The sequence below is a fragment of the Marmota monax genome, unplaced genomic scaffold (assembly GCF_021218885.2).
Source record: "Marmota monax isolate L192 unplaced genomic scaffold, Marmota_monax_Labrador192_F-V1.1 WCK01_AAM20220418_F8-fsc00292, whole genome shotgun sequence".
In the NCBI taxonomy this organism is placed as follows: Eukaryota; Metazoa; Chordata; class Mammalia; order Rodentia; family Sciuridae; genus Marmota; species Marmota monax.
In genome coordinates, this window is record NW_026692864.1 from 438,438 (window position 1) to 560,938 (window position 122,501).

The following is a 122,501-nucleotide window of genomic DNA, read 5'->3' on the forward strand; positions in this document are numbered from 1 at the left end:
TGTTTGTTTTTGAGATACTGGGGATTGAACCCAGGACCTGGCACACGCTAGGCAAGTGCCCTACCACTAATCTACATTCCCACTCCACAGCTGTGTTTTTGACCAGTCAAATTCAGCTACCTTGTTGCAGATTCAGGCAGGTATAGTCTCTTTTAACCAGGAGCGGCCAAGGGTGTCAAGGATGCATGCAGGGTAGTGGATATGGTGCTAGGACATGCAACCCAAACCAGATTACAGAAAGAAAGAAGAAAAGAAAGGGAGTAATAGTGCTTAATGGCTACAGAATTTCAATTTGAGATGATGAAAATTTCCGAATATGAGCTGTGTGTGGTGGTTCACACCTGTAGTCTCAGTTACTTGGAAAACTATGGCAGGAGGATCACTTGAGCCTAGGAATTCAGGGCCAGCCTGTGCAACATAGTGAGACCCTGTATCTTTAAAAAAACAAACTAAGCCAAAACAAAAGTTCTGGAGATGGTTAGTGGTGAAGGTTATACAATAATGTGAAGGCACTTAATGTCACTAATGGTACAGTTAAAATGATAAACTTTATGTTATGTATTTCTTATCATATTTAAAATTATTTAATACTAAGATTTTTTTTTTAAGTATCTGGCTGGGTGCAGTGGCACACACCTGTAATCCCAGTGACTCAGGAAGCTGAGGTGGGAGGATTGCAGGTTGAGGCCAGCTTCAGCAAATTAGCAAGGCCCAAAGTAACTTGGCAAGACCTTGTCTTAAAATAAAAAATAAAAAAGATTAGGAATGTGACTCAGTGGTTAAGTGCCCATGGGTTCAACCCCCAGTACCAAAAAAAAAAAAAGTCACTTTATACACTGATGTCTCATTTTCCCTCCATTCCCATAATTATTAAAATCGTATCAGGTTACATCTTTTAGTTGTTTTCTTTTAAGATCTTTGTTCTCAGTCATCCATTGATCTCAAAAAAAGTAGTCAACACCTTGTAGATTATCACCATTATTCCTTTTCTTTATTTCTTTTTTAATGTTATTCATGTGTGTGTGTGTGTGTGTGTGTGTGTGTGTGTGTATGTGTGTTGGGAATGAACCCAAGGCCTCTAGCATACTGACATGCACTCTGCCTCTGCCACTGAGCTACATCCTTGGGACCATCATTTCTTTCTTTCTTTTATTATTTTTTTGGGGGGGGAGGGGAGCAGGGAAGGTATTGGGGATTGAACCGTGAGCCACATCTCCAGCCAGCTGTTTTTGAGTGAGGACCTTGCTAAATTGCTTAGGGTATCCCTAAGCTCCTGAGGCGGGCCTTGAACTTTCAATTTTCCTGGCTCAGCTTCCAGAGCTTCTGGGATTATAGACACGCGCCACCCCGCCCCACCTATTGTTTCTTTTATGAAGTCTTAAGGCACCTCCAAAGAGAAGACATCCTCCTGCCAACCCATAGCCAAGCAGGTTGAACCCCTGGCAGAAAAGTAGCTCTAGCAGCACTCAAGACAATCATTGCCAAGGCCAACTTGGGCACATCCAAACACATTTAGTGGTTTTGTGTATTACATGAAAGCATACTTCAGTTTTAATTAGCAAGTGGAATAACTTCAAGCTGCTTGTGTTGTCATTCCTCCTTGTTATCATCAACCACAGGATAATTAGTGAGGGAAAGAATCTAGAGGCTTCTGCTGGGAGGAGGAGTCCAGCAGTTCTTGGGTGATTCTGATGTAAATTGAAAAATTGGGCAAGTCCCGTCGGTTGCCATTAGGTGTCACCCTAGACAGGCAGAAGCTACTCTGGAGGTTGTAGAAATAACCAACTGTAAAGGAATGCTGCCGTTTGGCTCCAAAAATGGATTTGACCTCGCTTCTGGGACTTACTGTTCTAGGAATGCCAGGAAATGTTATTTGCCAGGTCCCAGCGATGGAGTGTGGAGGAAATATCCAGTTGCACCCTGTGCAATGGAAACCCTACTTCCCTGGAACCAAAACAGAAATAGGACCGAATAGTCCTCCCCTCTCACCCTCCCTAAACCCTAAGTCTTTGTTAACCACAGGTTTGAATTCTTTGTGGTTACGAAGGGACAGAACTAATATTTTCTCATTTATTAATAAACTCCACAGCTTTTTTCCATTTTCCTCTTCTTGAATGAATGAAACAACTTCCACTTCTTCTGTACTATTGTGTTGGTGTTAAGGCCCAAGGGCAGGAAGTTGGGGAATTATTCTGTCTTCACTTCTCAAACTTTTTCAGATATAGATAATTCGGTGGTGAGGTCCGGTATCCTTCTATTTGGTAACAATCATCAATGTCTGAAAGTTTTCTCTTAAGAGCCAAAATGAAGTAATGCATGTAGTATGTTTCCCTTGGGGTCTGGCCCACAGTAAGCTCTTAAGGAATGCTAGTTGTCACTATCATCATCATCATCACCTCTGGACCATGACACGAAGATAAATTGTCATCAGGATACAGGGGGATACTGGTTGCAAGGATGCAAGGCCACCCCAAATTTCCACCTACAGAGGCTGGGCCACTTAAACCAGGCTGCAATTGGAGCAAACCCCTGCCTGAGCTCTGTGACCACAGAAGGTGGGTAGCATGGCATAATAAAACTAATAATTTTGGTGTAACAGACATCATTTATTGGCTGTGTGTTATATGCCAATATAGCTAAAGGTTTTAATTGCCAACTAGAATATCAACTCCACTACCTGCCTCTAACCCTTCTTATTATTAGCAACACAATTAGGAAGAGAACTAACTATTGTTGAATACCGATTATGGTTTAGGGCTTGGTGCTAAACACTTGACATAATTAATTGAATCTAACTTCACTAAGCCTCAAAGTCCTCATCAGTAAAGGTGTTAGGGTGTTTTGAGAAATAGTCAATGATGTTCTTGCTTTCTGCAGGCTTGTTTTATTTGAAAATAGCATTGGACTGCTTGCAAATCAACTCTAAAGCTTTTTGCTTTCCCAATTCCCTTTCTGTTTTTCTGTAGCTTAGTGTTTTATGAGACTTCACTCAGTCACAAAGCCCTTGGAAGTTTTCTAATACCTCCTCTGTTCTGCTCTGGGCAGCAAAGAAGTAAAGCAATTTGCTCCAGAGTTTTGTTGGCAGCTTTTCTGGGGCTAGGAATCAACCAGTTCTCAAATATTTGGCTCTACTTAAGAAATCAAATCTCCATCCTCTCCCAAATTAACATGAGCATTTGCTCTTTAGGAAAATTAAATCTCCATAAGCATTGTGAGCCAATATCAATATAAATACCAAAACTGCCTAGCAACCAGGAGGGACGTCTTTACTCACTTTAATATTTAAGTATGTCAGGTGGGGAAAAATTTCTACTTTCTATAGCTGTGTTTATACACACCAGGCTAAAGATGAATCAGGCGAGCAACTCCCAATGCATAGAGGATGCAAGGGATGTGAAAAATACAGTAAAAGGTGCTGTAAGATGGGTGGTGTAGCTTAGTGGTAGAGCACTTAGCATGTCTGAGGCACTGTGTAAGATCCTCAGTACTGCATAAGATAAAGGTATTGTGTTCATCTACAACTAAAAAAATAATTTTTTTTAAATGCTATAAGAGGCTGTGGTGTAGCTCAGTGGTAGAGCACTTGCGGAGCATGCCTGAGACCCTGGGTTCATCCCTAGCACAGAAGAAGAGAAAAAAAAAAAAAGCCATGTAGCAGTTCCTCTCCCCAACCCCCTCTCTCTTTTTAGTACTGGGGATTGAACCTGGGGTGCTCTATCACTGAGCTACATCCCCAGCCCTTTTTATGTATTGTTTTGAACTAGAATAGAATCTCACTAAGTTGCCAAGGCTGGCCTTGAACTTGCGATCCTCTTGCCTTAGCCTCCTGAGTAGCCAGAATTACAGGTATGCACTACCATGCTGGCTCTTTTGTGTGTGTGTGTGTGTGTGTTTTTTTCCTGATATTCTGCGCATAGAAATTTCTACACCAGCCTCTGGTCTGGCTTGGAGGCCATGAAAAGAGAGGCCTGAACCACAGGAGTAGTTGAGAAGTTAGAAACTGAATGTAAATGAAAGAACTTGGATGGGCTTTCATTTGGTATTAAAGGGACAAAGTGTCTTCAAGTACAAACAGGTGGTGGAAGATAATCATTACCATGTTCCTTATTTGTTAGAAACCAGACAAATTCTAGTGAACTCAGCTTAGATCCAACTGGAATCTTTTTTTTTTTTTTATAATTTTTTTTAATATTTATTTTTCAGTTATCGGCGGACACAACATCTTTGTATGTGGTGCTGAGGATCGAACCCGGGCCGCACGCATGCCAGGCAAGCGCGCCACCGCTTGAGCCACATCCCAGCCCCTGGAATCTTTTTTTTGTATTGAACCCAGGACCTCACGCATACTAGACAAGTATGGTGCTACTGAGTTACACCTCTATCCCTTTTTATTTTATTTTGAGACAGGGTCTCACTAAACTGCCACTGACCTTGAACTTGCAATCCTCCTCCAAGTAGCTGGGATGACTGGCCTGCACCACCACACCCTGCTAAGTGGGATTTTTTTTTTAAAAAATATGTTTTTAATGTATGGACCTTTATTTTATTCATTTATATATATGTGATGCTAAGCATTGAACCCAGTATCTCACGCATGCTAGGCAAGCACTCTACCACTAAGCTACAGCCTCAGCCCCAGGATTTTTTTTTTTAACATGAAAGTTGAATACTGGAATATGTTATTGAGGTTGCAGAATCTCTTTCTTTCTTTCATTCTTTCTCTAATATTTTTTAGTTATCAATGGACCTTTATTTTATTTATTCATATGTGGTGATGAGAATCAAACCCAGTGCCTCACACATGCTAGGCAAGGGCTCTACCACTGAGCCACAACCCCAGCCCCAGAATCTCTTTCAGTTGGGATGATTAAATACCTGTTTGGCAAGGAGTAAACTCTCATAGCTGTATTAGCAGTTGCCCTATTAACAGTGTGGCAACAAATATCCTCATTTGGATATAGCTCAGTTGGTAGAGTGCTTGCCTTGCATACTAAAGGCCCTGGGTTCAATCCCCAGCACCCCCCCCACACACAAACATGCCATAACAAACAGGTGCATCATAGGACTTAAGCTACCTAAAACTTACCAAGTAGATACTAGATAAATATAAGCTCTGTGCATTTTACAGAACAGAAATGGGACTGCAGCAGCCAGGGAAAGGTATGGGAAGGAATCCTGGCTTTTTTTCATTTGGTCTCTGATCATTGTCTCTTCTACTCCATCCTTTGGTCCCTCAGCAGCTGAAGGCAGAGCTATGTGACCCCAAGTATCTCAGTCCTGGAGGAAAGAAGAGAACTTAAACCAGAGGGGAATGTCAATAATGAGGGCATGGCAAATGCAGAATGCTGGGAATGAGCCACAGTTCAGAGTTCAGATCTGGAAGCTTGGCTTGGCCCCACCCTGACATCCTTCATGAAAGGCAAAGCCAGAGGACTCCCTGGGAAGGGCTGTCTGCTTTAGGAGCTGTGAATCCTACTTCTGAATCACATTGCTTTTCTGAGCTGTGTGTCTTATTATAGCTAAAAGAGTTTATCCAGTCTGGATCAGGCCACAGAGAACTAAACATGTATCAAAATACTCCCTTTGAAATCCTAGTGACTTGGGAGGCTGAGGCAGGAAGATCACACATTTGAGGCCACCTCAGCAACTTAGCAAAGCCCTAAGCAACTTAGCGAAACCCTGTCTCCAAATAAAATTTAAAAAGGACTGGGGATGTAACTCAGAAGTAGAGCACCCATGGATTCAATCCCCAGTACTGGAGAAAAAAATACTGCCTATCCTTGGGGTCCAACAAAACCAAACAGGCTGGGGCTGGGGATGTGGCTCAAGCGGTAGCAGGCTCACCTGGCATGCATGCGACCCGGGTTCGATCCTCAGCACCACATGCAAACAAAGATGTTGTGTCCACCGAAAACTAAAAAATAAATATTAAAAAAAAAAAAAAAAAAAAACAAACAGGCTGCTGTCTTCATTACCACACTGCTCTGTACAACAACACTGCCATCACAGTGCTCTGCAAAGCTAGTTTCCCTCCAAAGTTAATTCTTAAGCTAATGGGAATTTCTGGAAAGATACTCAGGAAACTCATAAAATTAGTTGCCCTAGAAGAAGAGAACGAGGGTAGGAAGGAGACATCCTTTTCACCATACACCTCTTTATATCTTCCGAATTACTTACGTGCATGCACTACCTATTCCAAAATAAATACAGTAAATTTTTAAATGTAAGATTTGTAAAACTCAGTGTGGAATTTAACTGAGCTCTTTCTCCTCCAAATTATGCTTCTCTCCCTTTTTCAGGTCCCCATTTCACTAATGATCACGGTGAGCAGCTGATAGCTGTGCTTCATATCTTCTGAACTCATTTCAGAAGTGACTGGAAGGTTCTACTATTATTCAGATTCTACAGATGAGGAAACTGAGGCTTAGAGATAGGTCCAATAGCCAGTCTATATCAGATGCAGAATTCAAACCTGGGTCTGTCTGACTAACCACAGCTTGTAGCCCCCTCCACCTATTGCCTCTGTGGCTGTGAGAACGTTCACTGGAGTATTAAACTGTAGCAAACATATTAAGAACTTTCTCACAAGCTCCATTGATCAAACCAAATCCCTAAATGTCTCTAAAGTAATAAAGTATGTGCAATGTGTGCTCTTTGTCTAATAACAAAGCTGGGTTATATGTTCCTTTTTGTTTGCTTGTTTTTATTTTGGGGGTGGTGGTAGTGCTAGGGATCAAACCCGAGAGGGCCTCATACATGCTAGGCAAGTGCTCTATTACTGAGCTCCACCCAACCCTGGGTGTATGCTTTTCATGTTGGGGGCACAAAGTGTTTCTAGAGAGTGACTGACTAGCTATTCTGTCAAAGTATGAGGCATCTGATCTCCCATAACCAAATCCTGGGCAAGGACCCTCTCAGTGGGACACATCAGAAGCAGTATTCAAATGGCAAAGGGACCCTGTGGATTGAGACACACCAGTCCTATTTCTGGCTCAGAGCAAAGCTGTGGGAACTCTAGCAGCCCCACAAGAGGACAAGCCCCTGCATTACTGGTAGTTTCTATGGACACAGAAGAAAGGACAGGATTGCAATGAAAAACAACCATATGAGCCGCAACTTGAGATGCAGCTGCAGAGGCCAGGTGGAATAACAGCTGATGATACATCACACACGCTCACAAAAACCCGGCTGCCGCAAGCGAGAAAAGGGGTTTCAAAAACAATCATCAATTATGTCAACTTTTTAGGGTGACAATCAAGGCAGGGATCTGGTAATCAACCTGCCTTTCTTCATGTAGCTTATTCACACTGTTAAGGGGAAGCTTTATTGGAATCTACTTTATATACTTCTTTGCAGTTCAAACATATCTTCACATGCATTATACCATTTGATCAAGCAAAGATCTTGCCTTCCTCTAGTTCTGGTGTGCAATAAGCTCTCTTTCCACACTCTTCTAACGGGCAGCCCAGGGATGCCTTTGAGGAACAGACCCTGGGAAGCAGCAACAAGCAGAGTTCTAGGTCTGTAGGCTCTGTCTAGGGTAGAGTATTTGGGGACATTTACTCCATTTTAAACAACGAGGGTCATGGTTAGTCAGTGTTGGCACTAGAAGAAAATTTGTGAAAGAGATTTCTTCTGTTTTCCTTTCCAAGTTTGCATTCATGACGCTCTCGAAATTATGCAAGCCAGAGCATCCACTGGAATGAGCCAGGTGCCTGAGAAGCAGAAGCTGAGAGACAGCCTGAGCCAGGGGACCTTGTTCTCTCCCAGTGCCTACCTGTCTCCACCCAATAAAGCCCAGCCCCCACATTGTGAAGGACAGCCCTCATTCCAATGACATGACCCTGAACTTCTGATTAAGAGTTTTAGAAAAGATTTAAGTTAAGGGTATATAATGGCTGCCAGAGGCCTTCTTTGAAAAAGCATTTGTTCTCATAGAGCAGTTTTCTTAACCTTTTAATTTTCATTATTTTCCCCCAAAGAGAAAAAGCAAATTGAATTCTCCTTAATGAAAGAAATTAAATACTTAGAAATAAGATTTTTTTTGGATAGAGTTGAGGTTTGGAGGGTAACAAACTATTATAACATCTGAAAGTTTTTCATCTTCCAAGAACCAGTTTTTTCCTTTATAGGGGAAACATTGCTGTCCCCGCTCTCCCCACATCGAGAACACATGCCACAAAGAAATCCAAACAGTTGTCTTAGAGGAACATCATTGATCATCTTAGATGGCCAATTATGCACAATTCTTCTGATTAAGCCCAGGGCTTTATGCATGCTAGGCAAACACTACCATTGAGCTAGATCCCCAGCCCTTTTTATATTTTATTTTGAGACAGGGCCTCACTAAGTTTCCCATGTTGGCCTCAACCTTGCAATCCTCCCACCTCAGCCTTCTGAGTAGCTGAGATCATGGGCATGTGCCATTGCACCTGATATATTTTCTTGTTTAACAATATATGTTCTTGTCTCTTTCCAGTCAAGTAAATTTGTCCATAATCACTTTGTTTCTGTTTGAAAATCTGTGGCCCACATATTGATATCTTTCTCCAAATTGCTCCTCTGCAATCCTGGAATAGCCTGGTGCCTCTCAAGGATAAAGAAAACAGGGCTTGTCAGGTACAGTGGCACAGGCCTGTCATAATAGCTACTCAAGAGTCTGAGACAGGAGGATCACAAATTCAAGGCCAACTGGGTAACTTAGCAAGACCCTGTTTCAAAAGAAAATATAAAAAGTGTTGGGGTTCAGTCCCTAGCACCAAAAACAAAAGAAAACAAAGCAAAAACCCTCCAAGTTTGCATACTGTACCTTGAAGTTAAGCTGGGATTTTCCCTTCTAGTCTAGAAACTGGAATGGCACATTCAATCAGCTGGGATCCCCAGGGGTGGGTGCAGCAGGCATAGTAAGCCCCCTCTCCTTGCAAACCAGACAGCAATGGAAAGGCAGCCTAGTCCCTCCTGCTGTGAAAAGGGTGTGATGAGTGACAAATTTAGAGTTTATTTTCAGCTTCAGCCCGTAGCCCATTCACTGTGTGACCCTGAGTGAAATCGCTTAGCCTGGTTGTCCCACATTTCTGCTTTCCAGAAGACAGATATAATGTTGCTAAATCTGCAGCTCACTTCACAGGGATGGCCTAAGAAGGGAAGTCACTGGGGAAAAACTCTGGAGGCCCCCAAAGAAATGTGTGTAAATTCAAGGGTTTATTACCCAAACTGCAAATAGGTCTGAACTTTAGTCCAATAAAGACATGAAGAGAGTTCTAAAGTTCATCTGATCCTGAACAACACACTAACCACACCCCATGATAAAATCAAAACAAACCAAGGCAACAACCTCTGTTTGTTGGCCTTTTTCCCCACAAGACAAACTGTTTAGGGCAGGGTTGTCTCCCCTCGAGCACACGAGTGCACCTGTGTTTATTAGCTGATGTGGATCACACAGCCATTACTATGCAGCTGGCCCCTGAGCCCATCATCCTGGAAAAGGGGCAAAGATGAAGGAATACATACAGTTGGGACATCTGACACCACCAGGTCATGTGATCGATGTCATCTAAAAGACACATTTCAAAGCAGCCCCTTCTCAGAACTTTCTGCCCTTTCTCTAAGAACCATTGGTCTAGTAGGTCCCATAGCCAACTTCCATTCATCTATGCATGCCAATCCTGGAAGATGGACAGGCAGTCCAGTTGGGCAGGCAGCCATCATTGCAGGTGGACACAGACCCTGTCCTAAGGGGCTGATAAGATGGCATGAACATGTGCTGAAGGGTTGGGAAAGGAACTAATGAGTCCTCAGTTGCACTTGATCATGAAATGACCAGTTGTTCTCTACGGGAATATTATATTATACTCCCAGGTTTTTACAGGACCTCTAAACATCAACCTGCCACCTTGCAAAGTCCTGCTGTTGATCAGAAGGGGTGCTGGGCAAAATGGTGTAGGGAACTGACACAAACCCATTACTCCTCTTAGAAGACATGAGGGATGATCATCAATAAGGGGTGTGCAGATGGCAACCCTATTGCCTCTCAGAGCATCTTCTATCAAGTCTTCTCAGAGGCCACCTCTCAGATTTTAGTGTACTCAAAAGTGATCAGGTGCTGGGGTCAGGCAGGTGCTAACTGCTAATCAAGAATCTCAGGCCAAACTGGTGATGGATTCACTCACTCTAGGAGGCGGTAGAACAAAGCAATTAAGAACCTGGGCTTTATGCCCACATGAGCCAGCAATTCCACTCCCAGGCATCTACCTGAAAGAAATGCAAATACATGTCCATACAAACACTCCTACATGAATCCTCACAGCAGCATGATTCATAATAGTCAAAAAGTGGAAACAGCCCAAATGCTCGTCAATGGATGAATGGATAAACAAAATCTATCCATGTCATAGAAAATTATTCAACACAAAAGGAATGAAGCCCTCATATATGCTACAACCCAGATGAGCCTTGGGAACACCATGCTATGTAAAAGAAGGCAGTCACGAAAGGCATGTGTTGTGTGATTCCATTCCATTATGTTAATGTTCAGAATGATGAAGCCCTAACACATGAGGTGGATTAGTGATGCCTGGTTGAGGGAGAAGTGTGAGGGGCATGGAAGTGATTGCTAAAGGGTGCAATGTTTCTTTCTGGGGTGATAAAAATATTCTAAAATTGGTTGTGTTGATGGCCACACACTTCATGAATATAATAAGCACCATTGAATGGTATACTTTAAATGGGGAAGTTTTATGTGAGTTATATCCCAATAAAGCTTTTTTTTTAGATGGATAGACAGATAGATAGATAGATAGAGATAGATAAATAAAAGATAGAAAGAAAGAAAGATAGACAGATAGATGGATGAAGACGCTGGCCTCTGGAGATCTGGAGATAGACTGGGGCTGGCTGAAATCCTGCTCTTGCATGTTTTGACTGTGAGACATGATGGTAAGTTACTTTGACTCTGGGCCTCAGTTTTATCATCTCTAAAATGAGAAAAATAGTTGTTATTTTTTGTTTTTGAGACTGGGTCTTGCTCTGCTGTCCAGGCTGGACTCAAGATCATCATCTTCTTGCCTCAACCTCCTGAGTAGTTGGGATTGTAAGGATAAGCCATTGCACCCTCTCTAGGATAACAGTTACTATAAGAAGAATGAGAACAGCAGGGCATGATGGCACATGCCTGCAATCCTGGTGACTTGGGAGGCTGAGGCAGGAGGATCAGCCTCAGCAACTTAATGAGACTCTGTCTCAAAATAAAAAATAAAAAGGCCTGGGGATATAGTTTAGTGGTACAGCATGGCTAGGTTCAATGCCTACGTACTGCAGAAAAAGAAAAGAAAGGAGATTTAGCAAGCATGAAGTCAGAAGAAGGTAGCTTTTTTTTGTACTGGAGATTGAACCCAGAGATGCTCAACCACTGAGCTACATCCCCACAGTTATATCCCCACAGTTCTTTTTTTTTTTTTTAATTTTAGTTGTAGTTGGACACAATTCTTTTATTTATTTCTTTAAATATTTTTTAGTTGTAAATGGACACAACAACTTTATTTATTTTTTGCCGCAGTCTGGCTGGGCACACAATCACGAGCCACCACACAGCTTGTAGATTCAAACAGCAACTCTTTATTCCCGAACTCACACCAGTCGTCTACAATCACTTTCTGGGGAAATCCACGTTCTCTGCCCAAATCCACCTCCACTGGGCTTCTATCTCCAAAATATACTGTCTGAATCCTGTGAGAACTCAAGGGGAACTCAGGCAGCAGGATACGCCCTATTCCCAGCAGGAATAATCTTAAACCTTAAACCTGGAACCTAAACCGGGAACGCCCTAATCCGCCTTGGTCCTTGAGCAAGGTCACCTACATTCAATGTCACTGCAACATGGGGTACGCTGGCAAGGAAATTGTCATACCTACTTGGCTAATGGCTCCCAGCAATTTTTTAATGTATTTTTATGTGGTGCTAAGGATAGAACCCAGTGCCTCATACATTTGAGACAAGCACTTTGCTACTGAGTCACAACCCCAACCCTTTTTATTTATTTTTATATGGTGCTGAGGAACTAACCCAGGGCCTTGCACGTGCTAAGTGAGCGCTCTACCACTGAGCCACAACCCTAGCCCCTCCCCACAGTTCTTTTTATTTTTTATTTCGAGACAGAGTCTCGCTAAATTGCTGAAGGTCTCAATTGGTGAGGCTGGCCTCACACTTGCCACCTCCTGCCTCAGCCTCCTGAGTTACTGGGATTACAGGCATGTGCCACCACCTTGGTGCAGGTGGCTAATCTTGTGGATGCTGCATCAGACCATGGAAAACCCTTCCTTCACTTGTTCACTAAAGTGACATGACTGTGCTGGGCACTGCTCTATGTGTTGGGGAAACAGCAATAACCAGAATGGACCTAACTTCTGGCTCCTCCAAAGATTACATCCCAGTGGAAGAAGACTGGCACTACATGAATACACAAGAAAATCTGGAGGTGGAGATCAGTATCCTGAAAAATACAAAGTTGGCCTGATGGAGATGGATGTGCATTAGGTTGGAGGCCAGGGGAGCACTTTTGGAGAAGGGTACATTCTGCTTATGGGGTCTTCTCAGGGAAAGGCATGTTGGCTGTGGAACAGCTGCTGCACAGGTTCTGAAGCACGGACATGCTGGGCATGTTGGAGAAAAAGAAAGAAGGTCAGGCTGGTGGAAGCATGTGGAGCAGGGGAGAGTGGCAGGAAGTAAGGTTGGATATGTAGGAAGGGCCTCAGGGGCCATGTGTGACAGAAGCCTCAAAGATGGCCCTGAATGACCCCTGCCTCTTGGTATTGACTCCTGTGTGGTTGTCTCCTCCATTGAGGAGGGCTATTTTGAGTCCAATAGGATATTGATGAAATGATGGCGTGACTTCTAAGAATAGATCATAAAAGACGTTGAGGATTCTGCTTGGTTTTCCCTTAAATCATTTATTCTAGAAGGAGGTAGCAGTCTCCTGAGGTCACTCAAGCAATTCTATGGAGCATCCATGGGCTGGAGAACTGCGGCCTCCTGTCCACAGACATTATGAGCTCTTCAGGCTGTGAAGGGGGCATCCTGGATCTTCCAGCCCTAGCCAAGCCTTCTGGTGATTACAGCCCTGACCAGCATCTTGACAGCAGCCTCATGGGAGACTCCAGGGCCAGATTCATCCAACTAAGCTGCCCCCAGATTCCTGACCCACATGAACTGTCTGGGATAATAGATATTTATTGTTTACAATCCACCAAGTTTTAGGGCAATTTGTTATGCAGCAACAGATAATTGAAACACCACAAGAAGGATTTGGGGTTTTAGTCTAAATGTGATGAGAAGCCATTCAAGGAATTCAGATTGGGGGTGGGTATATGATCTGACTTCTCTGGTAAAAAGAACCCTTTGGCTCTTAGGTAGAAATTGATTATAGGAACCCAGAGAAGAAGCAGATGTCAAGTGAGGAGCTCCTGCCATAGTCTAGCAGGGCTTGACTATGCAGGCCTGGACCATGCTGGGAGACTAGGAAGTGACAGAAGAGGGCAGTTTGTGATTGTGGTTTGGAGTGAGAGCCCAGGGCACCAGCTGGGAGTGAGGAAAAGGATGAAATCAAAGGTGACAGCTTCCAGACAGAGCAGCTGGTGTGCTTCACTGCCATTCACTGCAAAGAGGAAGACAGGATCAGCTCGGGCAGAGCAGAAGTTGGAGCAAGGTTTGGATGTGTAAGATTGAGCTGCTCATTAGGCATCCAAGTGGACGGGTCAAATACAGAAGGGGAAGGTCCTGCCCACTCCCATGTCTAGGGGTCAGTCAGCAGAGGAGTTAGCCAGGGTTGGGAAGGAGTAAACTGGGGCTGGGGGGGCGGGGCGGCATGCAGGAAGCAGAAGAAAGTCTTTTTGAGAGGAAGAAGAGTGGACCAACTTAATGGTTTATGTTCCAGGAGACGTGGCGGTCACCCTCCACGGTCCTAACAGTTCACTGACAGTGTTCCAGTGTCTCATATTGTACTGTTTCCTGTTTTGACTAAGGTGTCTCTTGTGAGAGGAGCCAATGTTCCACTGGACTGGGAGGACATCCACCAATGAGCAGGCATATCTACCAGGTAGGGCCAGCCTGGTTTTGTTTTATTTATTTAGGCAATGCTGGGGATCAAACCCAGTTAACTCACGCATGCTAAACAAGGCTTCTACCACGAGGTACATCCCCAGGCCTTTGTGACAGGATCTCACTAAGTTGCCCAGGCTGGCCTCAAACTTGGGATCCTCCTTCTAGTTTTAGAGACCCCCGCGATCACTATACAAAGGTAGCTTAACATAGAGGGTTGTCTTGGCTCTTTTGGATCTAGACATTGTTATTTTAAACCCCGTTCAAAAGACTTCTCTGCAAGGTTTTTTGTTAAGGTGGTTGCTGATTCCTAGCCCAATTGGCCACTTCAGGGATTCTCCCATAATCCCTCTGGTCTAGTTACTGATCCAACAGCAATGGATCGAGATGTGAAACACACACCTTACTTTTTTACTAAACCAACTACTTACACAAAGGTCTGTGTGGTTCTCTCCATAAAAGTTCTGGGAAACTGCACGCAGTGGTGCACACCTGTAATCCCAGCAGCTCGGGAGGCTGAGACAGGAGGATTTTGAGTTCAAAGCCAGCCTCAGCCATGATGAGGTGCTAAGCAACTCAGTGAGACCCTGTCTCTAAAGAAAATATGAAATAGGGCTGGGGAGGTAGCTTAGGGGTTGAGTGTCCTTGAGTTCAATCCCCGGTACAAAAAATAATACTTCTGGGAAGATGCAGTGTTTTATGCAGTAGAACAATAAGCAGCAATAGAGACATAAACTCAATGTCTTGATATTTTTTTCCTCTAAAATCCTTTGCCATTTCTACGAGTGAGGCTCCAGCTTCCCTCCATATTACTCAGTCTCTCTGCTCTTTCCTCTCTTTCTCTTCCAATTCCTAATTTTAGGACTACTTTTTTTTTTTTAGAGAGAATTTTAATATTTATTTATTTTTTTTAGTTTTCAGCGGACACAACATCTTTGTTTGTATGTGGTGCTGAGGATCGAACCCGGGCCGCACGCATGCCAGGCAAGCGCGCTACCACTTGAGCCACATCCCCAGCCCAGGACTACTTTTTAATGCAGAGTATTTGGGCTTGTTCTCTACTGCTTTGATGCAATACCTTTGTGTCCTAATAGTGGCACCGAAGGCCCTGGGTATTTTCTTAAAATATTTATCAATTATGTTTCTAAATAAAGACAATTTCTTCCCCAAGAGGAGTTTTGGTGCCACTGTTAGAACACGAAAGTATATATAAACAATCACTGTAAGGCAGGCTTGGTGGTACTCACCTGTAATCCCAGCTACCCAGGAGACTAAGACAGGAGGATCCCATGTTCAAAGTCAACTTCAGCAATTTAGCAAGACCCTGTCTCAAAATTTTTAAGAAAGGAGCAGGGCATGGCAGCACACTCCTATAATCCCAGTGACTTGGGATGCTGAGACAGAGAGAAGACCAGTCTCAACAATTTAGTGAAAACCTGTCTCAAAAAAAAAAAAATGCTGGGGATGTAGTTCAGTGGTAAAGTGTCCCTGGATTAAATCCCTAGTACACCCCCCAAATTTTAACAGTGGGGGAGTGCCAAAGATGTAGCTCAGTGGTATAGTACTTGCCTAGCATGCATGAGGTCCTGGGTTTGATGCCTAGCACTGGTAAAGAAAGTGTTGCATAATAGAAACATGATTATAATGGCACATAATCTTCCATGTCTGGCTTCAGAACCATCTTCGGTGTGTCTATGCAACTTATTCATGTTGTGATGTGCATCAGTGGTTCATTTATTTTTATTGCTGAGTAGTATCCTTTGTATGGGTATACTGCCATCTGTTTATCCCTCTCCTGTTGATGGATATTTGAGTTGTTTCCCACTTAGGGCTACTGTGAACAAAGTCTTTGGATGGCTATTCATTGTTACCCAGAGATTTAGACTTTGCAGACTGTGACTGCAGTTTGGCAATGCAGATTGTGATGTGGCCTGATGCTCCTATTGTGCTGTATAGTTGTGCCCCTGTTTCCAAAGTGTCAGAATTGCCTCGTTGGCAGTGTTTATAGCAAAAGTTCCCCAGCAGGACCTCTTGACTGAATCACGGGGCCCAGGAAGAGCCCTCACCAGTGAGATATTACCGTGACATGTTGCAGATATCCAAGGGGCACCTTATCCTAAAAATAGCACTTGCAATTTAGAGGCAAAATGCTCTTCCAGGCTGGGGCTCAGCAGTAGAGTGCTTGCCTAGTACGCTGGGGCTCTGGGTACAATCTCCAGCCCCACAAAAATAAGTAAGTAAATAAATAAATAAATGGCTCTGGTCAACAGAATATGCTGAACACAGGAACTGGCTACTTGAAAATGGACAGCTTGGACGATTTCAGCAGGTGTCCTTATTACAACCCACATGTCAACACCTGTCATTAGCTTCCCTTTTGCAACCTCTGGGCCATTTCCTTTGATTATCTCTCTCATTGCCATCTCCCTCAGACTTTCCCTGGCCCTATCTGAAGCCCTTTGCTTCTTTGACTACTTCAAGGTCTTCAGAGGATCTCTCCTTTCATTTCCTGGGAAGTGAATTTCCCACCAAGAGGCCATTTTCTCTGCCACTGCTGGGTGAAGGCAGCACTTGTTCCAAACTCAGTTTCCTCAGGATTGGAAAGTGCAGCAATGTTTTCCTTGCTTTTGTGGCAACTTCTAGACCATTGTGCTTCGTTTCTCATGAAAGCCACCTCTTTTTTATATTTATTTTTTTTCCCTGCTGGGTATCAAACCCAGAGTCTCTCATACCCTAGGCAAGTGCTCTACCACCGAACTATACCCTTAACCCACAACCCCCTCTTCTTTTGAGGTTCATGCCATCTGGCAATAATCTGTAACTCTACAATTTCCATCTGCTCCAAGTCCTACCATTACCTGTATGGAGAACCTTCTGATAGCTCAGCCACTAAGACTCTTTTTTTTTGCTTTTGTTTGGTCTTTTTTTTTTTTTAATTGCCGATGAAACTATTTGTTTATATGTGATGCTGAGAAACCCAGTGCTTCACACATGCTAGGCAATTGCTCTACCACTGAGCTACAACCCCCGCGCTTATTTTTGTTTTGAGACAGGTCTCACTATGTTGCCTAGGCTGTTATCAAATTCTTGGGCTTAAGTGATCCTCCCACTTCAGCCTCCTGAGTGTCAGGACTGCAGAACTGCAAGCACCATGCCCTGCGAGACGTTTGACTTCTTTGATGTTAAGAATCCCTAATGTCTGTGTTATTTTAGACTCTGATTCCCGTGGCCTCACCCTAGGGTTTGTCCTCACTTGAATACATAAATCGAAAAACAAGCACATTTATGAGTTGGGACATAGCAAGCTCTTGTCTGCTTAGAGAGTCAAGGCACAGGTCAGTGAATCCTGCAGAAGGAGAGGCTGTGCTGGAAAACACATGGCTCGAAATGACGGTTCTAATAAAGCTCAGGGTGGTTAAGAACAGTCCAGAGAAGTCACAGGTAGGCCCAGAGCAAAAGCACTCAGAGCTTGCAGTATCTATATCTATCTGCACACACACATACACTCACACACACACATGCACATACATGCCCGCATGCACAAATACTCATAATGGCAGTCAGGGCAACATGCCTTACGTCAAGCATTCTCTCAACTCCATATTCCTCTCTCAAACAATGTAGCCCTTGGCACCCTCTCACCACCCCCAAATCCTTCCTTTCTTTCTTTTGGTACCAGGGATTGAACCCAGGGCACGCTTTACCACTGAGCCACTCAGTCCTTTTTATTTTATTTTTAAATTTTGAGTCAGGGCCTTGCTAAGTTGCTGAAGCTGGCTTCGAACTTTCAATCCTCCTGCCTCAGCTGCCAGAGTAGCTAGGATTATAGGTGTGCACCACCATGCCCAGCACCCCTGCCTTATTTTCTGAATACCACTTAACATCTGACATATAAATTACTTTAATTTCTTGTTTATAGTCCATCACAACTCTCTCCACCCCAACTAAAATGTGAGCTCCGTGAGGGGAGGAATTTCTATTGACTTATTCATTGCTATATCTAATATACCCCACAAGTACACACCTGATACACAGAGCTTTGGAATTCTTTTCTAGAGTTGTATTATCATAAAAAGAGATAATCAGTCAGGCACTGTTGTGCAGGCTTGTAATTCCAGCAGCTCAAGAGGCTGAGGCAGGAGGATCACAAGTTCAAACCTTCTGTAGCAGTTTAGCAAGGCCCTAAAGCAACTTAACGAGACCCTGTCTCAAAAAATAAAAAGGGCTAGGAATGTGGTGTGGTTAAGCTCCCCTGGGTTCAATCCCCCATACCAAAAATAAAACAAAAAATGATATTATCAAAGTGGGGCATGATGGTACATGCTTGTAATTCTGGCTACTCAGGAGGCTGAGGCTGGAGGATCACAAGTCTGAGGCCAGCCTGGGCAACTTAATAAGACCCTGACTCAAAACAAATTTTTTAAAGGGCCAGGGATATACCTCAGTGAAAAGGTACTTGCCTAGCATGTGTTAGGCTCTGGATTCAATCCAAATATTGAAAGGAGAGAGAGAAATATTAAGACAAGGGTTGATCATTTCATGGTTTTTATTACCTGAGGTCTGACTGCCCCACAAAATACTGTAAGCACACACACTGTGCAGTAATGTATAACCATGTTAGTTTCACCAAGGCCTCTCATTATTAAATTTTATTCTTATCTGACTGAATAAGTGGGAAATGCTGCATCCTTTTCAATTTAATATTTTTTGCTTATTAGTAAATCAAATCTTCTCCCATTAAAAAGCAGTTCCTTATATTTGCCGTCCTCTTGTGTCAACCGTCTGCTCTCCTCCTTTGATCCTTTGGTTCATGCTTTCAAAGAGCCTGGAAGTGTCTGAAACTTTGGCTGTGACAGCAGATAATGCAGCTTACGGATCCTGACCTTGTTTTTTCTGGCAAGGGATTCTAACTGTAATTGTGGTTTAACTCAGTGGAGTTAAAAGATTTTAGCTTAGAGGTTTCAAATGGCCACCATTTCCTCCTGTCACCTTTAAACAAATGACTAGGTGGAAAAGATGGTGCAATGACACAGGATGCTCCGTGGGAGGTGGGAGGAGCTTGTTTCAGCTTGCAGGTGGCTCAGCACGTAGCTCCTAGTTAGAAAAAAACGTGAATCAGGCCTGAATCACTCGCACTTTCTGACTCACTTCTCCTATCTCCATCTAGATGAAGTGAAGTCTTATGAACAAGAATGTTCTCCAGGGGGTACATGTTCAGTGCTTTGCTTTGCTTTTCCTTTTTATTCTTTTAGACCCACTATTTTGTTATTATTCTTTTAGTCTCACTATTTTGTTCAGACTGGCCTTGAACTAATGGGCTGAAGTGATCTCCTCTTCAGCTTCCAAAGTAGCTGGGACTATATAGGCACATGGCACTGATTCTGACTTGTTACCCAATACTTTGCACTGATACTCTTCTGGGTAACTTTGGAGCAGGACAGACGTGGTTTCTGTCATTATAACTGAGACAATACGAAGTCCTTCTTTCTCCTTAAATCTTATGTCCAACAGACCTTTAGATTTGGCCTGTCTACCTGCTTAAGAGCTCTTGGACCTATCTACTTCTTGCCATGCAGACAGCTGCTACTTTAGCAGGGGCCCTGGTTGCTCAGCCTACTGCACGGCCTCCTCTGAGGCTTCCCAAAGTGGCTCTTACTTCTCTGCAGTGCACTCCCTACTTGGCAGCCAGACTCAGTTTTTTTTTTTTTTTTTTTTTGGTATCAGGGATTAAACTCAGGGGCACTGGACCACTGAACCACATCCCCTGCCCTCTTTTGTATTTTATTTAGAGACAGGGTCTCACTGAGTTGCTTAATGTCTTGCTAAGTTGCGCTGGCTTTGAACACGCAATCCTCCTGCCTCAGCCTCCTGAGCTGCTCAGACTCAGTATTTTTATAAATGACAATCAGAATGTGGCCTTCTTTCATTTAAAAATCTTCCCATTGTTTTTCAGTGTCCTCAGAATAAAGTTCAAAATCTTTGATGTGGTACCAGCCACCCTGCATGGCTGCTTACTGACTTCTCCAGCCTTGACACTTTCCCTGAACTGCTTTGGTCATGTTGGAATATGCCTTAATGCTTCAAGACTCTACCCTCCTTCCTTGAGACTTTTGTTGATGTCACCCCCTCTGTCTAGAATTTTTTTCTCCTCTTTTATTGGGTGACTTATAGTCATCTTTCAGATTTCAACCTTAATTACTTTTTTGGGAAAACTTGCCTCAGCCACCCAAGACAAGACTAGATCACAGTGTTGTAGCTGCTCCAGCTGCTCATTTGCAGCCCTTTGCACACTTGTGATGACATAATTATATATTTGTTTAAGGGCTTATCTGCTCCAATAGGATATCAGTGACCAGAGGGCAGGGATCTAAGTTTTGTGCAGTTTTGTGCAGTACTGAATGCTCAGCATGCAGCCCCATGTTGGCACTACAAGGGCCTCAATAAATATTCGCTGAGCAATAGGTGGGTTAACCAATCAAGGCATTGTGTAGTTGACTGATTTTGAAAGAGTTTATTCCAAGCTAATTTAAGGACGTTTGAGACATGTATCTTAAAGCCATGTGACATTGCATTTTTCAGCTGTATTACATAAATATTCCACAGGATCACATAATACAGGAAACAATAAGTCTCTTTACTGTAATAGCTGGGATGAGGTTGCTGGGTGCTCCTGCACTGGCTACAGACACATCATTGAAGGGAATCCTCTTGCTGGTCAATTCACTGGCTATTTGCAAAGGAGCAGCAAATGGGCAAAGGCGTCTAATGTTGAAGGTCCTCTCCTCTTCCTTATCCTTCCTTCCTTTCTTTAGAACCATGAGTGTTTATATAGCTGGGAACGGAGAGGAAGATCCAACAGACAGGATGAAACTACAGACATTAGAGTAAGGATAAATGGGTACTAGCTTCTACCCAGAATTGTATACAAAGAAACCCAGGCTGGAAACCAAATATAATTGTAAAGCAACTTTAAATCTCATTGTAGTGTCTTAAGAAAAATGCCAAAGGGGGAGTTACCTAAATTATTTACAAGAGAACTTAAAATCCTATTTTATTTCTCTTTCCCTTCTCCTGTCTGCTAAGAGGATTCTGTCTTTACCTGTTAGGTTCTCAAATTGTTTCACAGCAGCAGAATAAGGGGGAAAGGTATTTTATCTAATCAGCCAAAATATTCTAACTCTGCCCTAAAGCCTTTCTTTTCCCTCCCTCCAAACTTTCTCCAACTCTTCTCTATGCCAGAATTTTCTGCTTCTTCTTGCTCTACTCTCTTAAGAGGCTTCATTTCTCAGTCGGGTGCAGTGGTGCACACCTGTAATCCCAGCAACTCAGGAGGCTGAGGCAGGAGACTCATAAGTTTGAAGTCAGCCTGGGCAATTTGGCAAGACCCTGTCTTAAAATAAAACAAAAAATTAAAAAGACTCGGGATGTAGCTCAGAGGTAGAGCACTACTGGGTTCAATCCCTAGTACCACCCTAAATTGGCTTCCTTTCTCATCTGTTTTCAACTGCCCATTCTATCCTAGGACAGTCAAATCACTCAAGGCTCAGTTGCTTTCAGTCCTGCCTCTTGTTACTATTCTGATTCTGTCCAATGGTTAGAAGCCTCAAAGGATGACAGAATCCTCCTCTGCAATCAGGAAGAGGGAAGGAGACTGCATACTCATGCATTATTAATATTATTTTCCTGTCAAAGAGATCAATAATGTGGAAAGCACAGTGATACATTATCCACAGGGGATTATGAGAAAACAGAGCAGCGATGAGCCCACCTGATCTTAAAGGTTGATAAGGAGCCAACCAGAAAGCAAGGAGATGAGAAGGGCATTTCTGGCACAAGGAACAGCAGCAGCTAAGGTCTCAAGATGGGAAATAGCATGTGAGGCTGGAGGGGAAGGGACTTAGGACACAAGAGGAAGGGAGGAGAGAGCTCTTCCTTGTAGGAATATTAGGATGTAGATGAGAAATCTCTTGTTAGTAAGCTTGGTCCTCTCATCAGGGCTGTCTTGGGAGACACAGGAGGCTTTAGAAAAGATGAAGTATCGCTGCCTGGGGTTGCTAGATACCAGTAAGACATGGCTAAGGATTCAGAGTTGCAAAAGGATGCATTTAGAGTGGGGGCATCAGCACCTCTGACTCGAGCAATTTGATTTACTGCTTCAGCCAAGCTTTATGGCTGAGGGGATGCACAGAATGGTCTGGTCAGAGGGTGAAGCACAGCTCCTTAGACTGGCAGGCACTCAGCTGAAGTTCATCAAGTGACATTCATAAAGTCCAACAGAGTAGACAGAGGAGCCTAGGTACAATGTGGAGCAGGACAGGGGAAGGATGACTGTCCAGTGTTCATTAATTTCCCAGAGGCACCATGCGACTTTTAGGGGATGAAGAAGAAAGACCTAAGACACAGTCGATTGGACAGTTCAGTTCACAAACAGTAAGGTGCTGTGGAAACTGCCAGGATAAGCTAGCTGCCTTGGGAAGCTTGAAGTCTTTCACAAATAAACAGTGCTGTGCAAAGCATGGTTTTGAAAAGGTGGCAGTGGAGATACAAAGGACGAGACAGCACTATATGGAGAGATTCAATAAACTTAAGTCAGAGAAGATGTTTGTGAGGGCAGTGTTTGAGGTGAACCTTTAGGATCGACATGAACTTGAGCACTGGCTTATTAGGAAAGGAACCTGAGTGTATGAGGAGCCATTAGGCAAAAGAGCAGTGATGGGAAGTTCTCCCACGTGTTTAGGGATGGTGATGAATCTGCCGCTGCTGGAGTAGTTTGGCCTGTGTCAAGTTAGGCCTGGAAACATGTCTGAGTCCATTGATGAAGGGCTTTGAAGATCAGGTGGAGAGATTTAGACTTGTCTACTTGCAAAAATAAACTGAAGTTGTTTTTTTTTTTTTTTCCTTTTCTTTTGGTACTGAGGATTGAACCCAGGGGCACTCTACCACTGAGCAACATTGCTAGCCCTTTTTATTTTTTGAGACAGGCTGTCACTAAATTGCACAGACTGACCTTGAACTTGTGATCTTCTTGCCTCAGCCTCCTGAGTGGCTGGCATTATAGGTGTGCACCACCATGTCCTGTTAAACTGCATATTTTTGTGTGAAGGAAAGCGACATGATTCTATGGGTGTTTTAGGCAAAAGATTAACTGTTTAAACATATGGTTAGGTAGTAAAATGGCAGCTTCTTGTCCAACTGAGGAAGAGGAATTTTAATTACATGATTAGGGAGAAGTAAGTACTTCCCAGGGCCAGCTATGGTCCTTTTCTGATTTTATAAACAGTTTTTTTTTTTTTTTTTTTTTTTTTAAAGACAAGTCTTCCAGACTTAGATCTCTGGGAAAACAAGCAAACACTGACACAGGCTTGCTTTGTTTTCCCAAGGGAAGTCTCCCAGGCGATTTCCCTAATTATCTAAAAAAATTTAAAACCCGTTTTTCCCTTTAGAATTTAGCAGAGGTTAGGGGGAAACAGCAGTGTTGCCTTAGATTCTCCAGCTTTGGTTTGGACGCAATATTAGTCCTGAGGGACTCACTCCAAGGTCTCTGTGCAAGGCGTCTCCAGACATTTGTTCTGGCAACCAGGACAGAGCTAGAACAGAGTAGGAGAAATGGGACACTCTGCAAAGGGTTTACTAAAAAAGAAAAAAAAGGAGGGGGATATCGTCTGCCCATCTCTTTAGGACAATTCCGTGGGAAAACTAATCAGGGCGAAAGCCGTGCTCCTGCCTCTGGTCAGGGCCTCTGGAGCAGAAGGAGTCCAGGCATCACGACCAAGTAAGGACTGGGGCTCCGAGCTCTCCCCTGGCAATCACCTCGCACATAATTCCGCCAGGCTCCCAGAGGGGCGGTTGAAGCTACAGCCCAGCGCGCCGTGTAACCAATAGGAAGCCAGATATCCCCGTCTGTCTCCAATCTCGTCCAATCGGCGTCCGGAACTTTAGCTAGTTGGCCAGCGCCTCCGTTGTCCGGGAAGGTAGGCAAGCCCCCTAGAGTTGCCAGTAACGGACATGGCTGCGACCCCTGGAGGAGGGGACGTGAAGTGAGGAGGGGGCTGGGAGGGGAGAGGGGACTGGACGCGGACGAGGAAGACGGGCCCTCGGGCCCAGGTAAGTACGAGAAGGCTTGCGGCCCGAAAGTGGGGAGCAAGGGGGCGTGGGGCTCGGCCTTCCGCATCCTCTGGATTCTTGGCCAAGGCGACAGGAGTCTGGGGTCTGCACCGGAGAATGGCCTCGGGGGAGCCCTTCTTAGGGGGAGCCGAAGGGCTGGCTCTCTCCTCCAGCTCTTGCCCATTTCCTTTCGCTGTGTCCTCAGACTCTTGCTGTCGGCCCTGGCTTGGCCCCTGGGGTCCCTTGTCAGAAATAAAGCTTCTCTCCAACAAAGAATCCCTGCCCCGGGATTGTCGTGTCTGGTCCCGGGCCAGAGGGCTCCCAGCGCTGATGGCACGAGTATTACAGGCTTCTGGGCGTCCCCATCCTCGGCCCAAATGAAGACCGTTGTGCCCCCTCGCGCGCTCCGCTGCTGCCCGGGGCCCCCGTCCTGTGCCCAGGCGGATGGAGGTGCGAGGGGCTTCTCGCAGCCCAGAGCTGAGACGGTGCAGTTTGGAACGTGCTCTCCGCTCCCCTTCCTTTCCACAATTGTTTTAACACGCCTTAGAAACAACTGTAGGATCACAGTACTTGCCATCCTATAAAGGGACTTCGGTGCTATGGCCTGGTCCCTCTGTCGCACACCCTAAAGCCCGGTTCCCACAGTCCTTTGCATGCTGCGGTGTGAGCCCGCGCCGCCGGCGCCGGCTGCCAGATGCTAGCAAAGCCCTGCTCTCCTTTCATTGGCGTGTAACCATGGGCAGCACTTTGGCTTGCTGGTCGATTTGGTCACGTGCTGCTCCATCCTACCCTCTCTTCGGAGTTTTTCTGCGGCTCTTGGGGAGAAAGAGGAGGGAGCGCTATACTGAGTTGTTTTCCTTGGGGTATGTGGTTTTATGCACTGGAAGGAATGATATTTTCTCACGCTCTAAGACGTTCAGCCTTAGTGACATAGTGCAGTTACTCGGTGGATGCTCTCGAAGAGATGGGAGTGGGGAAGGGAGAAGCTTAACGTTTTTTACACGTTACAGATGTAGAGACAACTGGAGAGGCAAAAGGACATAACCAAGTTCTCTTTGAGCCAGACTAGAATTCAGAAATCTAGATTTTTACGTTTTTCACTCATTAGAGCCGGTTGTTTCCTTGGCTGCATCCCCAGTCCTTTTTATTTTTTAGTTTGAGTTAGACTCACTAAATTACCTAAGTTGGCTTTGAACTTGTGTTCTTCCTGTCTTAAACTCCCCAGTAGTAGGATGACAAGGTCTGCACCACGCCCTGCTGATTTTTCTTTTTCTTTTTCCTTGAGGGGGGGTGTTACTGGGGATTGAACTCAGGGGCACTCAACCACTGAGCCACATCCCCAGCACTAGTTTGCATTTTATTTAGAGACAGGGTCTCACTGAGTTGCTTAGTGCCTGGCTTTTTGCTGAGGCTGGCTTTGAACTCCAGATCCTCCTACATCAGCTTCCGGAGCTGTGGGATTACATGTGTGTGCCACTGCGCCTGGCATGATTTATTTTATTTTTATTTATTAATATTTTTAGTTGTCAATGGACTTTATTTTATTTATTTATATGTGGTGCTGAGAATCAAATCCAGTGCCTCACACATGCTAGGCAAGCGCTCTGCCACTGAGCCACAACTCCAGCTCCCAGCATGATTTCTTATATAGATATTTATGTCTTATATTGATATTTATTGTGTTCTCTTTCAGTATTTAGGGGCATAAATTATTTTAGTGGTTCTCAGTCAAAAAAAAAAAAAAAAGGTGAGCCTTTTGTTTTTTTGGGAACCATGGCAGCATCATTAGAAATGTCATGAATGGGGCTGGGGATATAGCTTAGTTGGAAGAGTGCTTCCCTCGAATGCACAAGGCCCTGGGTTCAATTCCCAGCACCACAAAAAAGAAAAAAAAAAACAAACAAATGTCATTAATAGGCTGGGCGCTAAGCAACTCAGTAAGACCCTGTCTCTAAATAAAATACAAAATGGGGCTGGGGATGTGGAGCAGTGGTTGAGTGCCCCTGGGTTCAATCCCTGCTCCCCCCAACCCCCCCCAAAAAAGACATGTCATTAATGGGAATGTGTTGGATACAAGAACAACATAGAGGCAGAAAAGCATTGAGAACACTGAGGGAAGAAATAACCACTCTAGTGTCTCTGCGTGGTGCTCTTGGTAAAAGAAAAACTGATCTTAGTATCCTAAAAGAGGTAGTTTACAGTTTTATTAGAAATGTAGATAGTCGCTAACCCTGCAGCAGGAGATAGCTTTTCAGATGTAATCTGCAGTTACACTGAGGTCTAATTTCAGCTACTCTGTTAGCTCTTCCTTGCTCACTGGTTCTCTCCACAGGAGTTACAAAAGGGGAACCTGGCAAATCTTGCAGAGTAGTGCACTGACCAGGGAACTGAAGTACAAACCATCCCCTGGATAACCAGCCCCCATAAAATGGAGGATTAACTGTCCTTGATTACCCATACCACACCCCTCTTTTATGTGTGTTGACCTAGCTTCAGAAAATTAGACTAGGAGAGGCAGAGCTGGGCAGAGAAATGGAAGAAAACAGCACTTCACATTTCTATTTTGAGAAGTTGCTAGGGAGTTCCAGCTCCTAGTGTGGAGAATCAGCCCTTTGGAAATCTTAACTCCTGTAGAACTAATGAGCAACCAAGGGCACAATTCTTTGGTTCCTCTCTGCTTTTTCCCTAAATTGGGCTTAGGAAACAATTTCTATAGGGAAAGGGAGGAAAAGCAATGTAAATACTGCCCACACCCAAGACTTTATTTAACCCAACCTGGTGAGTCAAGTATGTGTCCTTACCGTAGCAGTGTATGCTGGAAAGGCAGCCTAGTCCATTCCTGGTGTTCAAGTGAGAAGGCTCCGGGTCAGGTTTGGCAGCCACTGGTAAATGTGGGTCAGTGTTTTTATCTTGTTATTGTGTGTTATTTTCTCCATGGTGTCTTTCCTTGCTGAAAACTTACTCTTGACTCCTTTAATAATATTGTTTAAACTCCAATTTCCGAGCAGACCAGGGTTTGTTTACAGCAGCACAGGTGAAAGGTTAGGCCATGACTGAAACAGGAATTTTTTTTCTGAAAAGACCCGCCAGTGAGAGTGTGTGGTTTGGTGATCAGGGGTTTGTATAATAAGCAGCTTTGCCTAGGGCTGCTGAGACAGTAGTAAACATTATGGTCACATGGTATGGCTAGTAGGATAAGGGCCAGATTTCCACCCAAGCCCTTGCTTGCTTAAGGCTGGGGTGAGGGGTGCCCAAGGGAAGGAGAGGCCTGAAAGGCTGAGAGTTGCATTTGGGAAACTAGAAATTTTGGCGTAATTATATGATCCTAGTTTTCATAATTTTAGGATTCTTTTGAAATAATCATTCTTGATACCAGCTTTCCATCCTGGGGAAGTGAACAGAAAACTACAAGGAAACACTGAAAAGAGACAGACTTAAGGTAGAGTCCAAGAGTGAAAGCCTTCCTCAAGCAGACAGGGAACCCCAGAGGCCACATTGCCAGATAACAGAAGGCAGAGCCTCTGGCAAAGTCAGAATCAGAAGTTGCTGATTTTTTTTTTTTTTTTTGTGGTGGTGGTGGTAAAATATACAAGGCCATGAAGTTGAACAGTTCTGTAGCATTAAGTACATTTGCACTGTTATGTGACCATCACCACCATCCATTTCCAGAACTTTCTCATTTTCCCTAACTGAAACTATGTCCCTTTTAAACACCACGTCCCTGTTCACTCCTGCTGTATCCCCTGACAACCACAATTCTGCTTTCTGTCTCAGTGTCTTTGAATATTGTAGAAACCCAGAGTGGGTGGGGCAATCACCCAGTTTTTGTGCCTTTGTGCCTGGCTTATTTCACTTACTATGAAGTCTTCGAGGTTCATCCATGTTGTAGCAGGCATCAGAATGGACTTCCTCTTTAGGACCAAATTATATTCCATTGTAGGGATGTAATGTATTTTGTTTATCCATTCTTCTGTCGGTGGATACTTGGGTTGCTTCTGACTTTCTGCTGTCGTGAATGATGAACATGGATGAATAAATATCTGTTTCAATCCCAATTTTTACTTCTTTTGAGTATATACCAGGAAGTGAGAAATTACTGATCTTTTAAAGATATATTTGAGCTGGGTGTGTGGTACTTGCCTATAATCCCAACTACTTAGGAGGCTGAAGCAGGAGGATTGTAAATTCAAAACCAGCCTGAGCAATTTAATGAGACCCTGTCTCTAAATAAAATATCAAAAGGGCGGGGGGATGTAGCTCAATGGTAAAGTGTCCTGGGTTAAATCCCTGGTACCTGTCCCCGAAAAAGGATACATTTTATACATTCACATGATTTGAAAATCAAAAGGCAAAAAAAAATTAAAGATATGAAAATATAAACAGTAAAAATTTTCCTCCAATTTTATCCCTAATCATTCAGTTCCCATTTACCCAGTTTTATGCTTTTGTTGAATCCAGGAAATCTAACCTAAGGTCATAAAGATTTTATCCTCTCTCTTCTAGAAGTTTTATAGTTTACATTTAGGCCTGTGATTCATTTTGAGTTAATTTTTGTACATGGTAAAAGTCATATTTCCAAGTTATTTTTTATTTTTTGCATCTGAATATTAAGTTGTTCAAGCACCATTTGTTGAAAAGACTTTCCTTTCTCCACTGATTTGTCTTGGCACTTTTCTCAGAAATCAATTGTCTATATATGTCTGGATCTATTTCTGGACTCTCAAATGCCAATCCCAAACCACACTGCCTTGATTACCATGGTTTTATAGCCTTGAAGCAGGTGGTGAAAGTCTCTTTGTTCTCATAAGGAAATCGAATTTGAATGTCTCCTATTATGAGTGGACTTGATCTTCTTTTTATATATAGAAGACACTGGATTTCTTGCTTCCATGGTCTCAAGATTAGAAGAGACCATAAAAAGTCATCTCTCTCCTAATGTCAATCTGTTGTATTAATTATCTCCATAATTTCTCAGCCTCTGCTTGCTTCCCTTTAGTGATAGGGAACTTCATACCTCATGGGGCAGTCCATTCCATTTTTTAATACAGTTCTAATTATGTAAAAAGCCATATTGCTCATGTTGAGCAATTTGCCTCTTACAGTCTCCTCCCTGTCGTCCTCCTCCGTGTTTCAAGGCCTCCCAGAGCAAGCCTGGCTCTTCTTCCCATTTGCAGCCATCATACCTGTCTAGCCCTCCCCACTGTGTACTTTTGATGTCCTGGCTAAGCCTCTTTAGTTTTATTCCACCATTTCTCATGTCACAGTTTGGGTTTAATTTTTTTTTTTTTTTTTTTTAAATTTATGTTTTTGGTACTGGGAATTGAACTCAGGGATATTCTACCATTGAGCTACATCCCTAGCCCTTATTTATCTATTTATTTTGATACTGGGATTGAACCCAGGGGTGCTTAACCACATCCCCAGCCCTTTTTATTTTGAGACAGGGTCTCACTAAGTTGATTAGGGCCTCACTAAGTCGTTGAGGTTGGCCGCCAACCTGCAATCCTCCTGTGTCAGCTTCCAGAGTTGCATGTCAGAGTTTCTGCAACCTGGTGCTGGCTGTCTGGAAGCCTTCCAGTTTTGTAAGTGTTCTTTAAATGTGTGAGGCCCAACTGAACAAAATATTCCAGGTATGCTCTACATACAGAAACCAGACTTACCCCACTCTTTTTAGGGACATGGTAAGTCTGTTACTGCAGCCTGAGTGTGAATGAACTCTGGGTGACCATGCTCACTTATATCAAAATCGTGTTAACATCAGTGGTAGTTTTATACAGTAGGTTTTGAACTTGGGCTTAGGGCTTAATATTTTTTTCCCAGTAAAATTGAGCCTATTGGATTTGGCTCATCACTTCAGACCATTCAGATCTCCTTGGATCTTGACTTTTATCCCCTTTCCAGGTTTATGCTATCCAAGAATTTGATTAGCATACCATCTGTTTTCTCACCCAAGTCATTGATAAAAATATTGACTAGAATGCCACCAAGGATAGAACTGGGAGCCTTGCTATTAAAAACCTCCCTCCAGCTTAGCATTGATGTATCAGTTAGTTCCCTTGGGGCACGACTAATCAGTTGAGTACAAATCCACCAAGTTGTGTTCTGGTGGGTTGGGTGAGGCTAGAGTGCAAACTCAGCTACTGCAGATTGTGTTAGAAGGGATCAGAAGGACAGCTTACTCCCACCTCACCCTCTGCCAGAGCCCTGGATCCCACCTCCCACCTGTCTTTTCTTTTTAGTTGTAGATGGAAACAGTGCCTTTATCTTATTTATTTATTTTTGTGTGGTGCTGAGGATCAAACCCAGTGCTTCACATGTGCTAGGCATGGCTTTTCCACTAAGCCACAACCCCCTCCCCCTGTCTTTTTTGTTTTCACTTTGGTTCTGAGCTTGGCAGCAGGCAGTATTCATGCTCTGTTTTCATGGCTCCCCTTGCCACCTTTGCCTAGCTACTCTCCTTAGCAAACCAGAATTATCCAAATTTTATTCTAACACTCTGCCCGTTGTTTCTTTCCCTTCTCCCTCTGATCCTTTCTAGCCTCTTTAAACACTGGGGCCTACTCAGAGACCTTGAGGGCCTCTTTGGCCTGGCTTTCTTGCTCTCTCCATGTTGGCCTCTGATTCCTGTCCTGGGTGGTCTGACATTTCTTCCCTCATTCTCCTCAGGCCTTCTGCTCTCATCACACAGATCCACTCACCATCTTTCCAATAGGCTCTGTATCTTTCTTCCTTAGTACCTCTGTCGGGACTTGTAGTTCTTGCTTAGAGTTCACCCTCCTAAGCTCAGCTCCACCTGGCTTTGCCTGGGAGGACTTCCCTGGCTCCCTGGCCCACCTCTGAGTGTACCCTGGTTGTTTGTAATTCCCGATTAGTATTTCTATGCCAACTTGAGTTTTAGGTCCCTTTTTATAACAGCCCCAAATAGGCCATGTTTGAAATCTCTCTGGGAAAAGACTGTCTTATATTTTGAAAACAGAACCATTCCTTACACCACTTTTTTTAAAAAAATATTTTTTTAGATGTTGATGGACCTTTATTTTATTCATTTATTTATATACAGTGCTGAGAATCAAACCCAGTGCCTCATACATGCTAGGCAGGTGCTCTACCACTGAGCCACAACCGACCCCCCTTCTTTTCTTTTCTTTTTAATGAATTAAAAAAAAATTTGTACTTGTAGATGGACAGAATGACTTTATTTTATTTATTTTTATGTGGTGCTAAGGATTGAACCCAGTCCCTCACACATTTCAGGCAAGCACTCTGCCACTTAGCTACACAGCCCTAGCCCTCTTTACACTTCTTTATGCATACACAGTTGCCTCGTGTTAGTTTTCTGTTGCTCTAACGAGGTCCCAAGACAATCAGTTTAAAAGGAAGAAAGGTCTCTTTTGGCTCACAGTTTCAGTCCACAGTCTCTTGGCCACTTAGCTCTGGTGGCACAGTACATCATGGCACAAACATGTGGTGGAGGAGGCTGCTCACTTCATGGCAAGCTGGGAAGCAAAGAGAGGCAGAAGCCAGGGTCACAACATCCCCTTCAAGGGTGTGCCCCAGTGACCAACTTCTTCCCACTAGGTCCCCCCTCCTACAGGTTCTGCCACCTTTTAATAGTGAGTGCCACAGGCTGGTGACCAAGCCTTTAACACGTTGGACCATTGAGGGTCACTGCAAGTCCAAACTGTAGCCCCTAGCACACTGTTACCCACAGTAGGTGCCTGATCATGTTTACTTCCTTTGTTGTCTCCTTTCCCTCTTAGGTCCCCCAAATCTTGTGTGTGCTAGGCATTTTAGAAGTGGGTTGAGCTTTTTAGTTCCATCCCAGGTTCTTCCTTACCTTTTAAAAATCATCTCTGTGCAGCAAAATTTACATATAGTAAACGTAAAGGCACCTATTTAAGCGTATTGTTCAAAAATTTTTGACAAATAAACAGAGATATAAATGCCATCCACAACCCAGAGACTGAACAAAAGGTCCTTGCTCACTCTACAGTCACTCCCTGCCCCCAGTGGCCTCTGATCTGTCTGTAGGTCAGTTTTGTCTGTTCTGAAGTTCATGTATGTGGGACCGTATGCTAGGGACTCTTGGGTCTGACTCCTTTCACTCAGCAATTTTTAAAAAATAGTTTTTAGTTGTTAATGAACCTTTATTTTATTTATTTATATGTGTGCTAAGAATTGAACCCAGTGCCCCACACATGCTAGGCAAGTGCTCTGCCACTGAGCCCCAGCCCCAGCCCCTCAGTAAATCTTTTTGAGATTTATTTATACAATTTTGTATATTAGATTATACTTTGTTTTGTTGCATTGCAAGGTAGAGTTCCACTGTATGGATAGGCCACAGTTTATTCATCCATTTCCCTGTGAATGGACATTTGGCCTGTTTGCAATTTGGGGCTGTTTCATATAAAACTGCTAACAACATTTGCATATAATTCAAGGACTAATGTTTTCATTGCTGGGTCACATAGTAATTGTGTGTAGCACTTAACTTTAAGAAACTGCCAAACTGTTTTCCAAAATGGTTGTACTGTCTGGCACGGTGACTCACGCCTATAATTCTAATAACTCTGGAGGGTGAGGCAGGAGGGTCTCAAGTTTGAAGCCAGCCTCAGCAAATTAGTGAGACCCTATCTCAAAAGGTAAGAAGGGCTGGGGATGTGGTACAGTGGCAAAACATCCCCGAGTTCAATTGCCAGTACCAATTTTTTTGTACCTATTATCTACCAGTATTATAGTAGATCCCCTGCATATACTATTGTACAGTTTTCAGGCCATCTTAGTGAAATACATATTGTTATTTTCATTCTGAGAATAAGGACACAGAAGCTCAAGATCATCTGTCATTCAATACATGTCAGAGCTGGGATTTGAACTCAGGGATATTTGGCTTTCGAGCTTGTGCTGTTTTTCACAGTGGCCGCTAATGGATCTGGCCGTTTAAGGGAACTGCTCCTGGTTTCACGTCCAGACACGAAGAACAGTCTCTCCCAGAACCTCATGTATGGAATGCTGGGAAAACAGACTGTTAGGAAAAGGTCATGTTCCTGGCTGCCCCCTGTACTGCCGTGGTCCCAGCTGGCTGCAGAGTTATTTCACTCTTGCAATGTTGGTGGAAGAAGTTAACAGGCACAGTCCCCATCTAGCTCCTGGTGTCTTTCCCTGTGGGGCCACTACCTCATCCAGCCCTGCTGGGATGGAGTGTCATGGGGACCTCAGCCATCACCATAAACAGGGCCTGGGCAGCCTGAATCAGAGTGTGGCCTTGGGGAGGAGTGGTTTGGCCTCTCAGGATCTCATTTCAGTTGGCTGCCAGGGACCAAATGTCACTGCCTCGCAGAGCAGCTTCTAGCGTCACTCTCTGTCTCTGACCCCGTAGGCTGGCTCAGCTTTGAAAGTCCTGGCTGAAAGGAAAGGGTAGGGGGAAACTTGGCAGAGCGGCCAATGACATCAGCACTGATTCCATCAGCACTGATGCTGCCTGAGGAATCGGGTGGGATTTTGGAGTGGAGTTGGTGGCTGCAGAAATGGGGCCTCCTGGCTGGCCCTCTGGACACGGCTTCCTTGTTTCCCCACAGCTCTTTTATGGGTCAGTTCTTCTGTGCTTCTGATTGGCTCCTCTTACCGAAGCTTGCTGCAGGCCCCAGACTTAACTGCCCTCGTCAGCAGGTTAGTGCTTTTGCCAAGAGGAGTCACCTGGCACCAAACTAGATCTCTCAGTGTCACTCTTCACCCAAACATGCCCTGATTTGAGGCCTTGAAAGTCATGGTATGTGCTGGGCTTGGTGGCATTCCTGTGATCCCAGCAACTTAGGAGGCTGAGGCAGGAGAACTGCAGGTTCAAGGCCAGCTTCAACAACTTAGCAAGACATGTCTCAAGATAAAAAATGAAACAGGCTGGAGATGTGGCTCAGTGGAAGGGTGAGGGTCAAGCTTTGTGTGGGGCAGATACTGGGTGAGTGGAGAAGTTGGGCTAATCTTTTTTCTATTTTTTTTTTAAGAGAGAGAGAAAGAGAATTTTTTTTTTTTAATTTTTTTTTTTTTTTTTTAGTTCTCGGCGGACACATCTTTGTTTGTATGTGGTGCTGAGGATGGAACCCGGGCCGCACGCATGCCAGGCAAGCGCGCTACCGCTTGAGCCACATCCCCAGCCCATCTTTTTTCTTTTCTTTTCTCTTTTCTTCTTCTTCTTCTTTTTTTTTTTTTTTTGGTGTGGTGCTGGGCATTAAACTCAAGGCCTCCTGAATCAGGCTAAGCACTTGCTCTTCACTGAGCCACACTCTTAACCCCCAGGCCATTCTTCATTTTCCAGATAACTAGTCAACTTTTGCCAGACTGGTTGTCAGATTGGCCTGCCTGTCCTTGCGGACCTCTGCTGGGGTGCCTGTCAGACACTGCCATCACCTGCATGAGAGGCTCAGGGGCCTGTGGGCATGTGTGTGCTGGCAAGTGTGGCACACACTTCCCAGCAAGTAGAAAGAGTGCCTGCTCCTGGTGGCCGCTGCTGTTCCCTCCTTGTTCGAGTTGTTTCTAGATTCCAGATGACCCCAATGCTCACCTTAACCCTAATTTTGAAAAATGCTTATAAGCCAAAGCTTTTCCTGTCTGCTGGGAGTCTGTGATTAACAGAGAATGCACAGAACCAAACATAGTGTGCCTCTGAAAAAGAGGATTGGAGTTCCCTCTGGAGTCCTTCTCTCCTGGCTTCAGAGAGTGGAAATTGCCCCAAACTAACTACTCAGAGCAGTCCTATAGTAGGATGAGGCTGATGGGGCCCTGGCAGCCTGTGGGACCAGTCCTTTCCTCTGTACCACCCTGTGGCTTTGATGAGACTGTCGTGTTACACAGTAGTCACCTAGTCCTGCAACCTGATTTCTTTCTTCTTTTTCCCCAGATGCTGTGACTGGGGCAGACGCGCTGGGGTTTGTCCATGCTGGGGAGGAGTCTTCCTTCCGGGTGTGACTGCCTTCATCTGGGCATGCCTGCAGTACCCTGGGCCCATGGACCTGAAGGAGAAGCATTTGGTGGGCCCTGCTCTGTTGCCATGTGGCTGTTGTTGGGGTGCCTCTGTTGGCCTCCCCACCTGGGTTTGCTGGGAGGTTCTCATCTGGGGGCTTTACACTGAAAGTAAGAGAAGGAGTGTGGCTCTGAGGCTTGAGAGACGTGACCATGACCCCTCTGAGATGCTTGGCTGTGAAGGATGAAGAATGAAGGGCAGACCAGTTAACACAACTGTGCAGAGGTGGGGCTTCTGATTTGGGTTGGCCCCCGGCCAGTTTTCCACTTCTTGCCCAGAGGTGTATAATTAGTTTGTTTGCTCTTTGCTAGGGCTATGCCCCAACCTGCTGAGCCATGTTGAGGACTGTTGGGCACCCTGTCTGTGGTTAGGGACCAGCTCCCCATCAGACTCCAAACAAAGCTGCTTAATCAGCTGGGGTGGGGTGGATGAGAGGGGGGAAAAGGGAGCAGCCAGGCAGTCCAGGCTGTCTGTAAGATCAGCCCAGCCTCCAGATCTGGAGGTAGATTTGTCAATCAGAATATTCCTCTCCCAGGGCTGGGGATGTAGCTCAATGGTAGAGTACTTGCCTAGCATGTCTGTAGCCCTGGGTACAACTCTTAGTATCTCAAGGTGAAAAATAAACACACAGGGCTGGGGATGTGGCTCAAGCGGTGACGCACTGGCCTGGCATGTGCGGGGCACTGGGTTTGATCCTCAGCACCACATACAAATAAAATGAAGATGTTGTGTCCACTGAAAACTAAAAAATAAATATTGAGAGTTTCTCCCTCTCTCTCTCTTAAAAAACAAACAAACAAACAAACAGAATATTCTTTTCCCATGACAAAGACTGCCCTAGAGGAAGTCCAAGTCTCCTGCCTGGCTCCTGCACACCCTCCTAATGTAGACATCCTCTCTGTCTCTGCTCACTGCCCTCCAACTACATGGTGCTGATAACTGGTACCTACTAAGATCTTTAGTGTGTATGAGGTACCCACATTCTGCCTGCCCATTGGTCCAGTGTCATTCCTTGCCTTGACTGTACCTCTAGTTATGCTGAATGCTTCATAGTTTGGACACATACACCATATGGGGGCTGTTCCTTCTGAAGTGACCTTGTCCCTTTTCCTAGCAAAATCCTTCTACTCTTTCTTTCTTTTTTTTATATATTTATTTTTTAGTTGGACACAATATCATCTTTATATTACTTATTTTGATGTGGTGCTGAGGATAGAACCCAGGGATTCGCATGTGCTAGGTGAGCGCTCTACCGCTGAGCCACAACTTCAGCCCCTCCTACCCTTTCTTCAAGACCCAGTGGAAATCTCGTCTTCTCCACATAAGTCCTCTTTCCCTGCTTTCCGTATTCATGGTACCTTTCCCATTGTGCTCGTTATACTCTATGGGTGTAGTCTCTTTCTTCTGCCATATCTCACTTTCCCTGGGTCCCAGCACAGAGCCTGGCATGTAGCAAGTCAAGGGCTTAGTAAATATTTGTTAACTTAAGAGCTTGGGGTGGTCTGGAGAGGGAGCTGTGGGTTCACTTCTTGGGCTTCTGGCAGCACCTGGCTGACTGCTTCCTCTTCAGCTCCAGGCTTCCTTTGCCTTTGGACCAATGGTGCAATAGGCTTGTGGACTTGAACAAGGAGCCAAAGGTTCAGCTTGTTTGCAGCCACCTCTGGCTGCCCTGCAGGTGTCTGTACCAGCAGTGATCAGCGCTGAGGGATGGCTACACTGGCCTGCTTCCTATCCTGGGTGCAGTATTGCTGTGGGTGCTGTGCACTGCTCAGTTCCAGGGAGTGCCCCTGGAGACTGATGTCATGTGATATGGCAACCCTCCTGGTGGGGCGGTTGTCCTCTGATTCCTGCTTATTGTTGAAACACCAGTGCCTAGTGTATGGGGGAAACAAATTGAGGGGCTAGCTTTGCCCTCAAGCCTGAGGGAGAAGCCTTGAGAGCCCCAGATGGGGAACTGCAGGCGCTATTTTTCCTGGAGGATTTCCGTGTCATCTTTCTCTATAGATGAGCCAAGAATAGAAACCCTCAAGACCAGCAGCAGCAGCCTTGCCTATGGGATGCTGATATTGGATTGGTAAAGCCCTAGGTAAAGCTGGGGAGGTGGCCTCTGGCTTGCAGAGACTATTGTTTAATTGAGTAATCAATAGCACAAGTGATTCAGTCAGGACCTAGCAGGGTTTCTACCTACACAAGTACCTTTCAAGTTGTATGCTGGAGTTTAAAGATGATCCGTAGCCCAAGACAGTCACAAAGCATCTTGGATAGGTAGTACTGGGAGGAGCTGGCATGGTCAGTTGATGGTCAGGTGGTCTGTGGGTGCCTGGCTCAGCCCAGGATCGGTTTGGCAGTTGCTGGATGATTTTTGGCACCTTGCCCCCCTTTTAGACCTACCAGTTCTCAGTCTCTCCATTAAGCCCATGGTGAACGTGCTGCAGCAGTGACGACCTGGGCTTCTGCTTCTGTGATGCAGGCCTCCCCTTTTCCATTGCTGAGGTGGGCAGTGTGGCAGGGAGGAGAGGGAGAGGCTGCATTGGGGCTGCACAGCACCTGGTGTAGCCCCGTGTGTTGTCCCCTCCAGGGCTTGCCAGAGAAGGGAGAGCATCTGTTTCCCTGTGGTTCCCACCTGAGCAGTCTCCAGGAGCAAGGGACAGGGGAACAGGAGTCTTTCTTTCTCCTTGGCTACAGCTGATAGTCCTCACAGGGGCTGGCACTGAAGCTGACCCCACCCGCCTCCCTTTCCTGCTCCACATGGAAACTTCCTGCCCTTAACTTCTGAACTGCCCAGCCCCTCCTTTCTGTCCCCATTCAGTTCTCTGTTTGGCAACCCCCCCCTTCTCCCCCCACAGGGAGCCATGCTAGTTCGGGAAGGGGGAGGGGAAAAGTCAGCTTGTGCAGCTCTTCCCCTCCCTGAAGCTCAAGATGGTGTCGTCTAGGAGACAGGGCCCTGGAGCAACGCACTCAGCCTCTAGCTTGCTCTCCAGCTAGGGGACCTGTTAAGCTGTCTCCTCTCCCTGGGGTATTGTAGCCCCATTCTAAGGACGGCAGAGAAGTGTCCCATCCTCTCCTAGTGCCTCAGCTGCTCCTTCACCCAGGGAGCCTCTGCCCAGAGCTTCCTTTATATCAACATTGTTCCCAGAGCCCTGTTTCTGGAGCTCCCACTCTCTCAGGCCCTGCTCGATACTCTGAGAAGTGCTGAAGTGGAGCCCCTGGTAACTGGCAACCTCTTCTGTCCGGGAGATGAGGGCCTGGGGTACCCACACAGCCCTGGTCCTAGCAGCTCTTGGCTGGTGTGTCAGTGCCGCTCTTCTCCCCATCAATTAGCTAGCTGGTAGGAAGGTGTTGGAATTCCTCCTTTCAGCTAGCTCTGCCTCCTGCTGCTGGAGTCTTCTACTAGCTCCTTGGCCCTCTGCTCAGCCCTCCTAAGTAGCTGCTCTCTCAATGGCCAGTCCTCACACTTCGTGCAGGAGGTGCTAGCGTTGTGTAGGAAGTGCACAGATTCTCTTCCCTCTTCGCTGCAACTCTGTGGAAGAGCTGCTGTTATCTTGGCTCCTTGCTGGAAGCCTCTGACTGATTTGGGGAGCTCTCACAGCGGAGCTCCTAACCTTGTCCGGTGACCTGGGGGCAGAGAACAGGTAATCTGGGAAGAAAGCTTGTATTTATACCCCAGGGTTCTCCTGGATACCAGCTGTTGCCCTTGGCAGCTTCTCCTGTCTGCCTGTCCAGCCCTCTGTCTGTCTGCTCTTTGGCTGCACATCTTTACTCTGCATACCCTGTAAGAGCCTCCTCTGAAGAACAGGCCAAGCTCCCAGACAGCTGGCAGAGCATCGGACAAACTTTCTTCTCTGGGCCCTCCTTTCCCCTCCCTCCTTCCTCTCTTTTTCCCTCCCTCCCAGGGCTGCTGTTGCAGCCTGCTGCCTCCTCCTCCTCCTCCTCCTCCCTCCCTGAATCTGCAAGGTGACTGGAAATAGGCTGAATTAATCAGCAGATTGAAGCTCTGCTCTGCTCTGCTCTGCTGCGCCCGATTCTCTGCAGCACCGGCTCCTCGCTCACGCCTGCACCAGCCCTTTGCCCTTTTCTTGCTCTCTGTTCTGCCTCTCCCTTTCTTGGAGGGCAGCTAACGCTCTGCCCCATGCTCTTTAAGCAGGCAGAGCTGTGGATGCCCCATCAGGGCAAGCATAGCACAGTGAGTATTGCCAGCTTGGCTCCCCGTTTCTCTCACTGATAATCTGTTCCCTGCTTAGTGAGGGAGTCTGGGTTAGTGATTGCCAAAGGAGTCCTAAAGATACAGAGCGGGAGGAAGCTAGAACGAGCATGGGGTAACCAGCACCTTGGGAAGAGATTGGGCATGAGACCCAGAATGCCAGCATGTCAGGTACCTGAGTCGGCCAGAGGAGGACTGGGGCCTGAGCTCCCAGGGGCATTCTGCCAAGGGATGCTAGGAGCAGGTCTCAGTGCACAGGGTGATAGAAGTGTGGGGGCTGTATGCCAACCCTTATTGGGGCCCAGTGAAGGGGACTTTTTGGCTGGACTACATGGCTTACTGAGTCAGGAGCCATTGGGTCAGGGATGATTTCTTCCTGGGTCTTGGTGGCTGCAGGAGGTGGGGTAGAAGAGGGGTGAAAGTGTTATTAAGGTCTGGTGAGCCTGGAAGAGTGAGACGAGGAGGAAGCACCTCTGTTCTGTCTGATTTTCCCAGCTGCAGGTGAGTCTAGCTGTGTCTGGCTGAACTCAGAATCAAGAGTACTGGCCAGATCTGCCTCAGTGATCTGGACATTGTGTGGAGTCCAGCTTTGGGCCCCCTCCCTGCCTACACTAAGAAGGCTGTGACAGGGGACCCAGAGGAGGGACCACAGCCAGTTGTAACTGGTGGTTATCTTTGTCAAGGCCTCAGGTCAAGGTAGAAATTTATAACCTGCCCATCTGAGCCTAGGAATCTTGATTCTGTTGCTCCTGAAACAGATGGAGTAGGAAGAAAAACAGTTGCTGAGCCAAGAGGACCTTGGAGGGCCTCTGCAAGGACAGGGCTGGGGGCTGGGAGCTTCTGACTGTGCCACCTAAGACACTTGGCTGAGGTGGGTGCAGGAGAAAACAGGGGTATCATTTCTTGGAAGGCTTGTTAGATTGTCTGATGCTCAGCTTTGTACCTTGATAGTCAGTTTTGCTCAGTGGCCAATTCCTGTGGCTATGATTTGGTGGGCAGATTCACACCGCCCCCTCCCACCTCCCTGGCCAAGATTCCCCCAAATCCCCACACTTTGCCAACAGCCCTCTTGGATAGCAGAACAGAGAGAACAAGTCCAGCTTGTTGGAAGGAAGTCCCAACCCTGAGTTATTCTTTCTGATGCTGCATTCGAGTCTGAGAACTTACAACAGTGGGATGGGGCTGGTTCTACCTGAAAAGCTTCAGTTTCCTCTTATCCTGGTCCCTCTGGGATAGAGGCCTTGCTCTTGGCCCCAGGAACATCTCCTGAGGTGCCTGCAGTGGGGCAGGGTGGGAGTTTTCAGCATCTGGGAAACAGGGTTACTTTTGGAACCTTTGGGTATTTACAGCCAGGTCAGATTTTTCGTTACCCTTCTTGGCCCCAGTAGGCAGGAAAAGTAGATCTTAGACTGTTCTTAGGTTCTTATTTCTCATATAAGAGGAACTTTCTGCAGTCTCCCCAGGGTGCCTGAGCACATGGAATACCCGACCTAACTCCATGCTGGAAGGGCTGACAGAGCCCGCTTCCCACCAGCCCAGTCTGAATCTCCTTCAGGAAGTGTGACCATCTTCCACAAGCTCCTCAGCTCTGGCTCTTCTGTTGTGTGGGGAAAAGCCGAGAGCCATGATGAGGGAAAGCAGTGACTTGACACCTAGCTTGGGCCCTCTTGCCACAGAGGGGCGAGCTGCACAGGCTTCGCAATTGGATCAGCTCCGTTAAGACGGTAGAAGGCGGGCTGGCCCAGGAGGCTGAGTCCTCACCACAGGGCCAGCCTGTGCGGGCAAGCGCTTCCTTTGGGTGGCATGTAATTACAGAATGGCTTATTTGCCTTCTGTTGTGCTGTCTTTAATCCCAGTCTGGAGTCGGTGCCCCTGGCCAGACACAACATGCGGGGGCAGATGCACACAGACAGCTCTGCAGGCAGCCTGGTCCGGGAGCATCTGCCACCCTCCAGTCCACTCCTCCTTACCTGGGGAGCAGCAGGGAACCTGGGGTGGGAAGAGGGCAAGAGAACAGCTGGAGGCTGGGCAGGTGAGGAGGTCCTGGGAATGGGCCTACCTGGAAGGAGGAACAGATGTCACGACAGCCACTTGCAGCCCAGGGGAGTCAGTGTCCTGAGTGTCTGGGTCTGGAGGCCTGGCTAGTGGAGAGACACCTCCCTGGCTCTCTGGCTGCTGCTGAGCCTTTTCTCTGCCTTGCTGGAAACTATTCCTTCCTGGGCCTGGGGTCCTTGTTCCAGGGTGAGGGTGTCCCAGGTGGTCCTGCAGCCCTGTGTGGTTTGCCCACCCCTCCCTCTTTTCTCCTCGCAGCCCCCTCTCCTGCATGTGCAGCCCTTGCTTCTCCTGAACAGCCCTCCTTTCCTCCTGCATATTTTCTCACTTCATCATTTCTGGAGGTGTGGCCCAGGCACACCCACCCTGTCCATCCTGGGGACTTTGTCATCTCACTGTGGAGAGGAAGCCCTGACACAAGAGGAAGCCTCAGTCCTAGGAAGAAGGGACAGTGTGAGGGGAGGTGTTAGGGGTCCGGGATTCTCACCTGGTTCCAGGTCCTCTTCTTCCCTTTCCTGGTGGATCAGGCATCAATGCTCTGGCCCAGCCCAGTACATGTGAGAAGGCCCTTTGGCTCCTCTTCCCTTGTGTCTTCCTGCCTTAGAGACCCCCCGAGGGCCTCTTTCCTTCCATATCAGGGACTCCAGGAGGCCTCAGAGCGGACATTGGCCTCACCTGGCATTGATTTGTCCTGGCCCTGGCCTCTCAGAAGGCTCAGGATCCTGTGGAAGAACGGTGGGTGCTTTGGAACAGTGTTTACCCCTGCCCAGAGGCCATTTCCTCCTGAGCTGAAATAACCAGTTTATCTCCTCTGGTAAAAGCAGTGCTTATCTCCATGATCCAGCAAAGCCACTGTGAAGAGCAGGATTAGGTGAAATTTAGGCAAAGGAGCTAGAAGCTTCAGTGCTGGGCCCACTCAGCCAAGGCAGCTGGGAGTTGACAGTGGGAACTCCACTCAGGTGCCTCCTGTGAGCCAGGGGCATGGTACTGGGACGCTGCCCCTTAGGCCAGCCACCCCTCAGTGCAGAGGAGGAGTGTACCCTGTGAGCGCTCAGGCCACCTGGCCAAAGAAGGGTGCCTACAGAGCTGGGAAGGGAAGAAGAAGTGCAGAAGGTGGACCAGCAAGCCAGATGACCTTGGAGGACTGACTTGTGGGTCACGGGAAGGCTGGGGGAGACAGCCAGGGCAGCCCAGCCCCAAGTCCCTGTCCTGGTGCCTCTGGTCTAGGGATTCACTGCTCTTCTCCTGATGGAGACACACATCGAGGCTCTTTGTTCACACTGTTCCTTCAGGTGCTGCCTTTCTTGGGGCCAGTCTTTGTCCTAGATCCCTATAGCTAGACACCTGAGATTCAGCCCGACACTGGCTTCATTGGCAGAAGTTTCTGTTCAGTAGGTCCAGGGTGGGGCATGATTTTTTAAAGCCCCAGGTGCTGCTGCTACAGATTTCAGGTTGACATCCCCTGACTGAGGTGTCATTGGAATCAGTGATACTTTTTGGGCACTCGTTCATTCACTCATTCAGTCAGCAGATAGTCACTGAGTGTGTGTGCCAGGCACCATCATTCCTAGTTTGGTAGAGGGCGTGTTCAGAGGGAGGAATTCTGTACCTATTTTCAAGGAATTTGCAGTCTACTGGGAGAGCCAGACAGGTCAATCTGTAATCACAGGCTGAGACCAGGCTGCCATGGTGCCTTTGGAGTACAATTGAAGTGCAGTTCCCCTTTGGGAAAATGTCCCAGAGGAGATGACATTTGGCCAGAAAGTCCATAAAGGAGTTCTGGAGGATGGAGGCCTGCGGAAGGAATAACCGGGTGGGATCGGGGATGGAGCTGGGAGGTCACAGTCCCCAAAGGCCTCATAGAGTAGGCCCCAGGGGTCTGGATTGGATTTTAAAAGTAGAGGGGGTTCAGTCAACGGGGCACATGCTTGCCCTGTCTGAGATATTGCAGTGAGTTTGGAAACGGTAGAGACATGGGCTGGGAAGGGTTGGGCTGGGCAGAGGGAGGGGAAGGCCAGGGTCTGCGATACTTCAGAGGCCACTGGGTAGGCAGTAGTGTGGGTGGATAGGAGAGGGCTGGGGTACAAGTTCAAGGTTTTGGATATTATGACTCCATGCCCTGTGAAACAGCTCTGAGTCAGCTCAGTAGATGGATCTACACTGAGAGTAGAGGTCAGACTGGGAGTTAAATGCAGGGGTTGTAGGCAGTCTGGTGGCAATAAGCCCACGACTGTGGCCCGGGATGCCTGGGAATGTACAAGAGTTGGCAAGCTGCCCAGGATGGTCTGTGGTGTGCACATAGGGAAAAGAATGGCTAGAGGGGCTGGGGCCGTGGCTCAGCGGTAGAGCGCTCGCCTAGCACGTGCAAGGCCCTGGGTTCGATCCTCAGCACCATATAAAAATAAATAAATAAAATAAAAAAGATATTGTGTCCAACTAACTACAACTAAAAAATAAATATTAAAAAAAAAAAATGAATGGCTAGAGTCCAAGGAGGGAGAAATGGGGACAGCCAGGTCTCAACAAGGAGGGGCCTTGGAACATGTCTAGTCCTCATGTCCTCTGGGACCAGCTTGGTCCATGCTACATTCCAGTCAGCCATGGTGACAGGAGCATGGTAGAATCTCTGCACTGTTGTTCCCCAGGGATGGCTACTTATTTCCTGAGATTATGTCCTGCCTAATATTGAGTGTTGCAAGACCCTCTCTTACAAAATAATGCTACTAGAGGTGGTAGGTTTTTCTTCATGTTATTCCTAAGAACCATGAAAAACTGGCATCTCTAGTTCTCCCCCATTAAAAAAGTATATATTTTTTCTGGCTGTGAAATCTAAAAGACTGGCACCCTGAGGTAAACTTGGAGATGGGCACCAAGAATATTCTGAGTGAGGCAGGAAGACCACACATGGCCGTGGGTTGAGGGTCCAGGGAAAAGTGAATTAGAAAACATTGACTAGCCCCACAGAGTGGTGCACACCTGTAATCCCAGCAACTCTGGAGGCTGAGACAGGAGGACCACAAGTTTGAGGCCAGGCTCAGCAACTTAGTGAGACCATGTCTCAAAAATACAAATAATGGTAGAGCCCTTGGGTTAGATGCTCATTACCAAACCAAGCAAAACAAGACAGAAAACATGAAGTAGAGGGAGGTTTTTGGTTTGTTTTTGTTTTTGTTTTGTTAGCCAGGCTTTAAAGAGTAGAGTCCTGTGCTCCTGAACATTTTAAAATTTGGTGGTAGTTTGGCTATGGTTATACCCTGAGGCGCAAGAGCTGGTAGGAAGTGAGGGTCAGAAGGAGGAGGGGTAGGGCGGGGACAGGTCCAGCCTGTGGTGGACACTTCCATCTGGGCAGGGACCTGGGGCCTTGGAGGTGCTGAGTGCCTCCTTTTTCCCAGCAGGGCGAGCCCCCCGTGGCCCTGGGCCTCTCCACCTGGAAGGCCCTCAGTGTCCTGAAGGAGCAGCTGGAGGCTGTGTTGGAAGGACACCTCAAAGAGCAGAAGAAATATCTAACCTGGAAGGTGAAGCTTCTTCACGGGTGGCCAGAGCCTGGGCAAGATGGCAGAAAAGTGTGGGGGGTGACTGTCTCAGGGTCACCATGCACCCTGACTGCCTGGCGGGAGGAGACCACCCAACTAAGGCCTCATGAAAAATCAGAAGTGGGGGTGGGGTCCCTCTCAGCCATGTCCTGACACCACTTGCTGTAGGAGCTGGCTGTGAGGTCAAGTGAATTAGACGGAGGTGGCCTTGGGGACCCCAGGGGCTCAGGGCAGGGAGAGGCACCCAGATTGCTGCTGGATGGCTGGCCACTCAAGCCCAGCTGCCATGGCTCCCTAGGAGGCCTGGAGAAACAGCTTCCTGCACCACAGTAACCGCTGCTCCTGTTTCCACTGGCCGGGTGCCTCACTTATGCTGCTGGCTGTGCTGCTGCTGCTGGGCTGCTATGGGGGCCAGCCGGCTGGGAGGTAAGTAGGGCCCTAGAGCCTCTGCATCTGTCCCTCTCCATCCCCCTAGGGTGTCCCAGGGCTCTGAGGGGGCAGTCAGCCCTAAGTCTGGGGAGGATAGAGGCTTCACTGGAGTCAAGAACCACGAGACCCTCTTTTCAGAAGGGACTGGGTAGAAAGGGGCATCCTAGGCTCTGGGGGTGTCTGGGGGGCCCTTACTTCCTGGAAATACACTGTACCCTCTGCATCCTCTACACCAGCCATGGGGTGGAGCTGGTGAATGCCTCTGCGCTATTCCTGCTGCTGCTTCTCAACCTGGTTCTCATTGGGCGGCAAGATCGGCTGAAGCGCAGGGAGGTGGAGCGCAGGCTTCGGGGAATCATCGACCAAATTCAAGGTGAGACCAAGAGTCAGCCATGTCATTGGGAAAGATACCCTGGAATGTGTCCGAGCCCTGAGAACTCTCCTAGGGTGGACGGTAGTCAGCATTCCAGGAGCTGCCATCTCTGGAGTTAGAGGATGCCCAACCCTCTCTTTTGCAGGGTGGTGAGGGCCCTGGAACAGCTGTGGGCACCCAGGCAGTGCCCTTGGCAGGCAGGAAGAGGTGTTGCCCTGGGCTTCTGGGCTTGTTAACATTGGGAGTCTGACAGAAAAGACCCTAATGCTTAGAGGAGGGCAGTGAGATGTTAGTCTTACCTGGTAGAACTGGGCCATGGGAGGTGGGAAGGTGGACCAGGGAGGTTGAGATGCCCACAGGAGTCAGGGTTGGTGCAGGGAGGCAGCATCCTAAAGTAAGCAGCCCAGTTCCTAAAGGAGAGGGGCATTGTTTGTCCTTCTGCCTACCTGGAGTTTAAGCTCTAACTATAGATTGAGGGTTACATTAGGCTCTTTGGAGAGTCCGTGCTTTATGCTCTCCAGGGGCTCGTGGTGTCAGAGAAGCAGCCTCTGCTATTGGGAGGCCTTTTTCTGACAGTTCGATCATGTGTTGTACTCTCAGGGTACGACAATGACTGAAAAGTAGACCCTTCCCTCCAGGAGCATATTCTCTTGCTTAGAAACCACTCCCTCTTGCTCCGCCAAGCCATCACAGATGCTGCATGTGGCTTCTGTGCCTCTGCTGCAGGCTCTGCCCTTCCTGTCTAGCTTCTTCCCTTCCTTCTCTTCCTGCTGTTAAAACCACTTACCCCTCCCAGATGCCTGTGTGCTGACCCATTATGTGCCTCTGTCCTGCTTTTCTCTGACTGGTGGGCATCTCCCTCACTCATTTCCAACAGACAGAATTCATTCCTTCTTCCTCTTCTTGGAATCCATCTCCCATCATCCTGGCAGATAGTTTTTTCTCCCTTTTGTGCTCTGGAGGGGCTGGAATCTTTGTTAACACACTCAGCATGTATTTGCCTGCTTTGTAGTCCTTCACCCATGTGTTTCCTCCCACCACCACAGAAAGAGACCTCATACCCCTCCAGGCCCTCAGCAAAGTCTGTAATGGAATGTCGAGAGGGTACAAAGAGTTCCAGGTGTGCAGGGGGGCTGGCTGAAGGGTAAGAAAGTTGTTTTCCTCCTCCTATTCTCCTCAGATGCCCTCAGGGATAGCAAGGAAATCAAGTGGCCAAATGCCCTGTATCCAGACCTCCACATGCCCTTTGCCCCATCCTGGTCTCTGCACTGGGCCTACAGAGATGGACACCTCGTCAACCTGCCTGTTAGCCTGTTGGTGGAAGGTGACATCATAGCCCTGAGGCCTGGCCAGGAATCCTTCGCCTCTCTAAGGGGTATCAAGGTAGCTGTAGGCTGGTCTCCTTCATGGGAATTGCCCCAGGCACATCTATAGGCAATTGGGGTCCCAGGGCTCAACCCTTAAGATTGACAGCCACCTCATAGGCTTCACAAGGGCTCTCAGGCAGAGCTGAACCTCCTCTTCCTCCTCCTGATGTTCTTTTTCTCCCCAGTCCTTAAGCATCAGGGACCTAGCCCCTCAGGCTACACCCCAGCAGGCTCTTTGCTAGTGGACAGCCCCTGGCCTTGGGAGCCATGGCCATTTAGCTGGCATTGTCCAGGAGGAGTGGCATCTGTGAGAGCCCTTTCATTACCCACCTCCCTATGCTGCTGGCAGGATGATGAGCACATTGTCCTGGAGCCAGGAGACCTGTTCCCTCCCTTCTCTCCCCCGCCCTCGCCCCGGGGAGAAGTGAAAAAAGGGCCACAGAACCCCCAGCAACACCGGCTCTTCCGCGTCCTGGAGACCCCTGTGATTGACAACATCAGGTAAGCATGCCCTTGTCTCTTCTGCCTATGCTTCCTCTCCCCAGCGCCTCCTGTGACAGGAATGAGCCTCGTGCATCCCAAGGCCTTCCCGAGAGCTGGTGTCTCCTCAGGCTCCTCCCCTTGATCTCTTGTGAGAATTCTTAGACTCAGTTGGGGCCATTCCCAGTCTCTTCTACGGGGACAGCTCTGGAAGCAGCCACAGGCTCCTCTCCCAAGGGGCCATTAGCCAGGGCCAGGGCAGAGTCGGGAACCGCAGGACTCGCTAGTGCTCAGGGAAGAAGCTCACTGGTGCTCTGGCTGAGAGGCCCAGAATCCTCTGGTGTCTGGCGTCTCCCTTGAGCAGGGCTGAGGGTCACCTCTTTCTGCAGGTGGTGCCTGGACATGGCCCTGTCCCGCCCAGTCACTGCACTGGACAACGAGAGGTTCACAGTGCAGTCAGCAATGCTACATTATGCTGTCCCCGTGGTCCTGGTATGTGAGGCGGGGCTGTGGGGCAGGGAGAAGGCTGGACATGGGGGAGCCCGGGGCAGACCCAGGTGAGCATGTGAGTGCAGGCAGAGGGGCCCAGAGTGAGCCTGTGGTGTGAGTGAGGAAGGAAGGGAGCCAGAGCCCGGTTGGTCCCCAGGGGCGAGGGCTAAGCTGCAGCCCTCCTGTCCCCTCAGGCTGGCTTTCTCATCACCAATGCCCTGCGCTGCATGTTCAGTGCCCCTGGGGTCACCTCCTGGCAGTACACTCTCCTCCAGCTCCAGGCAAGGATGGCCCTTTCTTCTCTGTTGTGCTTCCGCGCTGTGGGGCCCAGTTCCCTCACAAGGCTCTGACTGTCCCCTCCTCTCTGCAGCCCAGGGTTTCCTCAGGCTTTTGCTTAAGAATTTTTCCTTCCCCTCCTTCCCTTCCCATCCCTGGACAGCTGTCCTTTCTACCCAGGGGATGGCCATATGGCAGGGCAGCCCTCCCTTCTTCCTCCCTCTGGCCAGCAGCTCCTTGGGAACTTCGGTGTGGTCCACTCCTTCCCAGGTGAATGGCATGCTGCCCATACTCCCGCTGCTTTTCCCAGTCCTCTGGGTCCTGGCGACTGCCTGTGGTGAAGCCCGCGTCTTGGCCCAGATGAGCAAGGCCTCGCCCAGCTCCCTGGTAGGTTATTTCTAGGCATCTGGGGACAGTGGCAGGCGAAAGAGAGAAGTGGCTATAGCAGAGAAGTGGGGGCAGAAGCCCAGCTCCACCTTTGGGCTCAGTGTGTTGGAGGTTCTGAGCAGCAACACGAGGGCTCCAGCCTCTTCCATTGCAGAAGGACCTCCAGACCAGGCCCCAGGGCGCAGTGATCTCCCCCTGGCTCCCACCAATGGCGAGTCAGGACTGCCCTGAAACCCCTTAGCAAAGGGGTTGGGAGCCTCGATGGCGTGGGTCTCCACTGCCTGCTTGGAGGCCTGTGCAAAGGTAGCTTTTTCCACACTGAGGTTCGTCCCCTCCCTGTGCAGCTGGCCAAGTTCTCAGAGGACACTCTCAGCAGCTACACAGAAGCCGTCTCCTCGCAGGTACACTGACCACAATGGTTTGTCCCAGTCCCTTGCAGTCACAAGCCCTGGGTGCCCTTAGGCTCCTTCCTGGAACCTTGGGACTCTATGACCTTGAGCCTCCAGCTGGGCTCTTGGAACTTCTCCGTACCCATCTACCTGTTGCATGTAGACATCACCCAGGCCTGGTCCTATGACACGTCCACATCTTGTCCCAGACTCCAACCTCCAGTGCTCCCCCTGACTCTTCCTGATTTGGGTCTTAGAGGCCATCTCCAGCAAAACAAGGCTGAGCCCCACGTAGCCTTGCAGACTTTTTCTCTCCCACCAGGAGATGCTGCGCTGCATTTGGGGCCATTTCCTGAGGGTGATTCAAGGGACATCGCCAACACTGAGCCACAGTGCCAGCCTGCTGCATAGCTTGGGCTCTGTCACGGTGAGGGTGGCCCTGGAGGGAGGAGGTACCCGTCCTACCAGGCCTGCTGTCTGGCTAGGTACTTATGTGGCCCCTTGGGGGTGGGGCTGATGCCAAGTCCCCTTCTAGTGCTGGCCTCTCTCCCTGCAGGTTCTATGCTGTGTAGACAAACAGGGGATCCTGTCATGGCCAAATCCTAGCCCAGAGACTGTGCTCTTCTTCAGCGGGAAGGTCGAGCCTCCTCATAGCAGCCATGAGGATCTTACAGATGACCTGTCTACCCGCTCCTTCTGCCATCCTGAGGTAGAGGAAGAGGTATGGATGGCTCCCACGGGCTCGCCTGGGCCGGGCTTCTTAGTCATGGAGCCTGGCTGGTGGCCTTGGGAGGGTGAGGATTAGGAGGGAGAAGCTGGGTTCGGGACCTCTGGAAGCTGCTTCCAGGTGGTTAAGGTGAAGCCATAGGACAAGAGAGTGAGGGGCCCAGAACCATCCTGCTTCAATGGGAGCCACTAGGACCCTGGTCCTAAGCCTGTGTCCCTGTTCTTCTCAGCCCCATGAACGAGATGCCCTCCTGACTGGCTCCCTGAGCAACACCCTGCACCTTTCCAATGAGCAGGAGCGCGGCGACTGGCCTGGTGATGGTCCCAAGCCCCCCGAGGCCTACTCTTACCACAAAGCACACGGCCGCAACAAACACCCATCTGGCTCCAATGTGAGCTTCAGCAGGGACACTGAGGGTGGCGAGGAAGGTCCTGGAAAGGTGAGGAGGGATACAGAGTAGAGAGGCCACCTCATCTGCTGCAGGCTTTCCTGGTCTCTCCTGCCAAAGGTGCACAGCCCAGCCTGGACTGTCAGGGTCTGAAAGAATGCAGAAGTTGCACACAGCCCCCTGTCTAAGGGCCCTCAGCCTGGCCATCAGGAAGGATGACCTCCTGAGGCCTCACCCAAGTCTCTTCTGTGAATTCCTTTTCCAGTTCTCTGTGATGGTCACCAGCCTCCTAATTAAAACCTTCTAAACACATAAAGCCATGATGTCCTCTTGGATGCTGACCCATGACTGAAAAAGATCTCTTATTGTTTCCTCCCTGTCTGGCTGTCCTCTACAGGGCTACCAGGGTCATCGAGTATAGATACTAAGGGCAAACTGGAACCGAGAACAGGGAGAGGGTCTCGGGAGGGACAGGAGCATGTTAACAGCAGCACTTGGCCTAGGAATGTGCTTTCTTGCAGGGCCAGCTTTGAGCAGGGCCCACCCTACTCCCTGCCTGAGGCTCCTCTTCTCCCATTCCTACAGGGCCACCCTGGCACAGAGGCCGAGCCCTATGAAGCAGAGGACTTTGTGTGTGACTACCACTTGGAGATGCTGAGCCTGTCCCAGGACCAGCAGAACCCCTCCTGCATCCAGTTTGATGACTCCAACTGGCAGCTCCACCTTACTTCTCTCAAGCCCCTGGGCCTCAACGTGCTGCTGAACCTGTGTAATGCCAGTGTCACTGAGCGTCTGTGTCGCTTCTCGGACCACCTGTGTCACGTTGCCCTGCAGGAGAGCCACCGCACTGTGTTGCCTGTGCACGTGCCCTGGGGCCTCTGCGAGCTGGCCCGCCTCATCGGTATGGTCCATGGTGGTGGCAGTGGGGCGGGGCTGGCTGGGTGTGCGCTGGCTTCTCCAAACAGGCTTGGCACAGGCTCCGCACAGATCAGTTGTCGGAATGGCATTTGCTTGCCATGAGTACCAGCCGTTCTTTTAGATTCTGATGGTCCCACCTCAAGCAGACAGCAGTGTGAGGCAGAGCTTCCTGGCATGGGAAGATAACAGACTGTCAGGATGAGAAGACTGAAGGACTGGCTGGACTGTCTGCTGGGCAGTGAGGCAGCAGGTGGAGCAAGCCTCTGCCCAGTGGCCCTGAATCCTAACGTTGTCCCTGCAGGCTTCACTCCAGGGGCCAAGGAGCTTTTCAAGCAGGAAAACCACCTGGCGCTCTACCGCCTCCCCAGTGCTGAGACTGTGAAGGAGACCTTGCTGGGGCGGCCATCCTGTGTCACCAAGCGGCGCCCCCCACTCAGCCACATGATCAGCCTCTTCATCAAGGACACTGCCACCAGTGAGCCTCATATCAGCTCAGCTGGCATCTAGTCGAAAGTTCCAGAGCTTGGCTGGTGGAGTTTTCTGCCCTGCTGAGTCCATTTCTAGGGAGGACTGGGATGATGAACGATAGACCACTTCCTAAGTTCTCTAGTGTGGCAGAGATTAGGACTGGGAACCTCGGCCAAAGGACAGGAAGAATAGCATCTATATTACCAGTTCAGTGGGTTTCATAGGGGCTTGCTGTCCGTGTGGCCTGGGGGGGGGGTCCCCGCCTCTGTCATAGGCTCCTTAGCACTCTTCTCAAGGATGGCAGCATGCTACCTGTTGGGTCAGATGAAGCAGGGCCTGGCTTGGGGCCTTCATGTTTTGGTCTTTTTACCCCACCCTCAGGCACAGAGCAGATGCTATCCCATGGCACTGCTGATGTGGTCTTGGAAGCCTGCACAGACTTCTGGGATGGAGCTGACATCTACCCGCTTTCAGGATCTGACAGGTGGGTGAGGAAGGAGTGTGGCCAGTCTGTCTGCCCATCTCATGGATACGGGGCATCTTCAGACCACTCATCTCCTTCCACTCTGCTTCCCTGGCAGAAAGAAAGTTCTGGATTTCTACCAGCGAGCCTGCCTGTCTGGTTATTGCTCTGCCTTCGCCTACAAGCCCATGAACTGTGCCCTGTCCTCTCAGCTCAATGGCAAGTGCATTGAGCTGGTGCAGGTGCCTGGCCAGAGCAGCATCTTCACCATGTGCGAGCTGCCCAGTACCATCCCTCTCAAGCAGAACACCCGCCGCAACAGCTGGAGCTCCGATGGTACCGCACACTTCCCTCCCAGTGGGGTGGCACTGGGGCTCCTGGTGGTGCCTCTGGGGGGCCATGGCATTATTTGCTGCAAAAAGGGCCATGGGCACTGTTTGGGAGCTGGGATGCCAGTGTGGCACTCATTAGCTGGTGACATGGGGTGCCCCTTAGTTTTCTCTCTATAAATAGGTGCTTACTCTATACTCTTTGTAGGTCTGTTGTGATTTCAAGGGGGTTACTATATATAAAAGCACTTTTTTGGAAAGTTATGAAACTTTTCAAAAAAGGTGTGCATTATAGAGTATTAGTCTTATTAAAAACAGACAAGAACTTAGGTCACAAACCCTACTGGAATCTAGGGACTCAGAACTTACCCCTTCTACCCCCAAGTACACACTTATGGGGTCTTAGAAACCCAGGAGGCCATGCACTGAAGCAGTTGCTAAGGGTGGGGCCAGCCCCCATCCTTGGAGTGGGGCTGTGCAGGAGCTCTGCCACATTCTACCTGGCTCCCGGGATGGCCACCTGACTGATGAGTACCTTTCATTGTCTCTTCTCCTGTCTGTTGGCTCCTTATGCATCTTGGCTGTGTGTGTGTGGTCCCCTGGGGCCCACCTGCTCATTGATTTGGGTGTGGCATCTGTGCGTGTGGCCCTCGGCTGCCTCCTGGAATCTGCTGGTTCCTGGGTGTCCTGACTGGGTTCCTGGCATCCTGCCGCTTGTTTGCTGGTTTTGTGTCTTGTTCCTGCCTGAAGAAGGGATCGGGGAGGTGCTGGAGAAGGAAGACTGCATGCAGGCCCTGAGCGGCCAGATCTTCATGGGCATGGTGTCCTCCCAGTACCAGGCCCGACTGGACATCGTACGCCTCATCGATGGGCTGGTCAATGCCTGCATCCGCTTCGTTTACTTCTCTTTGGAGGATGAGCTCAAAAGCAAGGTGGGGAGAGACCTCTCCCTCTGCCGCCACTGACTCTTTTTCCCCCATGGGCTTCCTCTGTTCATTTCATCTTCCTTTTTTAGGTGTTTGCAGAAAAGATGGGCCTGGAGACAGGCTGGAACTGCCACATCTCCCTCACACCCAATGGTGACATGCCTGGCTCCGAGATCCCTCCCTCTAGCCCCAGCCATGCAGGCTCCCTGCATGATGACCTGAATCAGGGTGAGGGCAAAAGCATGTGGTGGGGTCAGTGCGGGTGGAAGGCTTCCCTCCTAGGAGCTGCAGCTAGGAAGACCCTCCATAGGTCTCTTCTGATTAGTATACTCCCTTAGAAAATGGCACCAAATGTCCTTGCAGGCAATAGCAGTGGGAGGGGAAGAGTGGAGACCTGGAGGCAGGAAGTTGTGTGCCATCTGCAGGGCAAGGGAAGGCCCCAGAAGGCTGGCCCAAGGTTGAAGGACAGACTTTTGTCCCCCACAGTGTCCCGAGATGATGTGGAAGGGCTCCTCCTCATGGAAGAGGAGGGTCACTCCGACCTCATCAGCTTCCAGCCTACGGACAGTGACATCCCCAGCTTCCTGGAGGATTGCAACCGGGTGTGGTAGCAGGATCTGCCCCTGCCTCCCCAGTGCCCTCTGAAGTGGCTTCATGGCTGGTCCAGGGGAGGGAGGGGCAGGCAGGTGAAGTGGAGGCACCCTGCTCCCCATCCTGAGGTTACTGGCCTCTTCGCTTCCTCCAGGCCAAGCTGCCCCGGGGCATCCACCAGGTGCGGCCCCACCTGCAGAACATTGACAATGTGCCCTTGCTGGTGCCCCTCTTCACTGACTGTACCCCTGAGAGTGAGTGCTGTGGCCCCTGCTGCTGAGCTCTGCCAGGGCTGAGCATCCATGGGCTCCAGAGGGGATGTGGGTTTCCCATGTGGGGCTGTGATTGCGGGGTAATCTAGTGGGCTGGCACTGTGGTTTGGCCATTCCAGGGAGCCAGAAGTGATAGTATTCATATGATCATGCTGCTGGGATGGGATTGTTCCAGAGAGGGGCCCACTTCCCATTGTTTCCTGCCCTTCTGGCCTTCGGGTCTCTCCTGGCACCTGCACAGGGCTCCACCTGCCTGAATCTTGTGCATCCCACCTGTCCCCCAGCCATGTGTGAGATGATAAAGATCATGCAGGAGTATGGGGAGGTGACCTGCTGCCTGGGCAGCTCCGCCAACCTGAGGAACAGCTGCCTCTTCCTCCAGAGTGATGTCAGGTCAGAGCAAGACCCTAGGGCTGGTGGGCCAGCCTCTGCCTCTCAGATCTGGGACAGACCTGCATGGGACTTGGGGTATATCCGGTGGTTGATCTTGCATTGGCTGGGACCCAGGCACCTAGTTTGTGGTGGGAGAAGAGGGATGGGATGCTCAGTCCTGGGGGACATGGGATCTTCCTGAAATGAAGCTCATGGGTGGGCTTTTCCTACACTATGTAGCATTGCCCTGGATCCCCTGTACCCATCCCGCTGTTCCTGGGAGACCTTTGGCTACGCCACCAGCACCAGCATGGCTCAGGCTTCCGATGGCCTTTCTCCCCTGCAGCTGTCAGGGCAGCTCAATAGCCTGCCCTGCTCCCTGACCTTTCGCCAGGAGGAAACCATCAGCATCATCAGGCTTATCGAGCAGGTGGGGGCTCAGACAGGTGGAAGGGGTAGGAGTACAGGGCTCCCCCGGGGCAGCCTGCTGGGAGGAGTTGCCACACAGGATACTTCAGGGCCCCCTGGCCTCATGCTCAGCTCTCAAAGAAAGTGAAACTCCCCCAGGCAGTTAAATTGGTCTCTGCTCCTTCTTTGCAGGAGCATCATGGCTTTTGGCTGAAGTTTGTCAGTTGTAGGGCCTGAGAGAGTTCAGGCAGGCTCAAGTCATAACCTGTCCTTCTCGGTTCCTAGGCTCGGCATGCCACCTACGGCATCCGTAAGTGCTTCCTCTTCCTGCTACAGTGCCAGCTGACCCTCGTGGTCATCCAGGTGAGCTGGGGCCAGGACAGACATTTTCCCCTCCCCGTCTGCTCCTTTGTGGAAAGGCCAGTTGAGAATCTGAGGTGGGAGGCTGGGATGCAGCGCAGCCGAGGGGTCCCCAGATCCCCTGGGAAGCCCTTGGGCATTTGGAGTTGACTCTACTGGCAGGAAAGTGTGCTCTCCAGCCAGTTCCTCTTGGCCAGGCACAAGCATCTCTCTGGGCAACAGGCATGGCAACCCTGGCGCCCCTCAGCTCTTATTAATTGTGGTTCCTGGGTTCTTTCTTGGTCTAGTTCCTTTCATGCCTGGTCCAGCTGCCACCACTTCTCAGTACCACAGACATCCTGTGGCTGTCCTGCTTTTGCTACCCTCTGCTCAGGTGAGAGGCCTTGCAGCCCCTCTGTGTCCAGCCAGGTAGGGCCAGGATATCATGGGCGTCCTGAGGAGCACAGGGTGCTCAAAGTTCACCTCCTCTGGTGCAGGAGGCACTGGGGGAGTGCTCCTTTGCCTTCTCCCACCTCCTTACCAGACTTGACCTCAATCTCAAGACTCCCTAAAGGCTTTTCCTGTGAGAATTGGGAGACAAAGGTGACAGTCCCTGCCCCTTTACCACTCTTGCTTTTCAGCATCTCTCTGCTGGGGAAGCCACCCCATAGCTCCATCATGTCAATGGCTACAGGGAAAAACCTTCAGTCCATTCCTAAGAAGGTAAACAAGGCAGGCCTGACAAACCAGAACCTGTCATGGAGGAATGCAAGTGGCATGGAGTGGGCTGAAGGCTGGGGTCTGGGAGAGGGTTGAACCAGAGGCTTTGAGGTTGGGAGACCTAGAAAGTCAGCACCTGAGCTGGTAGTTGGAGCTGAGAAAGATCCTCGTTGGGGGTGCAGTCCCTGCTCTTTCTCCCCCAGCCTGTCCATTTGCTAAGAGCCTTTGGAAGATGTGAGTCCACTGCGTTCTGGACCCACCATGTGGCCAGCAGAAGGGCCACCCGCCATGGGAATGACCTGCCTCCCTTCTCCTGCAGACCCAACACTACTTCCTGCTCTGCTTCTTACTCAAGTTCAGCCTCACCATCAGCTCGTGTCTCATCTGCTTTGGCTTCACGCTGCAGAGCTTCTGTGACAGTGCCCAGGCCCGCAACCTCACCAACTGCTCCTCTATCATGCTGCGCAGGTGGGTCCATGGGGCTTCCTCCCTCCCCACCCCAGCCCACTTCCCTGAGGCCCCACAGGAGGCTGAGCCCTTGTCTTCCTTTGGCAGTAATGATGAAAGGGCTCCAGCCTGGTTTGAGGACTTTGCCAACGGACTACTGTCAGCTCAGAAGCTCACAGCTGCTCTAATTGTCCTGCACACTGGTGAGGGCTCAGTTTAAAAGGAACTATTGACTGCTGAGTGGAGATGCCCTGATATGGGGGATAAGGCCTCGGACTAGTGGGGAGTCTGACGCCCCCATCGGCCCTTTTTCTCCAGTCTTCATCTCCATCACCCATGTGCATCGCACCAAGCCTCTGTGGAGAAAGAGCCCTTTGACAAACCTTTGGTGGGCCATGACGGTGCCTGTGGTGTGAGTAGTGCTGGATGGAGGGGGCCCTGGGGCCAGGGAGGGGCTTCTGTAGGGCTAGGATTGAGACCTCTCTGGGCCAGAGGTCTAACTGCCCTCCTTGAGCACTTAGGGCAGGTGGGGAAGGAAGCAGACAGCCCGGGTATCACATAGGGCTGCCTCCCCCTCCCATAGGCTGCTGGGTCAGGTGGTGCAGACAGCCGTGGACCTGCAGCTGTGGACACATAGGGATAGCCGCATCCACTTTGGTCTGGAGGATGTACCCCTGCTGACATGGCTCCTGGGCTGCCTGTCCCTAGTCCTTGTGGTGGTCACCAATGAGATTGTAAAGCTGCACGAGATTCGGTGAGCTGTCAGCAGGGCACCTCCCTTGGGGCTTCAGCATGTTGCCTAAACCTGTCACCCTCTTATCTGCATCCTTCCCTCCCTCCCTCCTCTGGGGTCCTGCTCCATCTCCTGGTCTGAGGATCTATAATAATCTCCTGCCCCACCAGGGTCCGCGTCCGCTACCAGAAGCGACAGAAGCTACAGTTTGAAACCAAGCTGGGCATGAACTCTCCCTTCTGAGCCATTGGCCATAGCAGCCACCATTGCCCTGGTCCCTGGGGCAAAAGCCAGCCCATTCCTGAGTCTGAGGAATTGGTATTATGAATGTTTCAGGGTTTGCTCTTGTGCCCTGTGGCATCGGAGGTCGAGCTCTGGTCCTTGGAGACACTGGCTTAATGAGAAGTTAAGGAGTTGTGACCTTGACCAGACAGGACCATCCTGGCTCTTCCCTGGCCTTGCCAGGGGCACTCTTGAATGTATGACCTCAGGCGCTGGGTAGAGGGACTGTCAGTCCCACCTGGTGGGATGCCCTGCTTCAGGGTCCCCTGTCCCAGTGCCCTCTGCTCTTGTACCTATGGCACAGCTTCAAAACCATGGGCAAGGGCCTTAGCCTTTTTTGGAAGAGCAATGGCTGCTGCCGTTTGGCAATGCCACGTCCTCCTTGACCCCCTACATCTTGTCTTCCTGGGGTAAGGCCCAGGTGTGGCCCTGAGGACCTCTCCTCTAGAGGGGAGTCTCAGGCTTGGGCCTGAAGATGCAGAAGGGCACCCACTTTGCCTGGAGCCTCTTTCTGTGCCTGCACTCAAATGCCTGTAAGTCAGTTTTGGGGGAGATGGCCCAGGTCTCTGTAGCCCCGCCCTTGTTCTCCTAGGAGATGTTTTTACTGGTGTATATTTTTTACTGGAAATGAACCTTTTAGGAATGAATGTAGGCTGGTTTATATTAAAACTTGTAAATTGCTTAAGAAAAACCTGTGGCTGGTCCATGAGGCAGCTACAAAAGGGTAGCCATGAAGTGGTCACCCCCAGGCTGCAGGCACTGAGGGGAGCCCTGAAGGTGAGGACTCAAGCCTTCCTCTTTCCACATAGGCAGGTGCTCCTAGGGCCAGCTCAGGGAAGACCCTGGACTTGGGTCCATGGCACAGATCCAGACAGACAGCCCAGTCATGTGGAATGACACTTTCATTGGTGTTAGTGGGGGAAAGGTTAATGGTTACAGAGCCAGGGCCTGGGCCAACTGGGTCGGGCCTCCAGCGCTGAGGTGGGCAGCAGGTGCTCCTGCTGTGGTCTGAAGGCCCTCCCACACTGTGTCCTCTCAGGCAGTTAATAGATAGAATAAATTCCATTTAAAATATATGCATTTCTCTCTGCTTAAAAATAACATTTACAGTTGAAAAAGTCTGGACACTGGGGATCTGTTAATCCCATTGCTTCCTAACCCTGCTACTACTGTCTCCCAGTGAGGGATGGTAGGAGCAAGGACAGGAGCTGGTCAGAACATGGCCAACCATGAGGGCATGCCCCATTGGGTATTTACATGTCCTATGTACACAGGCAGGGAGGGGGCCCAGCCAGGCACACTGCCCCACCCAGGGCAGCACACGGGTGGACAGAGGCATTCCCTCAGCACAGGAACTTGGAACATGGGGTGGGAGTACAGAGACAGCACCCCCGAAGCCCTGCCACCACCACCTCCTCGAGGAGAAAGCTCTTAGCAGGGTTCCCATCCAGTCAGATTATACACGGGAGGGGGCTCTGACAAGACGCAGCAGAGACCCCTCAGCTAGTCAGGTTCTGATGAGGCCCCCTGGCCCCTCCCCAGGGCCGCCCCACAGCACTAACAGCTGTGTTGGGAGCAGCAGGGAGGGGCTCTGCTGGGGCAGGATACTCCAGCTCGACCAGCCCTAGGCCTCTGCCTACGGTGGCCAGCCCTTTTCCATGCTGGGCCAAAGGTAGTGAATGTGACAGGTCACAGTGGGCACCACTGGAGGACCACAGGCAGGTCTTGCTCAATCCAGCATGGCATCCAGCTGGTCAGCCAGGGCATCAAACATGGTGCTGATGTCATCCAGAATGTGCTTGGTGGAGGTCACCGGGGGACTGCAGCAAGGGAAAAGTCTGGATCAGAGGGGCCAGAGGCCTGCAGCCCACTGGCCCTGGGTAGGAGCTGCCACTGAGCCACTGCTGGGTGCCAGGCACTTAGTGCGCATCACCTCTTAATGCTCAAAACATCCTGGGCAGCAGGAGTTCTTTCCTTACAGATGGTTTTTCTGAGGCTGGGGGTTAAAGGACTTGCCCAAGCTCTCATCCCCCTAAGGAGGCAATCACCAGGAATCCCTTCAGATCAGATCTGGGTGACTCTAAAACCTGAGGTCCTGCCATCCTATTGGAGGGCTCCCCAGCTTGAGGCTCTGCCTACAACATCCCCCTGTGATAGTCCCAGGACCCATGTTCTATGCCCATCCTTTTCTCCCACCCCATCTGACAGCCAGCCTCCTTACCCTTCTCGCTCCTCAGCACCAATACTCTTCTCTGCGGCCCTTAGTGCAGCTGCCAGGGATGAGCTGGTCTGCTCCAGTCTCTGCTGGGCCCGGTCTGAGCCCATAGCCCCTGTGCTCTCGGGCCTTGGTGGGGGCACTGGGCGAGGGCCCAGGCGGGGAGCCAGCTTTGGGCCAGAGAATGCCAGCTGGGTGCAGGCCACAGACACAGGTTTGGGGGCTGTTCCTACAAAAAAGTTGGCAGGTGACTCATCTGGGTTGAAATATCCCCTGTACGCAGCATACCATACCACCCCTACAGGCCTCAGCTTCCTACCTGCTCCAGGCACCTTGAGGAAGGCAGCAGGGGCAGTGGGGGGCTCCATCTCCACATTCTGCCTACCACCTGCTGAATTTTCCAGACTTGGCCCAGTGCAGGGCACTGGGGGGACGGGGGACTGCATTATGGGGCTTGGAGGAGTGGCTGGAGCTCCTTGATGTGAAAGGCTGCTGGAGTCAGGCCGTGACGGGTTAGAGGAAGTGGAGGTGGGGGACTCACTGGGAGCCTTGGAGGGCAGGGGAGCAGAGGGGCTAGGGGTGGCTCCTGCCACCCCAAAGGCTAGCAGTGCTGTTTGCAGTGGCTCTCTTTCCCTGCATTTGGGCCTCCGTTTGACAGTGTCTGACTCTGTGAGGTTGAAATCGAGGCCAGGGGGCACAGGCGTCTCCCGGGATGGGGGGCCAACTGGCTTCGGCCGCTGCTTGATAGTAAGATTCCCTTCTTCTGCAAACGGCAGCCCTTCCCCTGAGCTGCCCCGAGATGGGGGTGTCCCCTCAGGGCCAGGCTCTTCTTCCTCTGTGTCTGACGCAGGGCCAGATGAGACGGGCAGACCAGGAGACTCAGAGGGGCCAGCTGGTTCGCTCAGTGTTCGCCTTCGGGGCCCCGCAGCACTGTCCTTGGACCCTGAGCTCCCTTCTAGTGGAGGTGGCTCTGAGGGGCCAGAGACTGAGCTGAGGCGCTTGGGGGGTGGGGGTGGAGGGCCTTTGCGACGGGCACGAAGGGCAAAGGACTGGCTGCGAGGAGCCCCTCGAGATGGGGTTGGGGTAGGACTGGTCCGGGCGAGGGTGCTGCGTCCTGGTCGCCGGGTAAGGGTGGCATAACTGCCCAAGGTGCTGCCCACTGGGCCTTCGGTCTCCCCCTCAGCTTCTCCCTCTGCAGGGCCAGGGCGGCTCAGGCTGTGAGACCTGCGCTTGGGCCGAGGTGGGTCTGGAGGAGTGGCAGGGGGGCCGGCCAAGTAGGAGAAGGCTCGGGGTGCACCAGGAGGTGGCCCTGCGGCTGGGCTAGAGGGTGAGCCCTGGGGGTACATGAAAACATAAGGGGCAGGTCCTTGGCCAGGAAGTGGGGAGCAGAGCTTAGAGGGCCGCTCGGTGCCCTCTGGAAGGTTCCTTTCCTGTAGGGCACTAGGGTCTCCACCACTGGGCTGAGGGGCAGGCTGCTCCTGTGAGTGACCAGACCCCCGTGAGCGTGCGCCAATGCTCTCCTGGCTGGAGGAGCGGGCAGGGGGCAGGGGGAGTGGCTCAGGACCACCCCCTGCCATGGCTGCTTGTAGCTCTGGGCTCAGCTCACCGCCCTGAAAAGTGAGAAGGCGTGGGCCAGCCACAGCTGGACCCTCCCCATTCTCTAGCCCCTCAATGGCCATCAGCTCCGGACCCCTGGCCAGCCGATGCCCACCCTCACCCAGGGCCTCCCCCTGTAGCAGGCCCCGCCGAAGCTCTGCCAGCCGCTTCACACCCAGCATAAGCTTCTTCTGATGCCCTGGGAAGGGTGGACAGAAGGAATGAGGTTAGCTGGGTCTAGGATGGGTCACTCCCACCTCCCCAGACCCCATTCTCTGTTCTCTTAGAGACCCTGGAGGCATAGGGGGGGCCCAAGCAGAAGGCCTCAGAGCGGTCCTCACCCAGCTTGTTGACGCCAATCTCCTGCAGCTCCTCCCAGGTGAGGTCGGCCACCAGCCCCATGGAGTCATAGCCACTGCTCACCAGCTGCTTGTGGTACTGCGGCAACCCCAGTGCACACAGCCACTCCAGCAGGTCCGTCTGGAAGAGCACTGTCATCAGAACTTGCTTTCCACCCAAGCCAGAAAGGGAGGGGCACCACAAAACCATAGCCCCAAGTGAGAGCCCCACCACCCAGCCCAGCCCCCGGCTCACCGGGATGTAGTTGGGCAGCCACTCGGCAATGCTGAGCTGGGCGATCTCTGAGGCGATCTTCTTCCTGTGCCCAGGCTTGGTCACCCCAATGGCAGTCAGATCCTGCCACACAGGACACGGGTATCAGGCTCCTCCTCTGCCTGCTGGGCCCTCCCTTACCTGGCTGCAGCACCCACCTCAGGTGTCATGCGACTAATGGTTGGCACATCATAGCCAGCCTGCAGAAAGTGGGCAGTGTAGCCCTCCAGCTGGAACTCACTCAGCCAGTTGTGAATGGCCTGTGCATCCTGTGGAGGTGGGGGAGGGGACACAGCAGGAGCTGAGTCTGCTGAGCAGCTCAGCCTTCCCCAGGGGCTGAGCTTAAGTCCATAGAAGGCCCTCCATCTCCTCTACTCACCCCCTCAAGGCCTACAGCGTACCCCCAGCAGAGGTCTTACCTTCCCCTCTAGCAGCTGTTCCGGCCTCACGTCTTGGGTGAAGATCTCCCCAGAGCGGTAGCTAACCAGAGGGAGGTGGCTCAGGTTGTCTTTGAGAAAGGAGAGTATGGCTTCAGGTGGTGGAAGAAAGGGGTGGCAAGCCCTTAGCCTCCCCACCTGCATCTCTCCTAGCCAACCCTGGTCCCATCGAGCCTTCCTACCTGCCAGGGACGGGGTGTGCAGTCCTGGCAGCACCTGGTCCTCCCCTGCAGAGGGCAGTGGCTGGAGACAGGGAAAGAACCCACTCAGCGTGTGGAGAATCGCAGTGGGGCTAGACCCTGCCCTGGTCCCAGTGACCTCGCTCCTACCTGGGCATTCTCAATAAGGAGGCCGGTGCCATGGCCGTTGGTGCCCTCGGAACTCTGCCCGCTACCAGCACTGCGGATACTGCCCACACTGCCCTCACTGCCCACACTATTCCTGTCACCTGCTGTAAAGGGCAGAAGGACAGAGGTCAGAGCCTCAGTTGGTACTGCTAACAGCTGACTGGCAACTTGCTAAAGCCAGACGCCCCCACCAGTGCCTGGTGCCACCCTCTGGGAGAATGTACCTGGGCTGTCTGGGCTGAGGCCCACCCGAGGAAGCTGGCCATAGGTAAGAGGGTGTAGGGAGTCGTCAGCAGGAGGCTGCGTTGTCCGGGAGAAGCCTGGGCGCGGTGGGGTAGGTGCGGAGGGGAGACGGGGCACAGGGATGCCCACCCGCTTGCTGACCACTTCCACGATGCCTGGGGGGAAGTAGCCTACACGGTCCGTGCCCCTTTGGCTCTCATGGATGTGGCCCTTCCAGCGGCCATCAGGATGCTGTTCAAGCACCTGTGACAGGTTGTAGGGGGAAGGGATGATGACTCCCCACATCAAGCAAGTGGCAGGCAGCTATTCTTGCCACCGTCCAACAGCCCGGGGGTCCAGCTCTTCCCCTACTCTCAGGGCACTCGCCTTCGATATCCAAGCCAGCCCAAGTTTGGCTCCTGTGTTCAGCAGGCAGCTCAATGCCCTTGTGCCACAGAGCTTAGAGACAGAGGACCAGAGAGAGCCTGTGCTCCAATTCTAGCTTGCTACTTGCCAGCTATGGGACCTTGGGCAAGTCACTTAATCTTTAAGCCTCAATTTTGTCATCTTTAAAAAAGAAATGATGATGGGGTGGTCTACCCTCCCCAGATTTGGAAAGAAAGAAGTAAGGGAGCAGATGGAGACCTAACACAGCCTGATATCACAGGTAAGTCACTGCAAACATTCATATTCTCAAAGGAATGCCTGTCGGGCCCCTCACCGTGATGACATCCCCCGCTCGGACATTGAGAGCAGTGGGATCGTGGAGATTCCAGAAATCCTTGAGTGCTCGGACCTTCAGGATCCCTGAGGCCTCTAAGAGAAAGGGGAGGGCAGGCATCATCTAAAGGTCCTTTGGCCATCTTCCTACCACCCCACCCACTTCACAGCTTCCCCAGGAGACACCCACTCCTCTTCCACATCCTGGTACCTACCAAATGGCTCCAGCCCTTGGCTGGGTCTTCTCCCACACACTCACCCCGAAGTAGCTGCTTGATTTCCCGGCTGGCCTGAGAGGTGGTGAACTGATTCACAATGTCCAGTGCCGTCTGGTTATACGTGTTCCGGATGTTCACATCCACACCTCCCTAGGTAAACAGTGCCAGGAGCTCATGCTAAGCACTCTGTCATCTCTGCCCTAGTCCTCACTATCACCCAGGAGGTGGGTGCTGATGTCATTTTCAGACCTTATAGGTGAGGAAGGAGGATTTCAGAGACCAGGTCAGGGACGAGCTAGCAAGAGGCATGCTTAGGTTCCAACCAGGTGGAGCTGCTCTTAGGCCTTAGGACCACTCAGGAAGCCGGGCCTCTTTCCCGCCATCCAAACAAAGCAAATCACCCTGGCTTCCCCGCCTGGTCTCAGCACATGACAGAGGCTCCACACACACCTGTGGAGTGACCAGGTGCCATACCCACCTCGAGGAGCAGCCGAACCACCTCAGTCTTGCCATACAGTGCAGCCTCGTGGAGTGCTGTGCCTGTCTTGGTCTGGCGGTTGATTTCAATCCCAGCTCTTAAGAGCTGCCTGTGGTGGGCAGAGGGAATCAGGGGTAGTGGGCCAGGGGAGAAAGCCAACTGCCGGGAACTAGGAGATGGAGCATGGGTGAAGATGGCAGCAGGGAGGCGTGGAGGGGGCACCGATGGTCCCACAGGAAGGGGATGAAGAAGTTGTGGGGGGGTCACTGTGGGTACCTGATGACTTCTCTATGGCCATTCTTGGCAGCCAAGTGCAGGGGTGTGGTGTAGTTGGGGTCACATGGGTCCTTGGCCTCACCCTCCAGCAGCGCCACACATAAGTGGCTGTTCAGTAGCAGCTGGGTCACCTGCAGCATGCAACACCCAGCACCCAGTTGGAACCTCTCCTGAGACCCACAGACACAGGCACTCAGAGCCCCCAGGACTATAGGCCTTACCTTGAGCCTCCCAAACTCACAGGCCAGGTCCAGGGGCGTCTTCTTGGCCTTGTTGACCAGGCATGGGTTGGACTGATGCTGGAGGAGCATTTCTGACTGGGGTGGGGAGAGCCAAGTGAGGGGGCGTGGCCTGGCTGGCCTCTGACCTCCTAGCTTCCCCGCCCAGCATCCCTACTGCAGGCTCACATACCACCTCATAGTGTCCATATTGTGCGGCCAGGTGCAGAGGGATCTGCCCGTCCAGCGAGGCGGCATTAACAGCTGCAGAGGCGCGCAGCAGTAGCCGGACGGGCTCCAGCCGGCCCTGCCAGGCTGCATAGTGCAGTGGGCGCATACCTGGCAGGAGGAAGGGCTCTGAGGGAGATCCCGGGATGGCGTTGGGGTTTGAGGGACTTAAGCAGATTGCAGAGCCACCCAGCTGGGAGAGGAGACAGCCCCAAAAGGTGCGGACACTGGCTTAACCCAGATTTGGTCAGGAAGAAATCCAGCTGCATGGGTCCCAAGCCAGAGTCCACCATGGCCACTACAGGTAATCTGGCAACCACAGGCCAGTGACGTGAGTAACCTCTCTGAGCCTCAACCTCTTCATCTGAATATCAAGACATGAGTGCCACTCTCTACTCCCAGAAGGCTACAAACAGGGAAAGCCATTTGCAAGCCCAGAGAAGCTTTGGGAACACCTAATAGCATTGCTATGTCCTAACAAGAGCAAGCTCTGGTCAGAGGTCTGGGTTGAACCTCTACCTTCACCAGGCAGGGACACACTGCAGTCTCACCATTGCTGTCCTTGATGTCAACAGTGGCCTGAGCCTCCAGCAACAAGGCTATGAGCTCTAGGCTACCTCCCAAAGCGGCATGGTGGAGAGCAGAGAATCTGGCATGGGGAACACAAAGTAGGATGTCAGTAAGCAGTCTTCCATCCCCAAATCCTGGCCTGCCACACCCGAACTCATCCTGAGGCCTGGCAGGGATGGGTTACTTGCACCCCCACCCCTGCCAGCCCTGCCGTGGGAGCGCACAGCAGCCGAGCCGTAGCATGAAAGGGCTCAGTGTCTGGGCTGAGTGGCCTGTTTGTCTGGCATCCCCCCACAGCCAGCCTAGGGGAGGGGGCCGTGGGAGCAGGAGCCCCCGGGCTCCTACCCTCCAGGGAGAAAAGGGGCCCAGGAGGAATCCAACTCAAGGAAACCCCTCAGAGAGGCCTCAGGCCCCTCCCCTTGCTCAGGGCTAACCTACTGAAGGGTGGGTGGGAAGGACCCCCACACTCTGCTCTACACAGGCAGGACCCAGAGCTCTCAGCAAATATGCTTCAAGGGTCAAGTTTAAGAGAGGAAAGGATTCTGGAGTCCAGGACCTTTCCCTTCCGGCCCTCCCATCACTCAGCATCTCTTACTCACCCATCAGCATCCTGGTAGTTGACATTGAGCCTCTTCGTGGAGCCGAGGAGCTCTGGGGGTCAGGGTAGGGGCATCAGGGAACATGCAACCATCTGACCTCACCCATCCCTCACCCAGTGCTGCCGCAACCCCAACTCCCAGAGCCCAGCTGACCTCTTGGTGTGCAGGAAAACACCTGCCCCATGGCCCTTCACTGGTCCTGGCCTGTGGCTCCTCACTCTGGCCCACAAGCTAGCAGCTTGGAGGTATCAAGTGCAGGGAGCCACTGCAATGGTGGCCTGACTCCCGGGGCCCAGCCCAGCTGGTTTATAGACCCAAAGGGGGCGGGAGGGGACATTGGCACGATGTGCCCTCAACAGACAGGCCCACGGAGCGCATGGTTAGCATTCCTGTCTGAAGGGCTAGGGAGCAAGTCACATTGTCCCGCTGGGCCAAAAGGGATGGGTGAGGAAGAGAATAGAGAAGGACCAGGGCAGGGCCCAAGGGATATACTGCCCACCCCTACAGCATCCCAAGGTGGAGCTTAGTAGGGAAGGTGGCTATGCTCTGTACTAGCCCTGGCTCTGCCTCGTGCTAGCTGTGAGTATGGGCAGTCATTTAACCTCCCAGGCTCAGTGTCCTCTTACGTAAAATGGGCCATCACAGAACCTGCTCACTCTGCACTCTACACATTGGCCATTACTGGCACCATGCTATCCTCCAGCAAGAGCGGCACCATCTCCCATCTGTCCCCTGGATCTCAGAGGGTTCTGTGCCAGCTTGAGTGGCATCCTTTGACTCGCCCCCCTCAGGCTCTTGACTGAGCTGTCCAGCCCCAGGTGGAGGGGCTGAGACCCTGCCTCCCCAGGACAGGGTGCATGCAGATGAGGTTCTCAGGCAGCCAGGACACAGTGGGGGCAGTCCTTGAAGTGTTGGGGAGGGAAAGGGGAAGGCCTGTCACAGGAGGCCTGAGCCTCCTGCTGGAACCCACCCCTACTGCGAAGGAGGGGGCCTGCCCACCCGGGCTGGGCAGAGTGCCAAGCCTGCTGGTCCAGGCCTGCCCCCCAGGCCCTGGTGGGCCCCTGAATACCCCGGCAGCCTGGGCAAGGCAGGGCCTCATTCCAAAAGGGAGGGACCAATCCTGCAGTGAGAAGCAAGGGATGGGGAGGGAGGGGAGAGTCACATGGAGGGCTGAGCTGAAGGACTGCACCAAAAAGGTAAATACAGAGCCAAGGAGTAACAGTGCAGAGATAGGGGCCTTCCAGGTTTTCTCTAGTCCCTTTGCAAAGACCTTGTCACACAGAACCATTTGGGGCGAGGGAAGGTACAACAGCTTGAGAAGCAGCAAGTGCAGGACTCCCATGCTCGCTCTGCCTCTGGCCGGCTGGGGGACCTGGGCCAGCTATGGCGCCTCTCTGAGCCTCAGTGAAGACAATGAGGGCAGCAGGGAAGACACAGTCCTTTGGCCCACCCACCCTTCCACCAGCCTGCCAGCCTGGCCAATCTGGGATGGGCAGCTGGGTGGCTGGATGTGGCCCCTCCAGGGAGGGACAGGACAATGTGACAGGAGGGACACAGGAACAGGGGCAGGGCCAGGCTGGGTGGCTCCGTTCTTTTCAGAACAATGGCCGGAAAGGTGGTAGGGGAGAGGCTCAAAGTGACTGGGCTAGGGGCTCAGCCGGAGGGTGGAGGGTCCCGGTTCCTGGCAGTGGCTCAGGCACTTCCGCTGCCACACAGCCTTCTTCCGAGCCTGGCTCGGGGTGGAGGGGATGTGAGCTCAGTCAGTCACACCAACCCACTCCATTTCCTCTGGCCACAGAAGGAGATGTCAGAGAAATGAGGCAGGGAGGGACGGGGGCAGGAACAGGGGCAAGGCCAGGACAAACGCACCTTCTCCTGCCAGCCACCTGCAACTTGAAGAGCATCAGGTGGGGGAAAGAATGTAGGCCAGACAGCAGATATAGCAGGCAGAAGGAGGATGTCTCTTCTGTTCTCTTTTGATAGCCAGAAAGCTCTGGCCATCCCCACAGGAGGGAAAAAGGGAGCCCTGACACTTCCCTTCCTAGGGTGGCAGTTTAGTTAGCTTCTCTGTGGCATGGAACAGGAGTTTCCCCTCTCCCCTTCTCAGAAAGGCATTAGAATCACCTGGAGAACTTTCTGGTTTGCAGAGTCCTGGCCTTTCTGGTGAGTTCAATGGGGGTGGGGTATCCAGGGAATCTCTACTTTTAGAACAATCCCCCGTGAAATGCTGATGAGCACAGAAATCAGCAATCAGTGAGGGAGCATGGGGTGGTGGGGCACGGAACTCAGCACAGGTTTGGCACAGGTTTATCTCAGATCCATCTCAGATCCGCCCCACAATGGCTATGTGACCTTGAGCAAGTCACTAACCTTTGAGTGTCACTTTCCTTACCTGTACAACAGATATAAAAACACCAGCTCACAGGGAAGTGAGAGGACTACAATTTTTCATAAACTGGAAGGTCTGCCAAGGTCACCTTATGATCTCACTTCTGTTGCCAGTTTCTCCAACTTCTCAGAGGACAGGGAAGGGAAGCACGTGGCCAGGACTTCACAAGGAATTCCAGGCCCTTGCTACCTATGTCCACACCTGTACCTGTGTATTTCCTCTTTGGACTGAGTGAAGGGACCTCTTCCCCTACACACGTTTTCCTCTGGGCACATGGAGCCATGGAGCCTAGGAGCCTGGCTTTGAAGTTCCTGCCACCTGTCCCTGGACCTCGCCCACCATCCTCCCATGGGCCTTACTTTGAGGTCCTGGGGATGTGAGGACAGCAGGAGTATGACCAAAGCCCCACTGGGCAGGTCGCCCAAACACAGAGGTAAGGGAAGAGGGGGAGTGGCTCCTACTCTTGGGCTGCGCACGGACCTCCACAGCCCCTTCCTCTATTACATTCACCCTGCACCCACCTCTCCAGGGACAGGAACCATCACCCCTGGCACCATCGCTTCCTGCCCAGGCCTCCACCCTGCTGTGCAGGTGGGTAACACTAGTAAAATCCCTCCCCTGGCACTCATACTCGGGGTGCGGGTGAGGATGGTATAAAATCTCCAGGCATAGGGATTCCTTCCTGTGCACAGGACCCAGGTGTGTCTTGGTCTAAAGCTCCAGCACTTCAGGGGAGAACCCCCCCTCCAGGAACTCCATATCCAGACCCAGTCTGGTGGCAGGAACCATCAGCTGTCCCTGCTCATCTAGGACCTCCAGGACATAAGTCCAGTGGCCTCCTGGGACAGCCCAGAGAGCGCACCCTAAAGGCCAGAGGTCTATTTCCCTGGGGGTGTCACCACAGAGGGACCCAAGAGATGGGGTTCAGGTGTGGCCACCCAGGCCTCAGCCCCCCACAGCCCTGTCAGAACTAGAGCCTCCAGACCATGGAAACCTCTAGCAAATTAGCTGCATACTTTCAGGGGACACAGATAAGTTAGTGGAAAAGAGGTTCTTTAGTAAGTGGTCAGATTGTGTTGAAAGTAAGGAAAATCCCCCAGAAATTTAGACATAAAGCACAGAGAGGTTCTAGTTGAGTGTACGTAGGATTGACAGTGGGCATGGAGCTCTACCAATTCAATCTTTCCGGACACATACCCAGAAACCCCATGGTGCCAAAGACATCCAAAAGCCACCAGCTAGCAGACAACACCATGAGGACTGGAAATTTGGTCTGTTGTGTTCACTAATCTGGCCCAGGGCTTGTAACAGAGCCTGACACACAATAGGCACTCAATAAAAATTTGAATGAGGGGCTGGGGTTGTGGCTCAGCGGTGGAGCACTCGCCTGGCACGTGCAAGGCCCTGGGTTCAATCCTTAGCACCACATAAAAATAAATAAATAAAAATAAAGGCATTGTGTACAACTAAAAGAAATAAATATTTAAAAAAAAAAAAAAAAAAAATTTGAATGAATGTACTTCCATCTTTTCTCCTGGCAAGCAAGGGAACTGGCCCAGAGAAGTTAAGTGACTCACTTAGGAACACACAGCAAAGGGGATCCAATTCCTTTAGCATTCCCAGACAGAGGCACTTCTTGTCCAGAAAAGGACCATTGTCTTTCCTTAAGTTCACAGAACCCAGTGACCACCCCGCTCCCTATGCTCCCTCTGTAGCTTCAGCACTCAAGGGAGGGCCCCAGCTGGTTGGTCACCCCACCAAGTACTCACTTGTCTTTGAGGCCTTAACCTTGGCCACCAGTTTCTGTACACCAGTCACATCTCCGTTCTTGACAGCAAGGATCAGGTCCTGTTCACGACCCATTCTGATCCTCAGGCTGGGCTCTAGGCTCAGGAGTCCAGGGCAAAGGCAGGGAAATGTGTCCAAGCCAAGTGTCAGTATGCCATGCCTCAGCCCCTGGAAGGGCTTCCAGTCCTGGGGCACGTTTGGTGTCCCAGGAAGAGGGCTCCTTGTCAGGCGCTGATGGATGCTCCCTTAATGTGCTCTGTGAGCTGCCACCATAAGCAGGAAAGCCAGTCTTGGAGGGGGTGGAGGCTGTGTTGAAATGTGCACAGATATCAGCCTGCAGCTTCTGACAGCCCGGGGATGGGCTGGGACCAGGCACGTCGAGCTTCCCAGCTTGGCTCAGGAGCAGCCAGCATTCCCTCAGGCAGCAGTGGTGGCCAGGTCGCGGGGGTCTGAAAACAGTGCAGTACCTCTGCTGAAGGTTGGGCCAGAGCCTGCAAGTGAGAAGCAGGGCACCAGGATGAGCAAGATGACCTCTAAGGAGTCCCCAAACCACCCTGGGAGTCAAGGAGTCCCTCAAAGGGGAGAGGGAACTGCCATGCCTGAGAGAAGTATGTACAGAGGGGAGGTGGTATCCTGTGAGGGGGAGGCTGAGTCATGGGGGCCCCAGGGCACCAAGTAGTACCTCAGCCTTGGGCAGGAGGGGCCCTGGCAGCACGACACACTGGAGCAGGCCAAGCTAGAAGCCCGTTCTCCACAGCCCCAGGCTGTGACACCCACAGACAACTGGGGCCAGGAGGTGGGGCCTAGGAGGGTGGCACAGGCAGACGGGCAGGGGTCACTCCCTGTCCAAGGCGCCTGCCCCCAGACTCCTCCCTACCTAGGCTTCACTTTAATAGCTGGATGCTTTAGCCCTAGGGCTCTTTATGAATTGAGGGGGTGGAATGGGGAGCTTATGGATCCCATTTCTGGGGGCATCTACCTGCTACACAGGGAAACTCACAGCACCTGTTGCTGACCCTTCCTCACTCTATGTGGGGTGAGCAAAGAAGAGAGACAGAGCTGGGGCACCGATGGCCGACGGCCCCCCAAGCCTGAACCTGAAGCCCAGACCCTCGACTTCACTGCAAAAAGGCTTACGTCAGTTCCTCGGTGGCGGCGAATTTTTGCCAGAGTCTTGTGGCATGAGACCCGAGCAGGCCTGGGGCCCTGGAGGGGTACCACTCACTCCCCAAATGTCTCAAGCCCAACTTAAAGGGCACTCCCCCCACACAGGGCCGGCGGCCGATACTGGGGGAGGGCGCCCCTGGCAGTGCCTGGGGTCGGGCTGGCTCCCCCGCCCCTCGGAATGCCCTTCCAGCGCCGCGCAACCCCCAGCCGAGCCCAGCCCAGGCCGACCCGGGGAACAAAGCGGCGGGAGGGACCGGGAGGGCCGAGCGCTGGAGGGGTAGATGCCAGAGGACGAAAAAGGGGGCGCGAGGAGGACGGAAGGAACGGAGAGATGGAGGCGCCCGCGGATTCCCGCAAGAAAAGTTAGTTTACGCCGGCTCTCAAGGGTGCTGGCCCCCAGCTCAGACCCCGCAGTCTCACCTCTCCCGGGCGCCCCGCCGGGGTCCAGTTGGCTCTGCTCGGTCTCTGCCACTCCGGACGCTGGCTCCTACTGCCCCCCTGCGCCGCAACCCTTTCTCCTCCTCCTTTTCCAAGGCCGGCTCTGCACCTCCCGCAGGAAATCCCGCCCCTCCCCCCTCCCTCCCGCCGGATCGGGAGAGGGACCGTCCCGGCCGCGCAGTCGAGCTGTCAGTCAGAGCCCTCGGCCCCGCCCCCATGCGTGCCAAGCCCCACCCCTACTCGCTCCACTCCAGACCCCGGGCACTGGCCGGATCAGCGCATGCGCGCAGGTGAAACGAAGTCGGGGTGGGGTGGAGGAGGCTGGGGGTCGCGGGCGATAGCTAGCGCCGCTAGGTCCGGGTTGTGGACTCCGAACGATCTCGGATCTAGAGTCTAGATCGAAGGATGAGATACCCTGGATATGACTCGGTGAGAGACATGACGTGAAGGGGTTTGGCAAGACCCGAGACCCTACTTGGAGAGCCCCCTTCCTCTATGTCCCACCCCTCCCGGGACTCCCTCTGCGACCTCCGCCCGCGACCAGAGTCAGGGAGCCGCCTGACTCTGCTGGCTGGAGCAATGATGACACCTAGCGGACAGTGACTGGGCGGCCCCGGTGGCGGCCATGGGGACCCCAGCCTCGAGGAGGTGCTATTGGAGGGCTGGGGTGGCGCTTCAGCACCAGCATGGGCCGGACAGCGCCTCCCACCCTGAGGCCCTCGAAACTCAGTTTTGGAGCTCCTCGGAAGGGATCCAATGGCAGACCCTGAAGGGATCTCGAACTTCTTCGGACCGCTCCCGACAAACCCAGGTGGCCTCCAGTTAGCAAAGCTGCAATCCGGGAACCCACTGTTATCCCCTCTCTAAGCTCCTTTTCCCTCCTTGCCCAGCCCGGGGGAGGGAGTGGAGGGTCCCACATCTGTTCATACTACAGTCCCTGACGCCAGTTCAAGTTTTACTAGAGAGGGGCCCCGAAGAGGACTTGGGACAGGACTGAAAAGCTGCGCATCCACTTGCAAGTTAAACAGTCGCCGGAATAGAGGTACACGTGTGTGGGCCGGCGCTAGGACCCAGGACACCAGGAAGGGGGAAAGCCGGCGTGTTTGCTGGGTACGGGAGGAGCGTGGCTCCGAGCCGCCGGCGCTAGGGCGGCGCGGAGTTCCGGCGGTGGGCGGGGCATGGGCGGCGCGCGCTTCCGCAGACGAGGCCCGATGGAGCCCGAACCCGAGCACGGGGGCGTGGAGGTTCCCGCGGGGCGCGTGCTCAGGTGCCGCACGAGGGTCCGGGGGCGCGGGGTGAGCGGCCGGTAGGAAGAGGGGGCCGGGCCCGGCAGGGTGGCCTCGAGCTCGGCGCCGACCGCCTGTCTCTTTGTCCCCCAGTGCCGCGGAGCTCCTGGCTGCCCGCTCGCGGTCCCAGAAGCTGCCCCAGCGGTCGCATGGCCCCAAGGACTTCCTTCCCGACCGCTCGGCGACTCAGGCGGAGCGTCTGCGTCTATGTCGCGAAGAGCTCTGGCAGCTGCTGGCCGAGGAGCGCGTGGAGCGCCTGTGAGGGGGCTGGGCCGGGGTGGGGGGCGGCTGGGCGGCGGGGCCAGACCCCGCCGGGGTGTCTGGGGGACTGAGACGGACCCCTCCCTACTCCTCGCCAGGGGCAGCTTGGTGGCAGCTGAGTGGAGGCCGGAAGAGGGTTTCGTGGAGTTGAAGTCCCCTGCGGTGAGCGGCCGGGCTCATTGACGGTCACCCGTCGCTGCCCTCCTAGTGATGTAGGACGCAAGAGGCTGGACACCCGAGGAATTTCAGGAAGCAGATTTATTGGCTGCAGGGTCTAGAGGGGCTATTGCCCCTGGAAATTCTTGGAACTTTATACCCACGGTGGGGGAGGGACTTGAAGGATTATATTTTTGTAGGAGTCTAAAAGTATTATTATTTTTTAGTTCACAAAAAAGTGCTTTTGCCCGATTTTTTTAGATTAGTCAGAGTGTTACGGTGTGTGCAAGAACTATAGACCACCATGCTTATTGAGCCAAACTGAAAGGGGAAAAAAGGTCCTTTAGTGAGCAAGCCAGGCAAGTGACTGGGAGCAGGCTAACGCCTCAAAGAACTTCCAGCACTTAGATTTTGGAAGCACAGAGTTTATAAAGGCAAAAACAACAAAGACAGTTGAGACAGATGTAGTTCGGAAAGACAGGTATTTTGATTACATGAGAGAATTGTTTTGAGTATACATTTCAGCGTTATTTTTGTTATACATCAGGGCCATAGTCAGGGCTATGGAAAGGTCCTAATGTACTGTAGTCGACATAGATACAGCTGTCAGGAGGCTGTAAAGAAAACATTTTAAGCAAGCATAAAATGGATTCAGGTCAGAATAAAATGGTGTTACCTTGGTTCTTTTACATTTCAAGAATTTTGCAAGTTTTAGTGCAAAAGCAGAAGTAACATCATCAAGTCTGTGGCCAAACTTAGCTTTTTGAAAGACAGCAATTTAGTCCTCACAAAAAACTCACACTGAGGTTTTTTTTTTTTTTTTTTAAGAAATTTTTGCTGATATTCTGTTAATAAGAACAGTTATGATGAGGGTCTCTGGAGAAACTTAATTAAGATTCTTGGTGGAGGCAGGAGTGCCACTATACCAGTTCATTTGTGACTCTTGCTCTGGGTCCCTTACAGGGTAAATTCTGGCAGACCATGGGCTTCTCAGAACAGGGCCAGCAGCGGCTTCACCCCGAAGAGGCTTTGTATCTGCTGGAGTGTGTGAGTGCAGTCCCAGGAGAGTCCCCAGAGGAAATAGTCAGGACCAAGGAATGGGAAGGACTTGTTTTTATTGGAGTGAAAGCATACACAACATTTCCAGTGAACTTGTAATTGGGCTTGTTAGAGAGGGAGGCAGGAATTCTGTGCAGGGAGCAGGGATTCCTGTTCAAATTGGGGTGCCTTCTCACTTTGCTGGTTGTTCATATTCTTGCTGAGATGCTGGGAGGTGGTGGTGGGAATATAGCACCAGGAGCTGCCCCTGGCTGTGGCACTGCAGGAAGGGTGCACAGCTGAAATGTGGTCCCCATTTCCAGGGCTCTATTCAGCTTTTCCACCAAGACCTGCCACTGTCTATCCAGGAGGCCTACCAGCTGTTGCTGTCTGGGGATACTGTGAATTTCCTGCAGTACCAGGTAATTGTCATATCCCCCCTCCCACCACCACTACCAGGAGCCTCCATTCATTAAGTCAGTGAGTTGTGACAAGTACCATTGAAGTGTCAGGAATAGTTAGTGTCACATGCTGGGGTGGCTACAAGACAGACAAGGACTGCGTTGTCACAGGGCTCACATTTTAATGGTGGCAATCAGATAATAAAATAAGCAAATGAATATTATCTTTACAGAGAACTAGATGCTAGATAGAAGATGAAGTAGAGGAGAAGTGGTAGAGTCTGGGATATTTGTTTAGGTAAGAGAAGGTAGGTTGGGGATGAGGTAGGATATCAGTAAATGAAAAGAAATAGATGAATCTCAGAAATTGTGAAGAAAGAATGGATAGGACTTTGCCAATGCATTGGATTTTTGATTTGAGGATAGAGAAGAATCAAGGATTATTCATTGGTCATGAACCAGCGGTTGAGTGGTAATATCATTTGCTGGCTGGGAATACCCAGGAAGGAACAGATTCCAGAAGATGAGACCATAAAGAGCTTGTTTCAGAAAAGTTAATTTTAAGGTGCTTCTTGGATATCCAAGTGAGGATGTCAAACAAACAATTGGATACATAAGCTTGGAGTCTTGGTAGAAGTCAAGGCGAGACATAAATGTGGATATCATAAGCACATGGGTGGATGTAAGCCATGGGTCTATATGGGAGTGCATCCAGAGGGCTGGGTCTGAGACTTGGGACTTACCACATTGGGGAGGTTAGGGGGAATATAGGACCAGAAGTTCAGGAGTGTCTGGTGACAAAGGAGAAAAACAAGTGGGATCACTGAAGCCAAGAGAAGGTCCTTAAAGGAGGAAATGGTCAGATCAAGTAAGATGGGAGAGATTTCCTGATATATCCCTCTGATATGGATGAGGGACACAAGGATGAACATGTGGCTTTTTACTAGGGACTGTTTCCACTCAGGACTATGGAGAGGTGGGGATTGAGGAGATAACTACCACCTTCTCCCAGCTTTTTGTCCAAACTTAGTATCAAAACATTCTAGGGCATAGTTCTTCTGGTCCATCACTGTTGGCTTTTTGGGATTTGTGTTTATGCTGCCATGAGATTACTCCTGTAATCTTGGTGATTCAGGAGGCTGAGATGGATTGCAAGTTCGAGGCTAGCCTCAACAACTTAGTGAGACCCTGTATTAAAAATAAAGAACTGGGGATGTAGCTCAGTTGTAAAGTGCCCCTGGGTTTAATCCCTAGCACCACAAAAAATAAAAATAAAATTGCTAAATGTCATTTGTGTCCAGAATAAGAGAACAGAAATTCAGAAACAGATCATACTTTGGGGATGGCATTTATAATGCATGTGGTCCCAGTAGTCCTAGGGTTTGGGAATGTACAGGAGAAGCAAGGGGGGGACATCTTGTGGGGTGTGCAGGAGGAGCAAATGGGGAACAGCTTGTGTCTGGGGAACTATTGGTGTTTTTAAGAATGAACATCTGAACTTTTTTTTTTTTTTTCTTGTTGAGGTCTTCAGCCACCTGAAGAGACTGGGCTATGTGGTTCGACGATTCCAACCGAGGTAAGTCCCTATCTCTTTCTTATTCATTCTCATCTTGAGACCTGGATGCTTAACCCTAGGTAGAAAGTGGCCTTTTCTTACCTGGAACCTTTGGCTGGAATGCAGCTCCCTGGACATAGACCATGGATCTGGGCTTGAAGTACTTCATAGGGAGGCATATGGGGACAGATCCCATCATTGCATTTTCTAGTAGGTTATCAAATCAAGACCCAGCTGCAGATAAGGGCTAAATACTTGCAGCTCGTTGTGAACGTTGAGATACAAACAGGCACAGCCTTTATTTTCTAAAAGTGGGATCTATATTAGAGAAATAGTCATGGCTGTGCATAGAAGTTCCCTTGTGAGAACATTCATTCATTCATTCAGCAATATTATTGACCACTTAACTGGTGTCAGGCCCTGCACTTGCTGCTGAGGAACAACAGATCCAAATGCTGCCCCACACAACTTGTATTTAGTGTGGAGTGTACACAAAACACCATCACTTTACAAAATCAGAAACAGCCTAGAGCTGCTTATCTATTTAAGCAGTGTTGTTCTCATAGAACTTTCTGTGGTGATGAAAACTTCCACATCCATATTGTCTATTTATGTGGCTTGTGCAATTCTGGGACTGAAATTTTAATTTCATTTCATTTTAATTGATTGAAATTTAACAGACACTTGAAATAGTGGCTACTGTATCAAACATTGGGAGAAGAAAAAACATTCATGGCAGGGTCAGGCACTATGGTGCACATCTGTAATCCCACCAACTCTGGACCCCGAGGCAGGAGGATTACAAGTTCAAGCCAGCCTCAGTAACTTAGCAAAGCCCTAAGCAACTTAGGAAGACCCTGTCTCAAAATAAAAAATATAAATGGCTGGGGAAGTAGCTCAGAATGCCCTGGGTTCAATCTCCAGTGGCGGGGAGGGGGAAAACATGGCAGGGAAGAATACTATACTATAGTAATAAGGGACTGAGTCCATAATATATGATTGAGTGGGGAGAAATAAGGGGATTACAAAGTAGTGTGTTAGTACAATGCCATTTTTTTGTGAGAAAAAGGGACTAGTCAGTATTCACATGTGTGTACATATATACATAAGAAAAAAATGTTTTAATTTTATCTTTGTTTTTCTGATTTTTCAAGTTTTCTAGTTCCTCTTGGTTTTCCTCATCAGTGATTAATCATTTGTTTAAATTTATTATACCCTGGGTTTTATTCACACCAGGCACATTCTACAACTGAGCTGTGTCCCATTCTGATTAATCACATTATTGCTGGCTCTTCAGTGAGTCTCTGCTTAGATGTGTCATTGGTGATATCCAGAGCCTAGGCAAAGGCACATAATGGCCCCTGTGGCTGTCCCCACATATCTTTCATGCAAGTCTGCTCAGAGCCTTACTCTTAGGTATGGCTCTGACCTTAGCGCTGACTTGTCCTCTTGGCCAGTTCCTCATGAACTCCGCTAGGAGCACCAGTGTGGGGAAGTGGATCTATTGCCTACTTGCTGTTTATTCTTACTCCATAGCTCCATCCTGTCCCCTTATGAGAGACAGCTAAACTTGGATGGCTGTGCCCAGCGCCTGCAGGACGGGACTGGCAAGAGGAAGAGGAATACCAGCTCTGAGTAATGCCCCCCACTGTGGCCACAAGCTGGGAGTGTTGGTGGCTGGGACTTTGAAGAATGCATGGGCTTGGGCAGTTCTCACATAGACCCAGGGAGACAGCAGAAGACCTGTCTTCCTCAGCTCACATGGGTGTGTGCACCTTGGCAGTCAGGAGCTAATGTGTTGCTTTTTCTCCCATGTCCTTCAGGTGTGTTAATAAAAAAGTCACGGCCCTGGAGACTTCCCTGCCATCCACGAGCCTGGCAGCCTCCAGCCCACCTGACTGCAACCAAAATAGCCAATGCCCAGTTGAGAAACCCCAGGAGCCAAGCCCTGCAAAAGGCCCAGGGGTCACCTTTCCATTTCTGGGTTCCCTGGAGCCCTGCCCTAGTCTGACCAGTCAGAGTGTGGGGTATGACCGAGAAAGTGGCAAGGTAGAGAATGGAATCAAGGGAGCTCGTAAGCCTCGCTGGAACTTTGAGCAGATCTCCTTCCCCAACATGGCTTTGGATGGTCGCTACACCTTCCTATCTGCCCCAGCCCCAGAGTTGCTTCCAGCCAACGTCATTGGGCGGGAGATAGATGCTGAATCCTGGTGTCAGAAGCTGAACCAGCGGAAGGAGAAGCTTTCCCAATGGGACCAGGAACAAGCAGAGGCCCGGCAGTTCCAGGACATAAACATAGACCCTGAGGTGCAATCTTGCTCCAGCTGGCGGGAATACAAGGAGCTGCTGCAGAGGCGAGACATGCAGAAGAGTCAGAGCTACCCCCGACACCTGTGGAGTCAGCCCATCACCCCCTTGCTGAGTCCAGGACAGGTGGACTCCCCAGGTACCTCTTCATCCTGCCATATCTCTGCAGGCCACTGGTAGCTGAAAATCATGACTTTGAAAGGGTCATGGATTGACCAGTACTGGATGAAGCTTAATATGTGGGAGGAGACAGCTGTAGAATGGAACCTGTGAGGACAGAACCTATGAGGACAGTCAGTTCTGTAGACTTGAATAGCAGTGCCCACAGGGGAAGGTTTAGCCATTGTGAGTCAGTCCAGGGAGGTGAGAGGTGTGAAACTGCACATGCATCCTTAAAACTATAAACAAGATAATATCAGTGACTTTGACACTTACTAGCTGTGGTCTCCTCCCCTCCAAACCTGTTAGTTTGAACATGGAAGTGTTATCTTGGCTAAATTAAAGGATAAATACTGTCCTTGGTTTTAAGCACAGGGAACTAGCAGGGTAAAAATTGCCTAAGCTAAATGTAGTAACAAATTCAGAACTACTAAAAATCATCATAGGGACATGGTATGTTGTAGGTGACTAGATTCGGGTTACCAAATCAGTTAGAATTGAATTTCAAGTAATAATAACTAATTTTTGCCACTGGGCCTGGCAATTACACTGTTAATTATAGCTACTCAGGCTGAGGCAGGAGGATTGCAAGTTCCAACTCAGCCTGCGCAACTTAGCAAGATCCTGTTTCAAAATAAAAAGGGCCGGGAGTGTAGCTCAGTGGCAGAGTGCCCCTAGGTTCAAACCCCAGTATAGCAAAAACAAAAACAAATGTAATTTTTCAGTATGTTGCAAATATTACACAGGACATACTATACTAAAGAAATTTTGGTAAATCTGACAACCCTAAACTAGATAGCAGATTCAGCAATGTGAAGGGAGTGGATATAAAGTTGACTCCCCTTCCATCTCTCCAACACCTTGTTTTCACTGCTCTGTAGCCCTGGTCCTTCAGCATATCTCCGTGCTGCAGACAACACACCTAGCTGATGGAGGTGCCGGGTAAGTTTCCAAGTGGTGCCTGTCTTCGTAATTATATCAGCTGCTAGGTGAAGTGACAGCTGGGATTTGGCTCCTAGGGTTGGTTGTGAGCTAGAGTATGCCTTTTGGGACCCTTTCCCACATGCTTTAGTTCCTAGCAACAGCTAATGTTCATTTGTGTCAAGGGGAGTGGGAAGAATGACAGGTGGGTTTATCTCAAAGGTTTGAAGCCCCCCACCTCCCTTTTTTTTTTTTGGGTGGTGCTGAGGATTAAACCCAGGGCTTTGTGCATGTGAGGCAAACACTCTACCAACTGAGCTATAACCCCAGCCCTGAAGCTCCTCTTTTTTAAGTGGCACCTTACAGCTTCAGTTCCCCTGGACAAGGCTGCTTCCTGGAATTGGTGATGGGAAAAGGGTGTGGTGGAAAGGAAATGTGGGAAAAAGAGTCTTTGTCCTAAGGTTTCTCACTCTATTCTCCAGGCTGCTGAAGAAGTCCGGAGGCTTGGAGATCAGTTTTGATGTTTACCAGGCTGACGCTGTGGCCTCATTCCGAAAGAATAACCCTGGCAAACCCTATGTCCGGATGTGCATTAGTGGGTATGATATGAGCAAGCACCACCCCTGGGCTACTGCCAGTTGTCCTGTGAACCATATGGACTTTCTCTCCCCTATTCTCTCCTGGGCCAATCCCTGAGAAGAACCTGAGGTCCAACGAAGTTGAGCGATATGTATGAGGCAACACAGCCAGTTAGTGCCATAGGAGCTCAAGCTTCTTAACCCTTGGTTCCTCGTTGTTAGCATTCTTGGGTAGTCTCTCTTATGCCACTTTAGTCATGAGCTCACCCAGCAGAAGGGATGTGGATTGGGCTGAGTGGTGAGAACTTGGCCCTTCCTAACTCTCTTACCCTACTAGAGTACTGGGTGTCTCTTGGAGAACTTATCAGAGCCATGTCATTTGGAGACAGGAGAGCTCAAGGGTTCCCAACTGTCTTCCCTGAGAGCCTCAGAGGAGCTGGTATCCTGGGGCTTAGGGGTGGGGTAAGGCCTAGTCTCAGTCCAACCCTTATACCTACAGATTTGATGAGCCTGTCCCAGACCTCTGCAGCCTCAAGCAATTGTCCTACCAGAGTGGGGATGTCCCACTAATCTTTGCCCTGGTGGATCATGGTGACATCTCCTTCTACAGCTTCAGGGACTTCACACTGCCTGGGGATCTGGAGCACTGACTACAGCTCTGAAGGTGTTGGAGCCTGCTCTGGGAGACCTGAACTCTTTGCTCTCAGGGACTATCTCAGCTGCCTCCTGTACTTAAAGACTCTGACCTGTAGGGGCCAGTGTGTGCCTTGGCCCTGGGTGTCTGATACTTGCAGGAAAGTAAAACCCTGCCCCATATCATTACCCCCTTGCTTGGGCTCTGCAGCTTTCAAGTCTCAGGCCTGAGAGTACTGCCTTCAGTGACCCCCTTGGAACTCAGGACTAGATTTCAGAGGCCCAGGAGGTGGGACAGAAGAGAGGACTCCGTGCCTTTAACAAAAGGGTGCCTGTTTTGCCGCCATAGAGCCAAAGCCATTAAAAATAGATCTTTTTTTCTGCTGTGGCTGGATATACTGGACCACCTCCACCCTCTATTTTACCCACTTACGGCAGGACAGCGACTTCAAAACTTTCCACGAGCTTGCACTGTCAGAAGGCTTGGGAAGTTGCAGGTCTCCTGTAAGGTACTCCAAGTAGGGAGACTAGTGCTCTATTGTTTCTTCCCTTAACGTAGCCCAGTCGGGGGTATAAAGGTGGCCCGGAGGCGCCATGTCCGTGTGGCCTGAATCCGGGTCACTCAGTGACCACAAGCAGCTGTGCGTGGTTAGCACCCCAGGCCCCAGCCCCCTTCCATACCCGCCCCTCATCATTCTAACCCCCTCCCTTGCTTGAACTAAAAACTGATCTTTGTGACTGTCCCTCCACAGTAATAGAAGAGGGGAGCTAGCCCCAGGAGAAGGCGCTTGCTGCCACGCCCTCATCTCTTTACAACCCTACACGTGGGACCTGAAACCAAGTTCTGGGTTCGCCAGTCACTGTCCCCGCCCAGCGCTCTGGAGGACTGGCGGGCTGTTCCCCTTCCTTGACAGATCCGGGCGAGTAGAGGGAGAGGGATGGCTTCCTCCAGGAGTTGAGCCTGGGAGGCGGCCGGAGACTGCCCGGGGGTTCCGGGAACTATTTCCTCCTCTTGGAGGCGGCGGGACACTGGGCGCGGCCTGTAGTCCTTCGGTCAGGTGAGAGCAGGTGAGAGCAGGGGCGGGCCGACAGCGCCTCGTGCATATTCACGCAGGCTGCGACCCCGCCCCTGCGCTCCTGGGGCTGCGGATTGGCCGGAGCGTGGTCCCCGCCCTCGAGGGCGCCGGGCTGCACCCGCGCCCCGTCGGCGCAGGGCGGCGGGGGCGGGGCCGGCCGGGGGCGGGCCGCTGGGGCCCGGCTCTCAGGGTTCCGCGGGCCCTGCCGGCTCGCCCTTTATGTAAATAGCGGCAGCTCCGCCCCCGGCTCTCCGCGCCGGAGGTGAGCAGGAAGGAGACGGCCGCCCAGCTAACAGCCCGTGGGCCCGCGCGGCAGAACCAGCGGAGCCGGCGGCGGGGGCCAAGGGACGCCGAGGCCTCGGGCAGGCGCCGTCCTGGGGTTCCAGGTGAGGTGCGGGCTGGGACCCACCTAGCCCGGCCCGCCCCGCCCCTTTGCGGCGCCTCGGGGCGGGGAGGAGGGGGAAGGCCGAGACCCCTGGGCTTCTTGGGCTTACGGGCGGTAGGGCTGCGCCTAGGTCCGCCGCCTCGTCCTTGTCCTTGTCGTGTAGCTCCACTGGGAGAAAGACACCTGTAGAAAGTGCCGCTGGGAACTCTGTGCCTGACCCGCCCCCGATTACCAAACTTGGTATTTGGGTTTGCACAATAGTGTTGGCTTTCGGGAGCGTGGAAACAGGTGCCCGGCCGGACTAGGTGTGGGAACACCACGGGCAGAGACCGAGTCCCCGAGCCCCACGTGCAAGGCCTGGCTGGGGAGGCCCGCGACGCGGGTCTCCTGTGACCCTGTCTCCGCGAGCGCGTTACCTTGCGGCTTAGCCCCTACCCTGCCATCTGGGCTCTCTCCCTGTCGGCCCTTTGTGCCTCCTAATCCCCGGACGCAGGAAGCCCGCGGGAGGGACTTCGATCTCCGGCCCTTTTTCTACCCTAGGCGGCTTTGGACACCTTTAGACAACGGTGTTGAAACTCTGTCTGAGGGGTGGGGGAGTTGCGCTGTTAGATTTGATGAAGAGTGGAAAATTCTTGCCCCCAAAAAGTGTGTCTTGGTTTGCTCCTACTGGACGGTTGGTGGAGACACTGGGCCTTGATTGTGGGAAAACCTGACTGTAACCAGGGCACCCGCCGTGTGGCTCTTGAAGGCGTTCACCTGAGACAGGTGAACTTTGGGGGAGGAGGCTGGGACTTAGACTCAGTACTCTTTCCCTTGGGGTTCATATGTTATCGCCTGTTGCCTTCACCTGGGCACTGTGGACACTGCAAGAGTATGTAACTCAGGATTCTGCAGAAGAAACTCTAAGCAGGGAGGGCATGGGTGTGTCAGAGTGAAAAACGCTGGTGAGAAGAAGAGGATTGCTGCAGAAGAGTGCTGTGCTGGCACACCCAGGAGAAGCCAAGATCAGAACTGGCTTTTGAGGAAGATTGGGTCTGTAAGCTGGGATTTCAGGAGGCATGAGAAGGCAGCTTTTTTATTTTATGGACCTCGAACTGAATGTAGTTTCCTAAGTCATCACAGAGCTTGCTGGAGGCAATCAGGACTCAAGCCCAGCTTCTGGCTTTGACCAAATTGTGGTTCTCTTCTCTGAAGTTAGCCTGGAACAGTCCCTTTGAGGGCCCTTGAACAGTGTTTCTAGGATCTGGGGTTATTCTGCATCTGAAAGGGAACAGAATTTCTCCTTGGGTGGCAGATTAGTGTAATTTTAATTATATTAAAGTAACTGTGAGTTTTTAATAGACCACAATATTAAAAGAAGAAAGGGTTGATAGTCCGGGATAACAAAACAGAAAAGGGAATCAGGGCTCACAGTGAAACAAATGAAAGAATTTAGAAAGGGTAAAGTAATGCAGAAAAAGATTCTTCTTTCCTGATGGTCTTTGGCAGTCGATGTTCATTAAGATTTTTAGTGTCAAACACAATCATGCTTAGTTGAGTTCTTGTTGGGTGACCGTAGCTCAGTCACTTAACCATGTCAAGCCTTGTTTTTGCAGATGTTGCTGACAAGGTGAATATATGAGCATGTGTGGCCTGCTGCATAGTAGGCACCCAAGGACTAGGACCTCATTGCTTCCCCAGGAAGTATAAAAAGTGTCAGTCACTCACAGGCCTTTGAGTAGACACCTGGACCTCTTGGAAGTACCTAATGGATTGAGGGAATTTGTTTCTCTGTCCAGAAATCAGACGAGGGACCATGATTTTGTGGTCTTTTAAAGTCTCTGGAGGTCAGAACTGTTCCTCTGAGATACTTTTCAGGGATCGGGCAGGGGCCTCTCCTCACCTGACATTCTGTTCCCTTTGCTCCTCTTATTTCCCTTGCTCCTTAGGTGAGCCAGGAGTGAGGGTTGATGGAGGGTCTTTCCTGATTGCAAAATCTAATCTGTTTTGCTCCCGCAGGCCTGGAGGGCTCCCGCTGTGCACTCTCTATATCCTATTGGGGGTGGAGGGAGGCGGGGCAGCACATTCCTGTGCTGCTCTGTGGTCCTTAAGGAGATTGGAAATTCCATAGTGCTCCCTTCCAACCTCACTTAGGGAGGAGGTGTCCTCTCCTGCCAGGCTTTCTGGCCCCCTAGACTCTCCTTCTGGGAGGGAAAGTGATACATGGAACATGAAAGCTTGAACCCTCTGCCATCAGCCTGTGACCTCCTACTATCCACTGGGACACCTGAACATCCCTAACAAGAGCCTCCAGGAGCAGCATGGGAGACTGAGCTGTATGGTCTTTCCAGATGAATCAGGAGCAGCCAGTGAGACACCAGAGTTGGGGGCCAGGGTGGAGGCCCACAAGGCCAGGGTGGCTTCTCTGGCTGGCTATTTGGAGCACACTGGTGGCCTGGACTTGGGAATTCTCAGTACTCAGCTCTGAGAGGCCCTCTTATCTCACTTGGGCAGTAATGCTGTTGGGGCTCTTCCTGGCTGAGGCATGCCAGATAGGCTTGGCAACTTTGTTTTCCTCTGCCCAGGTGCAGTGTGCAGGGAGAAACAGGGTACAGAGTAGAAGATGGTGTTCCCCGGGGAGGGGGGGACCCTGCTTACTGTACCCAGCTCTGGATCCCAGGGAGCTCCCCACTTGCTGTGCCCTGTGGCCACCTCCTGGGGTGGCTTTTACTCCTTGCCCTGCCTCAGAGGAAACTGATCCTTTGAAGAGTCACCCCACTCCTTCCCCTTCCCAGGAACTATGATGAATTCTTGAGTAGGAGAGGCTTCTTTGGGTGTGGGGACAGGGAACCTGCAAGGTACCTGACTCTACCCTTCAGGAATTCAGCAGAGACTAGAGCCATCTCTTGAAGCACCTGACTCAGTGTTCCCAGGGTTTGACAAAAGGGACATCAGGCACAGATCTATTTGGCTCTAGTAAATAGTGCTAATATTTAATAATAATCTGGGATTATCCTTTCAAAGGAGCTTGGTGTCTTGGAGTATTGGTCCAAGGCAGTAACCACCAGGATATCTCTAGCAGGGTACCTTGATGACATCCACATGGCCCTGACCTTGACACAGGTCTTGAGAACATGGTAAGGGTAGTTTTCTGAGGACCTATAGGTCCCACCTCAGTGTTCTTTGGAGTCGATGACTGGAGAAGACCTGGTTGATTCTGTGCTGTCCAGCTGTTCATTCATTGATTTAGCAGGTATTTAGCGGTGCTTGTTGAGGGCCCAACATTGTTCTAGGTACTGGATGAAATCCTTAAAATAAAGGTCTCTGTCATCATGGAACTTTCTAGAGTGGGGCACATGTGTAACAGAAAACAAAGATAAGTAATAAATAACACAATAATTGGTGATATAAGTTGTGGGTTAAAAGAGAGCAGGGGCTGGGATTCCCCATGGTGGTGGGTTGCAGCTTTAAAAGGTAGTCAGCCTGAATCTCAGCAGGAAGGGGACATTTGAGCAAAGACTTGGAGATGAGAGAGTTCTTGAAATAAAATAATTTGAATGCCTTCCATGAGTTGCTGGGGATTAAACTGTGGCATAGTCCCTCCATTCTGCAGCTGACATCTCCTGGCAGTTCCTTGTAACAGCTGTTCAAGTTTCAGGGCAGGTAGGAGGCCCTAGGATGGGGCTGGACTGTATGGGCTGAACAGTCCACCCACCCCAACCCCCAGCAAGTTGTCTGCTTCTCAGATGGTTTTGCTTCTTCTAGCATTTGGCCACATCTAACTGGCCTATAGTCTGGTGTAGGATGACAGAGGGGGCTGAAGCTGCCACATGGGAATGTGTGCATTCCCACCTCCTGCCCCATTCATGGGCCCAGGAGGGATAATGGAGGAAAGGCTTCAGGAGGAACCTGGCCCAGTGGGAGAACTCTCTCAGGGTTGTGGGATGGATAGGATTGTAGCTCCATAGGGTGGACAGAGATGGGGGTGGAGGCTGACGCCATCCAGCCTACTTGTGTCCCAGGAGAGCTGCTGGAAATGAATAGAGGATTCTGGACTCAGATCAGACTTAAAGCTGCAACTTGGATTCACTGGGGACTTGATGCCACCTTGAATCAATTATTTCATAAATAATTGGAAGAATTAAATGAGATGCTTGAATCCCAGCAGCTTGGGAGGCTGAGGCAGGAGGATTTAAAGTTCAAGGCCAGCCTCAGCAACTTATCGAGGCTGTAAGACATTTAATGAAACCCTGTCTCAAAATCAAAAAAGCAAAAATTGCTGGAGATGTAGCTCAGTGGTAAAGCACCCCTGGATTCAATCCCCAGTACAAAAAAAAAAAATAAGATGATGCATGGGAATCATCTAAAGTAGTATCTGGTCATAGTGCTCAGTGATTTTTATTTCGTAAGACATTAGTGAGCAGTTATCTGGTCCCCTCACCTCAGCCTGTGTTCTCCATGTAGGTGTGATTCAGCCCAGGTTTCCTTGCTGCTGGGAGATTGGGTTTTTCAAGGGAACATGGACCCTGGCAAAGCGGCCATGGGCATCTGAGTAGGCAGGGACAGAAACTGAGCAGTCAGCAGCTGCCCCAGTGGCTTACAGCCCTGCCCTGCCACTCCCGTCAATAGGAGGTGCAGGGGTGTTCTCACATCCGCCAAACAGGAGGCCAAAGCCACACACAGACCTCACACAGGATGTCGGGGAAGCAAGGGCAGCTTCTTGATTAGTAACAGGCTGTGGGGAACCTGAGCAAAGGGGAGAAGGGGGAGGGTTTGTAATCCTATGTTGTGCATTCCTAGAGAGCAGGAGGGTGATGCTGGGTGTGGCTCCGAGTCTGCTCTCCCATGGGCCAACCCAGCAGTCTTGAATTCCACCTTGGTTGTGGACTTCCTTGGGAGATCAGCTGAAATTCCTGGGCTGTCAAGGGTCCTTCTGGGGTGCTGGATCGTCCCACACCTCTAGAACAGTTCAGCCTGACAACACCTTGGGATCATAGGGGCAGATTAGCCCAGGTACCCTAACAGTGCCATCAGAGAGTAGCCAGGCTACCCATCCTTTCCTTCTTCCCTGGGGCACAGTCAGCTCTGCCCCATAGAGCAAGGAGCCCAAGACAAACCCACCCTATGCAGTTATTCTCTCTGCCTCTGCTGGTCTTGGTGGGGAGGTTAACGTGTCCCAGAGGTAACATGGTGTCCAGGCAGAGGATGGGAAGGGAAGACAGGGTATGAATTTTCTATATCTCCAAGCAGAGGGCTCCCTCTTTTTTGCAGGTCATAAGAGTGTGGGAAGACCCAACCTAGACCCAGGAATGTTCTGCTGGCTAGTGGCAGTGAAGGGGTGATTGGAGCTTTGAGAAGAGAAGGCAAATGCTGGATCAGCTGTTTACAGGGAACTCTCAGGCTAATTCTACACACAAGGCACAGACTTGTGTAGGAAATAGATGGGGATCAACCCCAGGTCAGTGAGTCTTTCATGGGCTGTCCCTAAGCCCTGGGTGCCTGGCCCTGTAGGAACAAAGCAGGAATATAGCTCAGAGGTTGGCCTGGTCATGGAAAGAACTTGTGATGTGCAGGGATGGAGCCCAAGGTTGGGTAATCTTTAGAAGCTGTAATGGAGAGGTATTTCTTGTTAGGAAGCCCCGTGTCAAAGTAGACTCCCCAGTGCCTGCCCTGTATCCTTCCTGGTGTTGAACCTGGGGATCTGGGGCTCCTCAGCCTGTGAGGCTCTGGAACTTGCTTCTTTTTCCACGTCCCTCTTAGTAGTTGGTTTCACCCACCTGAGTACCTGGCTTTCTTAGCTTTTATACCTGTTCAGATTCTACAGGTGGTATCCCTCCCCATTCAGGTAAACATGTGTGCCTGTGCCCTCAGATAGCTGAGTGATGCCACCAACAGAAGTTAGGCCCACTCTCACACCTGGCCACTGTCTGGGGCTTCATCCCTCTCCCATCTGATCCTCTTATCTACCCTGCATAAGAGGCGGGAAACCATAAGAAAAGAATCACCACTAATCCCATAACCCTTGCAGAATGTAGCTTCCATATGAACCTTTTGTTCCCCCAGTACTGGATCTTGAACCCAGGGACAAGCTATCACTGAGCTATATCCCCACCCCTATTTATTTTATTTTTTAAATTTTGATACAAGGCCTTGCTAAGTGCTGGGGGTCTTGCTAAATTGCCAGTCTGGCCTTGAACTTGTGGTACTCCTGCCCCAGTCTCCCTAGTAGCTGGTATTCAGGCATGCACACCACACCCCACTGTATGTAAAATATTAAAAATAGACTCTACCTGGCTCATGGAAGCCTCGTACACAGGCTTCCTTCTCCCTGAAGGGTCATATGCCCTTTCCATTACAGCAATCCCTCTGTCATGGGGCTGTGCGCAGTTCACCTGTCCTGTGTCATTGGCTATTTAGGCCACTTCTCTATTTTCCCAGTAGCTTACTAAGGCTAGGGTAAATGTTTGTGGAAATTGATGGTGTTCCTATCCACAACAGGTGTTTCTTTTCTTTTTTTTTTTTTTTTGTGTGTGTGTGTGTGTATATTTTATGTGTTTAACTGGGAATTGAACCCAAGGCCTCACACATCTAGGCAAGTGCTCTACCACTGAACTACATACATCCCCAGACTTTTTTCTTTTCCTTTTTTTTTTTTTAAATTTTGAGACAGAATCTTACCAGGTCACCCAGGCTGGCCCCAAATTTGGACTACCATGTCCAGCTCCACAGCAGTTTTAAGGGATCATTTGAGCTCAAGGTGCCATTGAATGCAGGGGGAACACAGTGAGAATGGTCAGGACAGGTTCAGATGGATGACCTTTTGGAAGGTAACTTGATGTGTTCCTGGAAAGGACAAGCAGCAGCTCAGAGACCACAGTGAGGGAACATTGGGGAGGTGGGGCTGAGTAGGTGGGGCAGCCAGCACAGGGCCAAGTCGAGGGGATGTGGCTTGGAGTGGGGCGGGGCAGTCCACATAGGCCCCTGCTCAGTCCTGTCAGTGGCTCCCAGTGGGGTCAAACTGGAATTCCTCACTGTGTCTCCAGAGGCCCCACCTTTGACCCTCATCTCTCCCATGTCATTTGTGTGGGTCTCTCCGAGGCCCTGACTTGTCTTCATGCTCCTGGAATCTGCAAGCTTGCTCTGACCTGAGGCTTCACAACTGCTGCTCTGCTGCCCAAACCGCTCTGCCTGCAAATCTTACTACAACCTAAGCTTCATCCAGTTCAGAGAGCAGAGACTGTGTTCTTCCACGCCCATTCATTCATTCAGCAGTTTAGGAGTGAGGCTCACCCTGTGCACTGAGGATGCTATAGTGAGAGAAGAGACAAAACTCACTGAGTGAGACAGCTGCTTCCTGTGGAAGGCTCCCTAGGTAGTCAACAAGGTTAATAAGTAAACTCTTCAGTGTGCTGAAGCAGGGCAAGGTCTAAGGAGAAGAGCAACCAGGGGACGGAGGAGACTGTGGCAGGGGAGGTTGCAATTTCAGCCAGGAAGGGCCATTTGAGCATCTGGAGGCTAAGTGTGCTAGGCAGCACAGTGAGTGCACAGGCCCCAATGAAGGAATGGGCACTGAGGCTTTCCCAATGCCTGACCACCAGATCTCAGCATCTTAATTTTCTTTTTTAATATTTTTTAGTTTTAGGTGGACACATATCTTTATTTTTATGTGGTGCTTAGGATCGAACCCAGCGCCTCATGCATGCTAGGCGAGCACTCTACCACTGAGCCACAACCCCAGCCCAGCATCTTCATTTTTTTTGATATCCTGTTCACTGGCAGAAATCATCCCATTGACCCATCATGGTGGTACACTCCTGTAATTCCAGCAGCTTGGGAGACAGAGGCAGGAGGATTGCAAATTTAAGGCCAGCTTCAGCAACTTAGTGAAACCCTAAGCAACTTAGTGAGACCCTGTCTCATAAAAAATAAAAAGGGGGACTAGGGATGAGGCTCAGTGGTTAAGTGTCTCTGAGTTCAATCCCCAGCACCCCCCCACAAAAAATTCATCCTATTGAGTGACTTGTCTTCTTAAAAGTTGCCCCTCCCATAACAGTGGCACCCCAAGACAAGGCCTGCTCCGTGCCAAGCGTTGTGCCAGGCACTCTGCATTTGGCCCTGCTCCTTCTTTCAGGGGACCTGAGCAGGGTTGTTGCTTTAAGTCCCCTGGTCCTAGGAGTGGACTGAGCAGGCAGATTTATTCCACACCAGGCAGTATGGAAGCTGGGCCTGGCTTCCTGGGCTTCTCCACAGAATTTCCTTGTTTGGGGTGGGTGTCGTTGAGGGGCTGCCTGGAGGTCAGTTTAGCCAGGCCCAAACCTATCCCCCTCAAGAAGGGGGTGTGGTTTCCTGCCTTAACATGGGCAGTTTCTCTGTTGAGAGGCTACACTGTGGGCTAGGTGCTGGGCCTGCCCTGCTTTGGTTCTGGCTCTGGCTCTGGCTTCAGACCAGTGGGGGGTCCAGGTACCCGTGGAATGAGCAGTGAAGCCACCCAGCCCTGCCTGACCAGATCTCACGAGCACCCTGGAAGTAGTGGCTAGGCTCCCAGCCTCAAACTGCTTGGTTGGTGCAGAGCTGCTGGCCAGAGGGAAGATGCCCAGTGTCCCTGCCTTTCAACTGCAGGGATATAATTGGGCATTTCCTCCGCTGCAGTAGCCAGCCTCCACTGCCTTCCAGGCCCTTTGATTAGGGAGTTAGCCAGACCTTGGGTCAGAGCTGAGTTCTGCCACTTCCTATTGGTGACCTTGGACAAGTCCCACAGCTCCGGTTCTTGTTTTCCTTATCTAAATGGGGACATTCCACTTCCTTTCAGGTAGCTGCCTGCCAAGATGTTGAGTGAGCCACATTCACAAACTCAGATGCAGAGTGCAGAGGTGGTCAGGACATGTACCAGCACACCACCCAGGCTGATCAGATTCAGGGAGGGTTTTCTCCTCTGTATACTTCGCTTGCTTTTTCTACAATGCGTACAGATCACCTGAGCAAAAATTTTTTAAATGTAATGACAGTATCACACAGGGGGTCTAGTACAATGCCCGGTGTGTGTCAGGTGCTTGGGGGGCATTTGGGTGGATGGCTGGGTGTTCTTCCCCTCCTCCTCCCTCCACCCACCCTTCACCTTTAAGCTGTGTGGGGTCCTTGGCACAGATGGCCCTGTGGCCTCTTGTCCCCTCCCTGGAGTCTGAGTACCTTCTCCTCCTCCAGGCAGTCACTCCCAGCTTCCTCGAGATTCTGACCCAATGACCTCGGCCCAGGGGTGGGAGAGCCAGCTCTCCTGGAGCCCAGGGCTAACACCCTCCCCCCCATGGCTGGGCTGGAATGTGCGGCGGCTCAGCTGTTTGTCCAGAGGCAGAGATCACTGCCTGAGTCTGTTTTCACTTCCAATCCCAGGAGCCCCCAAGGCTCTCATGTGTGTTCTCTGGCCTGCTGTGGGGCCTCAGATGAAGTGGGCAACAGGACTTTCCCAGCTGCCTGCACTCCCTCAGGAATGGGAGGCTTCGCTGCAGTCTGGTGCCCCCACACACCTCCCCCTTATCCCCCACCATGAGCAGTGGTCTTGTGGTTGTCTTGGAAAACTAGTCACAGGTGTTTGGTTTGGAGGTAACTGATCCTTTCACTTGTGCTGGGGGTAGGCTTCTGCCTCTGTTTTACACATAAATGCGAAGAGAGGCGACCCCTTCCAGCATTGCAAGCCCTAGTTCCTGGCCAGAAAACCCCCCAACTCTGACATGCATATTGCATGCTGTGAGGGGTTGCCTCTAAGAAGCCCCAGTTTTAGATCCATAAGGTTTTTTGATATGCAAAGTCCTGACCTGGTGGCCCCCTCCCACTGGGGATTGAACCCAGGACCTTGCACATTCCAGACAAGTTCTGTACTACTGAACTACATCCCCAGTCTTGTTTTTAATTTTTGTCACCTTCTTCGAAGCCAAAATTTCCAGGCTTCAGCATCGGAACCCCCTCCCCTGTGTGGACTATGCCCTCTGTCTGCCCTATTCAGAACACTTAGCACACTGAGCTGGCCTGTCTCTACCTGCCCTGCCCAGATCAAGCTTCTCTGGGTTAGGATCTGCTTGCCTTCCCTTTATAATCTAGTGGAATGAATGGTGCCATTTCCAGGGTGGGCCTGAGCCCCTCTGTTCCCAGAGACAGGCCTTGGTGTCTTGTGGTCAGTAGGAGGCCCTGCTGCTGGAAGCCGGAAACTAGAACTTTCCCCTTCCCCCAAGGATAATCCAGAAATAGTTTCCTCTTGGGCTGGGAATGCGTTCTTTGGTGGGCGGATGGTTTGGGGGCTTTGAGCTGGTTTATTTATTGGGTGCAGATTTCTTTTCTGATTATGTTCCACTTGAGCCCCCGGGAAAAGGAGCCCTTCTGAGCCTGCCCCATCAGATCCCAGGGGAGCTGGAACTGGGAGAGCCAGAGACAAGATGATGCAGAAATCAGCAGGAAGGCTGGGGTACAGCCTGCCACAGAGACCCTAGCAGCCCCCTGGGATTGGACCTGGGTCCCAAGCACCAGTGGCTGGACCAGCACCCCTGACTGAGCACATTGCCTTCTCCTCTCCACCAGGTCCCCATTACTGGGGCTAGTTGGAAAAAAACCAAGCAAAAGCCCCTTGAGAGCTTCCCTGAAATTAGAAGGATAGGTGGCTCAGGTGTGCTGGCCCCAGGTCATCCTGCTGTGTTCTGGCCTGGAATTGCTCCAGGCCTCTCCCCAGTCCCTTAGAGCTCTGCTCTGTGGGTGGGAGGACAGCCTTTGCATTTCCTTCTTCCCACTGGCTCTGGAGGGTGGCTTGTGAAGTTTCCCTTTCTGGTCAGCCAAGTTTTATGGTTTTCAGAAAACAGGTTAACAATTAAACTAATTAACCTCGGGGCCTGCTGGCCCTCCTTGTTCCTATAAAGCCAGGCTAAATGGCTTCTTCCCCCAGCTTCTGCTCCCATTATAAGCCTGGGCAACATTAGAGCATTAACCAGCCAGGAACAGGCTGGGGCCCGGTCCCCAGGCCTCTCCCACTTCCCCTGGACCACACTGTGGATGAGCACAGGAAGCCACCAGTGAAGCTGGGCTTGAGAGAGGCCTGAGGCAGCCAGGGCTCAGCATCCCCTTTGGTTTCTGCAGGTCTCAGGCAGGGCCCATAAACTAAGCAAGATGAGGCGGTTCCTAAGACCCGGGCACGACCCTGCGAGGGAGAGGCTGAAGCGGGACCTTTTCCAGTTTAACAAGGTAAGTAAAGGGAAGCAGGAGACCTCGGTTCCTCCCAGGGCCGAGGCTGGGGCTGGGGTCAGGTTTCCTTCACCTGGTTGAAGGTGCTTACTGGGTACTGCCCAGAGGGCCCCCTTGGAAATCTGACTTTGGAAACAGTGTGGTTACAGGGCATTCCTGGGCAGGGGCAGTGGAATGCCGGGAGCTGGGATTCCTTGTCCTGGTCTCTTGCTGGCTGTGTGACCTCTGTGTCACTCCATCAAGCCTGAGTTTTCCCTCCTGTGAAATGGGCATAAAACAGTCTGCCCTATCTACCTTGTCACAGAGCTGCCAAGGAAGCTTAGGAACAGAAAAAGATGAAAGGACATTGACCCAACTCTGCAAAGTATAATAATGTTCCTGGGGTACCAGGGCCCTTGGGGCCCAGGAAGCACAGGCCATGGCTGTCCCCTTCATCCTCAAGTTGCCCCCAAAGAAAAACACAGCTTTTCCTGAAGGCTGACCACCTGATTCCTTCTGGTGGGCTCCAGGTCTGTGTGAGAGAGAAGGGATGGTGAAGAGAATGAGCCAGAGTTGGCTTTTGGATACCCCAATTTTGCTCCTAAGGCCCTGGAAGTTTCACAAGGCTTGTTCATGGGTGCTGAGAAGACCAGCTCGGGCCTGTAAACAGGAGGCTCTCCGCGTGGCTTAGCTCCTCACCAGTGCCACCTAGCAATCTGGAGCTGTTTGGGGGTAATTAGCCTTCTGCCCTCTGCTTTGATCTCTGCCCCCAGTGGCCTACAGGGAGTACACCATGATGCTCTCCCTCAGGGTGGCTGACCCTCCAGGACATGCCCATAGGTGGAATTCTGGCTTTTTTTTTTTTTAAATGGTGCTAGAGTTAGAATCCTTAGCCTCAAAATGCAGGACTTTGGCATACTAAGCAAGTGCTCTTCCACTGAGTCACTTCCCCAGCTGGATCTGACTTGTTTTAGGGGCTTCGGTTTGGGGTTTTCTTTCTCAGAAAAGGAAACAGTGGATATTGGACTGGATAGTTGGGAAAAGGCACCTCTCCTTGTGGAAAATGAGGAATTCTCTTTAGTTGGCTTTTTGTGGGTCTGAGAATGTGGAAGAGGCTCATCCGCTTCAAAGCCAGCTTTGCCTACAAGCTGCAAGACAATGTGCCCATCACCCACACCATACCACAGGCTCGTTAGGGACTTTATGTGTAACCAGATAACTTCAGTTACCTAGGCTAAGTGGCCCAGGAGTGTTAGCTACTGGGGACTTTGGGTGACGATTTCCCTCCAGATCCTGCTGTATAGGGAGAGTGGGTCAGGAAGCCCAGCATGCCTTGCCATTTTCCCCTGGTTTTCTTGACTTCAGGAGAAGGGGTCACCAAGGAGCTGTGACAAGGCTATTTTCCTCTGGAATCAGAACTTTTCCAAGTGAATGCTCCTCTCTGTGGCTTGCTTTGGGTCATAGAAAATGAGGGTGCAGGTTCTGGGAATAGGGGAATCTCATGATACTTGGGGCCTGCCATCCTTACTCCTGAGAGAGCCAGGTTGGGTGCCAGATATGGGTCTCAAAACCTCAGAGTCTACCAGAGCACCTGGTTGACCCCATGTGCTTCTGTCCCCCTTGATGATGTTAGGATCTCTCACTTGGAAAAGATGGCCAATTCTAGCAGAAACCTGACAGGCTCAGCAAAAGGATTAACCCCCACTCCAAGTTCCTCTGTGCAGTGGATAAGGCCAGGGTGAGGTTAGAGTGGAGGATATTTCCCTTCATAATTCCTACTCCCCACTGGTCGTCCCCAAACTTAAGAACCCCACCTCCAGATGTGACATGGGGTAGGTGAAGCTTCTAGAATTCTTCCTGCCTTCTCTGCCTCCTCCTTCGATTCACATGCAGGAAATGTGCATTGAGCACCTACTAGGTATACTCCCTAAGTCTGGGGACTAGCAATCTCAGGTGATGGTGCCTTTGCCCTTCAGGAATTAGGAAGGGCGGTGGACTGATGGCCTGGAATTCCATGTCTTCTAGTGAGAGGGAAGGGGAGAATCTGAGAGGGCTGGTGAGAGAATAGGGAATCATAAATAAGTCTCATTCAGGCTCTGGGAGCCAGAAGGGTAGCACTAGAAGGTGAGGCCACTTCCTGGAGGATCTCGGATTTGGTGTGATCCTACCCTTGGCAGGCCCTCCCTAGCCCCAGGCTTCCCCAGGGCCTGTGGAACAGAAGGGAGGCCAGAACCTGGAGTCTGGGCCTGGATGATGATGATGTAGTAGAGGGACACAATATCTCTATTTATGTGGTGCTGAGTTTAGAACTCAGTTTCTCACACATGCAAGGCAAGTGATCTACCACTGAGCTACAACCCCAGTCCTGGGCCTGGATTTTGATCAGGGAAGTGAGCAATCCTGTCGATAATTTAGAAAAGCTAACACTGGGGACATTTTCACTTATTGAGTGAAACAGGTAAACTCAGCAGCTGGGAGACATCCCAGGGACAATCCAGAGGAAGCAGGTTGAAAGGCAAGGCAAAAGCAAGGCTTTTCAACCCTGCACTGGCAACAGCTGGCAGAGACTGGGGCTACGGGCCATGTCCAGCACCTCAGTGTCTGCAGCGATCCACTGGGTCCTTACACCAACTCTGTGGGCTGGCTTCTAGGATCATCACTGCTGCAGGGCTGTTCCGAGCATTGTAGGATGTCTAGCATGATCCCGGATCCTACCCACCAGATGCCTTTTGTGCCACCCCCAGGTGTGACAGCCCCCAGTGTTTCCAGACATTGTCTCGTGTGGAATGCAGTTGCTCCTGGTTGGGAGCGGCTGGGACAGGGCACTCTTCAGGACATAAGATCCATTGGCCTGGTGACAGAGGCAGTGTGGAGGGAGGAGGCAGAGCACAGGGCAGGGAGGCGGGTCAGGATGGCTGTGGTGTCTGTGCTGGGAGTAGTGGTGCCAGGTGCTGGGAGGGGGAGCCCAGGGGCAAGTCTGAAGGAAAGTGACACGTGTTGATGGTTTAGATCTGGTCAGAATAGAAACAACAATGAACTCTATTCATAGAGCCGGTGGTTAGTGTTATCCTTGGTACCTGGCTGCCTGGTTCCCCCACTGCATGACCTTGGGCAGGTCACACACCTCTAGACCAGAGATGATCCTAGAAGCCAGTCCACAGAGTTGGTGTGAGGACTCAGTGGATGCTTGCAGACACTGAGGTGCTGGACATGACTGGTGGCTCCAGCCTCCACCAGCCAGGCTCTATGGGTGTCATTGGCTTGAGGTTGTATTTGGGGAGCCTGAGGACCTCAGCTGAGGGAGGGTCCAGCATTCAATACAGAGCTGGACCTTGAGTAGCATGTGGGCCGCTGGCGTAGGTTAAATGCAGGCGAGAGTCAGCCTCGTGGAGAATGTCTATGCCTGGGGACTCTGCCCACCTCTTCTGAGGGCTGCATCTTGAAGACCATTCTGCAAGGGACTGTGTGGTGGGGGTGACGGTGGCACCATCTCAGGCTTATCCCCAAACAGATTGCAGATACCAGCTTCTAATCCAGTTCTGGGCTTTTCCTTCTAGCACCTTCTGGCCAAACTCCTTTCTGCCCATTACCTGCAAGATACCTCAGAGCAGGGACATTGCCCTAGGAGTCCTGAGAGCTGCATATACCTGGGCAGTAGTTGTGACTGTGACCAGAGTCTCTGAACTTTGCTAGAGGCTGGCTGCCAGAGGGACAGCTCCAGTTCAGCAAGAGCTGTGTGCCAGGCATCAGGGGACTGGGTATGGTGATGAGGGGAGGGGACTTAGAGCCAGGTGACTTGGATCTCAGCCCCAGCTCTGCTGCCTTTTTATTTTGTGGTCATGGACATATTACTGAGCCTCTCTGCTCCTCCATTTCTTCATCTGTAAAATGAGCATCATGACGGCTCCTATGTCCAGGCTGGTGTGCTGAGTTTAACTGCTTAAAATGGTGCCCGGCACACTGTTAAGACCATAGCAAGATTTGCCTTGTCATTGATCTCATCCTCATGATGACTCAGAGATGGATGCTGTCCCCACTCCACAGGTGAAGAAACAGGCCTCCAGGGCTTGCAGAGCCTGAGCATATTCCAGCAGATACTGGCTAGGGATGAGGATGTTTCTGTCCAGGCTGTGTGGCCTTAGGTTGGTTATTTCACCTCTCTGAACTTCAGTTTTCACTTATAAAATGGTCATTTACCTTGTGTGTTAGGTCTTCACGACGCATGAGGAGATAAATCAGTTGGCTGACAGGGCCATTGAGGACCTAATGAGGGAGCACTTCCTCAGTGGGAAGGAAGTGACTCAGGAGGGAAAGGGAACTTGTTTGGCAAAGTAAAACCCTGTCCTTGAATACAGCTTGGACTTGCTCACCTCCCTGGTGAGACCTGAGCACATTTGAGTCAGCCACGCCCGTGAGGGTGAGCCGCAGAGGTGGCTGCCCAAGACCTTCCTGCCCAGAGCCTGAACACACAGTGTGTTCCTGACCAGTTGCCCCTGCCCAGGGCAAGATTGTTTTGTCTTGGCTTTCCAATGGCTGGGCCCCTGGTGTCAGGTGACAGCCACACAGGGAGGGCCAGGTTGCTTGCCAACTGCAAGGAATCTGAGCTGGACCACACCCAGTATGGGGAGAGCCGCCTAGCCAGCCTGGTGGGTGTGCCCCTGTGGCCCTGCACAGCCTCCTGGGGCTCTGGTCCCTGACATTTCTCCCCTCACCCTGTCCCCACCCCATCCCCACCCCTGACAACTATCAGGACTCCTCAGGTCCTTGCTCCTGGATGGGACCCTCCCTGGCTGAGGGCAAGATCAAGATCACTGTCTCTGACAAACAACTTTTGTGAACTTTTTTTTCCCTTCTGGGGACCTGGATCCTGGAGCTGGGGAGACAGATGGCCTTTCTCTCCCACACCCACTAAGGTTGCAGTTTGGCGCCTCCTGCGCCTCTTTGCTCTCCTTTCCCCACTCCCTGTCACAACGGCTCATTGTTCTCTTCTCCCTTGGTAGAGGTCACCTGAGCCAGGTAGCAGCGTGGGGGCTCCGGTGGGGGGATGGGGAGGATGTTCCCAAGGCTGCTGAGCTTTGGGCAGCCTCCTTGGATTCTCAGCTGGAGTTATCGGGGGTCCTGGGTCAGGAGGGCTGGTCTGGGAATTCAGTGCCCACCTGCCAGGAGCTGTGCCTGCTGCCCCAGGCTGAGCCCCTGCCCCTCTTGACTACATGGATGCTCAGGGCTGTCCGTCTTCCTTGGAAGGAGGCCATCTGCATACTCCCTCTTCCAGGGCCCTAAACAAGGCTGGGTGTTTGCTATCCACATGGACCTTGTACTCCAATGATGGTGGAGAGGCTTAACCCTTAGGGGTTGGGGGAGGGAGGACAAAAGTGTGGGCAGGGTACACTGGTTTGGGACAGCTGGGGCAGGGGTGGGGTGCCTGACAGAACTTGGTTCCTTCCCTTACCTGGTTTCCCTAGCTTCTCCCTGTCCCTTTGATTGATTCATAGATTGGCCACTCGCAGTCTTCAAATCCAGATCTCTCCTTCCCTGTCCCAAAAAGTCTTCTCATACCTTCCAGCCTAGCCCAAGTCCCTGTACTGAAAACTGCTTCATTTAGAGATTTGTGTGGGATTTTGTGTGTGTGGTGCTGGGATTGAACCCAGGGCCTTGTGCATGCAAGGCAAGCGCTGTACCAGCTGAGCTATAGCCCCACCCTAGCCCTTTTTATTTGGAGACAGGGTTTTACTAAATACTGATGCTGACCTCATGCTTGTGGTTGTCCTGTTTCAGCCTCCTAAATTGCTGGAACTATAGCTGCTTTATGGGTCGATTTGCATGCCCTGAGCTGAGGGGTCCCCAGGGAGCCACACTGCTTACATTCAAACCCACTCTCTTGGGCTCACTCCCCTTCTTTTGCTCTTGAAGGAGCCTCATCCTTCCTCTGTTGTCTGTGCAAGGTGTCCCAGGAGATGCAGCAGGGATGCCGCAGAGGAAGCTGGGCTTCGGAGGCAAGGCCTGTGCACTGTGGCTGAGCAGAGCCTTCTCATGCTCCTAGGTGGCTTTCCTGAGGGTCTTGTATTCCACCAAGGACAGCCCTTCTCAGGATAGTCAGGGTATCATCCTGTTGATGGGAGAGAGCTGAGACCCAAGAGCAGAATGGCTTACTAAGTGAAGAGGCAGGAGGGGAGTGGAAGCCTAGTGGGTCTGACTTACTGCCTGTTCTGAATGGCCCTTTGCAAGAGAAAGAGGGGATGGGAAGGAGCGGTGACCACAGTGTCCCCATGACACTGAAGGAATTGAGGAATACGTGTTCATGATGGAAGAATGGGCCCAACTTCATTGTCTTCTTGTGAGTTGGAGAAGAGAAACTGACCTGCAGGAGGGCCTCAAGTGAGATGTTCGGGGAAGTGCTAGTGAGTTGATGGGATCTGTGACCTGGGAGCCTGACAATAAACTCCAGATCCAGACCTCATAATCCCAGTTTTCACTTATAAAATGGTCATTTACCATGTGTGTTAGGTCTTCACGACGCATGAGGAGATAAATCATGGGGAGGCTGAGACAGGAAGATTGCAAGTTTGAGGTTCGCCTTTGCAATTTAGTGAGACTCTGTCTCAAAATAAATTTGGGGCTGGGGATTGTTGCTCAGCAGAGCACTTGCCCAGCATGCGCAAGCTCCTGGGGTGATCCCCAGCACCAAAAAAAAAAAAAAAGCTGCAGAACTGTTTTTCTTTGGCTTTAGTTTCCTGCTGATGCCCTGATGCCCTGAAGCAGAGTTGTCCCAGGATTGGTGCAACACGACTAATATGAGCCTTGTAATTAAAAATTTTCTAGAAGCTGTATTATAAAATCTTATAAACATTTGAAATTAATTTTATAATATAGTCTCTTGAATCCAGTATATCCAAAATAGTGTTCTTTTGACAGGAAGGCAATATAAATTAATGAGTTTTTTTTTTTTTTTGTAGTGGGACACAATATCTTTATTTATTTGTTTTTTTTTTATGTGGTGCTGAGGATCAAACCCAGGGCCTCGCACGTGCTAGGTGAGCACTCTACTGCTGAGTAGAGCCCCATGAGATATTTTTTACTGTATTTTTTTTAATACTAAGTTTTTTAGATCTGGGCGTATTTCATACTTTATAGCCCATCTGAATTCAGTCATAAATTTTCCTTGAAAATGCTAGATTCTATTTGGGATTCGGAAGATTTACAGTTGAAAGGGAGACTGGAAACTTTCTCCTGACCCCAGCCCCTTTTCTATTGGGGCTGGGGTTGCAGAAGACCACTCATCTAGCCAGTTCAAGGTGGGCTCAATTCTCAGCACCACATAAAAATAAATAAATAAAATAAAGGTTTTGTGTCCAACTACAACTAAAATAATATTTTAAAAAAATACTCAAAGAGTTTTCCAATAACTGAATTGAACATCCATTCTTATATTTAAATTGATTGAAATACAGGAAAGTTTAAAAGACAACTTCTTGGGGGCACTAGCTGCATTGCAAGAGCTCTGTAACTCCTCTGGCTCCTGGCTGCTGCTCTGGCAGCCAGGGGTGGGGGGCCTGCTACTGTCCACCAAGCTCTGGAGGATATTTCCCCCAGAGTCTTCCAGATTCCAAATTCCACAGGCTTTACCCTGAACTGCTGCTGGCTGTGATGGGAAAAATGTTGCCTTCTCAGGAACCTACTCCTATCTCTGGCAGCTGGCTTCCTGAGGCCCCTGCAACCTGTGGCTGCCTGAGGCCTGGCAGGGCCCCCAGGGGAACTTGTCCCACACAGCCTATCTGTTCCCTTCCCTCCTTTTCAGGGAAATGTTTACATTCCAGATCCTCAGCTATCTACCCAGGGCTTTTCCAGGGCCTGCATTTTTTACATAACTGAACTGGGACCTAGGCTGGCTTAGAGGCTCCTGCAGGGTCCTTTATGCCCTCCTGGCTGTCCCATCCAGGTATATCCATTTGCTGTACAGACTCTTCCCCCTCCTCAGGGCCCCTTCTCAGTTGTACAGTGCTTGCTTCACATGTACAAGCCCTGGGTTCAATCCCCAGCACCACAAAGAAAAATGGGGGTGGGGTGGGGGTTTCTAGCTCCAGAAATCCCAGCAGGTCTTGGGGCTTTCCTTTAGGCCTGACCCTGGCCTGGGCCTCCTCTAGTGAACCACGGTACTGGACTGGCCTGACCTGGATTGGCAGAGGCAGGCAGCCTTTTAGTGCCAAGCTGTTAGGCCTGATGCTCAGGGGCCTGACAGAGCTGCTCAGGATGGCTGGGGAGGTCCTCTTGTTGCTGCAGCGTTTTGGGCTTGGCAATTTCCTTGGTTAAAAGCAGTCTGGTTGGCATGGCTGTGCTCTACTCCAAGCCCTTAGCAGTGTCTGTGTCCCCTGGGGGTTGGGAGTAGCTGATTAAGAAGTAGCACCAAGAACCTTTCCCCAGGCGGTTTGTCCATCTGAAGCCTGATGTTCACCTTCAAACCTTTTCAACCTGCCTTTTTACCTGGGGCAGCTGCCTCCTGAAATGCCGAGGGTTGCAGACAGAACCATGGTCAGTGCAGTTGGCAACTGCAGAAGCTCTAGCTTCTAGCTGTACCAGAAGCTCAGGTAGTGAGGCAGCTCCACCTTGAGAGTATTCTCCAGCTGTTGAAAAGTCGCTTTCCAGCATTTACCAACCAGGCACAAAGCTACACATGCCTGCGTGTATCTGTGGTGTGACTGGGGTCTTGCCTCTGCATTATTAAACTACATGGGTTTGGGGCTGGGTGGTGGCTCAGCAGTAGAGCGCTCGCCTCCCACGTGAGAGGCCCTGGGTCCGTGCAGTGAGTTATAATTGTGTTCAATTATAACTAAAAAATAAATATTAAAAAAAAAAATAAAAAAAAATAAACTACACAGGCTGAGGTGTGGCTCAGTGGTAGCACATGCAAGGCCCAGGGTTCTTCCCCAATACTGCCAAAAAAAAAAAAAAAAAAACCAAAAAAAAGGCTGAGGGAAAAACAGAATAAAACCTCATTAAAAATAAGCTAGGCTAGGTGCAGTGGTGCATGCCTGTAATCCCAGCAAGTTGGGAGGCTGAGGCAGGAGGATCCCAAGTTCAAAGCCAGCCCCAGCAACTTAACAAGGCCCTGTCTCAAAACAAAAAGGGCTGAGGATGTGGCTCAGTGGTTCAGTACCCCAGTTCAATTCCTAGTACCACAAAACAATTAAGTAAATGTACACACGTGTATAGTCACAAGCACAGAAAAGACTCAAAGGATATACTTCCCAAGTTATCGAGGACTACTTCTGATTGTGGGATCAAAGGGTAATTCTTGATTTTTTAAATACATTCCAACATTTCTACAGTGTATGTTACTTCTGTAATAAGAAATGAACAAAAGCATGTACCTGCAACCATGCTCCAAAAATTGCCTCTCTGGAAAGGTGGTTGAGAAGAACTGTGACAAGGAGGGCCCTTGATTTGAAGCAGCAAGCTGGAGGCAGAGGGGGCCTTGGACAGTCCAGACCCGGGCAGGGACGCCAGGATGCTCTCAGGGTATGGGGTGGACCTGGAGCTGTAGCACCACTAGACTTCTTTCTTGAGGGACCAATGTCTCCATGGTGCCACTCCCCACCCTACTGCAGGAGGGTGGGGTAAGCCTGTCAATAACCAGGGTGCACAGGTGGAGTTGGGGGTCTTATGGAGTGTTAGGTGGCCAGTGTGGTGCCAGGAATAATAGCATGCAGTAATGATCAGGGTCAGAAATGGGCCGCAGAGGTGGGGCGTGGGTGGGAGGGGTGTGAAAGGGCCCAGGCCTCTCCTTCCTGTTGGGCCGACTCTGGGCTATGGCTCCACCTATCACTAGCCCCAGCCATGGCAAGGCAGAGGGGACACAAGGACACTGAACGTGTTTGGTCTTCGTGCCTCTTATTGCAGACGGTGGAGCATGGCTTCCCACACCAGCCCAGTGCCCTTGGCTACAGCCCTTCCCTGCGCATACTGGCCATCGGCACCCGCTCCGGAGCCGTCAAGCTGTATCCTTTCCAGTGCCCAGCTCCCACCAGCAAGTGGGGGGAGTGAGATTTGAGATTTTTCTTCTCTCTCCTAACCCATGGGCTATTGGGATAAGAGCAAGATGTTCCTGATCTGGTTTTGAACGTGATTTTCTGGGGGGATGGGATATAGTTGTTGGAGGGGTGAGAGGACTGGGCATGGTGAGCTGTTGTGTGTCCTTCTAGGATTGAAACTGGGGAGGGATGGGTGTGTTTAGTCTCCTCTTGTTCCTTGGTTCCCTTTCTCACCCATAGCTGGAGATTTCAAGAATGGAGCCCTACTGGGTGAGGGAACCTCTGTGCAACCAGGCACCACGCTGGGAGGAGAGAAGCCTGGTCCCAGTGTCCGTCCTTCTGCCTTGACAGGGTGTGGGGTCTCAGAGGCCTGCTTTGCAAGGGCTATGTTGAGGGCTAGGGCCCCAGAGAGCAGGGCCTGACACCAGTGTCGGGACCAGAGCCTGGTGGGTGCCTGCCTTCCTAGTACCTGGCCCAGGCTACAACGGTGGGGGTTTTTGGGGGGTCTCTCCAAAGGCACAACCCTTTCAAGGAGTCCTGGCCTTTCTTCCCCTGCTTTCCTCTACGCTACCTGCTCCCCTACCAAAAAAAATTACAGGTGACACTTCTAGTCCCACGTTCCCGCTTGGTAGTTGCCCTGAGTGCAGTGAGTGGGGGCAGGTGACCTCCTGGAAGTGGTTTTGTTTGTTTACCTTTTTCCTTGGTAAAAAGCAGAAGTCACAGGGAGGGAAAGCCCTCAGTGAGGGGCAGCACCTCTTCTGGAGAGCATAATGGATCCTGCTTGGCTGGGACATCCTCCACTGGCTGAGGCTAGTTGTCATCCAGTGGGGTGGTTTTTTTACCCAAAGCCTCACCTTTGGTTAACTGGGGTTATTTTGGAGGCAAGTCCACAAGTTTCAGGAGGAAAGATTGCCCCTGAGACTTTTCCTCGGCAGGCATGGCCTAGGCCATGCATCTGGGGCCCCCATCGCTATCTGACCTGAATTTCCGGATGAACTAGGATGGGGCCTAGGGCAGTTGGGAGATGGGGACTGCCTTGAGTAGCTCAGCTGGCACCTCATGTAGGTAGGCCTTTGCTCCTCTGTCAGAGCATTGGGGCAGCTGGAGGGTGCAGAGTCCCCAGGAGGGCTGGGCTGGCGTACACACAGCACAGGGGCACAGGTGCTGCGACTCCAGCCTTCTCCACAGTTAATCATTGCCAGGCCACAGCCATATATCCTGGTTACCAGTCCTGGTGCCAAGACGCAGGCCAAAGCTGCTGGGGGTGGGCCTGCAGTGGTGCCTATGTTTTCTCACAGGTGCTACCAGGTGCTGGCTGAAGGGCCTGTTGTAGGAGGGGCAGCCTAAGAGTTACCAAGATGGGCTCCATCTTTCTACAGAGTTGCCCCCCACACACCTGGCTGGGAAAACTCTTCTTCAGAGGTCAGGTCACTGGCTGAGGTTCCTAGACCAGGGCCACTGCTGTCTGCCCTCACCCCAGGTGCCTGCACATGGGAATTGATGTCTGGAGGGAGGGGGAGCCCTTCTCTCCCTTTGTACTCCTTGCCTCCTGGGCCAGAGAGCCTGCAGCTCCAGGCTAGCAAGGGCTGGTCCAGCTTTCAAAGGTTTTCCTGAGCCTTCTCCTAGCTATGGTGCCCCAGGGGTGGAGTTCATGGGGCTGCACCGGGAGAACAATGCTGTGATGCAGATCCACTTCCTGCCTGGCCAGGTAAGGGCTGACTCGGGAAGAGGAGGGCTGAGGGCCTTCTCCCTGCTCTTATACACTTACATCTTCCTGAAAGAGTGGTGTGTGGAGGGAGGCATGGGTTGGAGTTTGAGGCTGCTGGGAAAACATGAGACCACCTCCCTTTTCTTAGCTGGAGGCTTTCAGGCCACTCTGAGAGTAGCTGGGGATTTTTGGTCCTGGGCTTCTTTGAAACAACTGGCCCAGCTGGGTAGGATGTCACACACCTGTAATCCCAGCAACTCGAGAGGCTGAGGCAGGAGGATCGCAAGTTCAAAGCTTCAGCAACTTTGTGAGACTCTGACTCAAGGGAATGGGGGCAGCTGGGCATGATGGTGCTATAATCCTAGCAGCTTGGGAGGCTGAGGCAGAAGGATCACGAGTTGAAAACCAGCCTCAGCAAAAGCAAGGCACTGAGCAACTCTGTGAGACCCTGTTTCTAAACAAAACAAAATAGGGCTGGGGGTGTGGCTCAGTGGTCAAGTGCCCCTGAGTTCAATCCCCAGTACCAAAAAAAAAAAAAAAAGGGATGGGGAGTGTTGCTGGGGATGTGGCTCAGTGGTTAAGCAGCCCTGGGTTCACTCCTGTCCCCACATGCATTCCCTTCCCAGTGCCAGCTGGTCACCCTGCTAGATGACAACAGCCTGCACCTGTGGAGCCTGAAGGTCAAAGGTGGTGTGTCAGAGCTTCAGGAGGATGAGAGCTTCACCTTGCGTGGCCCCCCAGGGTATGGAGGATGGCCCCTTCCCCTCCCTGCCCAGCCTACTCCTCACACCCAGCTCTGAGGCAGGCTTGTCCTTTGAGGGCTCTGTTATCTGCATGCCAGTGCGGGGCTGCTGCATACCCATGCTCAGGTCCTCCAGTGCAGTGGGTGGGTTTGCAGCCTCCACCTACACCCTTGCCTTGTCACGCAGGAGGGTCCCAGCCCAAGCTCTCTACCATCTGTTTCCCACCTTGGCAGAAAGTGACTAATATGGTTTTCCTGGTTGAGATGCTCTGAACCATTAAAGACCATGAGGGACCTATCTTCCATGGACTGTTAAGGACCCTATCCTCTGGGTCCCTCCTGCCTCCGCAGCAGCCAACTCACGGGCAGCTGTCCACATTGGCAGGGCTGCTCCCAGTGCCACACAGATCACTGTCGTCCTGCCTCATTCTTCCCGAGAGCTGCTCTACCTGGGCACCGAGAGTGGCAACGTGTTTGTGGTGCAGCTGCCAGGCTTCCGTGCCCTGGAGGACCAGACCATCAGCTCAGAGGCCGTGCTGCAGCGGTAAGCCACTGGACATGGCCTTATCCCTTTGGTCCCCAGATATGTCTCAAGAGTTTATTTCTTCCTGGAAAGTCTTTGGGACAGGAAGGGAAACCCTCAACTCTCTACCTATCCCCCAAATTGAGAATCTCTCACCCCTTATGTCAGCATCGTAGCCCTAACAGGGATCTTGGAAGTAACCTGTCACCTAATTTAAAGGTGAGGAAAGTGAGGCCCAAAATGCTGGTGTGAAGTTACCAACTCAGTCCAGTGTCCTTTCCCTGAGATTGTATGTCTCAAAATCTGGGGGCTGTGCAGTAGGGTAGCTGGGACCCAAACCCTGCTCCACTGGGCCAGCTCCTGCTGTGCCTTATGTTTGGGGCACGTGCTGAGCTTCTACTGGTGCAGGTTCCATGGCTGAAAAGCCTGTAGGTTTGTTGAGGTGGCCGGTGCTCTGCTGCTCCAGGACTACATGGCAGCAGAGGGAAGCAGGCTCAAAGGGAGACCAGGGAGCCTGCCTAGGCTTGCTGGGGGCTAGGTTGCTAGTGACAGAATGTTCTGCAGTCCCAGGGGACAGGGGCCCTGGTCCTAGAGGGCTCTAGGCCAGGCTTAGAGCACATAGCTGGCAGCCTAGACTCTCCACATCCCTGAGTGACACTGAAGCAGGTTCCATCTGGCCAGGGCAGGGTTGGGAGGATTCCTGCATGGGGCTGGGTCCCTCTGTGTACAAACCCCAGTGCCTTTCTCACTTAGCAGGGTAGGGCTGGGGCAGTGTGCCTGAGGTCAGGGTAGAGCAGTTTGCAGGACACCAGGAGGGCACAACTGGGGCCCAGCTTGGGTGCCATCTGTGGGCACCTTGGTGGGAGAACCTGCTCCTTAGCAAGTGACCCTCAGAGCCAAGCCCTGCCCTTTCCCCGCCCCTTAGCTGATCTGAGGGGAGGCAAGGAGGGGCCTAATGCAGAGAGGCTGCCTCCAATCTAAATCCTCCTTTGGCCTTCACTTTGACCACACTTACCTAGGCTTTTATTTTTTTTTTTTTTAATTTTTATTTATTTATTTATTTTTTAATATTTATTTTTTTAGTTTTCGGCAGACACGATATCTTTCTTTTATATGTGGTGCTGAGGATCGAACCCGGGCCGCACGCATGCTAGGCGAGCGCGCTACCGCTTGAGCCACATCCCCAGCCCTTACCTAGGCTTTTAAAGTGGCCACCTCTGGTGACTGTGACTCTGAGCATGTCACTATCCTGAGGGGAAATATGTACAAAAGACACAGGTGGGGCTAGGGCTGGGGCTCTAGGAACTGAAGGCACAGCCTCTTGCATGTGAGGCACAGGCTCTACCAATGAGCTACACATTGGTACGTAGCTCATGGGGCTGGGTCCCTCTGTGTACAAACTCCAGTGCCTTTCTCACTTAGCAGATAGGGTTTGATCCTCAGCACCATAAATAAATAAATAGATAGATAGATAAATGCATTGTGTCTATCTACAACTAAATTTTTTTATATTTATTTTTTAGCTTTAGGTGGACACAGTATCTTTATTTTATATTTATGTGGTGTTGAGGATCGAACCCAGTGCCTCACACGTGCTAGGTGAGCACTCTACCACTTAGCCACAAGCCCAGCCCTACCACTAAAAATATTAAAAAAAAAGAAAAGAAAAGACAGAGGTGTGGCAATGACCATTCCAGAACTTCTTTCAGTGGTGAGAGGTGGGGTGGTTGGGTGCTATCTGATTATGCAGCAGCCTTCAGCTCTGTAAAGACATCATTTGCCTCCAGTAAGAAGGCCTTGCGGCCAGGCACATGTCTGTAATCCCAGCGGCTCGGGAGGCCGAGACAAGAGAATCTCGTGAGTTCAAAGCCAGCCTCAGCAATGGCGAGGCACTAAGCAACTCAATAAGACCCTGTCCCTAAATAAAATACAAAATAGGGCTGGGGATGTGGCTCAGTGGTCAAGTGCCCCTAAGTTCAATCCCCAGTCCCCAAAAAAAGCCTTGAATGATGTTCAAACACACGAGAGAACAGCCGTGTCTCATTGGATGAGGGGAAAAACAGTATGCAAAATTATGTGTATGGGGTTATTCCAGTGTTTAAGTAATAGCGTGCCTTAGGTGGCATGAGGTCACATGCCAGTGGGCACGGTGTGGAGCACAGTCACTGGGATGTGCAGCAGCTGCCGTCCAGCCATGCAGCTTCATTCTGTTGTTCTTCCAGATGCCTCAGTGTGTTTTCCAAGATGGTGTGATTCTTTCGTTGCTTAACTTTAAGAGATTTTTTTTTTAATAAGTAATTTACCAGGACCAGGTGTAGCTCATTGGTAGAGCCTGTGCCTCACATGCAAGAGTCTGTGCCTTCAGTCTCTAGAGCATGTGTCCACATGTGCGTGCACACACAAAGTAATACTTCATGTTGGAATCCACTTCAAAAATCAAAACTTTACAGATAAGTGAAAGTGACCCTTCAAGTCCCACTCCCAGTGCTAATTCTGATTCCACAGAAGCCATTGCTTACAGCATAGGGTATGAGAAAGCTGAGAGGTTTGGTTTGGTTTGATTTGCAGTATAGGGGTGCCTTCAGGGTCCAGGCTCCCATTTGACTTCTTGGTGTTGGGTCTCGGTCTCATGTCTGCCGCCTCATGGTTCTCTGTTGGCCTCAGTACCTCCAGAGTCACGTCAGCATTCCAGATCCAGAAGAGGAAGAGAAGTCAGTTCTAGGGCTGGGCCAAGTAATATAGAGTTTTGTTGATCTTTAAAATTTCTTTCTTGTGAAATACCACCTCCTTGTAGAAATGCCCTAAATATGACCATATGGTTGCACGATTCTTAAGAGCGATCCTCCCTCTAGCCAGCCCCTGAGCGTCCCCACATGCCCTTCCTCATCACAGCTCCCGCTTTCTTGCTCCATCCCTCCTCCAGGTTGACTTCCAGAAATCACGTCCTTGCCTTTCTTTAAGGTTATATCACCTCTGGTGGCATTCTTGGGATTTTATTTATTTTTTAAATCAGTGTGTCCTGGCCACCTTTCCGTGATGGCACACAGGCTGCCACTGTTGCTGTGGGCTGACTGCACTGCCCTCTCCAGGTTGCCAGAAGAGGCCCGCCACCGGCGAGTGTTTGAGATGGTAGAGGCTCTGCAGGAGCACCCTCGAGACCCTAACCAGGTCCTGATCGGCTACAGCCGAGGCCTTGTTGTCATCTGGGACCTACAGGGCAGCCGTGTACTCTGTCATTTCCTCAGTAACCAGGTAGGTGGTGCCCCGACACAGGTGGATACCTCGTGGCTCTCCCCAGCCCCCACTTGGCAGTGCAGCCGCTGGGCGGCAGGAGGGGAGGATCAGACCTTGCTAACACTGCCCCAGTCCCACCCACTGCTCTCTCTCCCTCTCCCCCTCTAAAGCAACTGGAGAATGTCACTTGGCAGCGGGATGGCCGCCTCATTGTCACTTGCCACTCTGATGGCAGCCATTGCCAGTGGCCTGTGTCCAGTCAGGCCCAGCAACCTGAGCCCCTGCGCAGCTCCATGCCTTACGGTCAGTGCCTCATGGTCTGAGGAGTCCCTTTAGTCTACTGAATTCAGACATGGGGTACCCTGTTCACAGAAGCAAAACCTGGGCCCAGAGAGACTCAGGGCTTGATCCAAAGCCACACAGACTTTGGATGCCCACTGAGGCTATCTCTAGGAACTGCTCAACGAGACTCCCCAGCCCAGATCCACATGAGGGTTTGGGTGTGAGGTGTCCTTGCACATGAGCAATCTGTGCCGGTGGGAACCGGCATATGCTTGTTCCAGCTGACCACTTTTCTTTTAGGTCCCTTTCCTTGCAAAGCAATTACCAAAATCTTCTGGCTGACCACCAGGCAGGGGTAGGTATGGTGCTCTGTCCTCTCTGTCTCCCAGAGACTCCCTTCAGGGCTAGAGAGGCTTTAGGACTACTTGGGGAGATGGTCCTAGGGAACAACTGCAGGTGTGTCTTGGGTGCTAGGTAGGCAGGGAAGGGCAGGCTCTCCACCCATGCCTCTCAGGGGCTGCAAAATCCATACATACACCTTCCTTCCACCCTCCCAGAGAGATGGTCTCAGTAAGCAGGTCACAGACCCTTCTAGTCACAGGCCTGTTTCTTCAGAAAGAACGATGCAGGAAGGCCTGAGGTAGAGGCAGGGACTCAGCTGGAGGCTGCCTATCCTGCCTGGCCCCAGGTTCTCCTGGGCTGCTGCAGTGGGCATGAGGTTGGGGTCCAGCCTTGCCCCCGCCAGTCACCCTGAGACCGGCCTACCTCCCAGCATGGGACCCCACCCCAGGCTCTGCCATGAAGGCTGGCCACTTCTCTGTGCTCTGGAAAGCCATACCACAGGCCCAGCTCCAGGCTGCCTCGGTGGTACGGAGCCCAGCCCAGCCTTCCCCTTATACCCGCAGGTTGCCCTTCACCATCTTCCAGGGCGGCATGCCACGTGCCAGCTACGGGGACCGCCACTGCATCTCAGTGGTCCACAATGGCCAGCAGGTAGCCTTTGACTTCACTTCCCGTGTCATTGACTTCACCGTCTTGGCAGAGGTGGACCCTGCAGCCGGTAGGCAAGCTTCAAGAAAGGGCAGAGGGTGAGGCGTGGGAGGTGCTGGGTAGGCACATAAATAAAGGGGAGGGTCCTACACAGGCATGCCGAAACAGCCACCCTCCTGCATCCTTCTTAGTGCTACAAAGTGTCACCAAGTCCAGTGGCATGTCTCTCCATTCTCTCCCTCCCTGTGTCCTCCCAACTGGGTTCACAGCCTGGAGCTTCATCCTTACCAGGTCACACCTCCTGCCTGCCCTGAACTTTCTTTGCCCTTCCCAGGCTCTGAGGGACTTAGCCCAGTGAGGACAGATCCGCCTTGTTAGATTTACCGTCCACCAAGCTTAGGAAGAAGGTCCAGGCTGAGACACAGTGAAGCCTGCCTTCTGGGTGGGGCGGGAGGTAGCTGTGTGGGGCCAGCTCTGAGTCAGCCTCTTAAATTGGTGACAGGCAAGACCAGCAAGGGCTGATGTCAACATCTGGGAGGAGGCCTCCAGGAGCTCTCCAGGAGGGTGGGCCTCCTCCACTAGTGAGTGACCCACCCAGCCCTGGTGTCCCCATCACAGAAGAGACCTAAGCCTGCTTTTCCTTTTTTCCTGGCCCCTCCTTCCTCCTCTTACTTGATGCTGAGAGCAGGGCTCCAGAGCTGCCTTCCTCAAACCAGTCAGTGCCATGTGGGGACAGAGCCTGGAATCTACTGGGCTGTCGCCTCCCCCTGCTTCCCTTGGCTGATTGGATCCTCTGATCCCCAGCAGAGGATCCTCCCAAGAGAAACTCACTGAGCCGTACACTGAAAACCAATGGTGTGCTGGGCACAGTGGCGCACGCCTGTGACCCCAGCCGCTCTAGAGGCTGAGGCAGCAGGAATCATACAGTCGAGGCTGGCCCGCAACTTAATGAGATTCTATCTCAAGATCAGAAAAAAAGTGGGGGGTGGCTCAGTACCCCTGGGTTCAATCCCAGCAATGCAAAACAAGGCAAAGCCAGGGCCTTCTAGGGCTGGCCATGCTCCTCTGATTGTCCATCTGTGTCCCCAGATCGGATCCAGTGGCCTGGGTTGAGTGCATGATCAGAACTACTCCCCTCAGGCAGGGTGTGGGCACACTGAGTCTCTTGTGCGATTCCTCTGCCATGGGCCTTTGCCGGGCAGACTTTCTTATTTAATAAGCAGCCATCACCCGCCAGGCCCTATCCCAGGAGCAAAGTCCCTGCTCTGGTAGGGCTTACTCAAGTGTGGGGAAATAGGGAAAAAACTGATAATAACATCAGAGGCAAGAAAAAAGCAAAGCCAGGTGAGGGGGCAGGGGCAGGGAGCAGGTGACCGGGCTGATTTCGGCAGGGTGGCCAGCAAGGCCAGCCCTGGAATGAACTTAGAGGGCAACGTAGGCCCCACAGGGACCTGGGATGAGAGACTTGAAGTCAGGAGAGCTCTTTGCTTGCTCAAGTGAGATATGGACAGAGGGAGGGAGGTGACTCCAGACGGGGACAGTGCCAGATTGTAAAACTAGAGGCTCGGAAGGCCTTTAGGTGTATTCTAGAGAGGTGAGAGCCCCAAGCAAAGGTGCCATGGTCTGGCCTCTGTTCGGAAAGGATCTGTATGGGAACTTCCCATGGGGTGGAGGTGGGAACCAAGGGGGGTGCTGAAGCTCAGGTTGGGACGGGGGCACAGGACATGGTTGGGTTTGGAGTGTTCTAACAGTCAGCCTTGACCTTGGTCCAGACCCATGAAGGACCGGGTAACAAATGATGTCCCTGCCCCCTCTCCTCAGTCCTGCCGTTGTAGAGCAAGTGCAGCCATGGGCAGTGCATACACAGTGCGTCATCTTACAGAAACAGGCAGTGGACCAGCTCTGGCCCTTGCACTGTGATTTGTCAACCCCTTGTCTAGGTGGAGGTACATGGAGGAAAGATGGGGTCAGGATGGGAAGGGGTATTGGCTCGAGTCTCAGGAGGTTTGGAGAAGGTACAGGGAGGAACAGGCTTTCTTGAATGGAATCGAGTTTGAGGAGATGTTGACCAAAGACCTGGGAAAGAAGAAAGCTCTGGAGTTACCCACGCAGAGCTCTGAAAAGCCTGGGGCAGGTGAGGCTGTCCAGTAGCACAGGGGACAGCAGATGAAAGCAGCATGAGGAAACCCGCCCTGGCGCGTGCTGAACATAGTAGGAACTCGGAGGTTGGTGGAATCTAGCGAAGGAAGCTGAGCACTGGTCAGAGAGGCAGGAGACCTGGGAGACGAGGGTGGGCGGCATGCTGCACCTGCAGAAAGGCAAAAGAGGGCCCCAGCTGGGGGAAGGTGCACACCTGGTCACGTGGCAACCAAGAGGAAAGCTCTCTGCTGGGGACAAAAGCCTGATTGGAGAGAACTGGAGGGGAGCAAATGGAGGGAGACAGGATGGGCTCTGCCAGACAGCAATACTGGGATGGGGTGCTCATGCAGGGAAGCCCTCGGAGCAGAAAATGTCCATCTGTGACAGATGTGCAGCCAGATGAGGCTTCCAGAATGTGCAGAAGCACTCAGCCAGGCCGCTGCTATGGGCTGGCAGCAGTTTCTCCAGGTGGATAATGTGGGAGCCTGGCAAGATCAGCCTGGCCTAGGAAGAGGGGCTCCCGGAAGCCAGTTTTCAGGACATGTTTATTGAGTGGCAGCTGGGGTCGGGCCTGATGGAGGGTGTTGTGTGCAGTAAGGCAATGCACCATGGGTAGCTGGGGTGCTAAAGGCCTGCTCACTGCTGCTGCAGGGACAGCGTCAATGGGCATATCCCAGCCGCAGCTCGTGGCCTGAACAGGGAGAGCAGGAACCAGGGAAGAGGGCTGGGCGGGCTCCGTTCCTGGCAGGGACTCTACCTTTTCAGCCTTGGCTGGAGCCCAGGTTCCAGCCAGGTGTGTCCCTCCCTGTGAGCTTTGGGCCAGTTAGCTCTCCGCAGCGCAGACACAGGCAGGCTGCTTCCCCACACCTGCTGCCTCCCTGAGGTGAAAGATTTTGTTCTTATAGCCAAGAACAAGGGCTCTCTGCACCTGCAGATTCCAGGCTCCAGCGCTGTAGCTCTTTCTGCAGGGCCAGGCAGGGGCAAACTGCTTGCTCCTGGGCCCTGACCCTTGGCCTGTACCCCAGCCTTTGATGACCCCTATGCCCTTGTGGTGCTGGCCGAAGAGGAGTTGGTGGTGATTGACCTGCGGACAGCAGGCTGGCCATCTGTCCAGCCACCCTACCTGGCCTCCCTGCACTGTTCCGCCATCACCTGCTCCCACCACATCTCCAACATCCCTCTGAAGCTGTGGGAGCACATCATTGCCGCGGGCAGCCGGCAGAATGCTCAGTTTTCCACCATGGTAGGTCCAGCCCCAGCCCCTGCCCCTGCCCCAGCCCAGCCCAGCCCCATCCAGCCTTGCCCGTCTTGGGGCCAAGCAGTCCTGGAGTTCTTGGTCTCTTTCTCCAGGAATGGCCCATCAATGGTGGCACCAGCCTGGCCCCACCCCCACCCCAGAGGGACCTGCTGCTCACAGGGTAAGTGACTCTGATGCTACTTTTCCTCCTCCCAGGGGAGGGGCAAGGTGGGTGAGGGCACCGCCCTGAGGAGTGTGTGTCAGACACTGGGCACCCCAGCCGGCATCACTCTCACGGGGGACAGGTGGGCTCTGCCCACAGGCATGAGGATGGCACTGTACGGTTCTGGGATGCCTCTGGTGTCTGCTTGCGATTGCTGTACAAACTCAGCACCGCGCGGGTGTTCCTCACTGAAACGGACCCCAGCGAGAACCTCAATGCCCAGGGCGAAGACGAGTGGCCTCCACTCCGTAAGGTGAGGCCAGGAACCTGGAAGCTGGAGGTGGGGCGGGGAGGATGGGGCTGGCCCTGGCTGCTCACAGGTCTCCTCTCCCTCATCAGGTGGGCTCCTTTGACCCCTACAGTGATGACCCCCGGCTGGGCATCCAGAAGATTTTCCTCTGCAAATACAGTGGCTACCTGGCTGTGGCAGGCACGGCAGGGCAGGTAGCAGGCTGGGCAGGGACAGGGATTGTGGAGGAACGGTGGGGTGACTCTGGGCAGCAGGGACAAGAACCAGCCTCCGAGCACCCACCCGCAGGTGTCACCAGGAGTGCACGTTCTCTGTGCTTCTCCCATGGGATGGAGGTTTCTCAATCCAATAGAGAAAGGCCCCTAGAAGGTTCCTCGATCCCATAGAGGAAGGATGGTTGTTTCCCTCTCCTCCTAAAATCAGAACAAAGGGTGGAAGCTAGGCAGAGGCTGAGCCTGGACTTGAGTCCTGATCCTTTGCTGTCCTTTGATGCTGGGGTCTTGCTGAGCACATCTGCCCCCACCCAGGTGCTCGTGCTGGAGCTGAACGACGAGGCGGCAGAGCATGCTGTGGAGGAGGTGGAGGCCGACCTGCTGCAGGACCAGGAGGGCTACCGCTGGAAGGGACATGAGCGCCTGGCCGCCCGCGCAGGGCCCATGCACTTCGAGCCCGGCTTTCAGCCCTTTGTGTTGGTACAATGCCAGCCCCCAGCTGTGGTCACCTCCTTGGCCCTGCACTCTGAGTGGCGGCTTGTGGCCTTTGGCACCAGCCACGGCTTTGGCCTCTTTGACCACCAGCAGCGGCGGCAGGTCTTTGTCAAGTGAGTGTGATGGCTGGGGCTGGGGTCTGGGACTAAGGCCTTGGGAGGACCCTGCACCCTGGCAGCACTGATGACCTTATGTCCCCCAGGTGTACCCTCCACCCCAGTGACCAACTAGCCCTGGAGGGCCCACTGTCCCGTGTAAAGTCCCTCAAGAAGTCCCTGCGTCAGTCATTCCGCCGGATACGCCGCAGCAGAGTGTCTAGCCGGAAGCGGCGGCCAGCTGGCCCCCCAGGAGAGGTGAGGCCTAAGGCTACCCTTGAGCCCTGGCCAAGCCCAGGGCAGCCATCACCTGGACCATGTGACTCTCCCTCCCTGGGCTTCATGGGCTACAAACAGAGGCTCTGAATCCAGGCCACCTAGGTTCTCACCCCACTAACTGTGACTGCCAGTATGTCACGCTGCTTTTGTGCCTCAGCTTCCCCAAGCACAAAAGATTGTAATGCTTACCTTGGAGGTGAGTCCCCGGCAAAAATTAGTTGTTTTCTTATTATTCTGCCCCTTTCCCTACAATGTGCTGGGAGGCCAGGCAAGCTCCCTCCAAGGCACCTCCCACTTGTACAAGGTCTGCTTGGACATGGCTATGGCCAGCCTTACAGCCTTTCTGGGAGGATTGGCATCGAGCAGTGCCCCTGGGGTGGGGAAACAGACCTCTCTCTCAGGACCACCCACCTCACGGCAGATGCAGGCAGCAAACACCAAGCCCGAGCGGACGGGGCTGCAGAACATGGAGTTGGCACCTGTGCAGCGCAAGATCGAAGCCCGCTCAGCTGAAGACTCCTTCACAGGCTTTGTCCGGACCCTCTACTTTGCCGACACCTACCTGAGGGACAGTGAGTGGCCTGCCTGAAGTTGGGGGGTTGAGGGATACCCCTGGCGTGAGAGCACGTGAGAGCTGCTGCCTATCTGGGACTTCTGAGGGGTTCCCATTGTGAGCAGGGGAGATCAGAGTCCCCATCTGCCTCTTCCCTCCCCTACCTGGGCTCCCAAGTTGAGTTGCCCTGGCTTCATATCCAGGCTACCGCGCTCTAGAAATAGAGCCTTGGACACATCGTTTAACCTTTCTGGCCTCAGCTCCCCTCTCTGTGGAATGAAGGATGCTGTCTTTTTTTTTGGAGCATCTGTGAGGGTTAAGATGATGTGGTGCCTGCTGGTACCTGATAGGCAGGTGGAAATGTCCACTATCTGGCCTTCTCCTCTGATGGGTGGGAGCATCCTCGGCCACATCACAGCTAGGGCTGAGCTGTCGTGGATTTGGGACCATCCATGTGTGGGCGCCATGCAGTTGTCAGAGGGACATTCCCATCTTTTCCTGGGAGGTGGGCAGGGCCTACAGCATGTCCATTTTGAAGAGGAGAAAACCTCTTTAAAGTTTGCTAACTGGACTTTGGAGTCACGTGATATCTAACGATCAGGACAGGACAGAAGCCCAGCTTGCCTGTTCCTGCCCAACTCCCAGAGCCAGAGGCTAGATACGCAAACCTTTTCCTCTTGGTAGGCTCCCGCCACTGCCCTTCGCTGTGGGCTGGCACCAATGGAGGTACTGTCTATGCTTTCTCCCTGCGTGTGCCCCCGGCTGATCGGAGAATGGATGAGCCAGTGCGGGCGGAACAGGGTGAGTGCTGACAGGGGAGTACAGGGTGCTTGATCTGCCTGGGCTGGGTGAGGTGGTATCTCCAGCCTGGCCACCCACCATAGGGCCCTCCTCCTCTTTTCTATAGCCAAGGAGATCCAACTGATGCACCGAGCGCCAGTTGTGGGTATCCTGGTGCTCGACGGGCACAGCATACCCCTTCCTGAGCCCCTGGAAGTGGCCCATGACCTGTCAAAAAGCCCAGACATGCAGGGAAGCCACCAGCTGCTTGTGGTGTCAGAGGAACAATTTAAGGTACCACATGTGGCAGCAGGATCCCTCAGGAATTCCTGGGACCTCTTTGGGGCTCCGCACCTGGGCACAAGTCATGAAAGCTGGGGCACAAAGTTTTATTTGGAGTTAGTCGTAGGTGACAAAGGCACAGGAAAGAAGGGGAGTGGTCTTGTATGGGGTCTCTGGACCCCAAGCTCAGGCAGGGACACTGAGGCAGCACCTGAGTCTGTGGGAAGGAAGACCACCAGACGTGGAGGTCGGCAGCCTCCTGTCCTCCCAGTCCAGTGCAGTGACTGTGTGTTAAGAGCTGGGTGCAGGGCGGGCACTGAGATAGGGTGGGGAGCATCTGCTGAGGGCAGGCCAAGAGAACTATGGTATAGCCACAGCATGAGCACTGCCCTGTGCCCCAGGTGTTCACGCTGCCCAAGGTGAGTGCCAAGCTGAAACTGAAGCTGACGGCCCTGGAGGGCTCCAGGGTCCGACGGGTTGGCGTGGCCCACTTCAGCAGCTGTCGGGCCGAGGATTATGGGGAGCACCATCTGGCGGTCCTCACCAACCTGGGTGACATCCAGGTGGTCTCACTGCCCCTGCTCAAGCCCCAGGTGCGATACAGCTGCATTCGCCGGGAGGACGTCAGCGGCATTGCCTCCTGTGTCTTCACCAAATATGGCCAAGGTGTGCAGGCGGGGCAGGTGGATGGGGGCTCCCCGGCACTGCTGAGGGCTGGAGAGGGAACAGCAGCGAGGCCGTGGCAGCCAGGCCGGCTTGGCTCCAGGTGAAGAGCAGAGAGGGAGGTTCTGTCTCCTAATTTCCCCTGGGGGGAAGCTCTCCCACAGCCTCAGCCCGGGAGCCCTGGCCTCGCCTTATCTGTCAGATTTCTTTTCTGCTCTCCAGGTTTCTACCTGATCTCACCCTCAGAGTTTGAGCGCTTTTCTCTTTCCACCAAATGGCTGGTCGAGCCCCGGTGTCTGGTGGAATCTGCCAGAACCAAGCACCACAGCCGCCCCAGCAATGGCAATGGCCCTGGCCCGGACAAGTCCTTGGGCCAAACCAGGTGAGGGAGGGCAGAAGACCTTGGCATGGCCTCTCCCCCCGCCGCCTCCCCTCTGCTGACTAGTGAGAGGCCCCCTTCCTCCCTTGCAAGTCACCAGTTCAGGGAAGGGCTCTGTTGGCTCTGTTCTTCTCTGACCCAGTACTGTGGCAGGCCAGGCCAGTTGATGCCACGCAGTCTTCAGGGGACCAAGGCTTTCAGGGCCAGAGTAAGGAGCTTAGAGGCTCCTGGCCCTCACTGTCTTTCCCCCACAGGAACTCGGGGAGCCAAAGTGATGGAGAGGGTAAGTCAGGCCTCTTGGGGCCACCACCTGGGGGAACATCTGGGCCACACCTGGTTAGACTGGGGCGGGAACGGAGGGATGGAGCCCCAGGTGAGCAAGGAGATTTGGTGCTGGAAATAGGAAGTGTACCATTGTTAAGAGGAGAGCCAGGTAGAGAAGGACCCAGGGTAGGGTCCATCTCACCTGCCTCTGCCTTCCAGAGAAGAAACCCGGCCCGGTGATGGAGCACGCACTGCTCAATGATGAGCGTGAGTCAGGGTGGGGGCTGGCAGGAGGGGGGGAAGGGTGTTCCTGGATACTGGGTGAGGCCTGGAGGGCCTGGTGAAACTGAGGGCTGTTTCCCTGAGGTGGGCAAGACGGGCAAAGCGGGGAGAGGCTGCTAGCTGGCCCAGCCCCTGCTGGCCTCACCAGGCCTCACTGCCCTGCAGGAGTCCTGAAGGAAATCCAGAGCACACTGGAGGGAGACCGAGGGTAAGTCCCCAGGCTCTTGGAGAGGGGGCGGAGAGCACTGAGGGTGGAGGGGCCTGTGGGTGGTGACTCCCTGTGTTTGCTGCTGCAGGAGCTGTGGCAATTGGCGGTCTCACCGAATGGCTGTGGGATGCAGCCTCGGTAATGGGGGAGGTAGGGACTCAGGGCACTGCTTAGGAGGGTGTACTTCCTGGGGAGGGATCAGAGGAAGAGCGCTGGGCCCCTTCCCCAGGGTTGATAGGCCTTTGGGGCCATCCTAGCCCTGACACATGCCCTGGAAAACAACTGCTTAGGCTCAGAGTAGGTGACTGTTCTGCCCAGGATGATCATGAACTGCTTTCCCCCCATGTCCATCCACAGCAGAGTGAACAGGACAGGTGACCAAGCTGCAAGATGAACACACACTACTGAGGGCCCTCAGTGGGCGGAGCTGCTCCTGCTGGAGAGGCCCGTGCACTGGGCCAGGCCATGGGCTTCGATTGCCCCTGGTCTCCACCCTGCTGCTGCTCCTGGCCTTGCAGGAGGAGAGACCCCACTCCCGGGGCAGCCCCTCCTGGCCTTGTCTGTCTCAGTCCTTTTATCAATGTTGCACAGTTTTTATTCCTCTGTCCCCCCCCCCCCTTTTTGTAGTGGGTTGGGTTTTAAATTATAAATCTTAACTGCCTTTGGGTGAAACAGAGTTTTTAATAAACACCTTATTACCTCTTGACTGCACTGGTCCGAGAACTTGACTTCAATTGTCCAAATAAATGGGAAGTCTCAGCAGATCTGGCCTCGCCCCGGGTCTGTTCCCAGCCTTGGAAGCCTCAAAGAACCAGCTTTTTAAGCATTTGAATCTGAGCCCACCATGCTTGTTTGTATCTGAACATAACTGAGTGCTCATTCTTTGGGAATAAACAGCGAGTGTGAACCATCCAAAGTCTGTCTGTCCCACCTGGAGAACAGGACACCCCCACCCCCTGTGGAGAGGTACAGGGCTTTGGCTGTGAATTTAAGAGGTTGGTACAGTTTGTTTTATCTAGTTAGCTTAAAGAACAAATGTCAAGAGACACAAAGTTTCCTGCCCTAGACACCAAGAATTGAAGAAAACCGTGATAACATAAGCACTGTGAATCAGAGCGGAGAGCCAGCGCTTCCATTTGACGACTGTCTGCCTGATTAGATCAGATAGGAGGCTGAAAACGAGCCTAGCTTGATGGTAGCACCTGTAGTTCTACCTACTCAAGAGTCTGGAGCAGGAGAATTGTGTCAGCTGAGGAATTCAAGGCCAGCCTGGGCAATGTAATAAGACCCTGTCTCGAAAAAAGAAAACACACACCCCTGCAAATACTAGGAAGACTTTAAAAACAGGCTTACCTCCGCGCTCACTAACTGGAGCCTTGCCTAAGTACCCAGTGCGCTCAAGTGCTAGCTGACATGGGCAGGTTTCTTTCAGTTCTAAGGCATCCTCATGCTGGGATGTGAGGTGAATGGTTTCTGTTGCCGGGCATGAGCAAACAGAAGCAGCTGGTCCTCTAGCAAGCGAATTGGAGGAAGCTAGGCTGGCACAGGGAGAGGAGTCAGGGGTCCTTCTAGCAGTCCACAGGAGAGGTGATAGGGAGCAAATTGAGGCATTCAAAGGTCGACAAGTGTCGCTGCCTTGTGGAGAAGCCAGCAGATGGGAGGTGCTGGCTCCAGAGGTCATGGAGATGTACCATAGGAAACTGGATTCAGGGTTCTCAACTTAGATCTGAGGGTTTCAGGCATCCAAACAGGTGGGAGGCTTGGTGTCCACTTTGACTTTGAAGTTTGGCAGATCCAGCTCTTGAACACTGGCTTGGTCTGTGACTGGCCCTGTGACCTTGGGCAGATGACCTCCTGTGCCTTAATTTATATATAAAATGGGGGATAATAGAAGGACCTGTCTCGGAAGGTTGTAAAGACTAAATGAGAGCCTGTAAGAACACACAGCACCTAGCTCCTCGTAAACACCCAAGCCAAGGAGGTCAGAGTAAGTGAATAGTGGGTGAGGCCAGCAGAGAAGGATTTGGCTCCCCAAGGGAAGACGTGGGGAATGGAGTCACAGAGAGCTCAGAACACAGCCGCTGGAGGAGTTCCCAGTGTGAGGGAGGGCTGGGGATGTAGTTCAGTGGTAGCATGTGTGCCTACCATGCATGATCCCCTGGGTTCCATCTCCAGCAAGAAAAAGAAAGAAAAAAAAGAAAGAATACCCAGGTTGATCCTTGAGTGATCCAAGTCCTGGCCTGGGTCAACAGGAAGAGAGGAAGTCACCCAACCTCACCAAGCAGGTAGAAGATTGAAGGGGGACATAGCTCTCTGTTCTCCAAGAACAGGACGCATTGTAATAGGGTCACATAGCTAGCTACCAGAGCTTTGTGGCTGATGCCAGCACCTCACACCCATTCTCCAGCTGGGCCTTTAGAGCCAGACTGCCTGGGTTGGCGGTCTATCTCTGACACTGACTGGCTGTGTGTCTCAGTGGTCTCCTCCATAAATGGGCATCTTTATAGCACCTACCAGTGTGCTTTCAAGGATACAATGACTTCATAGTAAAGCACTTAGAACAGTGCCTGGTGTATCATAAGCCCTAAAGTGCTAGCTTTTTGCAATTATTCATGTTTGCCCAGGGCAGAGCA

The 122,501-nt window shown here is 51.5% G+C and overlaps 4 protein-coding genes across 21 annotated transcripts; 3 read left to right on the forward strand and 1 right to left on the reverse strand.

The window, feature by feature from the left end:
- Positions 1–24,082: 24,082 nt before the first annotated feature.
- Tmem94 (transmembrane protein 94) lies at positions 24,083–58,647 on the forward strand. 7 transcript variants are annotated; one of them, XM_058580991.1, is made up of 34 exons: positions 24,099–24,195; positions 33,774–33,864; positions 34,247–34,313; positions 35,090–35,219; positions 44,858–44,980; positions 45,297–45,424; positions 45,664–45,800; positions 46,981–47,183; positions 47,517–47,668; positions 48,037–48,139; positions 48,331–48,417; positions 48,683–48,799; positions 49,144–49,200; positions 49,511–49,615; positions 49,745–49,909; positions 50,145–50,354; positions 50,889–51,204; positions 51,523–51,696; positions 52,071–52,173; positions 52,271–52,488; positions 53,232–53,413; positions 53,497–53,635; positions 53,894–54,009; positions 54,153–54,252; positions 54,555–54,663; positions 54,883–55,072; positions 55,336–55,413; positions 55,698–55,783; positions 56,031–56,112; positions 56,429–56,577; positions 56,665–56,759; positions 56,875–56,968; positions 57,140–57,310; positions 57,460–58,647. In XM_058580991.1, the coding sequence occupies exons 4-34, from the start codon at positions 35,196–35,198 to the stop codon at positions 57,530–57,532; spliced, it is 4,086 nt and encodes a 1,361-aa protein (XP_058436974.1). In that variant the 5' UTR covers positions 24,099–24,195; positions 33,774–33,864; positions 34,247–34,313; positions 35,090–35,195; the 3' UTR covers positions 57,533–58,647. The 7 variants fall into 7 exon arrangements, with proteins under 7 accessions (XP_046305482.1, XP_058436974.1, XP_046305481.1 ...); XM_046449525.2 differs by lacking the exon at positions 34,247–34,313; XM_046449527.2 differs by lacking the exon at positions 34,247–34,313 and having other exon boundaries at positions 24,100–24,195; positions 44,861–44,980.
- On the reverse strand, positions 58,456–72,192 carry Caskin2 (CASK interacting protein 2). Of its 2 annotated transcripts, XM_046449529.2 has the most exons (20): positions 72,072–72,192; positions 70,466–70,975; positions 66,308–66,359; positions 65,690–65,787; positions 65,104–65,249; positions 64,914–65,009; positions 64,693–64,823; positions 64,417–64,525; positions 63,980–64,088; positions 63,722–63,816; positions 63,003–63,264; positions 62,761–62,882; positions 62,614–62,674; positions 62,414–62,502; positions 62,153–62,263; positions 61,977–62,078; positions 61,724–61,862; positions 60,106–61,581; positions 59,793–60,015; positions 58,456–59,391 (listed from the first exon to the last, which is right to left on the reverse strand). In XM_046449529.2, the coding sequence occupies exons 2-20, from the start codon at positions 70,557–70,559 to the stop codon at positions 59,301–59,303; spliced, it is 3,606 nt and encodes a 1,201-aa protein (XP_046305485.1). In that variant the 5' UTR covers positions 70,560–70,975; positions 72,072–72,192; the 3' UTR covers positions 58,456–59,300. The 2 variants fall into 2 exon arrangements, with proteins under 2 accessions (XP_046305485.1, XP_046305486.1); XM_046449530.2 differs by lacking the exons at positions 62,614–62,674; positions 62,761–62,882.
- A 1,051-nt stretch (positions 72,193–73,243) lies between these two features.
- On the forward strand, positions 73,244–81,778 carry Tsen54 (tRNA splicing endonuclease subunit 54). 3 transcript variants are annotated; one of them, XM_046449607.2, is made up of 11 exons: positions 73,244–73,356; positions 73,469–73,633; positions 73,735–73,798; positions 74,756–74,839; positions 75,154–75,252; positions 76,755–76,807; positions 78,323–78,421; positions 78,610–79,232; positions 80,134–80,194; positions 80,656–80,772; positions 81,251–81,778. In XM_046449607.2, the coding sequence occupies exons 1-11, from the start codon at positions 73,268–73,270 to the stop codon at positions 81,399–81,401; spliced, it is 1,605 nt and encodes a 534-aa protein (XP_046305563.1). In that variant the 5' UTR covers positions 73,244–73,267; the 3' UTR covers positions 81,402–81,778. The 3 variants fall into 3 exon arrangements, with proteins under 3 accessions (XP_046305563.1, XP_046305565.1, XP_046305564.1); XM_046449609.2 differs by having other exon boundaries at positions 81,362–81,778; XM_046449608.2 differs by lacking the exon at positions 74,756–74,839.
- Positions 81,779–82,696: 918 nt separating this feature from the next.
- Llgl2 (LLGL scribble cell polarity complex component 2) lies at positions 82,697–120,574 on the forward strand. Of its 9 annotated transcripts, none has more exons than XM_046449546.1 (26): positions 82,697–82,846; positions 93,940–94,044; positions 103,918–104,015; positions 105,675–105,756; positions 106,383–106,498; positions 106,884–107,042; positions 110,111–110,273; positions 110,426–110,558; positions 110,838–110,892; positions 111,443–111,597; positions 114,692–114,909; positions 115,017–115,084; positions 115,226–115,379; positions 115,466–115,570; positions 115,904–116,196; positions 116,286–116,436; positions 116,879–117,029; positions 117,695–117,811; positions 117,918–118,084; positions 118,474–118,738; positions 118,958–119,117; positions 119,369–119,397; positions 119,598–119,655; positions 119,826–119,868; positions 119,957–120,018; positions 120,226–120,574. In XM_046449546.1, exons 2-25 carry the CDS (start codon positions 93,970–93,972, stop codon positions 120,008–120,010), a joined length of 3,069 nt encoding a protein of 1,022 aa, XP_046305502.1. In that variant the 5' UTR covers positions 82,697–82,846; positions 93,940–93,969; the 3' UTR covers positions 120,011–120,018; positions 120,226–120,574. The 9 variants fall into 9 exon arrangements, with proteins under 9 accessions (XP_046305502.1, XP_046305499.1, XP_046305500.1 ...); XM_046449543.1 differs by having other exon boundaries at positions 119,957–120,006; XM_046449544.1 differs by having other exon boundaries at positions 119,957–120,006; positions 120,229–120,574.
- The last annotated feature ends 1,927 nt before the right edge of the window (positions 120,575–122,501 follow it).

What these genes read in the sequence shown, in the direction of transcription:
- Tmem94 (XM_046449523.2), top strand. Translation starts at nt 39,342, where the DNA reads ATGCTCTTTAAGCAGGCAGAGCTGTGGATGCCCCATCAGGGCAAGCAT. An exon ending in CAACAGCTGGAGCTCCGATG is followed by an intron (nt 52,489 to 53,231) that starts GTACCGCACACT and finishes TCCTGCCTGAAG; the next exon opens with AAGGGATCGGGGAGGTGCTG. An exon ending in TTTTGCTACCCTCTGCTCAG is followed by an intron (nt 55,784 to 56,030) that starts GTGAGAGGCCTT and finishes CTTGCTTTTCAG; the next exon opens with CATCTCTCTGCTGGGGAAGC.
- Caskin2 (XM_046449529.2), bottom strand. Translation starts at nt 70,559, where the DNA reads ATGGGTCGTGAACAGGACCTGATCCTTGCTGTCAAGAACGGAGATGTG. An exon ending in AACAGCTGCTAGAGGGGAAG is followed by an intron (nt 62,264 to 62,413) that starts GTAAGACCTCTG and finishes CCACCTCCACAG; the next exon opens with GATGCACAGGCCATTCACAA. An exon ending in GGTGCTGAGGAGCGAGAAGG is followed by an intron (nt 59,392 to 59,792) that starts GTAAGGAGGCTG and finishes CCCTTGCTGCAG; the next exon opens with TCCCCCGGTGACCTCCACCA.
- Tsen54 (XM_046449607.2), top strand. Translation starts at nt 73,268, where the DNA reads ATGGGCGGCGCGCGCTTCCGCAGACGAGGCCCGATGGAGCCCGAACCC. An exon ending in GTTCGACGATTCCAACCGAG is followed by an intron (nt 76,808 to 78,322) that starts GTAAGTCCCTAT and finishes CTTACTCCATAG; the next exon opens with CTCCATCCTGTCCCCTTATG. An exon ending in CTAGCTGATGGAGGTGCCGG is followed by an intron (nt 80,195 to 80,655) that starts GTAAGTTTCCAA and finishes TCTATTCTCCAG; the next exon opens with GCTGCTGAAGAAGTCCGGAG.
- Llgl2 (XM_046449543.1), top strand. Translation starts at nt 93,970, where the DNA reads ATGAGGCGGTTCCTAAGACCCGGGCACGACCCTGCGAGGGAGAGGCTG. An exon ending in CGCTCCGGAGCCGTCAAGCT is followed by an intron (nt 104,016 to 105,674) that starts GTATCCTTTCCA and finishes GCCTTCTCCTAG; the next exon opens with CTATGGTGCCCCAGGGGTGG. An exon ending in ACACTGGAGGGAGACCGAGG is followed by an intron (nt 119,869 to 119,956) that starts GTAAGTCCCCAG and finishes TTGCTGCTGCAG; the next exon opens with GAGCTGTGGCAATTGGCGGT.